General features: G+C 50.0%; 1 protein-coding gene, 2 long non-coding RNA genes and 1 pseudogene across 5 annotated transcripts; 2 read left to right on the top strand and 2 right to left on the bottom strand.

The window, feature by feature from the left end:
* Nucleotides 1-8,258: 8,258 nt before the first annotated feature.
* On the bottom strand, nt 8,259-90,402 carry Prdm11 (PR/SET domain 11). Of its 3 annotated transcripts, none has more exons than XM_085696625.2 (8): nt 89,926-90,402; nt 56,795-56,919; nt 56,368-56,471; nt 55,682-55,944; nt 36,999-37,066; nt 23,418-23,605; nt 17,933-18,538; nt 8,259-16,936 (listed from the first exon to the last, which is right to left on the bottom strand). In XM_085696625.2, the coding sequence occupies exons 1-8, from the start codon at nt 90,106-90,108 to the stop codon at nt 14,772-14,774; spliced, it is 3,702 nt and encodes a 1,233-aa protein (XP_085552751.2). In that variant the 5' UTR covers nt 90,109-90,402; the 3' UTR covers nt 8,259-14,771. The 3 variants fall into 3 exon arrangements, with proteins under 3 accessions (XP_085552751.2, XP_048284189.3, XP_085552761.2); XM_048428232.3 differs by lacking the exon at nt 89,926-90,402 and adding an exon at nt 57,484-57,716; XM_085696635.2 differs by lacking the exon at nt 17,933-18,538.
* Nucleotides 28,710-38,422, top strand: LOC125396440 (uncharacterized). The gene is made up of 2 exons (XR_007230804.3): nt 28,710-28,980; nt 32,462-38,422. It is a non-coding gene; the product is annotated as an uncharacterized LOC125396440 (long non-coding RNA).
* On the top strand, nt 80,699-82,591 carry LOC146892632 (uncharacterized). Its single transcript, XR_015004124.2, has 2 exons — nt 80,699-81,406; nt 82,307-82,591. It is a non-coding gene; the product is annotated as an uncharacterized LOC146892632 (long non-coding RNA).
* A 15,540-nt stretch (nt 90,403-105,942) lies between the features above and the next one.
* Nucleotides 105,943-109,292, bottom strand: LOC148120717 (zinc finger protein 431-like; annotated as a pseudogene).
* Nucleotides 109,293-114,040: the final 4,748 nt, after the last annotated feature.

Raw genomic sequence — 114,040 nt, 5'->3', positions numbered from 1 at the left:
CAGCCATGACCAAAGGCAACTTAGGGAGAAAAGGGTTTATATTTGACTGACATGGCTGAAGTCATAGTTCATTGAGGGAAACCAATGCATGCATTCAAAAGGGCAGGAGCCTGGAGGCAGGAACTGATGTAGAGGCCATGGAGGGATGCTGCTTACTGGCTTGGTTCCCATGGCTTCCTCATCCTGTTTTTGTATAGAACCCAGGACCACCAGTCAGGGGTGGCACTACGTGCAATGGCCTCAGCCCTCCTTATCAAACACTAATTGAGAAAATGCCCTACAGGCTTGCCTGCCTACAGACTGATCTTATGGCGGTATTTTCTCAATTGAGGTTCCCTCCTCTCAGATGACTTTAGCTGTGTCAAGTTGGCATAAAAGCAACAAACATGGACTGGTAACAGCTTTGTTTCACATGTTTCCTATAGAAATAGAAAGGCAGCCTACAAAGGTGGATGTCTGCTCTCTCTGCTCCACATTGGATATGGATTTGGCATCTGCTGACCATCTTTCTGGAGCTATGGGTGCTCCCCTGAGTAAGCATGGTACCCGGGCCTCAGGGGAAACTGGGTCCCATCAGTTTGGTAGCTGCTGGACACGGGTACTTATCCACCCAAGAGTGCTTACTTTGTAGAACCAGCTGGATGCCAGCATTTGGGAGATCCAATTTGAAGCACATATCCATCTCCCTCACAGCAGACCTCTATCTGCCAGGGATAAAGTTAAGAGATGAAGAGGTTGGGCATTACCTTAGTGCTGGGGAATGCTCCCCCCATACACTCCATGAATTTTTCTCTTGCAGGTGAATCAGTTCCCTAGACCAAGCTGAAAGAGCCAAGCCAGTCCTGGTATTAGGAAAGAGTTGTTGTCATGGAAACCAGTCTAGTGGTGCCCACTGTGATTAGAGCAGAGTTCCCATGGTGTCTGGTCTTCAGCTGAGCTTTGTCACTTGTCAGAGTGGCCTCCAATTTCCCGACACTCTTTCCAGAGGTTTTAGAGACAGCTTGTTGGCGAATGTGGGTGGCAAAAGTCCTACTTCAGAAATTAGGTTGCCATCCAGGGACAAGTGAGGAAAGCCTGCTTTTCCAGCCCAAAGAAACAAATCAAATTTCTCTCCAGCCCCTCTCCAGGTGAGACGAGCAGATGCAAGCTGAAGAAGGAGCCCAGGGCTCTCTCCGAGGAAGGCATGGTGCTTCCCACTCAGGCTAAGGTATAGGTTGTCCATACTCGGGTATTCCCAGTAATACTAGGAGATCAAAACCCTGATACTTCCTGGCACCTGCTCCATTCTGGTCAAAAAGGACACAATAGCAACAAAAATATAATTGTGCACAGCGGACAATAGCTCTGTGCTAGACAACTCAAGCAGGCTGGGATTCGTGGTTTGTCCCAGGTCTTATGCTTCTAAGAAACTGGGGGGGGGTTAATATGGTCTAGCCCTAAAGTTAAGACTCTTAAGATACATAAGTAGCCATGCATCTTTACTTGAAGGTCATAGTCTCCAAGTATTACCTGGAACTAAAGAGCCCAAACATGGATAATCCAGAAATAACCGGGACAATCTTTTTTCCTGGGGTATAGGAGATGCTTGGGAATTTTGCTGGGACCCTGTCTCAGGGCAAGAACAAGGAGCTCAGGCAAATTTGCCAACTGTACACAACCTCTCACTTTACAGGAAAGGGACTGGGTCAAGGCCAGATGCAGCCAAAGATCAAGTACAGGACCGTTCTAACTGCGTGAGGAAACCAAGACAGAGATAAACAATGAGGAAGAATCCAGGACTCCAGCTCTGGCCCCTGAGGTGCCCGACTGGGCTCCTCTGAGGAGCTGCTCACAGTCCTTCACCCCTTCAGCAATTACTTGCCCACTTGGTGACAGGCACGACCCACAGCAGAATGAAATGCCTCTACTTTCCCTTTCCCTCATGGGCACTCTCTCTCTCTCTCTCTCTCTCTCTCTCACACACACACACACACACACACACACACACACACACAGAGAGAGAGAGAGAGAGAGAGACAGAGAGAGAGACAGAGAGACAGAGAGAGACAGAGAGACACACACAGAGAGAGACACAGAGAGAGAGACAGAGACAGAGAGAGAACTATATAATAGTAGACATGAAAATTCCCTACTAAAAAAGGTGGCATTTTGCCACAACCTGCTGCCATTCTGGGAATAACTGTCCCAGACATAGGGCTCAGGATATCAACTAAGGTTCTCAGATAGACAAGACACATGGTAGGGGTTGGAAGACTGTGTGGTCACTAAGTGAGTACAGGATGAGACAAGGAGGCAGGCAGGGGATGGTTTCCACTGGGAAAGCCATGTGCCATGCTAAGGGAGTACCATGGCCAGAGCTGCTTTTAAAAGACCACCCTAGACCCATCACAGGAAACTCTGCTGATCCTCAGGCCACTAGCCAGGCTCCTAAGTCTTCTCTCTGGGTGACTTCAACTTGTCCTTTGGACCTTGGAGAGAAAAGTTTGGGGAAAGAGGGAAGGGAACGGAAGGCGTTGACCACCTCCTCCAAGAGTCACTCTGGGGGGACTGACTTCATAGGCAAGGGCAGATGGAGATCTTTCCTTCCTTGGTTCCTGGTGACAAAATCATCGTGTTCCAGAGACTTCTACAATCCTGGGTCAGTCAGACCTGGAGGTGTCGTATAATAATCTCCTCTTAATTGAAACATTCTGCCCTAGAGAGAGGCTCCTTTAGACTTGGGAAGTAAACAATTTCCACATTTTTAGAAGTCCCTGAAACTGACTAGTTTCTCGAGGTCCTTCCCTGCCCAAGGGAATATAAACATCAGGAACTGGCGGACTCTGTAGGTTGCACAGGAAGCTCTTGGGTTCCAGCTTTCAGAAGTTGTCATCAGTGCTGGCACGGGCTTTTAGTGACACAACTTGGCCCGTGTTCATAAGGAACCCGACAGAATTGTTTCACCAAACTGAACTGTTGCTACTTTGGTCTGTCATTGGTTTCTTCTCTAGAATGAGAAAATATTTATTCAAGTCCCCCCCCCAAATAGTATCACACAATACAATTGGTACCCAAACAGAGAATGACGAAATCACAGATGAGCTGGGGATGGTGGCAGTAGTGGCTGCATGTCCCCTGCAGCAGATGCTGAGACACAAAACTGAGGCTGACGGATGTAAAGATGGAGCCCCTGGAGGGAAGCCCTCAATATGGCAGCCCTTCCCCCATGAGGATTGGAATGCGTGTCTCCTTAATGCAGAGGTAATTGCAAGGTCCAGTAGATGGTTAACAGAATACACAAGGCCGAGCTGTCTATTGTGGGAAGCAAATCCTGGGGTGGCCATCTTCCTCTGCTTGGCATGGAGCAGCACGTCTCCTCAATGAATGGGGTCTACCTTATCCCCCCGAGTATGTGCTGTAAAGTACTCCCGAGTTAAAAATTTTCACCCATACTGGGCCCTTTATCAGTCAGACATAGGTGATGGGAAGGCAGGCACCACAGTGCTGGTCTGCAGTCTGTCAGAACCAGGGTCCGGCTCCAACAATGGGCTTGGCAGGCTAGAAGGAAGCCCTTGGGTTTGAACTGAGCCGATGAACACAAGCCAGCTCCACTGAGACCATTAGGAGGTGGGAGATGCAGTGTCTGCATGACAACAGCATCATGCCAGAATGAGGAGGCAGATGGATCAAGGGAAATGTCTGTGGATCATGGACGCCTAAATGGGACTGCATCTCCTGTCCCTGTCACTGTACTCAACATTGCTCTTTTGACTAAAGAACTGATAAAAAAATCACGAGATCTTTTTATACTTAATTGGGCCTTACTAACTTCTATTTTTATCATCTCCTTAGCTGTCCAAGACCAACTAGAACATCTTTTTTTAAAAAATTGTTTTTATTGAGCTCTATGTTTTTCTCCTTCCTCTCCCCTCTCCTCCTACCCTCTCCCATGGTCCCCATGCTCCCAATTTACTCAAGAGATCTTGCCCTTTTCTACTTCCCATGTAGATAGATCCATGTGTGTCTCTCTTAGGGGCCTCATTGTTGTCTAGGGTCTCTGGGGTTGTGAATTGTAGGCTGATTTTTTTTCCTATGTCTAAAAGCCACTTATGAGTGAGTGCATATGATATTTGTCCTTCTGAGTCTGGGTTACCTCACTCAATATAATGTTTTCTAGATCCACTCATTTGCCTGCAAATTTCAAGGTATCTTAATTTTTTTCTGCTGTGTAGTACTCCATTGTGTAAATGTACCACATTTTCCTTATCCATTCTTTGGTCAAGCAGCATTTAGATTGTTTCCAGGTTCTGGCTATGACAAACAATGCTGTTGAGCACATGTCCTTGTGGCACAATTGAGCCGCCTTTGGGTATATACCCAAAAGTGGTATTGCTGGGTCTTGGGGAAGGTTGTTTCCTAATTTTCTGAGAAATCACCACACTGAAATCCAAAGCAGCTGTACCAATTTGCACTCCCACCAGCAATGCAGAAATGTTCCCTTTTCCCCACAACCTCTCCAGCATAAGTTGTCATTAGTGTTTCTGATCTGGGCCATTCTTACAGGTATAAGATGGAATCTCAGAGTTGTTTTGATTTGCATTTCTCTGATGACTAAGGATGTTGAACATTTCATCAAGTGTCTTTCAGCCATTTTAGATTCCTCTGTTGAGAGTTCTCTGCTTATGTCTGTACTCCATTTTTTATTGGGTTATTTGTTCTTTTGATGACCAATTTCTTGAGTTCTTTGTATAATTTGGAGATCAGACCTCTGTCTGATGCAGGGTTGGTGAAGATCTTTTCCCATTCTGTAGGCTGTCGTTTTGTCTTGTTGATGGTGTCCTTTGTTTTACTGAAGCTTCTCAATTTCAGGAGGTCCCATTTATTAATTGTTTCTCTCAGTGTTTGTGTCACTGGGGTTATATTTAGGGAGTGGTCTCATGTGCCAATGCATTCAAGTGTACTTTTCACTTTCTGTTCTATGAGGTTCAGTGTGGTTGGTTTTATATTGAGGTCTTTGATCCATTCAGACTTGAGTTTTGTGCATGGATCTATTTTCATTCTTCTACATGTAGATATCCAGTTATGTCAACACCATTTGTTGAATATGCTTTCTTTTTTCCACTTTATATTTTTTGCTTCTTTGTCAAAAATCAGGTGTTTGGAGGTGTGTGAATTGATAATCGGGTCTTTGATTCGCTTCTATTGGTCCTCCTTTCTGTTTTTATGAAAATGCCAGGCTGTTTTCAGTACTGTAGCTCTGTGGTAGAGTTTAAAGTCAGGGATTGTGATGCCTCCAGAAGTTCCTTTATTGTACAGGATTGTTTTGGCTATTCTGGGTTTTTTTGTTTTTCCATATGAAGTTGAGTATTGTTCTATCCAGGTCTATGAAGAATTTTACTGGGATTTTGATGGGCACTGCATTGAATCTGTAGATTGCTTTTGGTAAGATTGTCATTTTTACTATGTTAATTCTACCCACACAAGAGCATGGGAGATCTTTCCATTTTGTGGTGTCTTCTTTAACTTCTTTCTTCAAAGATTTAAAGTTCTTGTCATACAGGTCTTCCACTTGTTTGGTTAGAGTTACTCCAAGATATTTTATGTTATCTGTGACTACTGAAAAGGGTGATGTTTCTCTGATTTCTTTCTCAGCCCATTTGTCATCTGTGTAAAGAGACCTACTGATATTTTTAGTTAATCTTGTATCCTGCTACATTACTGAAGGTATTTATGAGTTGTAGAAGTCCCTTGGTAGAATTTTTGGGGTCCCTTATGTAAACTATCATATCATCAGCAAATAGTGAGAGTTTGACTTCTTCTTTTCTGATTTGTATCCCATTGATCTCCTTTTGTTGTCTTATTGTTCTAGTTAGAACCACAAATGCCTGCTCCTGTGGAGGCTGCTGCCTCAGGCCTGCTCCAGCTAAGGTGACTGGCTCCAGCCTGCTCCTGTGGAAGTTGCTCTGGCAGAGGTCGCTGGCTTGGGTCTGCTCCTTCGGCAGTTGCTCCCTTGTACCTGCTCCTGTGGAGGCTGCTGCCTCAGGCCTGCTCCAGCTAAGGTGACTGGCTCCGGCCTGCTCCTGTGGAAGTCGCTCTGGCAGAGGTCACTGGTGAGGCCCACCCCTGTGGAGGTCACTGCCTTGGGCCCTAACTAGGACTTCTTATCTAGGAAGGATGACAGTGGGCTTTCAGAGATCCTGCCCACTCTCTTTTGTTGCATGATGCTAACACTTAAGCATTTTTTGATTTGTAAAAACATGAAGTAAAGGTAATTGTTGAATTTAAACAAAGACATGGACATGTCATATAATGGGAATGAGCACTTGCAGGAGTCAAAGGGCTGTCAGATAAAAAGCTTAGAGTGGGGAGTTTTTAGACAGGGAGGCCCCAAAGGTCCTCTAAAATAATGCCATTGCCACTGCTGTTGGTTTACGCCAGAACTGGATAATATGGCCCTATGGGTGAAGACAATGCATATTCTGATTATAAAAATGAAAAAAAAAAGAAATGTATGTCCTAGCAATGCTGAAGCATGCATGGGCAGCCCGTACATGGTGGTTCTGTTGAACTTGCCCATGTTGGGTTTCATGGTCTAAGTTAATGAGGACGACTGACCAAGTCTCTTCCTCAGAAGGGCACCAGATCTCATTACAGATGGTTGTGAGCCACCATGTGGTGGCTGGGAATTGAACTCAGGGCCTTTGGAAGAGCAGGCAGTGGTCTTAACTGCTGAGCCATCTCTTGTGAAGAAATAAGGCTGGGACTGAACTGCTGACTTGCTGCTGGCTTGTTTTGTTCATGTTGGAAGGTATAGTGTGTGCAGCCTGCTAGGGGACAGCTGTTACAACAGTCTCCCTTGGCCGTGGCCCCTGAAGCTATGCTATCGTAGTGCCCAGAGAGATGCAACTGCGTGTGCAGCAGCAGCAGCAGCAGCAGCAGCAGCAGCACAGTCGGTTTCAGGTTCAACAGCAACTTTCTGGCTTTATTAAACTTTTCTCTAAACATTTGTGTGCTTATGATAAGTCATAGGGCACTGCTGTCAACTGCAACTGGACCTAAAAGGATGTTTCCTTTATAAGCAATAGCGGACTGGGAGAGCCAAAGAACCACCCAAGAACAAGAGGCTATTGCTGTGGCAGAGTAGCCCAAGGGTGAGGCATATATATCACCCCTCCAAGGCCCAGAGAATACCATGGACAGGGAGCAGAAAGAATAAAAGAACAAGAGGAAAGGGTAGAGTACTGTGTAGCAGTTTCCTCTGCATTGAAACACTGTATCCTGAATACGTGTCCATTCATTGTCATTAGAACTTGAGAAGTCCTAAAGGGAGGCTTCCTAAGACTGGAAATAACACATAAGTCTCAGGAAGTCCCTGAAACTTAACAGACTTCCAAGGCCCCTCTTCTCCAATGTTATATAAACAGTAGTGGAAGAATCTCCTACCTGTTAAGTTTCTGCAAACTGCCAAGGTATCTCTGGGTTCCAGTTTTCATGAGTCATCAGCCACGCTGGAACTGGCTTTGGTGATGTAGCTGCCTGGGAGTCATCCATGCTCTGTAAATAAACCCTCATCCACACTCCCATAAGTAACCCAGAAAACTCACTGGCTCACCAAGTTGGACTTGGGTAGACTCCTTACTTTAGTATGTCACTGGATTGAGAGGGCTTTGTTCACACCTCCCCAGAAACAGTGTCACACAGCAGTTGCTAGGTGACCAACGTAGAGGTGATGGTGCTTCTCGACTGAAAATAAAATGCCTAATGCTGAGAAGGCAGAAGTAAGGATACAGGAAGAGGTAAGACCTCTGTGAGGAAGTCGGATGCGGAGAGGGACCAAGAGTGGGGGCCTCAGCATCTCAAGAGGAAAAACCTGTATGTGGAGCAATGCCATTATTGACTATAGTTTGTCTAATTCTTTCCTCAAAAAATGTGGGAAAAAATCCCACTCCCTCACTGTCATTGGCAAAATACTCAGAAAAGACCTTTCTAAGTGGGGACCAGACCAGGAAGTGGAGAGCCACCAAAGGCAGTTAAGCAAGAGAGCTGGAACCAGCTGATCTGCAGAGGCTCTGGATGCCCCCCCTGAGATTCTTGTAAGGCCAGTATCCGGGTAGGTGTTTCACATGGTTTCGGTCACCCCTTCTTCGGCCTGCAATGGGAACATGAAGAGCAGCAGCTAAAGAGGACTCGAGTTCTTCCAGTCCCACACCTCAGCCTTTGATGGGGTCCACACGACTCCCTGGGGCCTGTCACAGAGGCAAGGAGCCAAGCTTGGTGCATCAATTTAAATGCTTTTATTAATAATCTTCTTACATTATGAGGATAATGTGACAAAAGGAAAGACTCTGCATACAGATTATAAACCAGCATAGCTCTATTTGTATCCAGTGTTCTAGCCCCCGACACACAGGTACTATAAAGCACAGTCTGCCAAATAATAACATTGAGAGTTGTCTTTAAAAAAGAAAGTATTAACATATTAATATGTGTGTGGTAATAGGCTCCTAGGAATTCCCCCCACCCCCACTTTTTTTTTTCTTTGTGATTGACATGAAAACGGTTCAGCAGCTTAGGGATGGAGAGGAGGAGAGAGACCAGGGCTGAAAAAGACTGCTGGCTCTTCCAGAGGCCAAAGGGTACACTGAGGGATGCCCTGGGACAGCCTGGCCTTTGTCTTCTTATGAACAGTATTGTGAGCGGTTGCCCCCTCTGCATGGAGGCTGGTCCCCTCGATGCCCTGTGGCACGTTCTCTCTCTCTGAGGTACAGTGCATTGTGGGATTGCTACTGGGAATGCCTATCCCCTGGCCAGGCTCTGACCCACTGTAGTGTGTGGAAGGCTAGGGCCATTGGTCCTGAACTCCACTGAGCCAGGCCCTACAGGGTGTTCAGCCGGTTGGCAGCTAGCTGTGGTTCAAGGAAGTGGGCATTGGCAGAGCAGACCTGGTCTCAACTGTGGTACAGGACTGGTCTGCTGGAGACTGAGGTCCGTTGGTAGTGTGGTGAAGAAGAGCAGGGGAGACCTGCAAAGGCTCGGTATGGGAAGTGAGTGTGTGTGTGGAGCCCAAAGGCAGGCTGGTCTGGAGAGCAGGGAGGGTACCTGTCATCAGATCCTTTCTGCTCCCGGAGAGAGAGGAAACAGAGGATGCTGGGAGCAATAGGCTTCTGACTCCCATCTGGCCGGCACAAACCCTCTGCCATCCTGCCAGCTTGCTGAACTCCCTGGAGTCCCAGGCATCCCCAACCAGCTTGGAGAGGTTGCCTGGGGACAAGCTGAAGAAAATACCCTCCCCAGAGAGAGTGGGCTTGGGCATCCAGTGAGAGAATGAGAACAGTGTCTGTGAACTAAGCCTGAACCTGCTGCCACAGCAGAGGTGGGGTGGACTGCTTGGTTGGTTTGGGAAGAGGGGACAGCATTGTCCTGAGTACAGCCAGTAGCTGTGGCTGCGCAGAGTGGGCTGGGCCGAGGCCCAGATCCTGAACTTGAGTTGTCATCGAAAATGTCAGTGTGCAGATATATCTCTCCCACCAGGCGGGGCTTCTGAATTGGGAGAGGCAGCGCTACCTGAAGCGCACGCTGCCTTCCTCAACTCCTGGAGCTCTGGAGACAGTGGGTGAATGGGTGAAGGAGGCCAGGACGGCTGTACTTCAGAGCCTTGACCTCCAGGGGGCGGAAGAGGGGCTGACATCTTTCTGGACATCTGTGAACAGATGTACTCCTTTTCTATTACCAGCAGCGCCGCTCATTCCTGATAGCGGAGGGCACTGGGAAGTTTGTGCAGAGGCCCCTCCCCTAGAGGTCAGGGACCAAGTTCGAGCCCCTACTGCTAAGCAGCAGTCACCAGCTAAGTGAAGGCCAGTGGTAGGGGGAGGTAGGGGCCACTGCAGCCTGCCCTCAGGGGTATCTCCTTCCAACCTCAGCCTGAGCTGGTGAAAGGAGAGAAAGTGCATGGAGAGAGCTGGGACCCAGCCACCGTCCTCCCCAGTACCCCAAGGAAGATGCCCCCACAGTGGCCAGCATCCAGCCTGCTGAGCACTCCCACCTCCCTTCCAGAGCTGTCTCCTCCTCCTTACCCAACCAGCACTCGGCTTCCTCGCCACCTTTCCAGCTCTATAGACTACTTTTATATCTATTTTAAACATAGAAATGTATAAATATATAGGATATATTTATAGATATATAGACGTGATTTACTCTTACTCTGCGTGTATACGTACTGTATATGTCTGTATATACAATTGATATGCCTTAGCATCAGTATGATACACTGCACATACCCCTGCCTCCATGCACAGCCTCCCAGGGAGACTGAATTGCATAGGTATTTCTAGGGTGATACCATTTGAAGGGATGGGGGAAGGGGAGAGCGTGCTAGATGGAAGAGGAGGGCCATACTATTTTCCTCTCCAAAGGGCACCTTTTCTCCCTCTGACTAACATGCAAAGATTACCTCAAAGACTCCTACAACTGCCCTGACAGAGGACTAGAGAAGAGCATTCCTCTGAGGGGAGGGACCATGCACATCTGATGCGCTTTCTCCCTCAAGGATTGGAGGAATGGCCAGACTAGACTCCAAGGCAGGGTGTAAAGGAGCCATCCCACCTTCACTGCCTGCTGTGCCCTCCTTCCTCATCCCAGAGGACCACTCTCCCTGCTTCAGTTGCTAGCTAGCCCAGTCTGACTGGGCTGCCTCTTAAGGGGCACCCCGGGCACACATGAGCTCCAGTGAACCTGGGGTCTATGCCCATATTGGGTGCGAGGACCACAAAAAAAAAAAAATTTAAAAAAAAGCACAAATCAGCACAAATCTGACTTGTAATTTAACACAGATCACACACTGAAATCAGGTTAGGATGCCAAACTCCTGCTTCCATAGAGACAGAAGTGGAAAAACAAAGGAGTGTTCTAGACTTCAGTCCAGGTGGCCTCTCCTGGTCCCCATCGAGCTCCCGGCAGGCAGCAATGGAAAGCAGCTCTCAACATCAGGCTGGGTAACATCTCAAGTCTATTTCTACCTCACTATGGCCATGTCCACCTTGATATCTTCCTCCATTGCTCTTCCTCCAGACAAATGAAAAACACTTAAGATGTGTTTAAGTCACTCCAAGGTCCTTGCACAAAATCAAAGGTCTAGTATGAACAAGCCAACGAGAAACCTCATCAAAACAACTCGAGCTGGGAACACACAGCCTGAACAGAACTTGGCTACCGAGGGTCCTGGAGCCCAGTGGGCTCTCATTCCCCAGCGAGGATGGGGCAGGGTGGATGTAGCTGGCATCTTGAGACCCACAAGGAGCCATTACAAAAGCGCTGCAGTTCTGACGCCTGCAGGGATTCTAACTGGGCAGGAGCTGCCCACGGGGCTGAGTAGTCCTCCCGTCTCAGACAGGCTAAGTGGTCATTGTTTGTTGCCCTTCACTCAGGAGAACATTTCAACCATAGGGTTCTGCAAGGTACCCGGCTGGCACAACAGCCACAAGCCTTAGTCTTCAACACCGTCTCAGGTCCTACTCTTGCCAAGAGCCAATGAAAGTCACTATTAGTCAGCCCAGAGTGAATACTTGTCAGCCCCACAGACACAGTCATTCGATGCTTCTACACCAGGGACTGAGTTACAGGGCCCTGTCCCATCAAAAACAACTGCATTTATGCTGCAAGGCCTCTCCAGTCTGTTAAACCAACCAAGATATGAGACGAGCCATGGCTCTCCAGCCAGACTGGAAGTGTGGGCCACCCAGGCTCTTCTCTAAGGGGAACATGAGAAATGCCTAGACCCGAAATCACAGGGCATCCCAAATAGGAATTCACTGGGCAGAAGCCCTGACCCTCCCAGGGAGCATTCAAGCTAAAAAGACTGTGTGGGGCTCATCCACACCATTCCTCAGTCACCCACATCCTGAGGCAGAGTGGCCTAGAGAACATCGGTCACAGCCCTGCCAGGCTGAGCCAGCCTCACCAGCACCCAGAGCTGCAGAGGCACCTAGCCAAAGGCAAGACAGCCTGAGAGCTCAGCTTCTCAGTGGCTCTGAGGCAGAGGCCGTTGCAGCAGAGACCAGGGGTGGGGTCGGGGAGACAGAGGACCAGGGAATGGGTGACTGCTGTCACCCACACGCTGCCAGAATAGTTCACTCTAGGCCTCAAGGCAGGTCCCCTGCTCCCGGTGTCTTAAGGAAACTCAGGTAACATTGGCTTGGAATGTCAGAACCTGTGTCTCTAGCTAAGGACTTGAGCTTGCGTAGCCACAACCTCTTGGGAAGGAACAGTCCTGGTTCGATGTCTGGCCTAGGGCCAACCCAGAGAGGACCCTTCCTGGGCGAGGAAGCCCTCCGCACTGGGGAGGAGAGGTGTAAGGCAACTGTTGGCAAGAAGAAAAGGCCCAGGCCATCGTTTATGCCTACAGGCTGCCCGTGAGGGACCTGCCTTGCCAGCCATCCCTACTCTGAACACACCTTGGTCCATTCAGTTCTCAATGAAAACTCCCCAGACCAACGTCTGTGTCTGTAAGGAGATGAAGTTTCAGGGCAGGAGCTGGGCAAGTGGGAGACCTTGTGCTTCAGAACAGCAGCCCATGTGGCTCCAGCTAGGCTTTGGCCTGGGGTGGGAGGGGCAGCTGGAGGGAGACACCAGCTCAGAGCCGGCAACTGAACAAGACCTGGATTCCAAACCTCTGAAAGGGACTTTGGGTTTCCTTCCCCAGTTCCTGCTAACTCTCCCTGCTCAGAGGGCAGGGAGTTAGATGGGGACCAGGGTGAAGGGAGGGCTGAGAGTCACCAGGCAGGGTATATCAACTTGTTGAAGAAGGCAGCAGAAGAGACCTGCCAGTGGGACAGGTGGAAAGAGCCAGCTTTTTGATGGTTTAGTTTTGTTTCTTGTTTTAACATGCTACATCACTCTTGAAAACAAAAACATTTCAAAAATAATATATAATATATATATATATATTTATATCATGAAAAGCTATTGGCTAGCAGCAATGATTCTAAAGTTATCTTAGCACCAAGACCATGGAGGCAAAGGGAGGATCTGAGGGAGGACGGACAGACTGAAGAACCAGGAAAGGGTAGCAATATGTTCAGTGTTAATGACATTTCCATGAGGCCTCAGAGACGAGCCGAACCCAGAAGGAAGGAAGCCACCACACAGCTGTGGGCCCAGCTAGGCAGGCTGAGGGCATGAGGGCCTTGCCTGTGGTTGGATCTCTAATACCCCACTGAAGGAGAGGGACAGCTCTCTGCAGAACTGACCATGGCAGGTACTACAGATCCTCCGCCCTTCCCCACACACAACCCGTATCCACATTCTGGGACGGCAAAAACTGCACAGATCAGACGCAGAAACAAGAGGGAGGTTTTTAACAGCTCATGAACACTGCTGAAAACTCTTTGTGAGGTATACTGGTAGATAAATGAACATTGGTCAGACTCCTCTGGTTTAAACCACTGTCTGCCCCCGGGGTGGGGGGAGGCAAGCGGCCATTTCTAAAGCTTATACTGTGGCTGTAGAGTGTGTGTCTGTGTGTGCGTGTGCACACACGTGGTGTGTGCGTGTGTGTAGATGTGCATACATGTTTCCAATCTTGAGAATCCCACCTCACTTCCTGTTTTCTCCTTTTCTTTAGGACATTTCAACCCTATTCAAAATAGGAGGAGCTCACAGGCAGAGGAACTCTGCCCGGCATCCTGTGACCATCCTGCCAGGCTGCAGAGCACAGCATCAGCCTGCTGCAAAAGGAACAACCTCTCTGCGGACTCTCCCCTGAGTTCTGCATAGCCCAGGACATGACTTGCATTGGCGGATTCTGACCCTGAACTATAAGACAGCTGCTCCTTGATCACTAAGAGAAATCCGAATCCCACACATTTCATAGTTAGAAAGAACATACAAGCAATTTGTGGAAGTTGAATCTACACACTTTGCATTTTACTTGTTTTTAGCCCAAATTGCGGTCCTGTTGGGGTTTAGATTTCTTGGCTCACTGTCTCCCCAACAGCCCTAGCTCTGAATGGAAGAATAATGTTTTATCCTCTGCTGGGGAACAAAGCTCACCCTCCCCATGGTCCCTAGATTTCAAGCTCAAATGTGAAAGAAAGTTGCCTTCAGTATGACACCTAATATCTAACTCCAGAGGTCTGAGGAGGGAGCTGACAGCCTCGGGATGGGAGGGTGGCGTGGGGAGTGTGGTGGGCTCACAGTCGAGGGGACAAGTGAAGGACTCACTCAAAAAAATGAACAAAGAAAGCTCTCCCAAGCTGAAGTCAGGTGATGGGAGAAAGACAACCAGAAATCCAATCCACCCCATGGAAACCCTGACACCATGTGACCGGAACAGAATGCCAACGAGGAGACCACACCTTGCCCGCCCCCCAGTCATAAAACCATACCACAGAGGAGAAGGTGAGAGTGTCACCCCAACCCCCAGCCCCGTGACCAATCCATGAGAGCAGAAACAGAACAAGCCACCTAAGAATGACGAAGGGAATCGCCATTTAGCTTATGCTGCTTTGACTGTTTAGTGGGAACACGCGTGGCCCGGAACACGCTGTGAGTGAAGAGGTGCCGCGTGGGCTGCAGCTGCCAAGTGTGGAGACAAGAGTCAGTTGCCGACGCTGCTCCTTTCTGAAAGCTGTCAGTAGCTTCCGGTGGACACATCACCTTAGTTTTTAAAAAATTTTCAGTGTGGATTTATATATATATATAATATAATATAATATATATTTATATAATATATCAAAGCTTATGAGTATAGATTAAAAAAATATTCACCGGCTTTGTGACCTCTGCTGTGCAGGCCCCTACATGTCTGGGTAGAACTCAGAGCCATGGTCCACAGCCTGCAGCATGGGCTTCTGCTCCAGGGCAGACATCCTACTGAGGACCTCCGCTGACAGTGTGTAGCTATTGCCAGACTTCTCCTCAAACCAGCTGTCCAGGGCTCGCTTGGCATCGAAGTTGGCGATGGGTGGTCCATTCACAGCAATTGTCAACAGGTCACTGAGCTGCTCCAGGGTCAGGCGGGAGCGGTGGTTTTTGCGGACCCGCTGCAGGGCACTCCGGCCTTTCTCACAGCAGGCCGTGGAGGTGGGGAGGACTTTAAGTACCTGAATGACCTTGTTCAAGAGCGGAAACCTTTGCTTGTACTTGCAGATGTGACTGATGAGGTCTTTGAAGCCGTTTTTGGTGTAGTAATCAGCCTTGAGGTCTCTCCACTCCATCAGTAGGCTTCCCCGGGGGTCCACCCCTTCGCGGCACACATCCTGGGAGAAGGTGGGAATGGCTTCCAGGTGGTCAAAGATCTGAACCATGTCCTCCTTGCCGAAGCTCAGGAGCTCCTCGCTGTTCCTGGGCCAGGCGGCTAGGTCGAACACTTGGCAGGCCTTCACAAAGACCCGGCTCCGGGAATCGAACCTTTGTGCCAGAATGACCTGTGTCTTCTGGCAGATCTTCTCCCTGATAGCCTGGAACTTAGCCTCGGCCACCCTGAGGTTCTTCACGGCGATCCCATTGAAGCTCTCTCGGAAATTCTCCTCAAATTCCTGCAGGTACTCCCCCGGGGAGTCTGCCAGCCGGCTGATCTCCTGGATGGCCTCTTCGATCTTGTCGTCCACTTGCGACACCAGGAGGTACTCTCCCTGGAAGACGTAGGCCAGGCGTGAGAGCACGGCGATCACGTCCAGCAGGAAGTAGATGAGCTTGACCGACTGGTAGTCCATGAGGAACTGCAGCAGGGCCAGGGCGATGGCGGAGGCGTCTGCCCGCTGCGTCTGGCTGCTGACGTCCTTGAGGTGGGCCACCACTTCCAGGTAGTCCTTGATGAGGGCGTTCAGGACGTTCTGCTCACCGATGATCCACCTCACGGCTCGGATGTCCCCCAGGAACTCGGTCTCCTCGCACAGGGTGGAGGCTGTGGAGCGCAGCTCACACATGAGTCGCGGTGAGTAGCGGTAGAAGCTGAGCAGCTGCTTCAGGTTGTTCTCCAACTCCTCCAGACAGGGCAGCTCCTTCCCACTGATGGCATCTAGGATCTCCAGGTGGGGCCGGTGCACCATAAAGGGCAAGCACAGAAGCCAGGGCAGCGTCTTGCGGATGGTCATGAACATGCTGGCGCGCAAGCTGGCGGTGATGTTGGCCCCATCCACTCCCAGGCCGACAGTCGGCTTCTCGTCCTGTAAGCGGATGCCAAGGGCAGCAAAGGCCCGGTCCAGTGCCTGGAGATAGCTTTCTGTGCTGGAGAAGCCTAGCTCCTGCAGGGAGAGGAATTCTGTGGCCGGGGGCCCATCACTGCTGGTATACTGCACGTAGACGGCCACCGTGTCAGCCAGAAGGTCGTCACTCTGCCCGTCCAGGATGATACTGAGGCAGGGCGACTGACGGAGGCGCTCTACCAGGTCCTCCCTCAGCGCCCGGGCGATGTGATGGATGAGGATCTGACAGTCACCCTCGTTCATGTACTGGTCGACCACCTTGAGCTCACACTTGCGCAGCAGCTCCGCCAGCGGCCGGAAGTCCAGGTAGGGCCTGCCCTCCAGGGCCAGGTGGTAGGCGGTGTTGAAGAGCAGCGTCATGTTGCGGCACATCTCCTCGGTCTTCTCCGGGTGCATGCGCAGTTTGTACAGCTGCAGACACTTCTTATGCAGGTTGCTCTGGCTGTGCAGCTTGATGGTGTGGATCTTAAACTGCTTGGAGCCGATGATGAAGGCGGAGGTGCGTGAGGACTGCACCGTGTACTGGCGGCACACGTGGCACCACATCTCGTTGAGGGTCGGGGAGTAGCGGAGGAACCAGAATTTCTTCAGCCATTCCTGCTTGAAGCGCCGGATGCGGCGGCCAGCGGCGGAGGACATCTTGGAGGGTTCATCGGTGGCTGTCATCACGTCGTTGGAGACGGACTCATCTGCAGAATCCACTTCCTGGTCGTCATCCTCCATGATGGCAGGGCCAGAGACCATGCTCTCTGAGGCTGGAAAATAAGAGGGGATGGAAACATTCACATGTGCTGTTGACAACACAGATTTAACAAGGTGTACGCTGGAAAGCAGGCCGCACGGGGCTAGAACCCTGCTTGCTCTCCACACGGAGGTTTCCTCCCCATGGATCGCCCATGGTGGCCTCTGGACGCTACCCAGGCTCCAGGCTCCCTGTACCTGAGCTCAGTCTTGACTTGTGGGTGCTTCTGGGGTGGAATGTTCTAGAATGTTTGATGTCACATACTCAGGTTACACTGGAGGACCAGGCACTGGAATGCCCAATACTGATACGGTCAGGGCAAGCGTGTGGTTTTTAACTGAAGGCAGTCTGGATACTGAGGCAAATGTATTTTTACGCCTACCCTATTCCATTCTGAGGGTAGCTGAGAAGGAGAGCTGAGGGAAACAACCCGGCTTAGCTGCAGGTCTGCACGGAACCAATCCCCAGGTCCCCTTGGTTCAAAAAGAGACCCAGGAAGCCAGCAAAAGAGGACAAAGTGGCACAGCTGTTGGCTTCAGGTCCTCTGGTTCCGTATCCTTCTAGAACTTGGGGCTGGGAACCAAGCACCATGTAGGCAGGTCAGAGTCTGGAAGAAGAGGACTAGGCTGTGCTCCTGCCCTGAGTTTGGGGAGCTGTGAGAGATCCCAACAGACACCCTGTTCAGGATGGGGGGGAGAGAGAAGTCGGACTGGGGCAGGGGGGGAACAGTGGGGGAGGCCCAGAGTAAAACAACAGGTCAAGAACACAACACACAGCCCTCCTGCAATGGGACATCCTTTATTGACAAGCAAGATACAGGTTGGCACATGCAATACCCCCAGAGCTTCAAGCCAGCCTGCCTCTGGCACCCGAGGGACAGGGTTCCCAGCCCCGGAGGTGGCTTCCTCTGCGTTGCACTTCTCGGCTCTCCTGGCAGGTGGCTGTGACAGAGCTCTGGGCCCCCCTCCACACAGCGTGCCATGTGCTCTTCCCTCTAACACCAACTTACCTGCAGGATCTGAGAACTCAGGGAGCTCCAGTACCTGCGGAGGCAGAACGGAGGGCTCAGGCGGCTTTCCAGACTTAAGCGTGTCGAGTTCTGCCTGCAATTCCCGCACTTTCTTCTTCAGGCGAATGCAATTAGGGCAGAAGGAGGTGGTGGGCAGTTCGTGCGGGTCAGATGCCAGAGAGGCCTCGGCAGGACTGTCAGCCCTGAATGACGAAGGCTCCTCCTCTTCATCCTCCACCCTTTGGGGGACCTTCCAGTCCCCTTCCCCCTGGGTCCGGCGGATATTCTGTATGCCTTGGGTCATGGCAGCTGCGCTCGGACCATATTCATCATCCTGGTACTTGGGGACTTTCCGAATGACCAGAGAGGTGCTCAGAGCCAGCTGGCGGGCTTCCACATTAGCGGATTCCAGTGAGGCTTCTAGTACATCCTTGAAGATGAGATCTATTTTCTTCTTCTTGGTCTGAGGGTGTATGTCCCCCTCATCAAAGCTGCGCTTGTAGGGACTTCTGCCCTGTTTCAACACAGGGAACTGAGTGGAACCCCTTAGGTCTTCTGGATTATCCAGGGCTTGCTCAATCTTCTCCCTCTGCAACCTCTTCTCTCCTAGGAAGGAAAACCAGGGTGTGAGGATATGGGGAAAAGCCCCAAATGGAGGAACTAACATGAAACAGAATGGGCCTCTGCTAGGGAGTCGCCTTACACATCCTCTTGGTTCTAACTGTCTGAGTCAGGTGAGGCCCAGATGGAGAGGAGAGCACACCATGGGAAGTCATGAGAGCCACAGACACGACCTTTACAAGGAGGCAGTCAGTTTTGAAGAGCCCTTGAATGGATAAATGCAACACCTATGAGCTGGGATGTGCCTGAAGGGGAGAATAGCAAGATGTAACCGCCCTACGGGGATGGGACTGCCATACCACATATGACCCTAAGAGACAGCATCCCTCCCCATCTGACTAAAGCAACAAGCTTCAGAGCTGAGTAAATCTCCACCCACCCGGAACACTGCCCTCTAGACCTAGACTACAGGATGACTGCCATGCTCAGTGAAAGGCATGGGGAGAGCATAGGCTCCACCTTACTCCGTTCTAGAGAAGGGGAGAAACAGCCACCCTAGAGTTGCTGTCTTTCTGCTCCCTGCAGTATGGAGACAGGAAATACACAAAGAAGGATGGTTCAAAGTCCTGTGGTTCTCAGCCATGGCTAAAATTTTGAAAAGGAAGAGAGCTTACTAAAAATGCCAAAACGTCAGGCTTCTTCAAGGTAAGGACAAGGCAGTCACGAGACTCAAAGCGTTCTCAAATATAGCTGTTTCCCCACCTGGCAAAAGATGTTTCTTTTTCTATCATTTTAAGTTACCTTGAAATGTTGGTGAGCTCACCAAAATAAGCTATTTTAGATTCCTTATCACAGCCAGCAGAATAGCACAGACTGCTACAGGGTGCTGGTTTCCCCGGGGGGAAATGCTGAGAAAGCAGAGGAGTCTTCCAGCTCTCGGAAAGTTCTGGCAGCAGTCTGTGGGGTTGGGCAATCTCAAAGGCTGCCTGAGCCAGGGTCAGAGTCAGGGCCTGGTTCTGTAACCTTGGGCAGAGATTGCTCTGAATGCACAGTGTCCAGGCTTCTGGTGAAGGGATTTATTCCCCAGCCCTAGGTGAAGGTCAGGAGATTCCAGGTTTGGCTTCCCTTAGCCTTTCCTCAAGGCTGCAGGTTCCCACAGATGACAGCACAGCAGGGCTGAGTCACTCAGGTCTCTATTCTGTCCTCACAGGAGCTGCCTAAGTATCAGACTCAGCCAGGCTCCTGGCACTCAGCCAGCTTTCAGGAGCCCGGGGTTCCACACCAGCAGAACCACAGAAAGCTCAGTGATGGTGAGGTGAGAACACTTTAAAAACGCAGTGTGTGTGCTGGAGAGATGGCTCAGAGGTCGGGAGCACTGGCAGCTCTTCCAAAGGAGCAGAGTTCAATTCCCAGCACCCACTCTGAGACTCTAGTTCTAGGGTACCCAGAAGACATCCTCTTCTGGCCTCAGAGGATACCAGGCACACATGTGATACACAGACAGACATGCAGACAAAATACCCATACATACATAAATAAGATTAAATAAGATTAAATTTAAAAGTTTTGATGCAATGTGTTTGTGTCACAGAGCAGGTAAGGTGTTCATCAAGCTGAACCTCTGAAAATCAAAGGTGCCTTTTCAGGTTTTCATAGACACCGGGCAGCTGGAGATGCAGGGAGGTCAGGGTGGCAAGCATAGCAGACTGCCACTGTCTCTGTGTTCTGAGACAAAGTCATTCATGTTTCCTAGGACAGACTGGAAACCCTTCTAGACTCAAGGCTTCCATGTAGAATCCCTGGTCCACAGATGACCTTTAATGAAGGTCACCATGAATTCTATTCCAAATCTTCCATGACATTCAGGGATCAAACCAGAGCAAAGAATAAAATCCCCCCTTCCTTCGTGCAGATCACCCAAATGTGTTGACGCCTACCCTTCAAAGAACCGCAAACGAATAACTGACATTCTCTCTGGAAGCTCTGGGCTCCAAACCACACTCTTCTAAGATGACCATGATCGGCTTAAGCAGCCTCTGTCTCTCTAAAAGCCGGGTGCAGTGGTGCCCAGTAATCTCAGCGCTTGGGAAGTGGAGGCAAGAGGCTCTGGAGTTCAAAGCCAGCTTCAGCCGCAAATCGAATTCAAAGCCAGCCTGGAATACAGGAGACCTCACCTCAGAAAAGGGGGTGGGGGACTGCGGTGGTTTGTTTTCCAAGTCTGAACACCTGAGTTCAATGCTCAGAATTAATGTTTAAAAATAGCCAGGTCATCAGAGAGGCTTCACCCAGCAACTGAAAGGAAACAGATGCAGAGACCCACAGCCAAACTTTAGGTGGAGCTCAGGGAATCCTGTGGAAGAGGGGGCGGAAAGTTTGTAGGAGCCAGAGGGGTCAAGAACACCACAAGAAAATCCACAGGGTCAACTAACCTGAGCTCATAGGAGCTCCCAGAAATTGAACCGACAACCGGAGTGCCTGCAGGGCACTGACCTAGGCCCTCTGCGTATATGTTACAGCTGTGTAGCTTGGTCTTCTTGTGGGACTCCTAATACAGACAGCAGCGGCTTTCTCTGACTCCACTGCCTGCTTTTGGGACCCTTTTCTCTTACTGAGTCGCCTCACCCACCCTTAGTAGGAGAGGAAGTGCCTAATTTCACTACAACTTGATATACCGTGGCTGGCTGATATCCACAGGAGGCCTGACCTTTTCTGAAGAGAAACAGAGGAGGAATGGATGGGGGTTAGGGAGAAAGAAGAAGGTGGGAGGAGAGACTGGGAAGAGAGAAGGCAGGGGAAACTGCGGATGGGATATAAAACCAAAAAAAAAATAAATACGAAAGAAAAAAAGCCAGGTGTGGTGGCAGGCACTTGTGATCCCAGCGCTGAGAAGGTGGAGACAGCTGGCTTCCTGGGTTCATGAGCCAGACAGCCTATGGGCAAGTTCAGGTCAGTGAGAGTTGTCTCAGAAAGCAAAGTGAATGATTGCTGAGCAATGACACTTGAGGTTGACATCTGGTCTGCAGATGTACACACTCGTGCATACACACACACACACACACACATGCACACACATGCAGGCACACACGCACACCTCATGATACCCTAAGTGACTGGGCAATGGGGACTGTCCAAAGCAGAGCTGACAGGCCACTGAAGGCACACTAAAGGACCTGGACTCTGTACCTAACACGTGGCATACATCAGTCATCCACCAAGGCCCACAGTCACACTCAAGGACTACTTTCTTCACAGCTCCAGCCGGCCTGCTGTGGTTGCTGGCTTCCTCCCGCACCCTACAGTTCAGCCTGGTCGATACCTCCCTCCTGTCTCTTGTAAGGCTTGCTCTATCTCAAGTCTGTGTGCCAGGACTCGTGTGAGCCTCCATTTCCCCAGCCTCCCTCCTTTCTCTAAGCTGTCCCTGGGTCTCAGGACTTTGAGAATAAGGCAGGTGCTTTGGAGAAGATCCCAGAAGAACCCAAGTGCGGAAATCTGTGCAGCTGAGACTGAGACTTCTCTTGGTTCTCTTCTCTTTGGGTGCTGTGATTCTCCTGGGAACTCCCTGGCTGCTTCAGTCACTTCCGCGTTTATCCATGCAACCAAGGTTCAGCAAACACTTGGCGTTTCGGGAAGAGGCCAAATGGCAGCCACCTCTCACCACAGAAGCACGCCTTCCTAATGAGACCAGCACAGCCCAAACTCAGATCCAAAGGGGACAGGAGATGAGTTTCTCCACAGGTCTATCACCTCTCCTGCAGTTGCCAGATGCTTTGAACTAAGCCAGATGGCTCTTGGCCACCCAAAGGCCTGTTTTGGTTTGTCTTCCAAGTCAGCTTCATTTCAAGAAGTCACCTGCTTCCATCTCCTCCTCCAAACAAGGCTGGCTCCAGCCAAGAGGTCAGTTAAACATACGGTAGAGCAGGCCTTGGCCTGGCTTTGGCTCTGAGGACCAAATGGACTCTGGGCATGCGGATGTGCGGCTTTTGTGCAAAGAAGAGACTCTCGAAAGAAGGGCCTGGGTGTGCCATTTACCCCGGCCAGGCTGAGGATGGCAGCAAGGTCCTGTCAAATGGTTCATTTCAATGGGGCCTGAGGTCATCTTCTCATGTCCTTCAGTCTTCTTCTGGTAGAAACCATTCTTTTATGCTTTTTTTATGCTTGGACTGACAAGAACAAGTCCAGCCATCCCATACCAAGGCTGGCTTTGTCTAGTGGCCACTGTTGGCTACAACTTAGATCCTGACTTCACATGTCTCAACTTGGAAACCTAGCTCCGACCTCATGAGTCATGTGACCTTGGGTAAGCCACTGCACTTCTGTGATGCTCAGTGTGGTCATCTGTACGACAATGGGGCTGATGCCACAGGGACCACCGGACTAGAATCTTACAACCAAGCACTTAATTACCATCACGGCAGAGATCGCATTAATGGTGGTGATTATATTGTTCCACGAATTCTCAGAGCATCTTAGTGGGTTAGTTCCCATTACTGTGGTCACGTGGCAATGTGTTGGAAGCTCAGCTAGCACACAGGAAATAACTGCTGAGGTATTGAGTAAGAAGTGTCTTTGTACCGGTTAGAGTTAGGGGAACAGGACTGGTTTTCATTCAGTGATTTACTTGACAGGGTTTCCCTGATCTCAGGACTGCCTCCTAGGGAGGACAGTTCCCTGGGGTAGCCACTGACTCACTGTGCTGAGGTCTGGCCTGCCTGTTGGATACTGCATTCCTCAGTGGTTTCTTGGAAGGTTCCCAGAGCAGCTTTCTGGGCTCTGGTGGCTCAGAGTGGGTGCAACCCTCCCTGGTGGGCATGGCCTTAGCTTTGTGGGTGTGCCCCTTCACAAGGACCAGCCTAGCCCTCTGGGCTTAGCCTTGTAGGTGTAGCCCTGGCCCTGAGGGAGTGCTCCTTCCCTTGCCCGTACTCACCCCGGGTCAGATTGCGGTGGATGGTTTCCTGGGACATGCTGTGCAGGCGCTTCATGTAGTCCTCGCTGTACCAGACCCGCAGCCGCTCTCCAGGCCGAATGTCTCGGCATGCCCGGAAGTAGATGCGCTCGCTGTGCTGGAACGCCAGGAGGTTCTGCTCCCTCTCCTCCCGGGAAATGACCACGTACCTGGGGGGGAGGGGACAGGTGAGAACCATGGGTCACACCTGGTGGACTGCCTCCAGCACAGGGCACAACTGGTTAAGGTCTGTGGGCATGTAAGCAAGGCTGCTGCCCCGCCCAGAGACAGCTAACTGGAGTTGGTCCTCCTCACATCTTTCTCTGGACCTCAAGAATCTGTTTATCTGAGACCGGAAATGGTACCTGTCCTGGCAACCTCATGGGTCACAGTCAACACTAGACTCAACAGCAGGTGGCCATCCCTTTCTCTCATCACTGTGCTTTTAAAAATATATATTTTATTTTAATATTTTGTGTGTAGGGATGTTTTGTCTACACATATGTCTGTGTATCTTGCTCTCACCAGAAGACGGCATCAGTTCCCCTGGAACTGGGTTACAGAGGCTTGTGAGCTACCATGTGGGTGCTGGGATCAAAGCTAGGTCCTATAGGAGCAGCCAATACTCTAAGCCTGAGCCTTTGCTCCAGCTCCAGTTTCACTGGATTTTAACCTCAGGCCTCTGACGGCAGCTGGCGCAGGGGAAGCTTTGGGCTGCTCTCATATTCCTCTAGGCTTATCAGAAATACCCATCCTCTAAGAGTGACTGCTGATAGCTCAATCAGGGCTAAAGAGCAGCATCTTACACCTGGTCCAATGAGGACAAACGAGAACGGTAAACGAGAGATGACAGAAGATTGGCAGCACAGTTTAAGATAAGGACAGAAGGACTCAGGGAGGCTGAGCAACTTCCCCAAAGACCCCGCTAATTAATGGGTGATGCAGCTTTGCAGCCTATTCTTTCCCCAACTGCAACTCATGGCTTCCATGTAGGTATGGAAAGCACCAGCCCAGCAATGCCTAAGACACCTCTGTAGTGCCATCCAATCCAGGATCCATACCCCTCACCCAGTTTCCCTCAAATGACACTTTCCACATCCTGGCAACACCTTACCCATCTCCACAGCAGCACCGCTGTGATGAAAAGTGAGAGAGGTCAGAGCCAAAGCCACTCACACAGTGTGTCAACAACGCTTCAAGCCCGCAAGAAGAGCTTCAAATGAACAAGACCATGTTTTAACCATGACCGTCATTCTGAGAGGACCATCTCTGGAATTGAATGTACCTTCCAGGTTTGCTCAACAAAGTTTGTGCTGTTTATCAAAGTACTCACACAGATGTCAGTCCCTTTGCAAGGTGACAACGGGGGTCAGCAGCTCCAAGAAGACCCCTCCAACCCTAGGGCCGTGCTTGCAGTCCTAATATCAACCCTGCTCCTATCTGGACAGGTCCCTGCAGAGTCAGCCTGACTTAACCTTGGAGGAGGCTGGCACCTCACCAACACAATCCCCTGACGCCCAAGAAACAATCTATTCTGGTGACAGAACATATCATAGGTTGGAAGAGTGAAGGCCAAAGCGATCAGAGAGCAAACACCAAGCTCCAAATCTGGACAAGGTCAATGGTGCTTACAGCCCTGGGTCAGACGTCTTGTCCAGACCTTAACCTCAGTACACCTGTGTTCACATCAGTATTTCACATGCGCATCAGAGAGCTCCCCTGAGCTGTGGAAATGTCATGGGGGTCTCTATGCACCTAGATACAGCCAGTCAAGGCAAAAGACAGGCCCCCAAGACGCCAGCAGCAATCCTCAGCTTCATCTCTCCACTCAAAGACCAGCCTCAACTCCACTCCTGAGATTTCTTTTTGTATGTGCAAAATAATTTCAAGCTCTAATCTAGCAAGAGTCTGAGATTGGTGTCCAAATATCACCATCTTAATGGTCGTCAGGACACAGAGCAGAGGTAGTGCCTAGCTATTCTGTTCCAGACACATTGGGAAGGCAGAAATACTATTCCTGTGTTCTCTCTCTGGGTTCATATAACATATTAGGCGTACCCTCTTCCTTTCCCACTTTAGTTTCTGGACAGCCATCAAATACTAAATGCTAGATGAGAAGGCAAACGAGGAACAAGTCACTATCAAGGCTTGTTGAATCAAAGCAGCAATGTCTGGAATGGGTCTAAACATTTCAACCTGTTTGCACCCATCTCCATTTGCACCCCCCTGCAGGACTGGTCGACCCAACAAGAGCCGGCATTTAGAAAGAGCACCCTCAGGCTTCATACAGATCACAAAGTATTTCAACAACGGACCAAAATGTGTTGAGCATCTTGCACTGGGTTGTTTTAAACTTGGCTTTTGAAGTGAGATACATATGGCAACTGTGGGTGAATCTCAGCCACCCAGTTCGCTGACAAGACATGTTTATGCGACAGAACTTTCAAGAGAAAGTTAACTGTAACCAGCTAAGACTCAGCACCTGCCGCCCCTAATTTGATCCCTTCATTCGGCAGCACTCAGAGCTTGGCCCATTCTTACAGCCCTGTTGTCCTCATTCTTACGTCCTGATCACATGACTGAGGACCCCAAGGTCCTCAGGAACCATCTCCTCCTGGTGGCCAAGTTCATCTGGCTGCAAGAGGGTCTGAGTTCCCAGCTCACTCCCTTGGGAGAACAGGGCAGAGTGCGAAACGCCTGGCCCAGGCTGCTCTGCAGGAGTTCACTGCTGTCTGCTCAGACCTGGGCACCCTAGAAGCAACTGAAAGGTGGCAGGCAGTGGTGGTGAGTGCAGGGGCTCTGGACTGACTCTTTCCAGAAGATAACACATTGTTTTCAGTCCTGTCTCCTCACGGCCTTGGGGACCGGACAGATAAGCCCAGGGGACAATGCTCAGGCCTCACCCACTGGGTCTTATCAAGTGTACCATATTTTCTAGCTGGGTCAGGAAATGACTGTGGGTTCTGATCCATAGGGGCATCCACTTTGTTTAATAGTACCGACACAGGCCAGGCTAGGAGAGTACAACTTTCCAGCAGAAAGGAAGTTCTCGGGGAGACAGAAATGGGAAGAGTGGCTGAGAAGAGCTCCAGCTCTGTGATGTCGCTGGACTAGGTCGCTGGTACCCACCAGGTGGTCACCCAGCCTCTGGAAAACACTGTCCTTATATGCTACGGGCTTCCTTCAAGGTGGGAAGCTGGCATAGGCTTCCCATGTATTTCCTCTTCCTATTGAATATGCTGGCCTCCTAGTCCCCACTGTATCCAAGAAACCAAAGCAGAAATTTCCATCTCAAATGGACCACTGTCTCTTGGACTCTGACCTTGTTTCTGGTTTACAGCCTCTAATTTGGCCTCTTCTTCCCTAAGACCAGAAGTAGAGGCAAATAAGTCACACGGATTTTGGCAGTCAGAGGAAACCCAGGCCAGCTGCAGCTTCCTTGTATCTTCTACAAACTGCTATCTTCATTCCCAAGTTATGCATTTTGGCCAGGAACTTAAAGAATGGTCTGGATCTAAAGCCACATGTAGTTAGGAACTATCTAGAAAGGATATTACAGGGTAAAATTTGAGGATCCCTGCTTCAAGAAAGTTCTCTCTGTAGTGGAGATAAGCCAGGCCGATGGCAAATGAGAAGACTGCCCTGTGTGGGCACACTCTGGTGAATGGCAGAGGAAGCCATTCTTGTCCTCCAAGACGACTTGGGTCTCAACAAGCAGGGCCCTGCCCTTCATAAGCAGCTATCAAGATCAGTGGGGCTGCAGCTATCAAGAGGCACGTCTCTTCAGGATGCCCGCCCCCTGGACAGCCAGGAGCCTCTCTAGTCTCCACCCAGAAATCATTTCTCTCCCTCGAGTATCAGGTTGAATTCACTGAGTACTATGTCACTTTTGATGTGCAGGAAAATGAAGAACAGCTGACCTAGCGTCCAGGGATGCTTCACTGCCTTTGGCCTACAAGTCCCTGTCTTTCCTTTGTGAGGGCCAAGCGAGGGTCTAGGCATGCCCATGGCGGGGCTTATGAAATCCAGGGAGTGCAAGGGGCTAATTCCTGTTCTGGCGGGGGGGGGGGTTTGTAGGTTTCCTTGGGATGTGAGGAAAGAGAATACACACCAAAACAAAAAGATCCTGGAGCCTGGCTGTGTTCAAAGCGTGACATCCATTTCGTTTTATTGCCATCTTAACAAAAATATTTGAGAGGGCTATCTTGGGTTCCAGCATGGGTAGGCAGGGCAATTCCAGGCACTGGGCTATTACTGGACAAGTCAATGTTCAGTCTGAGGAGGCAGGAACCCCCAAAGAACCACAAATTGGGGTGATGGAGCCCAGGGCCCAGGGGCACGGCAGGTACCAGCCATCCTGAGGTACCATTCGCCTCATGAAGGATGAAGCATGGGGTGTGTTCCTAAACGGCTCTAGCAACAGCCTCAGCAGGCACCAAGTCCAGAAGGCTTTCAGCCCACTTAGGCTCTTAGGGGAAGGCGGTGCTAAAGGTCTGATGGGATCAGTCTCGGGCCAAGAAGCGAAGGCAATGCCACACTTCAATCAGACCTAAGCTTTCAGCTTGGTCTCCCTCCCTAACTCTCTGACCATGCCCCCAAACAAAATACAAAGCTAGAAGTGTATACAGCTAAGTAACTACACAGCCCAAGCAAGCAGAGGCAAGGCATGCTGGGAGGTGGACTGGACACAGCCTCATTAGGAGCCAGTGAGTAGACAGTCTGCCTGCTGGCTCATGAGGCCTGGCCCCTGATCTCCCCACCACTGGCTATGAGGCTTGGGGCCATGGCAGGCTGGTAGACTCATCTATCTCCATGTTGGTTCTGCCCCCTCTCCCAAGTGCAGAAGCTGAGGCAGGGGCAGAGCTTAGGTGAGAAGCATCTAGGAGCACTCTAGGATTGACCTCTAGAAGGAAGCTGGCCGGGTCCACAGCATTGTCCCCCACTACATGATTGTGTCATTGTTGACCCCTAAGATGCATGACAATGCATGATCGGAATGACCAGCAATCAGTGATCCTAAAGACTGTCTCGGCTGCCTCCTCACTTCACTGTTCAGACGGCTCCCTGAGATGGTCTGCCAGGTACAGGCTTGGGAAAAAGCTCACAGTGTGCTAAGAATGCAAGACTGTCTCCTTCCCCACATCAGCACACCCCACGGTCCTGCTTCTTCCCTCCATAAAAGGCAAGTGCAGCAGCTGAGCAAGGCAGGGCAAGCACAGGGCCAAGGCCAGGCTCCACCCACCCGGCTGAGCTAGCCCCGCCCACCCACAGGCCCAACCACCTGGGAAAGAGCAGAATCAGGACCTGGGAGGTCAGCTCTGCTGCAGCCCTGAGTTGGAAGCAAGATTCTTTCAGGTGATGCCCCCTGCCCCAGCAAAGCCTGCTCCACAGGATACAGGATACAGGCAATGAGGAGAGCAACCCTCTAGGCCAAGCAAGCATCAAGCAGGCAGCTTCTCTTGTATCTTGAGCATCTTCCTGAGGTAAAGGGCGGACCTGTACACCCGCTGTTGCTGTTACGGCACAGGAAGCTGGACTGCACCAGGTGAGGAGATGACCATGCACAGGGTCATCAGTCTTGGTTCTGGACCCAAGAGGTTCCCCATCTCAAAGCCAGACACCACGGCATAGAGCCTCCTTGTGCAGACTGGCCAGGTTATAAATTGTGCTTTCTCTTCCGAGACCTGGTAGTCCGTGTGGGGGCTGGTTCTGGGGGATCTGGTGTAGGGTCCAGCAAGGGTGCCTGAGCCTGTGGAGTGGAGTCCATGGGGGCTGCCCTTTTTGGCCCCCGCTGAGATGCCTGAACTGCATCCCGGATCTCCATCAGCGTCTGATACATCTGACCAACACGGCTGTTCAGTTCAGCCATAGCCTGGCTGATGACATGCATGCTGTCGGCCATGTCCTGGTGCACGGTCACCAGCTCCTGACAGAACTGCTGGAACATTTCAGTCTGGTGGGCATGGGCATGGAGGAGATGCCAGTCCAGGTCCATGGTGGATAGGTTGGGATGAGGCTCTGGGGTCCTGCAGGCCTGGGCCTGGGGTGAGGGATGGGACAAGACCTCTGGCTTAGGGCCCAATATCTGGGTCTGACTTGAGGAAGAAGGTGAACAGAGCAGCGTGGGCCTGGCCAGGTGGGCCTCTTCCTCTGGAGGATGTAGGAGGGGCGTCCGAAGAGGCTGCTGTGAGGGCCCAGGAGCCTCCTCATCTTCATCATCTTGGGGCATACAAGGAGAGAAGGACAGATGATTACAACAGGACCAGGGCAGCCCTGGTCATGGGCCCACTTCTGCCACCCCTTAGCCTACAGTGGTGATGCTCACGGAGAAATGCCAGCTCCCAAGTGCCTGGCGTGTGTGGGCCAGGCATTGGGAGAAGGGTGAGCATGAGCTGGTTCCCCCAGCAGCGACAATCCAGGGGGAAAATCCAGTCCAAGGACTTGGCGGTCCCAGCTGCAGTGGCAGGCACGCCATCGAGGGCTCCTGACCTTGACGGTGTCACTGCAGCTCCGCAGCTCACTTCACTCAAAGGAGCACTAATGACTGCGCTGTCGAGCCTCTGGGACCTCTGGCTGGGCAGTTAGCTGGGCAGAGACCCAGACCTTACAGCGCATGGTGAGCTGAAAGCACTGCCCTGTCATAGCTGTAGGTCCCTCGCTGTGAGCTCAGCCTCCCCTCTCTGAGCTCAGCCTCCCCTCTCTGAACCCAGCCTCCTCCTCTCTCTGAGCCCAGCCTCCTCCTCTCTGAGCTCAGCCTCCCCTCCCTGAGCCCAGCCTCCCTTCTCTGAGCCCAGCCTCCTCTCTCTGTGAGCTCAGCCTCCTCTCTCTGTGAGCTCAGCCTCCTCCCCTCTCTGAGCTCAGCCTCCCTTCTCTGAGCCCAGCCTCCTCTCTCTGTGAGCTCAGCCTCCTCCCCTCTCTGAGCCCAGCCTCCTCTATCTGTGAGCTCAGCCTCCCCTTTCTGTGAGCTCAGCCTCCCTTCTCTGAGCTCAGCCTCCCCTTTCTGTGAGCTCAGCCTCCCCTCCCTGAGCCCAGCCTCCCTTCTCTGAGCCCAGCCTCCCCTCTCTGAGCCCAGCCTCCCCTCTCTGAGCTCAGCCTCCTCCTCTCTCTGTGAGCCCAGCCTCCCCTCTGTGAGCTCAGCCTCCCCTCTCTGAGCCCAGCCTCCCCTCTCTCTGAGCCCAGCCTCCCTTCTCTGAGCTCAGCCTCCCCTCTCTGAGCCCAGCCTCCCCTCTCTGAGCTCAGCCTCCCTTCTCTGAGCCTAGCCTCCTCTCTCTGAGCTCAGCCTCCCTTCTCTGAGCCCAGCCTCCCCTCTCTGAGCTCAGCCTCCCCTCTCTGAGCCCAGCCTCCCCTCTCTCTGAGCCCAGCCTCCCTTCTCTGAGTCCAGCCTCCCTTCTCTCTGAGCCCAGCCTCCCCTCTCTGAGCTCAGCCTCCCCTCTCTGAGCCCAGCCTCCTCTCTCTGTGAGCCCAGCCTCCTCTCTGTGAGCTCAGCCTCCTCCTCTCTCTGTGAGCTCAGCCTCCCCTCTCTGCAAGGTGATGCCATAGATGGGAGAGAAGGGCTGGTGTGGGAATCAGCAGGGTTATGTGGGGCAGGCTACCAACCCTGTTGTCCCCCAGGGTGGGCTGCCAGGTCAGACACATCATGACCGATCATGAATGCTTGATCATGTAGAACTTGTGTGACAGACTGCTACTCCTCCCTGAACATAGGGGTCTCTACTTTCAGGTAGCCACATTATGGGTGGATTCCCATAGCAGAAATAAAAATTGTGACAGACTCATCTTGCTGAAAGAGGGTCTCCCTGTCTGGTGTGGGGCTAAAAGTCAGTTACCTCCCAAGAAGTTACTCTTCTAGGTGGTTTCCTCCTTCCTAAGGTCCCTGGGGTCTCATGGGAGTGGCACAGTGAGAGCCTATTGCTTCCTGAGCATGCCCAGTAAGCAGATGCCACTAAGGGTGGGAATGAGCACTCTGAGCTGCCACTACGCCCTTTCCAAGCCTGAGGTCCTAGCCAGGCTGAAACTGGTGACTATTAGTAAATATGGGGGCTCCTGCACCCCAGGCTACCTCTGCTAACCTCATCATCTTTGATCTCTAGGAAACGGAGCGGTGAGTAGGGCAGGATTCAGGAAACAGGCTTTTCTGGATGCCACCCCCTGAGGCTTCAGCAAACCCTGGCAGACCCAGGCTCAAGTCTGGCTCGGTCTCAGGGGCACCTCTGTTTTCTGGAAGATTGTTTTCCTCAGCTGACTAACAAGGAAGCCCGCTTCATCAGGAACACTCTTTCCTACTCCTGACGCTGACTCTGAGAGTGGCCACCTGTCAGAGGCCCCAGCCAAACAGGAAATGAGCAGATTCCCGTGGCAAGGGGCCAGGGTGGAAGGCAGACTCTGTGAAGCACCTTCCTGCGGGCTGTGTGCGGCCCCCACAGCCTGCTCAAGGGCCTCCGGGGAGGAGCGCAGATGAGGGTGGGTGTGGGTGTGTGAAGAGGAGGAAAGGAAGAGGTGGCGTTCTTCAGAGAGGGACTCCAGTGGCTCCCCCTTCTGGTCAACTAGAAAGACTGTAGGAAAGTCCCAGGAAGCAAGAAGGTGGGGCAACAGGGAAAGAGAACGGGCGGGGCAGGGGAGCCAGAGAGAGCATGGGGGGGCCTAGCCAGTCTCAGATGAGCACCAGAGGCACGGACTGCAGAAAAGTGCAAGACTGAAGTGCAGAGGACAAGGCAGACAAGTGACCAGGCAAGCACAGAGAAAGGCCTTTCCTGGGCCCAGCCCTGCACTTGGCTGCTGCGATAGTGCCCCTCCCCCGGCTGGCTATGCTGGGGCTTCCCTGGCTTCTGCAGTTCCTGGAACGTGCCAAGCGCCTTCCTGATGTGGGCTTTGTACATGCTGTTCCCAGCCTGCTCGCCCTCCCCTCCCCTCCTCTGCGCCTCACACCAGGCCTGGTTAACTCTTCCTCACCCTTCGAGTGCCTTCCTCAGCCAGTCTTGGCCTGATCTATTTTACAGCTTCAGCACCTCCTGCCATGTGTTTTGCAGACCCAACACAGAATGAAGACACTGGACCCCACTGGCTGCAGAACAGCAGGCCCCATGTGGGCCCTGGGTATCCCGTACGTCTACACTGGAAATTGGGGATGTCCTGGACTGGGTCAACCTGTATCTGTCTTCTAAGGATGAGCAATAATCTAATTCAAGCAATAGTTCAAAGGTCACCTACAAGTTCCTGCTCAAGGTACAAACAAACAAACAAATGAATGAATAAGTAAATAGCTTGCAATGTTTTAAACAAGCTTATGATTCGGGTTAGGCCACATTCACAGCTATGTGCATGCAACCCTCAGCCCAAAAGTTGGGTGCATCTGAAGCTTTTTAATCCTACAAGTGTCTGTGTGGGTTTTCGATACAGCCCTGTCCTTCCTGTTCCCAAGGCAGCTTCTAACACAGACAGGATGCACAGGACAGAAGTAGCATGCAGGCGTGGAGAGAGCTGGGGAGACAGGGAGGAAGGGGTGCACAAGAGGAAGCAAGCCCCCACACTCAGGCCGCGGACAGGCAGCGATACTCACAGCTGGTAGAAGGGCTGTCGATACCATCCAATTCTGCACTGGAGAAGCTGTGCCCAGCCGGGGCAGTGAGCAGTGCTGACTTGATGGCCCTCCCGTGGACACTGAGCATGATGGGATGGGCGTGGCCCCCAATCCCCGGGCCCGACAGTGACTGCTGCATGAAGGCAAGCTTGTCCTTGGTCCTGCGCTTCATGTCATCCCATCTGTGCTTAATGTCCTTGACGGAGCGGGGAACCTGGCTGACGGAGGTGACTTTCCGAGCTATGCCTTCCCAAATCTTGTCCCTGTCGGCATGGGACAGTCGCATGGTCTCTCTTCCAAAGAGAACCGCTTCGTGACGGGTCACCTCTGTGACCAGAATGTCCAGCTCCTCCTTGGAGAATTTGGGCTTCCTCTTACGGTCCGCCAGGGGCAGCATGTTCCTTGGGTTGAATATCCCACAAAGCATAATTGGGTAAATGACCGTCAACGAGGGTGGTCCTCCTTCCTAATCACAGGCCCCATCTGGGAAGCCAGGGAACACCTGTGGCCACCTAGGCTCCACCACACCCTCCTCCTACAATGACGCCTCTTCCTCCCTCCTCAGAGGGAAGGCAGGAAAACGAGGCAGAAGGAGCCCAGCGACTGCAGGGCAGGGCTACCCTACAGCACCTTGAACTGCACCAGGAAGTTCAAGTTCATTGGACCTTTGCTGCCTCATTCTCCTCATCCAGAGCTGGGGTGCCAACCACAGCAGTTTCTGAAGGCTCCATCTATGTACAGGAGCCTTAACAACTTAAGGGACTGGAAAAATGGCTCAGTGGTTAGCACTGACAGCGGATTAGAGTTTGTATCCCAGCGACCACATCAGAAAGTTCACAAATGCCTCTCATTCAAGCTCCGATGGATCTGTCGCCCCCTCTGGACTTTGTGGGAAGCTGAACATGTGTGCATACACACACATATAAATGTAAAAATTTTGAGAATCGAAAAAACAGCCCTACAGCGGCCTGCAGTGGCCCGTGGCATTGGCTGCTAGTGTCCGTCATGCTGTGGTCACAGAAAGCTTATTCTGTACCTGTGGCTCATTTCCCTTTCCCAGTGTCCCCCACGTCTCCGTCCCTGTATGTGTGCAGAGTAAAACAAGCTCCTCTCCTCCACCAGCTGCTCCTCAAGTGGCATTCTGGGTAAGCTGTGAGGCACCCATGAACATCCTCCAAGAGACATGTTACCCCTGGAAGGACACTAAGGTAGCCTTGAGTTTGCCAAGACTCTTCCACCTGACCTGGTACCTGCTGATCTGGTACCTGCTGACCTGGTACCTGCTCTGGCTCTGGAACCCAATCTTTTCACATTGTGGTTCTACCTACCTTTCACTATAGCTTTGAAAGTTCCACCTGGAGGAACCAGGGTGCTGAGGGAAACCCGGATCCCATCCCATAGGCTTCCAAAGCCACACAGGAGATCGGCACTGCTCAGTTCCTCCAGCCTTCTTTTTCTCCTCCAGGTCAAGGGTATAATCAGGTAAAGGAAAGTGGGGGGCTTCGGGACCCAGCTCAGGGCAAAGTCTTGCACTCAGACAGACTTGTGACTATCCCTGTGGACCACAGGGCCTCTGTAAAACTAGGGCGAACCCTGCAGGGCCCTAATTAAGTCCCTATGGGCACTTACAGAGTCTGTGTTAGGAGATGAGATTACTGTGGAATGTCCAATAATATGCTTACCTTTTACCTCAGTGCAAACCAGGAGTGCCCATGCATGAAGCTCTGCCCATCTAGAATGTCTGAAAGCACTGCCAAAGGCACACATGTCTCAAGTAACCCCCAGAGGCACAAAGCAGCCCTGAGTTGAGAATTAACGCACATGGAGCACCTAACAGAGCTTGCATAGGTTACCACTCAACATGAATAACTATCCCTTGCCTGGCCCACCACTGATTTCCTAAAGGCATCTCTGCATTGCATCACCCCAGGCCCCTGATCCGTGAGAGCACAACTAAGGGAGTCTGTAAATTAATAAGAGCTACCAAAAGCAAGGCCACACACAGACACAGCCACTAGATCCTGGAGCTTTTCCAAGCCTGGACACAGTGCTAAGACCACCAAGGAGCCACTTGGAGTCAGGACACACTAGGGGCATCAGGACAGAGTCATGCTAATAAGGTGGGAGGAGCAGACTCCGGCCCACTGCACCTACCCACAGCTCTGCCTGGTCCCTTGTGCGTTAGATGAAAAAACCCAGGCTTGTAGGTAAAGAACCCTGGCTTGTAGGTCCAGAGACACAGGGCCACGGTCCTCACTTTTCCATGGATGACATGCCATTGAGCAAGACTTTGCCCTGCTCTGGTCTCAGTTCATCATTGGGGCATGGCCACCAGCACAGAGCAATGGCTGTCAGCCTGAGGGGCCACAATAATCATTATAAAGAGCTTGCAAAATTTTGACGTTCCAGATCCATCCCCAACCAAGTTATATCCGCATCCCTGGCATGCTAAATAATGGCTTGGTTGGTTGAGATGAGGCAACACCTCCTAAGGGGCTATGGGAAAGCATTTTCCCCGTGGGAAAGCTCAGAAATGGGGGAAACATGGAACAGGTCAGTTCTCTAAGCAACAATTCCTGGATTTCTGACACCAGGATTTCTGACACCATACATCTGACACCAGGATGTATCAGACACGCTCCTTCAGCGGGCCTGGACCTGACTGTCGTGACCCATGCAAAAACTCAGACAGGCTCTGGTCTGTGCTGTCCATTGACAGCCATTTCTGCAAGGCTTGTACTACTTGCCCCAGGTGCCCTCGACAAAGTCCTGCCCCTCTGAAGGTTCACATCAAAGGCTCCTTCCTATTCCATCTGGACCGTCATGGCTCACGTCTGTGCTTCTCCACCATTTACGCGGTGGCAGGTGTGAGCCTTGCGAGGACGAAGAGGGCAAGGTTGGGCAGGGCTGGACCGGCCTCTTCTCCAGTGCCCATCCTGTGTCTGGACAGAAGCAGTGCTCAGTATCAGGGATACGAGACGCTGCAGAGCTGACCTTGGTAAAGGGGCCTTTGGACAGGAGGAGAAGATGGCTAGGAATGTCCAGCCCAACTTCCTGTGCTGCTTTCAGGGATGACTGACCATTCTGTAGAGGAGGAGGGTCCTGATTCTACACCTGTTCGGTGGCAGTGGGAATGGCTGCACCCTCAATAAGAGGATGAACCCAAACTGCCCCGCAAGCTAGCTGCAGCTCTGAGGGTATGCCGGTGACAGTGAGGCCCCCAAGAGGGACACAGGGAACCTTCTCCTGACTCCCCACTTCTAACCAGCTCTTCCTCATGTGCTCAGACTCCCTGAGACATCTCCTGATGTCCCCACCATAAGTCCCTACAGAACTACACAATGGCAAGGCCTCCAACCCATGATGTGACTGGGCCCCCGGGTCTGGGAAGGCCTCTTTGATTTCCGACCATATCCAAATCCCCTGTCACCACTGAGTGGTACTGAGTCCAGACTGACCCTTTTCCTAACACACACCCACATGCAGCACACAGGCCAGCTCTGGGCCTGGATCCCAACTCAGTGTAGCCACCTGAGGAGGGAGCCCTGTTCAATTCTCTGCTCTCTCTGGTTAGACTTTTAGGACCCTTCTGATGTAAACTTCCGGGCCACAGCCTGGGGTCAGAGTAGGACCACTCTTGTCAGCAGCCAATCCTGTGTGAGTCCTGTGGGAACAGGAGCTGGAGATGGCAGGAGGCTTCACCCCCACACAACCATGGGATGGCTTCTGGGTCTTCCCTGGAGAGATGCCACACAAGCAGCAGAAACCTGCCCCAGGTCCATTCGAGGTGGGGACCATTCTCCTCTTCTGCAGGAATTCTACCAAGAGCCCAGAGCCTCTACAGCCTCTAAGATGTCTGCAGCCCACTGCCCGCAGCAGTTCTGGAGCGGCCTGGAGAGCTCTGAGAGCATGGAAGCCCAAGACGCTCCCTTGGCTCATTCCAGAGGCTGGCGAGGCCCCCTGGGGCCAGCAGGGCTGGGACTCACCTCATCCAGTTGGCCTTGGTCTCGTCGGATCCATCTATGGACTTGTAGCGGTTGTTCTTGTCCACAATCTGGAAAACAGAGAGACTGTCTAGACTGCGCCATTAGGGAAGGGGCTCTTACATGCCTGGGTTCCTTCTTACCCGGGCCAGGGTCCAGTTCCATCCTCAGCTTCACTCTTCCCATTCTCCTACACTGTCCCCAAAACCACCCCAGATGGGGCCAAGAATAATCCTTGTTCTCTTCTCTCCACCAACACCCATTCTCTTAGAGACCCCGAAAAGGCCTGAGAGGAAATAGTCACATCCCTCTCATTTGCACTGTACTTATGAAATCCTGGGCAACATGGCCCAGGAGCGCCATGCTCCCCACAGGTGACAAAAGCTGAATACTGCCCTTCTCTCTCTGCAGTGTCTGTGGGCAATGGGGGCCATCACTGGGCCCCGGGCCTTATGATCTGAAAGGGTTCCTCTTTTCCCCAAACTTCAAATATTCAAGACCCTTGGAATTTGGGGTAGGGTTGTGTCCAAATGTACTCTACAATCTGTACTCCACAATCATTCTGCATATCAAGATTTTTTGCAACATGGGATTCTAGGCTGTCTTGGACTTTCCTTTTGGAGAGCAGGGGTCATTAAAAGACATTTCTAATATAGATTTGAAGCTTGAAGGTGAAGACAGAAAGAGAGGCACTCAGAAAGAAAGATTCACCAAAGAGCATGGGTGTTGGCTTCTCTAAAAATGTTTCTGATTCTTTCTTGACCCACTTTTAAAGCAGCCTACTGTTGCTCTACTGTTGGTCTACTATGGGTCTACTGTTGGTCTACTATGGGTCTATGTTGGTCTACTATGGATCTTTTGTAGTCTACAATCTTCCATTTTGCTCAATGCCTGCTACCATTTTGCATAGTGTTTTTTGAAGCTGAGATTATAAAATTCTCTTCACTGCTTAATGATCACTTCCACATTTCAGTTCTGGAAAATTCTCAGCTTTTACATTTTGAGTAAACCTCTTATTTTCTCCAATCTCTTCTGGTAGAATTTCTATTAAATAAACACAGGATAGCTCCTTCAATCTTTGGTGTCTTTTAATGACCTCTTCATAGTTTACTCTGTCTTCAAGGAAACTTCTCAGAACTCTATTCCAACTCACTAAGTGTCTCTCTGTGCTTACTCTAGTTTCTACCATCTATCAGAGTTTTCCTGTCTTACTTCACTTACTTTTTTGATGTTTTATTTTCATTTTAGTTTGTAACATTTTTGAGACAGAGCTTCTCTAATGTAGCTCAGGCTGGTCTTGAACACCCAATCCTCCTACTCAGTCTCCTGAGTGCTGTAATTACAGGCATTCACCACCAAGCCCAGTGTCTTTGCCTCATTTTTAATGATTAATCTTTCATTTAATAAATAGTTTTTCACTTTCAATATTATTGAGACTTTTGAAGATTTGTTTTCCCCATTTGTCTCTTGGATTTCACAGTGACATGTTCCTTCTTTCTTGTTTCCACATCTTAAATAAGGTATAATTAGCATATAACACAAAATTTTCTAATTGTGGAAAAATACGCTAGATCAAGGCTAGTTCCCTGAGGTCTCGGTAGAGCAGGGCAGCCAAGTCCCCTGACACCAGTGTTAACATTCTACCCATTGTCCTCGAAACAGAGGACCACGTGTCTGTCGACGGAACCCAGACCATGTCACTCCCCACCTCTGGTGTCACCCACTGAGCTCATGATGACGTTCACACGTGTGGTTATAACCTCACAAGCCTGTGCACCCGAGGCCTGCCCACCTGTCGACTAGCCTCAGCCTATGGTTTGAACAGGAAGTGACCTCATCAGGTCCGGGGCTGAGCACACCGTCTCTGGCTGGCGGTGCTGTTTTAAGAGGTGCTGAGAACTCCAAGAGGAAGATCTGCTTGGAGAGAGCTGGGAAGGGTGCACCATGCTGTCCCTTCATTTCTCTCCACTTCCTGTCCACCACGAAGTAAACGTTCTTCTTCACAGGCTCTGACTGCCATGTTCTGCCTCACCACACCACAGGCCCAGGATTAATGGAGCCAAAGACTATGAACTGGAACCTTCAAGACTATGAGCCCAAATAAATTTTCCTTTGGCTAGCTGTTTACGTCAGGTATTTTGTCACTAACATGGCCCCCTCTGCCCCTCGCTTTGCTGCAGCCTGTTCTGAGAAGTCAGTACAGCTGTCATCCACGCCCAGAACCCCTTTTCCACACTCTGAAAAGTAGAAACACTCAGAAATGGTAAGCGGAAAACGTAGCTGGCAGCAAGGGCCAGCAGAATGTCCACTAGTCATGTTCATTGCTTCAGAAAAATTCCACGCTGGGATAGGAAGATGACTCAGTGGGTGCATGTACTAGGACATGGGCCTGACAACTTGAGTTAAACCCCAGATCACAAATGGAGACAGGAAAGAACCAGCTCCTGAGAGCTGCCCTCTGACCAAATGCCTGCACACCCATATACACATATGCACACACACACATGCATACTCACAGGCATACACACATATGTACACATGTGTATGCACACATATGCACACATGCACACATGCATACAACACACACATCAAATAAATAAAAATTATAAATCCCACATAAAGATCACCTCTTCCTCCAACTCCTCCACTTCCTCTCTCCCAGGGTAACCACATTCTGAAGCTGGCAGGGATTTCTCCCTCACCCCTTTTTTGCAAGACACACTTTCCTCTTCTACGAACAACAAGCAACATTGTTTTACAAAAAATCTAGAAAAATCAGACTCTGAACCCCCTCTTGCTTTATTTTTTAAAGAACTTTATTTATTTACTATGTATACAGTGTTCTGCCTGTACACCAGAAGAGGGCACCAGATCTCATTACAGATGGTTGTGAGCCACCATGTGGTTGTTGGGAATTGAACTCAGGACCTCTGGAAGAGCAGTCAGTGCTCTTAACCTCTGAGCCATCTCTCCAGCCCTCTCCAACTCTGCTTTTATGTGAGGCATCTTCACCACACGCTCCCACCACCACAAACTCTGCCAGCCCTTCCTTACTATGATGGTCTGAAATCCCCCTGAAACCCTGGGCTAAAATAAGTGTGTCTTCCTTTCCTCTTTTCTGTTGGGTACTTGATCATAGTAACTAATGCTGAGAAACAGCAGTCAATGTTGGAACTCACAGAAATGGCCCCCAAATGACCATGTTCTCTTAAAAGGTTTCCGTGATGAGCTGTGATATCTGCTTTTGTCTATCTGTGGGTCTCAGACTATATCACCTTTGTAGGCCTTCCTGATCTCTCTGCTGCCACAGTCCTGGTCTCCCCTCACATTCGCTTCATGAGATCCCATTACTTTTTCAAGACCCCAGTGACAAAGATCATTTCTGTTGATGGTATGTCTGCCAGCTGTGAGTCGGATGAGGGACGGGCTCCCTCACCAGGTCTAAAGGGATGGAGGCAAGGCCCAGGGCTCTGCCATGCCCAGAGGCAGCCCTGCTGTCTTCCTTAGCACGTAACATGCTACATTAACATGGTAGTTAACATGTTCACATGGTAGAATCCTTGTGGATGATGGAACAAAGAACCTCTTAAGTAAAAAATAAGACAAAAACCAAAAATCTGACAGTACTGATAGGTTAGTAAGGAAGCAATGAGTGCACACACCGAGCCAGCCTGCACTAACCAGGGCCAGCTGTTAGCTTGCTGGGCTTTCCTCAACCAGCTGAGACACAGTCATCATCACACTCACAGACATCAAATTTCACATTTTCCAAAGGTAACACTCAGAACTTCCGACTCCCCGGCTTTTACTACATTTGACTGTTATCTGTGTGGCTACAGTTTGAACCTGGAATGTTCCCCCAAAGCCCTTGAATTAGTAACTTGGTTCTCAGCTCAGAACTACCGGAAGGCAATGGAACCTTTAAGAGGCAGGGCCTAGTGGGAGGCTTAGGGTCCTGAAGACTTGCCCTTCAAGGTGCTTAGGGAACACTAGTCTCTTCCCAGGGGTCATGCTATGTAGCAGCTTGCTCCCCGTGCTCCCCATTATAATGGACTGCCTCACGGCAGGCCTCAAAGCAAAGCAGTCGGTGCTGGGGATTAAACAGCTGAAACTATGAGCCAGTTCCCAACTTAACTGGCTCACACATCCTATTCCAGCAGCAGGCACTGGGGGTGCAGCACTGCAGTGGGTCCCTTAACTAACAAATGTAAGGTCTTGGGTTCTGTTCCCAGCACCACACACTCACACACTCGGAGTTTGCTGGAGTAGTCAAAACTAACTGGCACGCACTCTCTGTGCAAAGAAGTACCACATTTGAAGCATCCTTCCCAACTTGGCCTTCAGGGACTGCAGGAGGAAAAGCTGGGAGCAAGGCCTTGTCACTCCAGAACCCAGTATGCATGCCCCACCATCACCAGCAGGTGGGCACCAGCACACAGCTACAGCTGGGCTTACAGGATCAGAGGACCTGGGCGACATTCTGCAAACATTCAAATTAGCTGGACCGCTAGAGTAGAGAGAAGTGGGGGTGTTTCTCCTTTGTCTGTGTATGAGCCTAACCAGTAACCATGTTTAAACAATCTCAGAAACGGGGCATTGGGAAGATGAAACAACATGAAGACCTGAGCTCAATCTTCAGGATCAAATAGAAAACAAGCTGGCCACAGTGATGTGACCTTGTAGTCCCGACACTGCGGAGATGGACACGAGAGAATCTCTGCGGCTAGCTGGCCAGCCAGTCCAGCCAATCCACAGGCCTCAGGCCAGCAAGAAACCTTGTTTTAAAAACAAACCAACAAAAATAAAATGGACCTCTAAGGAATGACACCCAAGGTTGAATTCTGACCCCTACACACACGAACACATTTTCCTGCACACACAGGGACATGTGCAAACACATACAATTTAAGACAAAAAGGCCAGACACGCTGCAGCTCAGACTTCCTCTCCTCCACAATCTCCCCAGATAGCAGATGCCCTGGCATACAGGGACCTCCACAGAGTGGCACAAAGTCCGGACCTTATGCCAACACTGCACGCTTATGTCACAGATCCCAGTGGACTGAAATCTCAGCTCATAGGAGCTTCGTGTGTGGCCTCGAACAGGCGTTTCACTGGGCAGACCTCAGTCTCTGGACAACCAGTGAAAACCAAGCCTGCAGCCTTGCAGCCTTGCAGCCTTGCAGCCTTGAGCACCCAGAAGGCATGAGGTCAGTGGTGACTGTCAGCATCATGACTCTGACTGCCATTAAGGAAAAAACTAAATGGTCCTTGTTGTTAATTCAACAAGGAATTAACGACAATTTTGCGGCGTCTGCTGGACAACACAGAGTGGTACTAATGACCTTTCTGTCCCTTACAGCTTCAAGAGAGCAGAAGGACATAGCTGGGCTGGGACCAACATGGGGAAGCCTCTATGGCTGGTTCAGCCCTCAAGGTTTTCTGGGGGATGTTCCTTGGTTTAGCTTTACTACAATTCAGGATTTTCTTGATTCAAGAACTCAGTCATTCAGCAAGTTCCATCAGGAGAGCAGCTAAAGTACCAAACTCTAGGGATTAAAGTGGTGAGAACCAGCGGTCTCAGTCACTGTTCTACTGGTATGAAGAGACACCACGACCAAGGCAGTTCTTATAAAGGGATGCATTTAACTGGGGGCTTATTGTTTCAGAAGTTTAATCCATTATCATCATGGTAGGGAGCATGGTGGCATGAGGCAGTGCTGGAGGAGAGAGAGAGAGAGAGAGAGAGAGAGAGAGAGAGAGAGAGAGAGAGAAACACTGGGCTTGGTGTGGGCTTTTGAGACCTCAAAGTCCACCTCTTTCCTGCAACAAGACACACTTCCTAATCAATCTAGTCGTCCTAATCAATCTAGTCCTTTCAAACAGTGCCACTTCTGGGGACTAAGCATTCCCCAGGCTAATATATGAGCCTATAGGGGCCATTCTTTTTCAAACCATCCCCCAAATGCTTGTAGTCATATCATAATGCAGGAATGCACTCGGTCCAACTTCAAAAGTCGCCACAATCTATCACTCTCAACACTGTCTAAAGGTCCAAAGCTCTTCTGAGACTCATGACAATTTCTTAATTGTAATGCCCCATAAAATCAAAATCACAAAGAAGATCACGAACTTCCGACATACAACGGCTCATGATATACATTGCCATTCCAAAGGGTAGGAAAGGGAGCACAGTAAGGAAATGCTGGACCAAAGCAAGACCGAAACCCAGCAGGACAAACCACAAGTTCTGTATCTCTGTGTCTGATATTAAAGCACTCTTCACATAACCAACGACTTACAGCTTTGTTGACTACAACACACTTCTCTCTCTTAGGCTGGTCCACGTGTGGTCTGCAGTTTTCCTCGGCAGGTATCCCGTCCAACATCCTAGAGTCTGTTTTAGATGGCTTCCTTCACTGCTTACGCTTCCTTTAATCCTTGTCACAGGTTAGAACCTTAGCTGGGTGGAGTCTCATTCTGAGGCTGACTTTACTTCTGACAACAGGCTTTTCTTTAAACTTTTTATCTCCCTGAGCACAGGATTTGACTCCAACATTACATTTGTGTTTCTCTTTGTCCAGTTTTCATAATCAGTCTAAATAAATGATTGCTAATAGCCACACAACACAATCAAGACTAGGCTGTCTTAAAACCTCCTCTGCCAGGTCCACTAATTCAAAACTCTTCAACTTAGTCTCAGGTAGATTTTCAGGACAAGAGCAAAAAGCAGCCACACTCTTTGCCAAAATACCACAGGAACAGTCTCTAGGCTGCTTACTGATGCTCTTCATCTCTGAAACCTCTTGATTTGGGGCTTCACAGTACAAATTACCCCCAGCACTGTCTTCTATGCTCCTCCTACCCCCACTTAAAGCATCCAACGGCTTTCCTAGTCCAAAGTCCCAAAGTCTTCTATGTTCCTCCAACAAACAGGATCATCAGGCCTGCCACAGCAATACCCCAGCCTCTGGTACCAACTTCTGTCTTAGTCACTGTGCTATAGTTATAGAGACACCATGACTAACGCAACTCATAACAGAGAACATTTAATTGGGGACTTGCTTACAGGTTCAGAAGTTTAGTCCACTGTCATCATTTCAATAAGCAATGAGTACTTCCTCTTACTGCTCTAAATCTGCTGCTTGTCAGATTCCTTTCTGTAAAAACACCTTAGTGAGGCCTGACTGGCACACCCACTGCTGTGCATGTGTAAAAGGCAGCTCTTGATGCACCTGGGAAGAAGTGCATACCACAAGACATCAGCACAGCCCGTGCCCGTCGCCTCCTGGGGTTCTTGCTGCTTCTGCCTTAATGGTCATTGTTACTGTGGCTCCACCAAGTGTCCACACTGCCCTCGGCAGCTCTGACACAGCCCTGAGCTCTGTGATAACTCAAAGACCTGTTGTCTTATATGATAAGCACCTGGCACACCCTGACAGTGCTTTGCTTCCCTGTGTTCCAGCTCTCAGCAACCGTCTGCCTTTCTGCCTCTGCCTCCAGGAGTTTGGCGATTTCAGACTCTTCCTAGAACTGCCACCAGGGTGGGTTTCTTTACGTCTGTGCATCCACTGCCATAAACAACAGTATGTCTTTTTTTAATACTTAATAGGGATATATCTCAAGATCCAGCTATGCCACTTTGGGCATATACCCAAAGGATGCTCCATTCTATCACAAGGGCACTTGCTCAACTAAGCTCATGGAAGCTTTACTCATAAAAACCAGGAACTGGAAACAACCTAAATGTCCTTCAACCAGAGAATGGATAAAGAAAAAGTACATGTACACAATGAGTACTATTCAGCTCCTAAAAACAATGACATCATGAAATTTGCAGGCAAATGGATAGAATTAGATAAAATCACTCTGAGTGAGGTAACTCTGACCCAGAAAGACAAATATGGTATGCACTCACTCGTTAAGTGGACATTAGCCATAAAGTAAAAGAAAATCATGCTATGGCTCAGTGGTTAAGAGCATTGCCTGCTCTTCCAAAGGTCCCGAGTTCAATTCCCAGCAACCACATGGTGGCTCACAACCATCTGTAATGAGGTCTGGTCCCCTCTTCTGGCCTGCAGGCATACAAACAGATAGAATACTGTATATATAATAAGTAAATAAATAAATATTTTTTAAAAAGAAAGAAAATCATGCTATAATCCACACACCTAGAGAATCTAAGTAACAAAGAGGGATTAAAGGGTGCGATCTCCTTGGGAAGAGGAAACAAAATAGTTCTGTGGATGGACTTGGGGTGGGCGGGGTTGGGAACAGGAGGGATGAACTGGCAGGGGGAGAAAATACTGGGAGAAACTACTGGAACTGAGAGGCATTTTGGGGGCAAGGTGGAAATCTAGTGTGATGGAAACAACATGGAATCTATGAGAGTCACCCTATCAAATACTCCTAGCAATGGGAGCACAGAGCCTGAATTGGACATCTTCTGTAACCATACAAGGCCTCAGATTGAGGGAATGGAACATCAACCCAGCCACAAAACCTTCAACCTAGTTTGCCCTGCTGCAGTGTTCCGGGACTGGAGCCTAGCAGAATCATCAAAGAGACCAGAGAGACTCCATCCAGCAACTGATGGGAGCAGGCGCAGAGACCCATAGCCAAATATTAGGTGGCACTTGGGGAATCCTGTGGCGGGAGGAAGGATCAGAGGGACCAGAAAGCCAGGGACATCATGAGAACATGGCCCACAGAATCAATTGACCAGAACTCATGGAGGCTTGCAGAGATCAGAGAACCTGTATGGTTTTCTACGCATATGTTATGGTTGAGTAGCTTGGTGTTCTTGTGGGATTTCTACAGGGAGAGTGGGGGCAGATGCTGACACTTTTGCCTGTTTATAGGACTCTTTTCCTCCTACAGGTTTGTCTGGTCCCTTTGATTTGATGGTATGCACCTCGTCTTGCTGTAGCACATTACGCCATGTTTGGTTGATGCCCCTGGGAGGCCTGCTCTTTTCTGAGGGGAGGTGGAGGGGGCATAGATCTAGGGGGAAGGGGAGAGAAGGAGAAGGGAGGAGGAGGGGAGGGAGAGGAAACTGTGGACAGGGTGTGATATGGGATGCCCTTCTGTATATGTGTTGCTTTTATTGGTTGATGAATAAAGCTGTTTCGGTCAATGGCTTAGCAGAGTAAAGCCAGGCAGGAAATCTGAACAGAGATACATAGAGAGAGAGTAGGCGGAGTCAAGCAGACACCAGCCAGTCACTGAGGAAACAAGACATGTAGAAAATGAGGTAACACCACAGCCATGTGGTAATACATAAACTAATAGAAATGGATTAATTTAAGATGTGAGAGCTAGCTAGAAATATGCCTGAGCCGTCGGCCAAATAGTGTTGTAACTGATATAGTTTTGTGTGATTATTCGGGTCTGAATGGCCAGGAAATGAAAGCAGAGTCTCCGTTTACATAATGGTGTCCAGTGTAAGGTATCGGGCAGGTCCTTCTTGTTGGCAAAGATGAGGATTATGGTTCCTCATCTGTCGATCACTGAGAATGTGGTGCAGCTAGGATGGAATGCATGAGAGAATGATAAAAAAATCAAATAATAATAATAAAAGCCTTGGAGATGCAGTACATGAGGCCTATTCACACCTAGATCTTACATCCAAGTCCATTCTCTAGCCCTTCCCCAAACCATGTGAAGTTGGCCGAGGACAATCATCTGTCACCTGGCCCACTGGGCATCAACACTCATAACTCCAGGGTATCTACTGGGGCCTGTGTGCTTGTTTCATACATGGAAGCTCGAGCACAGACAGAAAGGATGATGGGCTCAAAGCCACACTTCCATCCAGTTGAAGAGCCAGGACCTGAACTGTTCTGAGCCCTCTGGCCACTCCACACAGTACTTCCCCTTGAGAGTCCCATGGTTCTGCCAGGGAAAGGCACCCGACCCCACTGAATCAGTCTCAGGATCAACAATCCACCCCTTCCTCCGGGTGAGGAGTGGGCTCCTGGGGAAGCAAGGCATCTTCAGGCCCTACAGTGGACCTCAGGACTGGCAAAGATGGTTTAGAGCAGGAAGGACTGTGAGCAAGGATGGAAAGAGACCTAGAAGAAGCTGCCTGCCCTAGAAGTCACGCAAGGGGAAAAGCAAAAGTGGATGTGAAGCACCATGCTGCAGCGTAGAAGAGTTTTCCCAGACAGAGCGACAGCAGTGAGCCACATCCTGGCACCTCTGCAGTCACAGGGGACAACCAATCCTGCACAGATACTGTGTCACAAAGCTGAGGTGCTGGGGAGAGGTGACCTGAGTTCATTCTGGGTTAATCAGGACAGAGCACGATCCTAAGGACATCTGTCCTTGCAAGACACACTGTGACCCACAAAGTGGGGGCGTTGCCCGTCTGGTCCTTTACAGAAAACACTAACTGGCCATGTCTCATGACACTGAGGTAGCTGGTGTCACAGAATACTTGACTTTGCACCACCAGTTACCACTGCTTGTCACTAGACAGTGGCCAAAGGACAGATGCACACTGTGTAAGTACACAAATGCTCCTTTCCGACAAAACTCCAGAAAGTAATAGTAATAGTAACCAAGGATGTCCCCTCAAAGCCAGACACAAACACGGGGGAAACAGAGAGATCACTGCGGCTAGGGAAGTGGCTCAGTGGACAAAGTGCTTGCCGCACAGATTCAGAGTGTAGTTCAAACTGGGCAGGCGTGGCAGGTACTCAGGAAGCAAACAGGGCATCCCAGGAGAGGAGAAGCTAGCTTTAGATTTAGCAAGAGACCCTGTCTCATTAAATGAAGAGGAGAGCTACTGCAGAAAACAGTGCATGTCTGCTGCAGGCTTCCACAGAAATGCACATTACACATACGCACATGAGAGAATGACGGGGTGGGGGGGAGAGCTCATGTAAGGCAAGCAAAAGTGTGCAAAGTGGTGAGTATCCCAACCCCAGAGAACCTGGGTATTTAGAGATTCTAATCACTTGACCAGAAACACTACCTGTGAAGCTAGTGTGCCACATTCGAATGATTTTGTTGGTCTCAACTGTGTGGAGGGTTCCTCGCTCTAGTCACTCTATCGGCAAATTTCTTTCTAATGCTGCCTTCCCCCCCCCCCACAATACCCTGTAGAGAAAGATACAACACTGCTATTGGCAAAATGTGTGATCTCCAGGCAAGGGCCTTCATTAATGGTTTTACTCTTGCAGCTGGGGAAATCTGAATATGAAGTAGCGACAAGACAGCATTGCACACATGAGACATGCCTGGAGTAATAACCTGGAATGATCTACGAGAGAGGCCAGGCAACTACTGACGCAGATCACATGCGGCATGTCCCTACCCCATTTTCACACACCCCTGTGAACTAAGAATGGTTCATGTAATATAAGGAAGACAGCCAAGTCAAGCTCTGGCCTTTGCAGGCACACACACACACACACACACACACACACACACACACACACTCACATGCATAGCACTTGCTCACCTTTACACACTCCTGCACACACACTCCAATCTGTCTCAAATGTCCCCTCCTTACTCGCTGAACAAGTCTGAGGTTCTGTGCTTCTCTGAGCCCCCTGAGGCATAGCCTGCTAGCTCCTGGCACCATCATGAGACCCCATTTTTCTCCCTCTCTCAGTTGTAATACCCCACTGTGGTCTATTTTCCACACCTTGCTAGGCTGCCCTAAATCCTCTCTGGAACAAAACATGGACTGGACAAAACACACACACACACACACACACACACACACACACACACCAAAAAAAACCTATAAAACTTAAAATAGAAGCCTTTACTGGTTCCGCTTTCTTCTGCCTCTTTTCCAAACCACAGGGCTACACAGTGACTCTAAGCACCTTGGGCCTGCAGCATTGTCCCGGCCTGTAGAATCTGGGGGTGGGGGGAGTCTGATCCATGATTTACAGCAGGATAAATTCCACTGGGCTGACAGAGCAGACAAAGGGGCGTATCTTGTCAAAGCAGTCAGAACTGAGTGCACAACTCATGCCAGGGCAGCAAGGCGGTGGAGAGTAGCCTTCCATTCCTGTCAACCCAGGGCCTCACGTGGAGTCAGCACACAGTGAGGCCAGGTCTCCAATTGAGAAGACTCTGAGAGGGAATTGATGCTGGGCAAGAGAGGGAAGAAAAGATCCAATCAAGAAAAGCAGGAAGGGAAAGGCACAGAAGGCAGGGAGGTGGAGAAGACCAAGAGGCTGGTGCAGCTCCACCTAGCTGCTTAAGTTTTGTATGCAGTGGCCCGAATCTCACCCCCAGCAGAATGGCAATACCTTGTGCGCAGGAAGCACACTGCAGAAGCTTGAGCAGTGTTAGCAGTGCTGAGTTCCTCCCTGGCCCGGAGCTCACTCGCTTGACTAGAGTGGCTAACCAGGAAAGCCCAGGGACTTTCCTGCCTCCACCTCCCCAGTGCTGGGATTACACGAGGGAACCACCACAGCAAGCGTTCTTACATGGGTTCTGGGGATCAAACTCAGATCCTTATGCCCCTGCAGTAAGAATTTAGCAATAGCGCCATCTCTCTCTGCAACTGCAAACAAGGGGGCAGGGCTTTGAAAACTAGGAAAAAGGTCAAGAGAAAGATAACAGCAAGGAGCGCTTGGGAACAGGAGCTGACGAATGAGTGCAGCTTATTTATGGTGCAGGGTTTCCAGAATCCAGCCCCAAATCAGCATCACGGTTCAGATCTTTCCTTTCCTTTCTGATTTACCATCTTAGTCGGCCAAGCTGCTCCCTGGGCTTCTCACTGAGGTCCAAAGAGCCACCCCAACACATGTGGGAGACACACACACACACGCACACGCGCTCTTACTTTCTTGAGCCTTTCTAACCACCTATTCTCTTCCAGATTTGGTATCACACACTTCTTGAGATTCTGAAGGTCAAATTCCTACCATGAGGCCCAGCCATCTACCACCTTGCACATTCCTGCCATGCGGCCCAGCCATCTACCACCTTGCATATTTTAGCAGATATCCCTGACCCACATGCATCCTCCATTAGTCTACGTTTCCTATTGCTTCAGGAAAACAAACACCCACACATAAACACGCATGCACACACTTTGAACAAAGCAAATATATTCTCCTACAATTCTAGAGATCAGAACTCCTCCAGTCAAGAGCCTGTCTAATTATCTCCACATCTATAGGCCACCAGCATCCCTGTCTCCTGAATGGAGAAATAGATAAAAGGAGGGCATGACTTCTCTGAAGGGGTCGAGGTTTTTATTATAGATATAAGGGAGATCACAGGCAGAGGTATCTAGAAGGGTCCGGACTGAAGGGGTAGGCCAAGAGAGGAAGAGAGAGGAATCAGGAATCAAGAGGCCAGGAGCGAGCCAGGAGACCAAGAGACCAAAAGGACCACTTAGTCAAAATGGCTGGGTTATATAGAGAAGAGAAGCTGGGGAAAGGAGGCCAGCCCAGGCGCTGGGCTGGAAAGTTCAGAGTAGAGGGTAGGGTATACCAGCCAGAAGGATCCTGTAACAGGTAGGGACTGAGGGAGACTAGCAGCCGAGTCTGCTCTGATGTGTTAATAGGCACCTCGGTGAGCTGTGACCTAACATCTCCCAGCCTCTTCCACTTCTGGAAGGCCAGCAGGGACCATGTCCCCACATCTGATTTGACCCTGACCCTCCTGTCTCCCTTCATGGAAGAATTGTGTAATTACCTTGAACTGAGTCAGAAAACCTAAGATCATCTCCCTGACTCCAAAAGCTCACCATAACCACAGATGCTGGCACCTTCTACCACCTAAAGAGCCACGAGTTCGGGGGACTAAGGAAGGAAGGGTCACTTCGGTTCACAATCCCAGAGTCCATCATGGTGGGGAAGTCCCACGGGCAAGAGCGCAAGGCAGCTAGCTGCACTGCGACACGGTCTGGAAGCAAAGAGGAGCGAGCACCTGCGCTCCACCCATTCCATTGTATACAGTCCAGGATCCCTGCCCAAGGAATGCTGCCACCCACAATTAAGATGGGCCTTCCCACATCAATCAACCCATAAAGATAATCCCCCCACAGGCATGACAGCTGGTCTCCTAGGTGACTCCAGATCCTGCCAAGTTGGCAGTTAACACTAGTCTTCCCAGAGACATTATTTGACTACTACACGATGGACAACATGCTGACCTGCTCCTTTCCATACCCATTTGCTTCTCCAGACCCTTCCAGAGGCGCTACGAATGCATATGGCTCCGGTTTCTTTGCAAAGCGCTCCTCCTGCCGACGCTAAGCGTGCTAATGCCTAGTGGCTTCCTCTAATCACCATCCCCCTCTCTATCTCTCTCTTCCATTTTTGAGCTCTAACCTAATTTCTGAGAAGTTGTGCTACTGGCCACTGCTCTGCTAATCAGGTGCCCAGCTCCGGCACTCTCCTACAGGGGGTAACTGATAAGCCTTTGTTGCAGGCTGCAGTCCTAGGAATTGCACAGCACGTAGCACCGACCTGGCCTCTGTCTGTAGGTACCAGTAGCACAACCCCACCCTGAGCTGTCAACATTTGCCAAATACCATGTGGGTACAAATTCTCAGGTTGAGGCCTACCACTCCTGCTCATGTCACGATGCTCTTGCAGGCGCAAGAGCCAACAGATGCTCCTGAGTCCTGTCATCCTGGGCTTGAGCATGAGCGCCACTGACCCCCGCCCGCAGCCTTCGTAGAGTTCTCTTCTTGCTATGCAAACAGGCTGCTCCCTTGGTCTGCTTCTCCTGCAGTGACACTCTCCCATGCTCCATTTTGGATTGTTAACTGTTGAAGTCCCTTGGCATTGAGTCTGGGTCTCATTCACCTCTACTAGCCACCCACAAACAAAAGTAACATCTCTGTACTTCCTCTGCAGGTTCCAGAACTGGACATCCACCTGCCTGCCACATCACCATTCAACAAGACAATGACCAGAATCACAATCGTTCTTAATCTTCTCTTCCGCAGAAGTTCTCAGGAGTGAAGGCATCTCTACCCACCTGCTGGGTGAGAGGCAAGGAGGACCAAAGTTGTCTCTGGCACTTGGTTCCCTTACTGAAGCCATCCTATCCTCACTGGAGCTCACCCCCATCCAGGCCTAAGTCAATCTTCCTTCACCATGTCTTTTTCCCATCTCCAGCCATGCCACCTCCAATGCAGGTCTCTGCTTCCTAACCAATGCCACATCTCTGCCCCAATCAGTTCCATAGGCTGCAGCAAAAGTTGCTGTCAAAACATTAACGTGGGGTTGGGAACGTGCCTCCGTGGACAGTGTTTGCTGTGTAAGCATTTAGCCCTGAGCTGATCCCCAGGACCCAGGTAAAAACCCAATGCTGTGCTATGCGCCTGTAATCCCAGTGCTGGGAAGTAGAGACAGGAGGACCCTTGGGGGGTCTACTGGCCATCCAGTCTAGCTGAACTGGTGAGCTCCAGATCAGAGAGAGACCATTTTAAAAATAAGGTGCAGAATAGTCAATAGACATTGACCTCTGACTCCACACAGGTACACACATAAACGCACACCACCACAACCCTGAACACATACATACACAGCAAAACAAACGAACAAGGAAATGTGATCTGGTCATTCCTCATTTCTTGAAACAATCTGGAAACTTCCCACAGTCCTTCAAGGAACGAAGTCAGCACTGGGCCCCACATGGTACATGACCTGGCCTTCTCCAGCCCCATGTTTGCTACTCAGACATGCTGTGTGCCCCTTCCTGCACCAGGGCCTTTGCTCGCGCAAGTCCATCCATCTGATACCCCCACCAACCTGTACATTGGTGGTGTGATGGCTATTCTTGATTGTCAACTGATTACATCAGGGATTAACTAAAATCAAAATATGGAAGGGAACACCTGTGAGGGATTTTTGTTTAATTTGTCGTGGGAAAACATAGCTTTTTCCAGATCTTTGAGGTGTGAAAACTCACCTCTAATCTGGGCTACACCTTCTGTTGGAAGCCAATATAAGGACATGGAAGTAGTGCTCTTTTCCTGCTTGTCCTTGCCTTGCTAGCAAGTCTGTTTTTTAACTGGCATTAGAGCTACTTCTTCAGGGTTCCGATGTATACTGAAGAACAGTTGAGACATCCAGCTTCATGGATGGATAGATGGATGGATGGATGGATGGATGAATTGGTGGGTGGGTGGATGGATGGATAGAAGGGTGGGTGGGTGGATGGATGGATAGATAGGTGGATAAATAGATGATGGATGGATGGATGGATAGGTGTATAGATAGATGATGAATGGATGGATGGATGGATGGATATATAGATGATATATGGATGAATAGATGGATAGATGGATGGATAGATGGATGGATAGATGGATGGATGGATAGATAGATGATAGATGGATAGATGGATGGATGGTTAGGTGGATGGATGGATGGATGGATAGATAGATAGGTGGATAGAGAGATGACGGATGGATGGATGGGTGGATGGATGGATAGATGATATATGGATGAAGAGATGGATGGATGGTTAGGTGGATGGATGGATGGATGGATAGATAGGTGGATAGATAGATGACGGATGGATGGATGGGTGGATGGGTGGATGGATGGATAGATGATATATGGATGAAGAGATGGATGGATGATTAGGTGGATGGATGGATAGATAGATAGGTGGATAAATAGATGACGGATGGATGGATGGATGGGTGGATGGGTAGATGGATGGATAGAGGAATAAATGGATAGATAGGTGGATAGATGGTGGATAAATGGTAGATGGATGGGTGGATGGATGGATGGGTGGATGGATGGATAGAGATAATCATCCTATAAATTCTATTACTCTGGAGAACCATAACACAGGTGACTGTGCTCTTCCTTCAACCCCAGTTTACTGTCAGGACACCTCCTCTGACCTCTGGTCACATGGGTTCCCCTGGTTCTTTACTTTCTCCCAGCTTTTTATCTCACCAACACCTGCCAGTAGTTTTATGTGTATTTTTATTATTTTTTGGCTAGTTCCATCTCCTGCCTATGCAGGCAGGATTCACATCTAAACTGTACTGACACAGGGCCTGTGCACTCAGGTAGAGGCACAGATGTGGCATGAATGACCCTGCTGCTTTCCTCTACCATCCTATGCCCCACCCCCACCGCCTGCCTCTCCTCCCATGAGCAGTCCAAGGAACCCCTCCTCATGATTTTGAAAGCCCCTACTCCTCACTTTGGCACTCTGCCCATCGCACGAACCTCAGGGCTCTCTCTCCCTCTTGAGTCTCAGATTCGCCCACCTCCAGACCTCAATCCATCACTGTTCTCAGCTGGCATGGACCCTCTCCCCAGCCTCCTCCGAGACCAAGACTTCCTGTGCCACAGCCTGACCTGGCCACACCACTGCTTGGCCACCTCACCAGCTTCCCTCAGTCCTCAGGCTTGGGAAATGTATCATAAACCACCCCTGCCATCTCCCGGCTAACCTCCACTGCCACCACAGCCGTCTTCTTCACCATCTCTTGAGTGCACAGAACCAAGTTCTAGCTCCCTTCCGAGACCACTGTGACTCATTCTCCAAGCCTCAGACTGAAAACACCCAGCCAGGCTGTGTTAGTTGGGGTTTCTATTCCCCTGACCACCTCTTATAAAGAAAGCATTTAACTGGGGCTGGCTTACAGCTTCAGAGGGTTAGTTTATTAGCATGCTGAGAAGCACGGTAACATGCAGACAGACATGCTGCTGGAGAAGGAGCTGAGAGTTCTGCATCTTGATCCCCAGGCAACAGGAGACCACGCCACACAGGGAGCCCAGGAGACCTCAAAGGGTCTCCACAGTGACACACCTCCTCCAACAAAGCCACACCTCCTAGTATTGCCACTCCCTATGGGCCAAGCATTCAAGCACATTAGTCTATGGGGGCCATTCCTACTCAAACCAACAGCAGTAATATCAAGCAATGACGACTGCCTTAGTGACTTAGCAATGACAGCAATTACACCCCCAAGAACGGTGCGAAGCCAGTGAGAACCTTCACCAGCAGCTCGCCTTAGTCTTGAGTCACCAAACAGGCCCAGAGAAGAAAGTGGCACATTCAAAGCCATTAGACAGTAAACAGCAAAGCTTGCTGACATTCCCAGTGCAGGTTCCAGGTACCACAAGCACAGTGTGCCAAAGTGTGCTGTGCTCCCTCTTGGGCGGCAAGAACCAATTAGTTGAACAAATAATAGGCTTGTTCAATGCCTATCTTCTCAAAAGACCATTTGTTCCCAAGCATGGGAACCACGTCGGTCTTGTGGAGACCTTCCCTCCAATACCTGGCATGCCCATTTTCTGAGCCAAATACCATGTTCTGTGGCCCTGCAGTCCTCAGCTACAAACCTTCCCCTTTGAAGAAGCGGTTGGCTGAGGTCTTTGTAAATACTACTGAACGGACAGCTGGATGTGTGCGCGTGCACACACCTGCGCACGCACACCTGCACAGGCATACCCAGGCGCACATACACACATGAGGATACTTGGGAAAATCAGCCTTAAGTTCTACCTGGTGATGACTAATCTGCTTGCGGCTGAAGTGAGATCCCTTAGCATGGCCCTTGGACACCAAAGGACACATGGCTGGGACAAGAGAATAGCAAGACCCATCATCCACAAGCCATAGGTAACCACAGTTGTGCATGCATAAATTATCCCCTGCTGGTTTCTCTCAAAGTCCCTTATCAACCTCTCCCAAGGAATAATAGCACAGGGGACACTCACCAGCCATGAGAAGAAGCCAGCTGACTTGTCCTGGGTAGAGATCTGCCCCTCATAGGGGCCAAAGATGTGGCCCTTGGGGACGACCTCGTTTATACACCGCACATCGCTCTCCCCACCAGCTTCCTTTACCACCTCCATGCCCTGTGGGATGGTGAGGGCTGCCCGATCTGGGATGCCCACAGGCACTGGCGTGTCAGACACAAACACGGGGGGACCGTGGTTCGGGCACTCATCCACGAAGTACTCTTGGCAGGACTCACAGACTGGAGGGATGTGAAGAAGAGGGACAGTTCAGTGATGGTGTGACAGACTCCACACAGTGGCTGGGGAATTCCTAGGGGCCACATGAGCAATAAACACACCGCACGTGGATCAGACCTTCCAGCCCTAGACCTGCCCAGCCAGCAGCAGGCCAGGGCCATTGGCAGCAATAACCTATGATCCTCCCTGGGGGGTGAAGGACATGCTGCCAATGTCAAGGCTTTTGTCTCAAGTAAAATATGGCTGTGGGGCCACGGGCCTGAGCTGGAATTGCACATCTGTGGGCTTTAAGACCTAAGAGAGGCTGAACCCTGTGTGCCTGGTTCAGAGCCTCTCACCGGAGCTCGGGCACAGTATTCCCAAGCCAGTGGCACATGGAGCACGTGGAGAAAGAAGGAGCTGCCCAGAGCCTCCACTCCACTTACACCAGAAGTCCACTTGCTGGAAGCCTTTGGTCACGAAGAGTTCACGCTTCCCCTTCAGCTTCTTGGGTTCAACTTCCACAGAAGAGGGCTCCGGTCTCCTAGAGCTGGCCAGGGCAAGGGTCCACAGAAGAAAAGCAAAGAAGCCATCAGAGACAGCCCAGGGGGAAGACAGGCTGGACACCTGTCCAGGAGGCAGGGGGGTTGCAGATGGGCAAAGAACTCCAACATGCTGGTCATTTGCTGCAGAAGTGGTGGAGCATGTGAATTCCTGCGAGCTGGGCCCTGGGAAACTCTGCCCAAGTTCTAACTCCTGCTCACCTCTGACCCCAGGAGCTACCCAGTAAGGAAGGTGGCCATTCCCTGGGTCCCCAACCAATCCAGTCCAGCCACCCCCTCCCAGCCTCAAGTCACCGCCCACAGGCCTCACCAGGGCTGGCCATACTCCTGGTCCTGGAGTGGTGAGCAGACCTCTGTCTTCACTACTGTCACCATGTCCCCTACAGCAGCCTTGGTGTGGGCCAAGCACTCCTTCATGTTCTCAGTCATTCTGTCCTGGGGACAGGCAGGGGAGGCCGAACCAGCACGGGAAGAAGATCAAAGAGACAGGGGAAGAAGGGTGAGTGGCTAGGAGGGAGAACAGGGGTCCCTAGGAGTCTGGTTACCCTCCCTGCCATCCCCAGAGGAAGCGCTTGAGAACTCAGACAACAAAAACAGCTGTAGCCTGGCCAAGAGGAAATGCCATTTCTATCCCGGGCTGGTCCTGGGGACGACTGGAGCCACCAGCCCCATGGGGTCAGGGCCCAGGGGTAGCTCAGGCCAGGAGGCAGGCCTGGGAAGCACAGCCTGGATACTAAGTTCGAAGGACACAAGGGACCCCCAAGAACCTGACAAACTCTGCCAAGGGGGGACCGAGGGAGTGGAAAGCTGAACCGAGCTCTGCATGGCTGGCTGTGAGGCCCCGAGTGAGGGGCTGCCAGGAGGAAGAAGCCAGGCCCCTTGGGCAGCTCCTAGCAGGTACGGGCAGGGCTGGGGAGCTGGTTGCGTGCCAGCCAGGGCTAGCCCTGACTCCAAGCCCACCCCTCTCTCCAGGGGGGAGTGTCCCCAGAGCATGCTTACCGCCCTCACCACAGAACCCGGCTGCAGCCCCTCCCCACGGTCCTCATGCCAGACCCCCGGACACTCTTCTTCGGCGGGCTGTGCTCGGCCTTGGGACCGTGCTGGGCCCCGGGACTGGGCGAGCAGAGTGTGTGTGTGACTCACTCCCCGGGGCCCCCGCTGGCCACACCCCTGCTCCTCGGCTCACCAGCCCCCTGCTCCCCACCGGGGGCCCCAAAGCCCGAGGCGGCGGGAGGGGTGGGGGAGCCGCACGGCCTGCCCCTCCTGCGAGCCGGGACGCGGGGGGCGCGCGCAGGGGACAGGGTTCCCTGCCCTCAGCCCGAGGGCCGCCGTTCGGCCGTGAGTGTGGTTCACCGGGAAAGTGTGCGCGGGGGCGGCGCCCCGGCCGTCACCCACCTTCGCGGCGGGGCGCCTCGGTCCGGCCCGCCCCCCGCCCGCCCGGCAGCCCGGCATTCCTTGCGGGGGCATGTGGCTTCTTGCCGGCCCCGGGGGCACGCAGTTGGCTGGCAGCCGGGAGGGGCGCGGGGCGCGCAGGACAAGAGCAGCGGGAGGGGGCGGCCGCCGAGGGGGACAGTCCCGGGCTCACGCGCGGAAGGTCGCGCGCGGGCCGCAACAGCCTCCGCAGCGCCACCGCCGACACCCACCTCGGCCACCGCAGCCCACGCCCTGCGCCACCTGCACCGCCCGGGGTGCGAGCGCGCGTTTTGCTCCACCTCCGGGTCCAGGCTACGGTTTCCCAGCCACCCGCGGAGAAAAGGGGTGCCAAGGGCTGGAAGCTGAGAAGGGACTGTCCCAAGGTCAGGCAGGCTGACCGGGCTGCAGTTGCACGGGTAGGAGTCCCACAGGCCCTTCGTCTGGAAGCAGCCTAAACTCCAGAGAAACTCCAGAGTTAAAGTCTCTAGAACACGTTGTGCAGCCATGGGGCAGGTGTTAGGGGCTAAACTTTTGCCCTTTGACACTCCGCTATGTTCAAGTCCTAAATCCTACTGTGACTTTTTGGAGAGGACACAGACTGGATGAGGTGTTGCCTGTGTGGATACAGCAGGAAGGTCCCATCTGCAAGGTAGAGATCCCTCGTCCCAGTGAAACTGAATAGGTGCACCTTGACCTTTGACCTCTCAACCTTCAGAACTACGGGATTGAAGCCAGGCAGTAATGTCTGTGGTACTTGGCCAAGGCTGCCAAACTGGATGATGATGAGGATTGTCTGACTTCTCTGCATTCCCATTTCTCTTAGTAAATCTATTTATTTAATTTAATCTGGAGTGGGGTCATGCCTCGAACACATGTGTGGAGGTCAGAGGAAAACTTGTAGGAGTCGATGATAGATTCCATCACAGATATGGCAGACGACAGGGACAAATAGCTTTAGGGGACGCTACAATTCCAGGAGAGAAAACGGATGAGGAGCTGCAAGTAGTGACGCACGCCTTTAATCCCAGTACTCAGGAGGCAGAGGACGGAGGAGCACTGTGAGTTCGAGATCAGCCTGGACTACTTAGAGAGTTCCAGGACACCCAGGGCTACATAGTGAGACCCTAACACAAAAAACAAACAAACAAGAACAACAGAAAGGAAGGAAAGAAGGGAGAGAGGGAGGGAGGAAGAAAAGCAAGCTGATCAGGAACATAACCGGGCAACCCCAACAAGGGCAGCTTAGAATAGTCTCCACTATTGAATTTCTCTTTTTAGCCAATCACTGACAAACTCTAGAGCTTTCTGAGAACACACAGCCTAGGATCATTTTGCACAGTGCTCCCTTGCTCTGGCTCCTAGGGACCTAGGTGTGTCCCTGCCCGTTTCCTCACTGCCCACTGACCCTAGGAATGCCTCCACTAGTCTTGGTCGTATCTGATAATAGCTGTCTTATGTGTAATGGCCTCTAGCTAGTTCCCTGTAAAGGGCAGTCTTTACAAATGGCTTCACAGGCTCTGTGGCTTGTCATTGCCTTCCTAACACCTGTAACAGGTGCCAGAAAAAATATGCTAGGAAATGTGTGGAGGCTGGGAAAACATACACCAGGGATTAGGGCAAGAACCTAAAGGGGACAGGGGACTCCCATTCCCAGGGAGTCTGTGGGGCATGGGAGTGGACCTCCTTTAATTCTGCACCCTAGTCTCAGCCTTACCCCCACCCCAGGCAGGATTCACATCTGCCAAACAAATTAATGATCAAATGACCCAGGTCAAAATGCACAGCCTTCTGTGTCCTAGCTGCCCCACAGACACTCAGCTCAAGAGATTTCAAGGAAAGTTTGCGGAGGTTTTTGTTGTTGTTGTTGTTTTTGATTCTACTTCCCCATGCAGCCAGACAAGAGGTGGTAAGGGAGGTGACAAGGCTGGCACTGAGGGGCTGGGGCAGTGAGAGGCATAGCTGAATCAGATTCGTGAGCCTGGGAGCCCAGTCCTTGCGGTAAGTCCTGAAGTATGAGCACTCGAGACTGTCATTGTTTCCTTCTACTGGGCATGCGCCCCAGGATGTCCACACAAAGCCATAGACTCACTTAGAACATCCTGAGATTTTCCTTCCTTATTAAGAATTTTGTAGGGATTGGAGAGATGACTTAGCAGTTAACAGCACCTGTTGCTCTTCCAGAGGACCCAGGTTTGATTCCAGCACTCGGCAGCTCATAACCATTTGTAGCTTCAGTTGCAGGGAATCCAGTGCCCTCTGATGGCCTCCATGGGCGCCAGGCATTCATTTGGTACACAGACATACATGCATGCAAAACACACATGCACATAAAATAAAAATAAATATATCATTTAGAAAGCATTTTATGGATTTTAGTTGTGTCAGAGACAGAGAGGGAGGGAGAAGGAGAGTGAGAAGGAGGGAGGGAGGGAGGGAAGGAGGGAGGGAGGGAGAGAGGCTGTACATGTGAGTGTAGGTACCCAGGGAGACTAGAAGAGATTGTGGGATCTCCCTGGAGCTGGAATTGCTATGAAAGTTCAGTGTGATCCATCTCTCCAGCCCGTTTTTTGTTTGTTTGTTTGTTTGAACTGATTTGCAAGGCTCTGGAGTGTGAATTTTGTAGAAGACAAACATCAGTAGCAACATCAAGAGGCTGGACATGCCTGCAATTTAAGCCTTAAGAAGTCTTCGTAGACCAGCCATATCGGGATAATCATAACTGCCAGGGCATCCCACGAGGAAGTAATGGGGTACAGACTGAGGGGAGGCCTTGGGAAGAGTCTAGGAGCACTTTATAGGGGCTTGTTTCGCTGGGGTTCAGAGGTGAAGGCAGGGGTCAGGTGCAGAGGGAAAGGGACACAGTGACCACGTAGGACAAGAGGTACACAGACAGGCCAACTGCAATGGCCATCAGACAGCGTCCTCACCTCCCAATAGAGAGGTCTGTGACCTTTGCTTGCATGCATGCATGGGACCTCACATAGTCTTACAGAATTACACCCAGGTTAGATGTCACTGTCTGAGATGCTCGGCCAAAAGTGTTTCAGACCTGGGAGTGTACCAACACTGGAATGCTGGCATACTCCTTACCAGAGCCCAATGCTCCAAACTTTGATCATTTGTTGGATGTGTCAGGTTTTGATTTACGTTGCATTTGGGATTTTCAGACTAGGAATACTCACCTTGTACAAAATAGGATGGCTAGGAAACAGAGTGTCAGATCTCAGGTTCCGGGTGTCAGAGATGACAAGAACGTCCTATGTCTACCATGCTCTCCCATGGGCACCCATGAGACACCAATTATAATAATCTACTGTTAGATGCTTAGTGATGGAGCATCCATTCAGCTCTGAGCTCCCTGGTAAACAAACGAAAAAGGGTGCCCGTTCTCATTACCTTACATCTACTTATTGGCTATTATCTCCATTCTTGGAAAAGCCCAGCAGCCTAGAGGCCATGATCAAGCCTCACTTGTATGAATGCTGCACATTTAAGCCCTGAAGTGGGCCACAGGCACCTTTACTTTGAAATAAACTCTGTCTCAGATGAAGGCTTATCGGGACAGGGGTGAGAATAAGATTGACTAAGTGAACCTACACTTGGAGAGAGAGCACAGGCTATGACCTTCACCAGGTCCTTCATATTAGTCTCCGCAGGCACCGGAAGGCACAGACCGGGTGGAGCGCTAAAAGCCATTTCTGCATATTGCTCTGGCCTCCTTGCCCAAGCACAGGGCATGCTCACAGAGCACTCCAAGCTGCTGGCACTGCTCCCTGCAGCCTGGCTCCTTGGAGTCTGCTCTTACAGAGATTAAGCCTGGTGCAACCCTCAGCAATGAGATGCAAACCCAAGAGGAGGGGGCGAGAGTGGCCAGAGGCCTGCAGCTCGTTTTCACCTCTGGCAGAGAGCCAGGATCCCAGAGTGCCTGGCAGCCAGGGGGCTGGAGCATCAGGCTTCCTTCACGCCTGGCACCATGAGAACCTGCAGTTCTATTGGCTATTCACCCTGCATCTTCCGATGTCCCCTTGAATAACAAAAGGACTTAAGGTCAGACATATACCTGGGCTAGGGATCCCGAGCCTTGGGGGCTTGGGATAGTTGAGCCATAAATTGAGATTTTCTTCCTGAAAAGATCTGATTAAGGGTTCTCCTTTTTGATGTTATTTTGTGGGGAGTTAAATTTTTATTTTACTTTATTAATTTATGTGTAAGTATTTGACCTGCATGAAGATGTGCATACCACATGTGTGTAGTGCTCATGAAAGCCAGGGGGAGGTGTCAGATCCTCTGGGATTGAAGTTACAGGAGACTGAGAGCCACCGTGTGGGTGCTGAGACTTGAACTCTGGTCCTCTGCAAGAGCAACAAGTACTCTTAACTGTTGAGTCAACTCTCCAACCGAAGTTGTTTGATTTTTGAGACAGGGTTTTACTACGTGGTCTAGCTGCACTGACACTTGCTCTGTAAAGCGAGCAGGCCTCAAACCTGTGGCAATCCTCTGGATGCCATCTCCCACGCACTGGTGTGCGCACTCACAACACATTAACGAAGGATGGTAAATAGTGGACCAAAGGAGCAGGAATGGAGACATTTTGGAATTATTAAAGAGTTAAATTAAAGATTTTATATTTATGTGTGGAATATTTCATTTATTTATCCTGGAGCTGGAGTTACAGACAGTTGTGGGTCACCTGATGTGGGTCCTGGGAACGACACTTGGATACTCTGTAAGAGAAGCTGGTACTCTTAACCCCTGAACCATCTCTCCAGTCCCTGAGTAGTTATCTGTGGGGAGAATGATTACTATTCCTTGAATTTACATGTGACATAAGCCTGCAAATGCAGGCAGCTGCTCAATTGCAAAAGGCAATTTTTAAGACCTATTTATCTGAGAGAGAGAGAGAGAGAGAGAGAGAGAGAGAGAGAGAGAGAGACTAAGCCAGGTGTGGTAGACTATACCTTTAATCCCAGCCAGCACTGGGCAGGCAGAGGTACCACAGAGGATCTCTGTGAGTTCTAGGCCAGTCTGATCTACATAGTGAGTTCTAGGCCAGCCTGATCTACATGGTGAGTTCTAGGCCAACCTGGTCTACATAGTGAGTTCCAGGACAGTCAGAGCTGCAGTGAGACCTGTCCCAAAAAACTAGCAGTCAAACAAAGAGTCTGGCTGTGTAGCACGGGTTAGCTTCCAACTTAACAATCCTGTCTCTGTGTGCCAGGATTACTAGAGAATACCACTCACTATAAGATAAATTTATTAAAAGATACTACTGAATTCATGGAAGCATTTTTATTAAAGACAAGGTCTCTCTACATAGTCCTGGCTGTCCTGAAATTTGCTGTGTAAATCAGGCTGGTCTCAAACTCAGAGATCCTCCTGCCTCTGCCTCTCGAGTGCTAGGATTAAAGGCGTGTGCCACCACACCTGGCTAAATTCATGGAAGTCTTAACACCAGCATACCTTCTGCCACTGCTACCAGCACAGCCATGCCCAGGCTGTGTAACTCTGACAAATGACAAATGGCTGATTCTCCACACGTTTCTGTTTCACAGGTCAGGCTTACAAACTAATGTTTAGCCCATGATAATCTCTTTATTAGCATTAGCTGTTCTTTAAATGTTAGTATCATTTAAGAGTATAATGAACTGGGTAAATCCAGCTATTTGGGAGGTTAATAAGAAAATCATGAGTTCAAAGAAACATAGTAAGTTCGTGTGTGTGTGTGTGTGTGTGTGTGTGTGTGTGTGTGTGTGTAAGTCGGACATTAAAAGAAAGTTGGTGAAATTTTTCTGATGTTTAAAAATGGGGTTGAGTTCTGCCCCTTGCCAACTGCCTCAGGCAGGAGAGGGGGCCCTGGTGATAGGTGCAGGAGAATGGATGGGCTGACCAACTCATCTACTACCCAGGCCCAGATCCAGGGCTTTAAGTTGACCCAACCCAACATCTACCCCATCTTAGAAATATTAGAGCATGTGAAGCAGCCAATCCTGCAGAACCAAAGTTATAGGATCTCCATGACACAGGGCAACGACAGGATATCCGAGAGTTGTTCCGGTGGGGCTCCAGTATCCACAGTGTAGCAGAAGCCAGCGCCCGCGACCTGGCTCAGTGACTCATTGCACTTGAAGCAAAACTGCACAAAAGGGTGACACAGCACAGCTACCATGGCAAGATTTTTTTTAATTCTTATTTTTTTTGTTTTCTTTGGGGGGAGGTTGCAAGGGTGGAGGGCAGATATGGGGGGTCAGGGAATTGAGTGGGATTGGGTGCGTGATGTGAAATTCACAAAAAATCAATAAAAAGTTTAAAAAATAATTCAAAATTTCTTTATATTAGCTTACAAAGCAAAAAAAAATGGGTTGGGCTGGGGATATAGGTGAGAGGTAGACCATTTGTCAATCATGGGTGAGGGCCTAACACTTGTTATCTTTAGCACTTGGGGGAGGGGCTTCCCAGAAGTTACTACACCCAACAGAAAAACACTTCTCATCAGTCTATAATGATGCTCCGCCCAATAGAAAAGTAATGAACAATTTGTAAAAGAAGTGACAAACGGCTAAAATGCTCAATGGAAAAGTCTAAAAGCTTGTTAACACTCTGGCTCTGGGTGTCCGAGATGACAAGTGTGCGGCTCCCATACTCTCTGATGTAGCACCCATGGCAGACATTACTAATCGATCAGGGTTCTCTTCCCTTTTTGACTTGAACTTGGTCTCTGATCAGCATCTTTCTCGGTACTAGACAACCCTTTCTGGTATCATGTCTCCATTAGTAAACTGACAAAAATCTTAAAATCTTAGTGATACTGAGGATTGCCACGAGTTAGGAGAAATAGCTGCTCAAATATTATGGGTTGGAGTATGATGTGAAGCAGCATTCCCAGATGGTGTTCAGCAGCCCGAAGACCAGCTCTCTGCACGAGAAATCCCTATCTAGGGATCCAGCACACGTGAACCTGCAGACCTATTCTCTACACTGTAATCCACGATAGCAAAAACACAGAAGTGATTTAAACCTCCAAGATGGGCTGGAACACTGGACGGCAGTTAACAATCCTGCTGGGCAATTACTGACATGGAAAACATGTTCTACATGTGAAAGGAAAATCGAAATTACTACTAAGTGGGAAAGGTCACTGGGGAACAAGTACGTATTGTACGACTGCCACCATGTGACATTCTGAGGGGACAGTAATATGGAGGAAGGGACGATGTGTCAGCACACTTGACTTTCATAGATGCAGGTCAACATCCAGTCACCCGTTGTGTGAACCATAGAACACCAGTACCAAGGAGGGAACTCTCTCTCACGCTAGCTGTGGACTTCAGCGATGATGTCACTGTGAGGTCATCGACTGAAACAAGCAAGCACGCGCGCCCTTGTGGTGGACAAGGAGACATATGGGAACTCTATACTTTCCACTCAGTTTTTGGGGTGAGTCTAAAACTCTGTGGAGTGGGAAATGAGTCCAGGAGCAATATGAAAAGATACGAAGTAATCCCATCTGAAGATCTGGAAACGGACTTGAATTTGACCTCAGCATAAAGAAGAGGAGCAAGAGAAAGAGAAAGAAGAGGAGGAGAAAAAAAGATGAGGAAGAGGGGGAGGGATGGCAAGAGGGGGGGAAAGAAGGAAGGGGGACAAACCTTTATAGCAGTGGTTCTCACCGTCCTAATGCGGCCACCCTTAACACAGCCCCTCGTTTTGTGGTGACCCCAACCATAGTTGCTACTTCATGACTGTAATTTTGCTACTATAACGAATCATAATGTAACTAACTGATAGACAAGATATCTGATCTCTGGCCCTAAAAAGGGGTCAGGACCCACAGGTTGAGAACCGCTGCTTTAAAGAAATTCATCCCATTTATCAATAGACTTTTAGATTCAACCCTAGGCTGGCAAAAAAAAAAAAATCCAGATTAGAAGCTGAGCACAAAAGAGATGCTCGGCATATGCTTGGTGGACGCGGGATCCACACTAATGGAGCAATGTGGGCTGGTATTTCCCCCATGAAGCATTCCTGGCTTTATTTTATGAGCCGACTTCGAAAGATTTGCCTGCTTGCTGTAACCATTCCCTCCCATCACACTGCTGTGTGCCAAGCAGATCAACGCTGGTTAGCTGTAAGCATCCTAAGGAGACCTTGAAGGACCGTGTGCACACTCACTCTGCCCTGCTTCCTCCCGGAGTGCACGCTGTTCACTGAGTTTGCCTGGTTTTTTTTGGGGGGCGGAGTGTGTTGAGATAAGTCTACCTTGAATTCACAACCCTCCTGCCTCGGTCTCCTGAAAGCTGAGGTGACAATCATATGCCAGTGTATGAAATAAAATCAATTAGTGAATAGAATACCACATAGAAGGAGAGGTATCTAACCATGGCCACATGTGCACTATGGCTGAATCATAACACTGAGAAGAGCAACTAGATACCCAGAGAGATTTATAGAAAGTTAAGAAACTAAACAACTAGATACAGCTTTGGTGTAGAGCAGTTATGGTTTTAACTTGATAACTAGATACAGTTCTGGTGTGAAGCAGCTATGGTTGAACTTGATAACCAGATACGGCTGTGGTGTGAAGCAGCTATGGTTGAACTTGATAACTAGATACAGCTGTGGTGCAAAGCAGTTATGGTTGAACTTGATAAATAGACAGCTGTGGTGTGAAGCAGCTATGGTTGAGCTTGATAACTAGATGCAGCTGTGGTGTGAATCAGCTATGGTTGAACTTGATAACTAGACAGCTGTGGTGTGAAGCAGCTATGGTTGAGCTTGATAACTAAATGCAGCTGTGGTGTGAATCAGCTATGGTTGAACTTGATAACTAGACAGCTGTGGTGTGAAGCAGCTATGGTTGAGCTTGATAACCAGATACAGCTGTGGTGTGAAGCAGCTATGGTTGAACTTGATAACTAGATACAGCTGTGGTGCAAAGCAGTTATGGTTGAACTTGATAACTAGACAGCTGTGGTGTGAAGCAGCTATGGTTGAGCTTGATAACTAGATGCAGCTGTGGTGTGAATCAGCTATGGTTGAACTTGATAACTAGACAGCTGTGGTGTGAAGCAGCTATGGTTGAGCTTGATAACTAGATGCAGCTGTGGTGTGAATCAGCTATGGTTGAACTTGATAACTAGACAGCTGTGGTGTGAAGCAGCTATGGTTGAACTTGATAACCAGATACGGCTGTGGTGTGAAGCAGCTATGGTTGAACTTGATAACTAGATGTAGCTGTGGTGTGAAGCAGCTATGGTTGAACTTGCAATGCCCCTGAGGCCAGCACCCTCACAGGCTCATGGCTTTGGACAGTTAGTCCCTAGGTAGTGGCACTGTTCGGAGAAAGTGTGGAGCTTTTCGCAGTGTAGGAGAAAGCCTAAAGCCAGAGGCTTACCCGTTCCCACTGAGGGCTCTCTGCACATGGTCTGTCACTGAGATGTGAGCAGGATTCACTCCAGCTGCCATAGATGGAGCACCAGCCGCCATACCTTCCCCAATATCATGGCCTATATCCCTTGAACCATGAGCCAAAAGATAGCCTTCTTCCTTCCAATTGCCTCTGTCAGGCATGCAGTTGCATCTACGTGAAGAGTAGGTGGTACAAAGGTTAAGTTCAGAGCTGTGCTTGGAACCACCCAAAATAGGCTAAAATCGGGCTCCATTTCTTGGCTTGGGTGCTGGTTCCATGGGTATGTCGTAGAAAGATCTTAGGCCATGCTTTTGTAAGATGTATATTTTTGTGTGTGTGAACTAATATGTTAATAAGAACAGAGCCAAAATATCTGCAGGGGCCCCAAGGCAAAAAAAGAAAGAAAGAAAGAAACGAACCCACTGACAGCTGTGGAACTGAGCTCGGGCCAGATGCAGGCTTCCTCCAAGGAGCATCGGTGGAGCACAGCTGGGTGGGTCTGGTAGGACACTGTGGTCCTTCCAGGGTGGTCCCTCCTGCAGAACTTCTAAAATGTACTACATGTACTGCTCAGCTGGTAGGAATTGGAGAGGCAGAGATTGAAGCAAGAACTGGAGAAGGTGGCTCAGATTGGCATCGTGTGTGTGTGTGTGTGTGTGTGTGTGTGTGTGTGTGTGTGAGAGAGAGAGAGAGAGAGAGAGAGAGAGAGAGAGAGAGAGAGAGAGAGTGCTTGCTTCCCACTGTGCTTGATGCTCAGGTGTCACACCCCCTTCAGGAGCCTCTGGCCCATGTCAACCAATGGTACAACCCTATGGTCTCCCCAGTGACTGTGACTGAACATGGAGCCTGGCCTTTTTATTTTCTTTCTTTCTTTCTTTTTTAATGATTTACTTATTTTTATTTCACGTTCATTGATGTTCTGCCTGCATGTGTATCTGTGTGAGGGTGTCAGATGCCTTGGAGCTGGAATTACAGAGTTGTAAGCCGCTATGTGGGTGCTGGGAACTGAACCCATGTTCTTTGGAAGAGCAGCAGTGTTCTTACCTACTGAGCCATCTCGCCAGTCAGTTCTCCAATTGTGCTTGTTTTTCAAGACAAGTTTCTCTGTGTAGCCTTGGCTGTCCTAGAATTTGCTCTGTAGATCAGGCTGGCCTCTGCTTCCTGAGTGCTGGGATTAAAGGTGTGAGCCATCACTGCCAACCAGAGCCTGGCCTTAGGACTATCACCATACAGGACATTCCCCTCGGCAGCAGACTCCGACCCACTGTGGGGTCAAAGGGAATGAAAGGTGTTTATTTTGTGACTTTGGTGAGAAAGATCACAGCCACCGTTGCTAAGACAGCCAAGCCCTAAAGACTTCACAGGACACATTCTTTCCATAAAGCCAGTTGTCCGAGCAGAAGGACATGGGTATAAGAAGAAACATCTCTGGCCCTGTCCTTGGTTTCTGGCACACTCTCAAACTAGAATGTCTCCTGTTATTCATAAGAAGCCCTTTTGCCAGCACCTGAGTTTCTGCTAATGAAGTGACTGTGGGGACTCCAGAGAGCTCCAGGGTGGGGCTGGTCTCCCAAAAGCCCAAGTCTCAGCCTCATCCACTGTCCTCTGCGAGAGGACTAAGGTGTGATTCTGTGGGGCACTGAATACTGAGACCAGAACCAGATATTAATAAACTTTAAGATGGGCGGGGGAGGAGTGGGCTGTCCAGCGAGTGAAGTGTTTGCTGTGTGAGCACAAGGACCTGAGTTTAGCTCCCAGCACCACATACAACCTGGGCATGAGGCCATGTGCCTCTGATGCCAGTGTTGTAGGCACAGAGGGGACAGACAGCTCCTGGGGGCTTGCTGGCTACCCAGTCTAGCTGAAATACTGAAACCCTGCTCAAAAAATAAGGTGAAGAGAAACAGAGGAAGACACCAGAAGTCAGCCTCCAGCCTTCACATGTGTTTGCTAGTGTGTGGGCATGTGTATACTGAGCACAGCACACTACACACACACACACACACACACACACACACACACACACACACAGCCTTAGTTCAGAGACCTGTCAGACTAGTGAACACACTGGGGTTCACTAGCTGGGGTGACGTACAGAAAGGGCTCAGAAGCTCCTTGGCCTCCCACACCCCATCCCCTATGCAGCCCTTCCACCTGCAGTGTCTGTGCTGGGCCCTTCCTATAAGCCAGGAATGGTGGGAAACACCATTTCCTGAGTCCCGCGAGCCAACCCAGCAGATGATGGAAATGGAGAAAGGGGCCTGGAGCCTCTGCTATGCGGACAGAGGTGAGAATCCTTAGTACCAGAACTGGGACTCTGAGGTGACTCTCCCACTGAGTCCTAGTCCTATGGGAACTGGGCCAAGACTGGAAGCCAGCGTCAGAGGTGGGTGGACAAGTGGACACAACTGAGGCTGGAGGTTCAGAGAGCTGGCTGATGCTGGACACAGTCGAGAAGGGAGTTCAATGGGCATGGCCAGGGTGCCTGTCAGCACGTCAGAAAGTCAGCCACTCTGCATTTCCTGGAAGTCTGCTTTACTCTCTCCAGCCTGTCCAGACAAGGCTTCTGTTCTGAGCAGCTGTCGGCCATCCTTGCCTCGCCCTGCCCCACTGCAGTATGGGGCCTCTCTGGATAGGCTTGCTCCCGATGGCTCCAGCACTCACCTGGGCCTCGTACACCATCTCCTGCTCTGCTGCATCCTCTCTCTTGGGAGTTAGTACCGAGCCCTCTGTGGGGAGGGCGGTTCTGGGGCCTTACAAGATGCACAGAAGCTGGATATGTGCCTCACACCTGTAATCCAGACCTTGAACTCAACGACAGCCTCCTCTACATAGTGAGATCTGATCTCACAAAACGAAAATGTCCAACTCCTGCCCCACAGTCAAGGAGAATCTGTCACATGGGGCCCCTTAGGACACTGTCCCATTTCCTGAAACCTTGTCCCTCGTGGTTCTCCCATTACCCCTACCACAGCTCCAAGTCCCGCCACCCTATGCAGGGGCCTTTGCATTTGCTGTTCTCGATGCAGAGTTCTCTCCGGTAGATTCTCATGACTTGCCCAGCCCTCCAGGCTTCGACTGATGTCAAATCTCTGGGCATCCTCTGTGCAACAGCAGCGCCCTTTGCTCCTCCCCTCCTGCCCGCCGGACTGTCTATAGACCGCATCCTCGTCCAGCTTGCACAGTATTTATTTATAAGAATGGTCCTGGTCTCTCCAGCTAGAACAGAGACTCCAGGAAGAGAAGATCTTATCTATTCTGTCTCTTGCCGTGTCCTCTGCAGCCAGAACAGCCTGGTGCAGAGTGGACCCACAACAGACGTGCGGATGCATGATCTCCTCCATGGTGACAGTAGGAGCTGAGTAAGAAACAGAATGGCTGGTGAGAGGTGCTTGTTGTGTGGCTGGGGGAGGGCCTGAACCTCCCTAGGTCTGTGGTACACGCAGCCTCTACCTGACAAGGTTGTTATACAAAATATATGTGGAGCTCAGTGAGGAAAGATCCTTGTTGCCAAGCCTGGTGAGTGCAATCCCACACAGCGGAAGGAGTGGACTGACTTCTTAAAGTTATCTTCTGACCTCCACATGCACCATGGCACACGTGCACCTGTACACATATGGCACACGTGCATCCACACACATATACACACATGCACCATGGCACATGTGCATCCACACACACATACACACATGCACCATGGCACACGTGTACCCACACACATATACACACATCACCATGACACATGTGCATCCACACACATAGACACACATACACCATGGCACATGTGCACCCACACATATACATGCACCATGGCACATGTGCAACCACACACAGACATGCACCATGTCACATGTGCACCCACACACAGACACGCACCATGGCACGCATGAACCCCCACACAAATACACACATGCACCATGGCACATGTGCACCTGCACACATATGCACAATGCACCATGGCGCATGTGTACCCAAACACACACATGCACCATGGCACATGTGCACCTGAACACATATACACATAGGCACCATGGCACATTTGCATCCACACATATATACACACATGCATCATGGCACATGTGCACCCACACACATACATGCACCATGGCACAGGTGCACCCACACACATATACACACATGCATCATGGCACATGTGCACCTGCACACATATACACACATGCCCCTCCCATTTGAGTGTATCTTCAGTTACACAATAGCATTCTGTGGTAGTACACACAGAATGTGTGTGGTACTTAAATGTATTCTTACGTACTCATGATTCAGAGCAATGACAGTTGCCAGTAGTAGATGAGTACCCAGGGAGGAGGTGCTTCTCAATCTATTTGAGACCAGAATACATTCTTAATTGAAAACAGAGCAGCAATGCCCAGAAATTATTAACTGAGGTTGGGTGACAACTACATAGAAATTCTTATCCATTCTTTGATATGTAATAAAAGTATTTGTTAATACTAAGAGTTTTAAAAACAGGGAAATTGAGAGATGGGTCAGTGGTTAAGAGCACTGACTGATCTTCCAAAGGACCCAAGTTCTACATGGCAGCTCACAACTGTCTGTAACTCCAGTTCCAGGGGACCCAACACCCTCACACAGATATACATGCAGGCAAAAACACCAACGTATTTGAAATAAAAATAAATTTTCAAAGAGAGTTTTAAAAATAAATCCCAGGCTTCTCCTCCATGACTATCCCAGAATGCTAGCAACACATGGGGGAGAGGAAGTAGCGGGGGCTCTCCCCACCCACTCTATAGAGGAGAGTCCTGGTGTCCCAATAAATTCCCCAAGACTCCAGGGCTCCAGAGTCCTAAATATGGGCCATCCAGGGCCCATTAAAAGCTGAGAAGTCAGCAGGATGAAAGGAGTGAGGGTGCCTGGGCTGCCTGTCTAGGGCCCAGGAAAGCTACAGTCACTGATGGCAAAGAGAAGGTGGGCCAGGACTGGACATGGGGGCTCTCTGGAGGATAAGCAATGGCTTCCCACATAGACCACTAACTTGCTTGTGATGAGCAAGTGCTAGAGCCACACCATGGCCTCTGGTCTCATCAACTCTTCCCCACACACTGCTAATGAGGAGTCCCACTTCTGAGCAAGGGACTCTGTAAGTCATATTAGTTCCTTCACAGGGCAGTGCTGAAACTGAAACCCTGGCTAACAGTGAGCTCTCAAACATGCTCCTGCCACCTGCACACTGTGGGAGAAGAAAGGTACAGTTACATGCAGACCACTGGAGGCCCAGCTTTGCCTACACCTCCCCAGTCTCCTCCTGTGTGCAGCCCAGCCATCCTTGCAGCTCTCACTGGCTCCGCCCTCGCTGCTCTCATTGGCTCTGCCCTTGCTGCTCACTGGCTCCGCCCTCGCTGCTCACTGGCGCTCTGTCCTCACCTCTCTCACTGGCTCCGTCCTCGCTGTGTCCCCTCCACCCCCATCACTGGCTCTGTTCCTGCTGCTCTCACTGGCTCTGTCCACGTCGCTGCCCCCCCCACTGGCTCCGCCCTCACCGCTCTCACTGGCTCCGCCCTCGCTGTTTTCACTGGCTCTGTCCTCGCCATTCTCATTGGCTCCGTATTTATTCCCACGGCCTGAAATCTTACTATTAACACCTCCAAGTGCGTCTCCATCCTCTTTCCCAAAGGATGAACCCACAGCTCTCAAGTGTTGGCATTGCATGGAGCTTGCCGGTAAAAACAGAAGCATAGGCTCCACCCCAACTTCCTGAGCCAAAGTCTGCCTAACATGACTTGTTCAGGAGATTGTACAAGTGCATGCTCAAGATGGGGGAGGGTTCCCATCTGAGTTCTGGGCATCCTTGTAACTTCTCCATTGAGCATCTCTGGCTGGAAGGACTTCCTGTCCTCTGACTCCAAAACCATTTCTGCCACTGGTCACATAGTAATAAGGTAGGTCAAGGGGACTCCGAGCATACACGTGCTGGCTTCCTGAAGACAGGCTTCTTTGTGTTCTGTGAAAGATGCGGAGCCCTCAGTCCTCAGTTCATCCCCTACACAGCAACCCACTGTATGCAGGTCTGCTGCCTCACCTCATCCTCCCATGCGATTTGAGAGCAGGGAGACTAGTCTACCATGCAGGTGATCACTTGAGCTGCTTGTGGAAAAAACAAACAAACAAACAAAAAAAACTGTTCTGATCCTTTGTACTTTAGTACTGACACAGTGTGCTTGGGCTTACTCCCATGATCGTGTGTGTGTGTGTGTGTGTGTGTGTGTGTGTGTGTGTGTGTGTGTCTGTACATACGTATGTACGTACTGAGCAAGCACTTTTCCGTGTACGTGGAAAGGCTCATGCACAAGTCCGTGTGCTGACGGAGATCATGACTTTGAGGGAGGCAGAGATCCTGCCTTTCATAGGCACCTACTGTATACATGCTCTCACTCCTCACCGTGCCCTTCCTTACAGATGATGGGACAGGAGCTCTGCTTCAAAAGGAGGAAAAGCAGTGTGAGCTACTGAAGCTCACAGATAAAGGAGACCAACGTCGGGTAAGATGCCTGAGTATGCGTGGTCACTAACACTGATGACTGTCTGTCACACACCTGTGGGGCAAACTGGGGGTCGTTGGGCTGCTCTGGTGAGCTGACAGGCTTAGAAGGAAGAGGCTCTGCTGAGCTGTAACACTGCCAGAAAGGTGACCTTCCTCACAGGCGTCCAGGAAGGAGGTGGAAGGAGGAAGCTCTAATATGTCAGTGCCCTGGCCTGGTGTCTTCCAAACCCAGTGGAGGGCGCCCATTCATTCCTTCTTGACCTGTGCTCCTGCGGTACCGATACTGAAGGCCAGCACTATATTACATGCTGGGAACAAGGTTCCCATCCTCATGGCTCAGCAACCATGCCTGTGGACAGGACTCGCCCTGTCTCTTCTCCAGTTTGGTGTGCAATTGTTGAGACCAACCAATGAGAGCCTGGATCTGCATACTGGATCAGCAATACCCAATGGTTGGTGCAAGGAAGGGTAGGAGGCCCGCAGTGGAGTTTCAGAGGATGCAGAACAGAGGTGCCTGCTGCCAGGCTTGTGCTCCACCCCCACACCACCCCAGCAGCTGCCTATAAATGGAGTCAGCACAGAAGAAAGCCAAGAAGGCTGGACAGAGCCCTGAAGACATTGTGTGAGTCACTGGATCCAACGGTGCCGGAAGCTCTCAGGACCCTCTTGGACCTTGAGCAGAGCCAAGGTTGCACTTCATGCAACATTCCATGGTTGCACAACAGCTGAGTTTCTGGCAGGTTGTATCTCATAAAGTCCATGACCTTGGAGGCAGTTTTCCTTTGCTTTTCTGATAGAAGTTCAGAGAGGTTAAGTGGCTTGAACAAAGCTGCACAGCAGTTGTGTGGAGTCTAATCGGCCCAAAGCCCACTTACCCTCTTACCACTGTTTCCAGGTGGCAATCTTGTAAGACAGGGATCCTGCGCAGGGAAGACAGGGGTTACCTGAGAGGTCCTACAAGGTAATTACCATGGAACCGGCTCCACCCTGAGGCGACAAGAAGGAAGTGTAGGTGGAAAACTGGCAGCTGCTGCGGCTTTCTCGACTTTTATTTCTGCCATAGGAAAGTGTGGACAGTCAGCTTCTCCACAGTCACACTGGGCATGCGGCTCCACATGGTGGTGGTATGTTGGGGGTAAGTGGGAGCCCTGCTCAGATGGGTCAGCGCGGCTGCCCAGCCCCAAAGGCAGTCGACCTCCTGTGTCTCCTGTGCGAGACACCTGAGCTGGTGACCTGTGTGGCAGCTCCAGATGATGACTCGGGAATTGTCCAGCCTGCCAGCTCATCTTCCTTTGGACCGCTCCCCCACACTGAACCCTGCAACGCTGAGGTGAAGCCGATGCAAGCGCTTGCTCCCAGAGTGCAGGAGAAGCAGCCAGATCCCTGCAAGAAGCAGCTCAGACAGAAACTGGGAGGGCAGGTGCCAGGGAGAGCCCTGGTGTGATCACAGTGAGCCTCCCACTGTCCCCTTATGAAATGAAAAGACACAGTCAAGCTGGGCTGCTGTGAGCCTGACCTCTTCTTCTTGGGCACTGAGCCTCAGTTTACCTGTCTGTACGTGAGGCAGTGGGGCTTGGTTTCCTGTAGCACTCATTTGCATTCTGTCACCACAGCGGAGGGAAAAACCGACCTTAAGCCAACTCCACCACTGGACCAGCAGGCGACAAACATCTTCCTGCCAATCTACTCTATCACAGAGGCCAAAACAGACTGTGGTGAAGCCGCTGTATTCCACCCCGGGGATCCACTGCAGCTCATTTACACCAAATCATGATTGCCAATGGCACCCCGCATGGACGCGGCACTCCACCGCAGCTGGCACGCCGCATGGACGCGGCACTCCACCGCAGCTGGCACCCCGCATGGACGCGGCACTCCACCGCAGCTGGCACCCCGCATGGACGCGGCACTCCACCACAGCTGGCACCCACATGGACATGGCACTCCACTGCAGCTGTACCCCGCATGGACGCGGCACTCCACTGCAGCTGGCACCCGCATGGACGCGGCACTCCACCGCAGCTGGCACCCACATGGACATGGCACTCCACTGCAGCTGCACCCCGCATGGACGCGGCACTCCACTGCAGCTGGCACCCGCATGGACGCGGCACTCCACCGCAGCTGGCACCCCACATGGACACGGCACTCCACCGCAGCTGGCACCCCGCATGGACATGGCACTCCACCGCAGCTGCACCCCGCATGGACACGGCACTCCACTGCAGCTGGCACCCGCATGGACGCGGCACTCCACCGCAGCTGGCACCCGCATGGACGCGGCACTCCACCGCAGCTGGCACCCAGCACCCAACCTGCAGAGCCCTTCCCATGTTTCTCACAGGTTCCCAGATGAGAAATGAATCACGAAAATCAAAAAGATAAAATTAGCCCACCCTGCCAAGGGGTAATTTATGCAAGGACCAGCCCCAGGAGGGAGGACTTACGCAGGCTTGGGGTTGGCAGAGGGTAGCCTGGCCATCTGGAGCCCCTGTCTCCGGACTCGTCTATTTTTGCCCTCCGCTTCCTGGGCTGCTGGCACCGACTCTAGAGCTTTAAGTCCCTTCTTGTCCCCTCCCTGGCAGCAGACCTGCAGCAAATGGACGCATGCCTGGGTTCCTGCTGGGTACCTATCCTTCCATCTTACTGCCTTCATTCCATGGGCGAGGAAAATAAGTCTCAGAGAGGCTGCTTGGGCAACTACAGAGAAGTAACAAAACTGCATTTGAAGCCAGACCCCTCCTTCCATAGGTTGTAATGCTTTCCCACACTTGGCACTTCTGGTCTCCAGTCCTCAGGTGAGTGAGACAGGAGGACACCGGCAACCCCCCCCCCCCCATGCCTACTATGTGTTTTCCAGTTTCAGGCTCTGGAACCCAGGCCCTATTCTATCCACTGGCAAGGTGGTGGTTCTTCCTAACCCAGAGCAAGGGGCTCACAGAGACAACAGCAAGCGTGAGTACCACTGCAGAGATCCTGCTGCTGGGCTTTGTGCAGAGGGCAAATCTGGGTGGAAGTGGGGGACTCCCTGCATGCAGGGTCACTTACAAGCCCAGCAGAGACCCTGCTCTAGTTTTCACTGAGGTAGCTGTTCCTATCTGTGGGACCCATGAGGAACACAGGAGCTGCTGGAGGGAGGTTCATGCAGACCGGTGAAGCAGGTAAGTTACCTCTCCTTCTTGAGCCTCATTAGCCCAGGTGGGCTCATGGGTGGCAGGGAAGGGGAGAGCATTGTAGGCTAGGTAGAGGAGACCGTAGAGTTCAATGGTAACTCAAGTGTCTTGCATGAAGGTGGACACTTTCCAGAGGAAGCCAACACCAGTACCGGTAATACTCCACAGCCACCCATGCAGAGAGAATGCACTTCCATCCCTGGGGGCTGGCAGCTGAGCTGCTGTGTGGACAGCTGGGAGGGGCACCGCCTACTCCCTAGGATGTGGTTCAAATCAGCTCAGCTGCCGGTCTCCAGTCTCCGGGAGTGAGCACAGCTGCCATGGCCAGGGCCCTGGGTACAGAGCTTCCCAGCTATACTGTGTGGGCCTCTTCTCACCAAAACTGGTGTGCCAAGAGGCCAAGCGGGGACTCAAAGCCCCCAGTCCTCAGTGCCTCCCATGAAGGCCCTTATTCCAGTCAGATAGGTCCCCTGCTTATGTAGCTCATGGGTATGGGGCTAGACAGGTACATCTTAACTCTAGCACTTGGGAGGCTGGGGCAGGAGGATCCCTATGAGTTTAAGGCCAATCTGGGCTACACGGTGAGGCCATCTCCCCATGCCTCAGCTTCCCCAGCTGTACATGGGAGCTAACAATGGCAGCCACCTCGGGTTATTCTGAGGATGGAGTTAAGATGCATCATGAGGTACTTAGTGGCACCTAGCTCAGGTAAGCTCTCAGTACACACGAGAGATGTGAGACTGGACCGCTGTGCAAATCCCTCTAACATGCTCATGACCTTCATTTCAAGCGAGGTCAGGCCAGCACCTTCAGAGTAAGGCAACAGCAGAAGAGCAGGAGCCAGCAGCCAGGACAGAGGGACTGGCAGGTGCCTTGCCGCCACCAGCACCACCAACCCCTTGCTGTTTCAGAGATGTGTTCTCCCCAGTGGAACACGGGACCAAGGGTGGCTGTTCTCTGCTTCCCTGGGAGTCCCCACTGTTGTCACAGCTCCCTTCCCAGAAGACAGGTCCCAGAGTTCTCTCTCTAAGAGGACAGAGGGACCTTGGAGTAGTGGTTCTTCAGCTGGCCACTTCAACTACCAGGAGGGAATGTGGCTTGGTGCTGGGGAGGACTGGGCCAGGGCCAGCCACACACTCCTCTGCTTTTGGAATGTAATCCCTGCTGTCTGCACTCTCTGACCACACATCACTGCCCAGAAAGCCAAGGCCAAGCGGGCTGCCCGCCTGGGTAACCACTGCCAAAATGATCACATTGGGTGGCCTTGTGAGAAAGAGGTGGATGGTCAGCCAGATGGCATGGGTACCACTCCAGCTCCGCCAGTGGCCAACCATGTGGGTGGCGTTGAGAATGTCATTTAGGAATCTGTAAAATAACTTGGTTTCTCCACCTGAGCAATGGCCACAGCCAGGGGACCTGTTTGGCTGGGCAAGCTGGTCAGGAGCCAGGTGGGGCACGCAGGTGCTCTGCCTTTGGCAAGGCTGCAGGTGAAGCCAGATGTCGTTCTCCCAGCACCAAAGTGGAACCAGGAGAATGATGTGCCCCAGAGACCGAGGCAAACCCTTGCCTGGGCCAACATGGCTCTAAGACACCCAGTTCCCAGGGGACAGTCTGGCCCCAAGCTGCTTTCTTCTCCTGCCCACCCGCAATTCAACAGAGATCAAATCCACATCCACAACGGACCCATTGAAAAATCGGCCAGTGTGTCCAAGGTGTGGGGTTACATTAGGTACTATGCTCCTGGCCACCTCCTCAGAGCAAATGACCAGTTCAGCCTCTTTCTCTGCAGGCCCCTATCCAGAACCTTCCTGGCCAAGCAGGGTAGAAATGTGATCACCCAGTGCATTCCCAGGCAGCTGTGTCCTCTGGGACACTGCTGACCGGGGATGGGAGGCGTCACGATGGCGAGAGCCAACCCAGTCTGCCCACCAGGGACACAGGCTCAGCAACCGTGAGGTGATGACGCGCTAAGGCAAAGGCAGAACTCTATGACAGGGACACGGCCAGGCACCTACCCTTCGCCTGGCCAGCCCTTTCCCCTTAAGGTTGCTCGGTGACGTGAGAGCTGTTATTTCTGGTTCGTAGTGGGTAAGGCCAAGCCACAGATCTGGAAACGGTGGCTCTGGGGGAGCCAGGTCAGAATCCCAAGGACGGTGCAGATGGTGTCCCAGGGCTTGCTGGCCAGCCCGTCCAGCCAAATTAATGAGTTCCAGGGTTGGTAAGCTGGAGACCGTAGCAGTCACAGGTGACGCGTGACTGAGGAAGACATCTGACTCTGAGCTCTCGTCTCTGCAAGCACAGCACATGTATACACACACCCGACATTCACACACAGAGGCACACACACTACACAAAAGCCGGATTTTGTAGGTAGAATGTTAAGTGAGGGTTACTGAACCCAGGACTCAGTACCGCAGTACTCAGACAACTATCGCTGTCTATGTGCTGAATGCTATGCATCTGTGTACAGAAAGAAGGCTGGAGGGCTCCGGCAGCCACTAGCTAGGCTGGTAGGGTCTGGAATGTTGTGGCTGCTAAAGAAAGCCTTGTTTGTCAACACCCCACTTTCACAGTAAATATGTGCAGTTCATTTATTTATTATTTATTTCACAGTAAATATAAACAGTAAATATGTATGTTCTTTATAGGATTAAAGCTCAGCACAACAAGATTTAAAAGACATAAAGATCTGCCTTGGAAAACAGTTACCAGGCCCCTTGAGCGATACAGTCACCCACAATAGGGATGGAGCATCAGAAAAAATTCTAATACCCATGTACACAGGTGGACCGGAGTCTCTGCAGAGCCTGGTTAGGAAAATGGGAGCCAAGACCAAGGTCTGTCTACCCACACATAGGGTCATTAGGGAGAAGCGCTGTACACATTAGATCCTAGGAAGGGGAGGCAATGTGTGTCCACTTGTGATTCAAACAGTCAGAGGTGAACAGCTTGGCTATCAAGAGCAGCCTTCTCCTGCCTGCACTACCCAGCTTCCTCGGGGACCTCCAGCTCCTGACCGGCTTCTGGGGTGCTTCAGGGTAAAGGGTGCATCTGGGAGGACCCTGCATGGAGGTGAAGCTCAGAAGGGAAAGAGGAGAAAGCAGGTACACATACCAAGTGTTCATGGGACCAAATACCCAACTGTGACACTGTACCCAGGCAAGAGCCCCGACTGCCCAGTGAACCCTAACTCCAAACAGGTTGAACCTGGCAGCCCCAGCTAAACCCTAAGTTGGGATCACGTAACAATCAAATGCTAATGACATCACTACGGCAAGTCAGCTCCTGTGTGGAGAGAAGAGCCAGGAGGAATAGATGAGTCTCCACACACAACCCTACCAACATCATTGTCCCTTTGGGAGCCTCAGTCAATCCATCTGTCAGTTGGGCCAGTGATGGCTGGCTGTGGGTAAGATGAGCTAATGATGCCTTTTTGTGATAAACAATGGCTCCATTAACATAGTAGGTCACAGCCACACTCCGGGTGCACCTAAGATGCCAAGAAAATAAAGGGGCAGTGCCTGGACTCTAAACCACAACAGTCAGAGAAGCGAGGAGGGGGCTGTTACTGGAAGGCACTAACTGATTTGCCTGAGACAAAATAAGCAGCTGACTGTGCCCTGACTCCTGGGTGCAGCCTTAGAGGATTACACTGTGTGTGTGTGGGGGGGGGGGGGGTCCTGCCAAACAGGCTGGGAGTGTCCTTTGAGAAATAGGGACATTGAGAAGCAAGGCAGTCCTGCATGACATTCACCAGGGAAATTGCCAGCTTTGGGGGAGAGTGAGTAGCAGGAGGAAACCTGAGGCCAGGGCCACTAACCTGGAACCTGCTCCCTCCCCACCCCACCCCACCCCCGACAGAGTGCCCACCCAGGTTGCCACTCTGCCAGTGTGACCGGAATCACTATCAAAACCCAGGCAGCTCAGTGACTCTGGACAGGTTGGCCTGCAGCCCGTGCTGGGTCAGTGAGGAAGGCCTGACCTGTCCCACCCTGTTCTGTAGGACTACAGAGACTCTGAACAGCAGCTGCCCAGCCTCCAGCTGCTGCAGAACCCAGCTGGTCTGAAAGCGAAACACAGAGAGAGAGCCAGGGGCACCCTTAACAGGGCCCCACGGAGACGGGTGAGGCTGGTGCTTGTGGGAAGGGTGCTCCCACAGCTCCCTCCTGGGCACCCCCCCTCCTTGGGCTTGTGGCCACATGCAGGCCCAGGCACACCTTGGGCTGTTCCCAGAAACCCAAGGACAAGGTGGGTCCCTCAACTCAGAAAAGAGGCTGGGAAGAGCTGAGGGAGGAACTTCTAAACACTACGTAATGGTCCTTTGGACTGGCCCAGCTTCCAGGTGTGGCAGGAACGCAGGCCCCAGACCTGGCCATTAGAGGAACCACACACAGGAGACAACTTCAGGTCAGTGTCCCTTCTTATCCCACCCCCTGGCCCCAGGTCTCCAGAAAGCAGGCCACAAGCCCCTGTGATACCAGCCTCTACAACAAGCCCTAACTTCCCTCCTTGAATATGGTCCCACCAGGCCCAGAGATTCTGGACGCCCCACTGGCTGCTCTCCAGGCCACACTGGCTGCTCTCCAGGCCACACCCCTGAAGCTCTGGTGTTAGAGGTGGGGGGAATGAAGCTCCCCCAACAGATGTCAGCCCATGACCAGGACGGCCTGGCTGTGGCCTCACCCCAGGGGCCTGCAGGCTCACCAGCCAGAACTGCCTCATAGTATAGACAGATAGCTCGTCCCTGGCAACTCCCAAGGGCAGCCTCCCTGACAGGCAGAAAGAAGGAGTGTGCACCAGGGTGGTCTTGTCCTCTAAATCACCAGGACCGTGTGTATCCCCATTCCAAGCCTCCCACCACAGGGGCAGTTCTCAACCTAAAAGCTGACTGCATTTCACCTCTCCTGAGGAACTTCCAGGGCCACTCCTTCCAGTCCAGAGCCATCTCCTCCTTCTCCCAAATGCCAAGCCTACCTGTCACTCAATGGACCACAGGCCCTCCCACTGCTCACCTTTGCACATTGTTCTCAGTGCCCAAATGCCCTTCCCTCCACCTGACACACTTCTGCTGGGTTCTTTTTTTTTGGGGGGGGGGGAGGAGTGTCCAGCTGCTCACCTACCTCTGGGAAGTAAACCTGCACTTCCTTCCCCACTGCCCAAAGCCACTCCTTAAAGTTCCTGCCTTCACTCAAAGCCAGGCTTGGCACCAGAGCTGCTCAAACTATCTGTGGTCAAGAGACTTTGTTTCAGCTTCCAAACAGCGACCCATGGTTGGCTTTGTAAACTGTGATGGACCATGTGTTGCAGGAGGAAGAGCTTCTCCAGTTTGTTCTCCGAGCCTGTACCGCTCTCCGCTCTCCCTCCAGGCGACCTGTAACCCTTGCCCACCTAGGCCAGACGTCCACCCGGCACACACTGGACAGCCCTGGCCAGGCTGCTGCTTGCCGAGCGATCCAAGGAGATCCAGTAGTGTTTGCATCTCCAGATTCCAAAAGGGCACCGCTGGCAAAACATTGGGTGGGAAGGTCTGAACACCCCATAATACAGCTGCACCTGTGCCAAGAGCCCCCCACTTCCCAAGCTGACCTGGGTCATGGTTCTTTGTGTCCTATGTTTTCACTGCGCTACCCGGCAGCCAAGGGGAGGGATGAGGAAGTCACCAGTCACCCAGGGCAAAGATCCTGCAGGCCAGGTCACCACCAGCAGTAACACAGAGCTGGCTCAGCCTTTACCAGCTGCGTGACCTTGGACCTACATTTCACCTTACAAACTGGATCCCAGAACACCAGCATCGCGGGATGGCTGAGGTTCGTGGGATGTGCACACATAAGTGCCTCCTGCACGCATGGCTGCTACTGGGGCTTAGAGGGAGCTCAACGTTTCTTGGGATTTCATACTACATCTTTGGGGGTAAGTCCTGTGCCAGCTGCTAAGCCACCGGTCTCTTTAGCACACTTCCTCTTCCCTTCCCAAGGCAAGAGGCTTCTCCTCACCGCAGCCGCTCACTTGGTCACTGAGTCTTCGGCAAACACCAAGCTCCCTGGCTAGTCTGACTTGCCTTCTGGAACCCAGCTGGCCTGCAGAGGGCTTTACAGGCATATAGATAGACGGGCACACACAGGGTAAGCCATCCTGACCGTAGTGGGACTGTGAGGTTTGAGCGAGGTCCCACACACAGTTTCCACCCCCCAGAGTCACACCCTACCTCAGGCCACGGTAATATTGGGTCTACTGGATGCGTCCCCATGACAAGCTGCCTCCCTGCAGGAACCAAGGGTCTGCTTGGCCATTGTTCCTGCCTCTCTTGTATCCTAAGCCAGGTACGCCATCACCAGGGACGCTGGTAGTGGGACCTTTTCTTGACCCTCATCCTTTCCCTCCAGAAAAGTCTGAGAAAACAGGCGACGGCAGTCTGTGAGCTCTGCCTCTGTAGGAGTGGCTCCACATTTCCTTTCTCAGTGATGTCCACACCAGCTCAGCTCAGGGTTGAGTCAAATCCTATCCAGAGCCCCACTCCCACCCCTGTAGCCTGCTCACCGTGTGTTTACTTACAACCCTTCCCCAAGTATTGAAACTGCTTACTACGAATATATCCAGGAGAGAGGCCCTGGGGCACAGCAGAAGGTGAGGTTTGGAGGCTGGCCACTCTAACGCACATGACTTTTCATAAGTCACTTCTAGCCTCTGAGCTTCAGTTTCCTCAAGGACACCATGAGGTGTCCTGTGAGCTTACCTGTTTGCCTTGGGAGTCTGGATAAAGGTTTGGGGAGAAGGCAGAACAGGGGTGGGGTGGAATTCAGAGTCTCCTTCTGTGTCAGAGGGCAGAGCAGAAAGCTCCAGAGGCTCAGGTGTGTCTCCTGGAAAAGACAGAACTGCCTGCACAGTCACCCTGCTCTGAGGCTGATGCCGGGAGGCAGGGCGCCAGCCGTCCATGTCTGCCCCCCCCCCATCATCGCTTCACCTGAGACTCTTGGTCGAGCCAAGTGTGATGCTGCATTCTGAGTGTGAGGTTCCCAGGGTGGGGAAGGTCCTGGACCCAGCTGCGTCAGCCAAGATCCTACCAATCAAATCTGTTTTAAAGCACAAGAAACCTGTTGGGAGTTATTAGATAAGACAGATCGTGGCCCCTAAGGCTTCCTTTGTGATGTAGCTTTCACAGGGTGACCGGGAAGAGTCCAAGCTGTGTGTCCTTCAATCAGTCAAGGGACCTCTCTGAGCCACAAGTTCCCCTTCCATAAATGGATGCCAAGGTCCCTGATACTCAATAAATGTGTCCCCCACCATAGAAGCTTAACAGTGTCTCAGTTTGGCACTGACAACAAAGAGGGAAAGATTTTCTTTCACGAATATGAGGCAGGATTGATACCCTCATCTCAGTGGCCAGAAGAGGAAACTGAAGCCAGTCAGCACAGAGGCTTCTATCCATCTCTTTTAGGGTACCTTGTTCTCAGTAAGGGATACCAGATTATCTCCATGCCCAGGACATGCTTCCCTGGTGCACAGTGACTATGGATCCAGGTAGGTAGCTCCAAGTTAAGTGACACCAGGCACTGGTGCCCGGTGCTTGCTGGGAGCTGTCTGTGCAGCCCTAAGCTGGGTGGTAACTGTTATCACTCTCTTCTACATTCAGGGAACAGCCAGCCTGGGAGCACTTGACCTGAGCCCCATGTCCTCTGCAAGGCACAACCCCAACCCCCACCAAATTGCTATCTCCCTGCAAGGGCTCAGATCCGGGCATTCCCAAGCGACACCGTGTAGGATTCTCTGTCTGCTCGAGCTGACCCTTCACCTGTCTGCTCTGACCCGCAACCATCCTGCTGGCTTCACCCTCCTCTTCTATCACCTCAGCAAACCTTTCTATCCAGCATTTCTGGACCAAGCGTCTGGTCACTGTGTCTTAGAAAAGCCTTCTGAGGCTCCTTGCAGCCCAGTGTGCAAACTTGTGCAACTCCGCTAGGGACTGGCGTCAGGGAGCACTCAGGGGCCGGGTGGCCCAGCTTCAGATCCCAGTTACACAGCTTACCCTTTCTGATCCTCAGCATCCTAAACTATAGACGAGGGAAACAAAGATGAGGCAGAGAATGCCCTTCATGAGGCATGCCAGTAACTTGCAACCTCACACAACACTCCTCTCACAGGAGTGAACCAGGTCTCAGAAATTCCAGCTCTCTGAGAACTAACAGAGAGGGAGAAATAAAAAATAGGTAAGGAAGACATAAGGCAAGTTAAAGAGAGAAAGCAGGAAGCTGAGGGAGGGAGCTCTGTGGGTTACAACTCTCAGCAGGAAAGCGCCGCAGGAGGCAGTATTTTGGCAGTCCCGGTGATGGAGATGAAGCCACAACAGAGCTAACTGGACAGCAGTACTACAGGGAGATGGCCCAGGGCAGGAGGAGGACACGGCTCTGCTCCACCTGTCCCACCCTCTCGCATCCATCCATCCACTCATCAACCACAGACCCACGCTTTCCAAGGCTGTCCACAGGTCTCCTCTCTCTCCCCCTTGACATCCTGCCCATCTTCAAAACCCAGGTTGAAGACTTCCTCTTCTGAGACTGTTCCTTGACTGGGACTCCACAGCTATCCCCTTTCCCATCGACCATAACCTATGACATTTAATTGTGTTTAGCTCTCCACTGGCTTGTGAGCTGTGTAAGGCAGGGACCGAGTGGCCCAAGCCTGGCACGGCAAGAATACATGACGAAGGAATGAAGGGCAGGATGACACCCAGTCCCAGGCCCCTGATTTCCCCTCCTGCAGCCTTTCGTTGGGGGGATGCCACCAGTGTTAGGACACAGTGTGTATGTGATACTGGCCCTCTCAGTCTCAGCTGACACGAATCTGCAATAGGAAATACGCTTTTTAAAATAACAGCGCACATTTTTCTCCTTCTTTTCTCCCTCTCTTTTGTCTTCTGGCTTTCTGCGTGGCTTGTTTTTCCGGCATGGCCCCTGGGCCAGCTGCCGAGAAGCCCCTCCCTGGCTTCTCTGAGAACACGGGGCTCTGGGCCTCCAAACACTTGCAGACTTCACTCAGAGGTGGAGATTACCAGCTACCCTCAGAACAAGTCCTCAAGTCCACTCCCAGGTACTCCCAGGCTAGGCACTCCTCGGCTCAAACCCAGGGGGGCCATCTGACCCCACATGACACTTTAACAGCACCCACACACTCTCCAGCCACCAAGCCACTCCTGCCTCTCAGAGGCTGGCCTGGGCCCCTTCCTCACATCCATGCTTCTCCTGTCGTTCTCGCCCTCAACACCCTGCCCATCCTAATCAAGGAGGTCCCGGGACCCTCTGCCTTGGCTGCAAGAGTCTGCTCTCAGGAGGTGACATCAGACTGCCACTTTTCAATTCTGATCATGCGTTAGCTCTGTACCCCTCACCCCAGCTCTCAGAGTCTCAGTACCCCGATCTGGGAACACCTGTGGGTGTCTTCAGAACAGGGATGCAGTATGGAGTAGCCTGCTCTTGAGTGTGTCCCTAGTGGTTCATGTGCATGCCCCGAGACAGTGCAGAGGTGGTAGTACTTGAAGAAACGGGGCCCACGAGGAGGTCCCTGGGTCACTGAGGGCTTGGAGGCCCAGCAGGAGGTCCCTGGGTCACTTAGGGCTTGAAGACACAGGGCCCACGAGGAGGTCCCTGGGTTACTGAGGGTCCCGTCCTGAAAGGAACTAGCAGTTCTTTGTGGAAGCCTGATGTGTTCTTTGAAGATGGTCCTTCCAGACTGCCTGTCTTACCATGTGACCTTCTACGGTGCCATCCACCACAGTGAGACACTGTCAAGGGGACCCTCCCTAGAGCTGGAGTCATGTTGTTTGGACCTTCAGATTCCAAAGCAGCTAAATGAATGCCCTTGCCTCAGACATAGTGTCCGACAGGGTAAGCCCTTGGGAAACACCAGCTGCTGTCAACCATCCTCCCCACCTGTCAGCTCTTTCCCTGATCATCTTCTTACATCACTGGAGACCCTGGGGGTCTCCGATCTTATCCCTTATGCTCCCGGAACTGCCCATCAACGTTTTCTGAGCTCAGCACTGCTGGGCCCGGGCATCTGCAAAGACCACGAGCTTCACACTCGCCCTCTACGAGTTACTCAAGGCTGTGTCTGAAACCTCCCAGCTGGGATTCGGGTCAGGGACTCGGAGCATACCGCCTGTACTCCACCTTTGCTCACGGTGATTCCCACTCACGGTCAAGGACTCACAGAAGGCAGCTCTCAGACACAAGCCACCTACCTGGAACAGGACCTGTGGTCTGGTGATGATGTGAGACCATAAGCCCGGGTCTCAGAGGTTTAAAACAACAAAGGTCTATCTCTCACTTGTACTGCATGGTTATGAACCATCAAAGAACACTGCTTAGGATGTGAACCAGAAGCAGCTCCCATCCTGCTTCCAGATGCCACACCACCAAGAACGAGAAGCTAGGAGAGTCTCCCATTGACAGAGAAGCTAGGAGCGTCTCCCATTGACAGCTAAATGCTCTAAGCCTCAAGTAACCCATCTCTGTGGGTCCAAACTCACTAGCTAGTCACACGGCCTCATCCTAGAATAAGAGGACCTGAACTCCGCCTTGTGGTATGCCTGGATTCGCTGGAAATACCTGTGGGAGACCACAAAAGACCACCCTTCCACACCATCCTGCCCTCACCATCTTTCGCTCATTCATAAATTCTAGGTCAGGATTCCAAGAGGGGTCGACCAGGGCAGAGTGGGCTGGACACAGGGAGGGCAGATGAGGCTGAGGAAGGCAGACATCTCGGTCTAGTGACAATGTGGTCCTTCATCAGACTCAAGGGGGCGCAGGAGCCTGTGGTGACCTTAGCTGTACCACTCCTGACTGCAGTGGGCAGCTGGGCGAGAGCAGGTGCATTCTCTTGGGCTCTATAAGTTGGGCAGTGTGGCTTCACCAACATGTCGTGAGTTGTGGGGAGAGGAAGCCAGGACGGATTGGCTGAAGAGAGCTTCCTGGGCCTGGAGATGGGTGAACTGGCTAAGGGAAACAGACTCTAGCGTGTTTCCCACAAGGACCTGTGACATTCTGCACCCTTGAGTGACATCAGCAGTGGAGGAAGCTTATGAAGGCAAAGTTATGAATATGTTAAGATCCTCAAGCGAGAGACCTCGGGACAACTTAATAAGCAGGCCTGACCCTCCAGTTCCTGTTCTATGGTCTTTCTCTCCTTTACATTTGCTGATTAAGACCGTGTTAAATCTAGGTGAAGAGGTAGCCAGATGGTAGACGCTCACCAGGCAGACAACTCGGAGAACCAATCTGAGAAACACGGGGACTGAAAAACTCCAGCAACCCAGGTGGGAGGTGGTGACTATGGTGACAGACTAAGGGTCCCTGGGACAAAAAACAAAACAAAACAAAACCCTCATCTCTGAGAAGGACACTCAGAAGAGACCCCTAAGAACAGCTGCTCCTTGGGGGCACTGCCAGTTAGGGGCTGTGTGAAACAGGCTGGGGTCTGGCAAGCAATTGCGATACCCAAGATGGTTCTCACTTCTGAAACCATGGACCAGACCCTGGGTCAATCACTTGACTGCTCCTATCTCAATGCTCTTCTGGCTGACTCCTAGCAGGGCTGCACTGAGCCCACTGTAGGGAGGAAAAGCGCCCTGAAGACATCAACACCAGCCCTCCAAGTCCAATGCCCTGTGGGAAGGATCCTGAAGATGCCCTTCCCATGAAACTAAAGAAATCAAGGGGCCTGGACTATGTGCCCAGAAGGTTCCCAGCAGAGACCATGCCCCACTCCCTAGGGATGATGCAAACAAGCTGGGGCTTCTGACTCATACACCATACACCGTGGACTACCAAACCAAGACCCAGGAACGTCCCAGCCTTCCTCTATAGGGGACAAGTGGGCAAGGCAAGTGGGGGTGCCACAGGCGTCACACTTCATGGAAAATTAGTCTACTTCAGGGTGGACAAAACTCCCGAAGTTTATAGCGTCCCCAAGATGAAGCACAACCTTCTTTCACCACTCGCAGTCCCCAAGCACAAAGGACTGGGTGTGCTTCTTCTAGATGACTCTAAACTACAGACCACAGCTATCCTCCATAAGAAGCCATGGCCAGAAAATAAAACAAAATAGGAGGCTTTCCTCCTCTGTGTTGCCAACTCATCCTAAGGGTCTGAGCTCCTTCTCTGGAGTGCTCAAGACACCAGCAACTTTTTGCCGTCCTCGCCCAAGGCTGCTCCGTAGTCCCTGCAGCGACTTGCCTAGGGCACGTTGGCCTTGACGGAGGAAGGTCATTGGCCACCAAGTTTCTGCAGTTTTTGCATCACATAGTACCTTGGGGACCAGTAATGGGGAGGTGGGGGTGGAGACGACACTCAGGAACGATTTCCCGAAGAGTCCACGCCGCAATCAAGACTTAAAATAGATGAAAGCCACGCCCTTCCTCTGCCGCCCTAGGCCCGCAGTGGGTGGCAGAGAAGAACGCAGTCCCTAAGCCCCCAGCCCAGTCCGGGAGCCCTGGCTACCGGGTCCCCGCAACTAGGCCAGCGGCCGCATCCCGCCCTCGCCCCGCCCTGCCCCCTGTCTACGCGTTCTCTTTCCGAACGCCGGGCCGGAGAAGCCGCTCCCATTGGCCGGCAGCCGCGTCCGTCAGCGCGCGGCGGAGCCGAGGAAAAGGCTACAGTGGAACAAGGCGGGCGAGTGCGCGGAGGAAGGAGGCGGAGGCTGGGCCGCCCGAGGCCCGCGGCGGGCGGCCGCGGCAACCTGCGGGCCCGGGCCACCTCGGAGCCCGCCCCGCAGCCGGTGCTACGGCCCGTGCCCCGTCGTCCGCACGCGCCCCGCTGCCCAGTGTCCCCGTGCGCGCGTCGCCGCGGTCCCCGCGCTGGTTGGCGAGCCGCCCAGCGCCTTCCGTAGCCATGTTCGCGTTCATGGCCACGGTGGCCACCGGGCCCACTCACCTTCGCGGGCTCCCACGCGGGGCGGCGACCCGGGCCGGGGCGGCGGGGCGCGGCGGGACAGGGCGGCCGCGCGCGGGATCCCCGGCCGGGCAAAGTTTCAGCGCCGGCAGCAGCACGGCGGCGACTCGCTGCTGCTCTCCTCCCCTGCTTTGACCACCATCTTATTAGTACAGGAAATGACATGGAAAACGGAAGAAAGCGGCGTTTGGGGCAGACGCGGACCCCCCAATTCAGGGGGCCGGAGCCGGGCCTCGCCGAGCCCCGCGTCCCCCGAGCCGGCCCCGCGCGGGAGCTCGCGCGTCCCCGCCGCGCGCCCCACGGGGCGGGCGACGCTGCGGAGGAGGAGCGGGCTGCGCCAACTTTGCGCCCGGGATACTTTCGGGGGGTCGTGCTGGAAAGTTGTGGCGTTTGCGCAAGTCTATCCGAGGGTGCCCACTGGCTCTGCCCAGCTTCGATGCTGTCGGTCTGGAACCGAATAAATAGTCAGAGGGCGATAAATGTGTTTATAATTTTAACCCTTACTGGGTCCCCTTCCCGGCCCCTTTAACCCTTTGGGTGCTCGGCAGTTTGGAAGTACCAACCAAAGTTGGGTGATGTGTGTCCCACTGAACACCAAGAAGAAGGGCCCTGGGGCGCAATAAAAAATTAAGTATGTGGGGCTGCAGGCTTAAAGGGTGAGCCTCACTTGCTGCTCAGATCAAAGTACAGTACCGAGTCAGAATAGAAATCTGGGAGCGACTGCTCCGTAGCTCATTTGGAAAAGATGTTTAAGAAGCCCTTCTTTGCCCGGTGCCTCATTTTCTCCGTCTGTGAAATGGGACTCAGCAAGAAGAAATATTGAAGGGATGTAGTGAGGCTGGGGTCTTTTGAAGAAACTGTGGTTGGAGAGATGGGGAACCAGGACAGCCATACCCCAAGCAGCCCCTTCTTTTTACTGCCCCCCACAAGGGAAGGCTGAGTGGTGTGGGGTCCCTGGGTTCACCTCAGGCTACAAGTTGTCAAAAAGGAGTCTACCTCAGGAAGAGGTCTTAGAAGACCTGCCCAGTGCCAGGTTGTCCTGGAAGGACCAGACAGTTCCAAGAAGCAGAGGGCTGTCCAAGGGTGGACACCCACTCCTGTGGTGAGTTTCTGGACACCTGATGGGGACTAGCAGAGGAGGAGCCGTGACAACTTATTTCTCTTGACCTTGATAGCTTGCATTATGACCTTGAGTGTCTACAGCTTTGACTCTGTTTCCTCATCTTGCAAGGTTGTAAGGTCCAGCTGCCAGCTCTAGTGTGAGCCCTGAGGGTGTAAAGAGTCCAGAACCAGCTGTAATACTACAGAGCTGTCTAGATGCTGTGCTGTTCGGCAGTCAACAACTGTGGCTTTCTGAAGCTCTGGGTATTGCAGGTAATGTAGATGAGGACCAGGAACCGTGTTTTCCAGTGAGGCTCCAGCCCAGTCAGAGGTCTGTAAGCCTACCTCAAGTTCATGCCCTAACCAACACACCATGGAGGAGTTAGCCACTTGTCTCTTCTGTGGGGAAGAGCCCATACATGAAACACCAAAGGTGGTCCAGGAATCCACAGGGTGGCATGCCTGGAGGGCAAGTAATGACCTGGAGATGTCCATGTGCCCTGGGTTTGACACATGGCTTGCAGGGACTAGTGAGTGCCTGGTGCAGAGTAGATAGGATGAAGACAGAGATAGAGGAAACGAAAGAGTGTGGCCACACACCAGAGGCCCTTTAGAGACCGAACAGTCTTTGGAGACTGGTTTTCTCTGATCTGAACCATTTGACAGGGTTTATAGGACCCCCTACAGAAAATGGTCAAGGTAAGACAAGCCCCTTGCTTCAAGCTTCCCTCTGTGGGTAAGCTGGGCCTGAATCCCAGAAATGTGGTGGGAGAGTGCTCACTGGAGATCCCGGGGGGGGGGGGGTCCCTCAGGGACAGGAGCTGAAATGAATAGGACATACAGCATCCCTTTGCCTTCTCAGTCATCTGAGGCAAGTAGCGTTTCTCACCAAAAGGGAAACATCCTCAGAGAGGTCCAACCTGCCTGAAATCATAAAGCTAGTTAGAGGCAGGGGGAGAGCCAAGCCGGACTTGAAATGTCCTCCCTCCATTAGACAGTGTCTTCTCCCCTTCTCCTTACTCTTTCCCACAGTGTGACCAAGGATTTCCTATGTTTTCTTCCTTAACTGTTGCACACAAAGAGTTCGCCACTGTCTTGTGAGAGGAAGCCAGGGTCTGCCTCCCCTCTCCTTGCAAAAATGTCCCCATGAAGATGTCAAGATGTGGTTTACGAGTAGATCTTAGCTCTTCAGAGGGAAAGTCAATGTGAGATCCGTTAATAATAAGAATGCCCATCCAGGACAGCCAGGGCTACACAGAGAGACCCTGTCTGAAAATGCTATACGAATTCAATAAATAAAATAAAATAAAATAAAATAAAAACCACTAATAATAATAACAAATAAATAAGGATTCCCAAACAAAACCCATACCCAGTGAGCTATGTGGTAAGTGGCTCCCAGGTCTCTAGAGAGTCATTTCCACACTTAGGGTAAGACAAGCATATTATTTATCCCATCAATTAACCATATCGTCAACAGCCTCAAAGGAGAAATTTCATTCAGGATTTATTGCCTGGAAAAACTAAAACTGGAACAAATTACACCTCCCCCAAGGAACCCGTGAGCGTCTTCCTTGTTAACGAGAGGACCTCTGTGACTGCTGGGGCTGCTCGGGCTTCCCTTTTCACAAGGGCTGCCAGGAAGCTCAGAGCCAAATTCCGTGCTCATTCCCAACCGCATTGGCAGTTGCTTCCTTCTCATTTCTACTTCCCACTTCTAATCCTACTGGCTCAGCCTTGTTTTCTCTGTCTCCCTTTGTGAACGGCAGGAAATAAATCATTCAAATGAGCCCACATTGGAATAGCTACTGAAGTGTCCTGGATCCCATGGGCCTGTTCTCGGCCAGGCGTGGCTCCATTCTGATCTTGCCCACTTGTCCGACAGCTGAGGGATCTCTCTCTGAAGGAGCTGGCTTAAGACCAAGGGATTGCTCACACAGCTGCCGGCAAAGGCTAAGATCAAACAGTCAGGGTCAGGTCATCAGTGCTATTTTGTACTTACTGAAACAGCTAACCCCTCTCCTGCTAACTCCCTAGGACTACAACCCCACCCCACCCCCAACAACACAAGTGTCCCCTAATGGTCCATCCCACTGAGAAATGGCAGGAGACAGCCCTGCCCCTCTGGAGGAACCACTGTCCTTACTGGATTTGTGTCATGTGCCAAGCAAGGAGAGGCAACAGGGTTCCGGAAGGAGACTGGGGTGGGGTGGGAGGACCAGGGTACTGGAGAGTGTCTTTAGACAGGGGAAACCTCTCTGAGGAAGCGCTACTTTAGGGGGCTGTGCTAGGTAGAAGAGACAGTCTTGCCAAGAGCAAAATGGCAGAGTCCTCTGCAGGCTGCACAGTAGGAGGGAAGCAGCAAAGTTAATGAAGGTAGCAGCAGGATCCAAACCCAGGTTTTCCACTTAGAGTTGCTTGAAGAACATGAGAAGCCCCTGAGTCACAGGCTGTGGTGTATGTTTGCACAAGCTCACCTAGCTGCCACGGCGCCTGTGAGTTCCGAAAGAAGTGACTTACAGGAGAAAGGGCTTATTTTAGCTCGAGATTTAAGGTCTAATTCACCGAGGCTGGAGGTCAGAGCAACCGGAGCTCGAGGTGGTGGACCACATTACATCCACAGTCAGGGGAAGAGGGGCATGAGTACACCACAGCTCAGCTTGCCTTCTTGGTCTTATACAGTCCAGGATCCCTTGTCCAGGAATGACCTCACCAATAAGCTAGAGGGGTCTCCACACACCAACTCATATAAGCAAGATGATAGTCCACAGGCATGCCCGAAGCCCACTCCCAGCTGAGTCTGGATTCTGTCAAACTGACAATGAACATTTCTCAGCTCCTTGTCAGCTTGACACCCAAACACATCAGTTTAAGCCATGGCTTTCTACACCTTGTCCTCAACGTCTCATGGTATTGTAATAATTCAAAAACGCATTCTGTCCAGCGTTCAGAGTCCCCGTGGCTTTTTACAATTCCCATGCTGTAAAAGTCTGGAGTCTCACACTTTCTCTCACTTGGGCCCCACAGAACAGCTCCCACAATGAGTGAATGTGTGGGGACTGTCCTTCTTTCTCTTAGGCCCCTGTGCTTGGAGAGGAGCTGCCCTGAGCATCAGTGCCACCTTTATTCTGCTTCTTGTGATTTGCCGTAAAAGCATTCTAATGTTGCAGGCCAGCGTGGCATGGATCATTCTGAGCGTGCCCGTTCATTTCACAACACACTGTGGATGTCTTTACAAGTCTTTTTAAGAGCACCTTTTATCTCTAAGATTTCAAATGGCTGCACTCAGCGCAGCGTGTTGTGACGTGTTTGGAGGCTGCCAATTTTTGCCGTTATAAATAGTGGCGTGATGATATCATTATTTGGTTTGAGGAAGAATTTCCTAGGAATGAAATTCCTGGGGAGTAATCTGTGCCTTTTTCTTTACGTTTCTCTCGAGAACTTCTCATTGGCCTATAATGATGTCAGCAGAGTCTGAGCGTGCACATTGCTGTCCCCAGCTCACTTTGTGAGCATGCCATTTGTGATGGTGGAATGGTAAACTCTGTGACCTTGATTGGATTAAGAAATACTTAAGGCAATGCTGGGACACACCTTTGGGTTTCCAGACAGGCTTAATGAATGTGGTGACACTATCCAGTGGGCTGGGGTCCTGGACTGAATAAGAAGAGGGACAGAAAGATGGCAGCTGGGCAGAGCGCTCCTCCAGCTTCCTGATCTGCTGAGTTGTGATAAGCAGTCTCCGTTTCCACAGCCACAGAGGAGCTGGTGCTTGACCTCCAGTACTCCCTCCACAATGGGCTGTATGCCCTCAAACTGCGAGCCAAAAGAAGCCGTCCCTCCAGTCATTCTTTTCAGGAATTTATAGACTATGCTCACTAGAAAAGTAATGTCTAATTCTCAGAGCCTAAATACATTGGTGTCGTCAACGCTGAACTAGGGAACGAAGCAGTTCCAGGCTCTGGACTTGCACTTTACCCGGCCAGTGCCCAGGAGTAGCCTCTACTCCAGCCCATCTTGAATTTCCTATAAGAAACCATGCATCCACAAACTTCTAGGTTTGCTCCCTCTGCTCATTGCCATGTGTGTGATTCAGCCACCATTCTGAGATTAGCAGACATGTTTATTTCATTGCCATATGATATTCCACTGTTTGAACTCACAGTGATCCATTTTACCACTTGTAAACATTGGAGTTGTGCCTAATTCCACCTCTTTAAACAGACACCATGAGCATTTGACATATGGTTTATGAGAGATATATGTATATTGACTTTCTCATATTGTAGCCTAGATTCATTGTTAGCTTCATTTTTAAAAGTTCTAAATAGCTTTCTAGAATAATTGATATTAGTTATCCCATCAAAACTAAATATTAAAACACATATTTAAAGGGTATCGTTTCCCCACTATTTTTTTTGTAAAAAATAAGTCAAAGGACCACGGAGAGGACTTAATGTGTAAAAACACTTTTTGATTATTGGAGCCCACATTCCCTTCCCCCAAGGCTGATGTAATAGCATGCACCTGTAACCCCAGGACTGCAGGTGCCTGCCACGCCCCTCCCATGCTACCAACCCACTCTGTGTATGTGCCCCTCCTGTTGTACCAATCAACTACGGATGTGTGAGTCTTTGGGATTCTACCCTACTCTGTGCTGGCTAGTTTCATGTCAGCTTATCACAAGCTAGAGTCATTTGGGAAGAGGGATTTTGCATTGAGAAAAAGACTTCATATAATTGGCCTTTTGGCAAGTCTACAGTGTGTTTTCTTGACTGATGACTAATGTAGAGGGAACCAGCTCTCTGTGGGTGGCACCACCCCTGTCCTGGTGTCCTGAGTGGTGTAAGAAAACAGGCTGAACAAGCCATGTAGAGCAAACCGACAGTGTTCTTTCATAGCCTCTGCTTCAGTTCCTGCCTTGAGTTCCTACCCTGACTTCCCTGGTTTGGGGCACTGTAACCTGTAAGATGGAATAAATTCTTTTCTTGTCTGTTTTCTTTCAGTCATGTGCTTTTTCACAGCAGCAGAAACCCTAAACTGGGTGTGGTGATGCACACCTTTATTCCCAGCATGCAGGAGACAGAAGCAGGTAGACCTATGTGAATTTGAGGCCAGCCTGGCCTGCAAAAGTGAGTTTTGTACTACTCAGGGCTACTCAGAGAAACACTGTCTCAAAAAAAAAAAAAACAGAAAAAGAAAGAGAGAGGGAGGGAGGGAGGGAGGGAAGGAGAGAGGGAGGGAGGGAAGGAAGGAGGAAGGGAGGATGCCCAACTAAGACACCACTCACCATTCTCCTAACCAAAGCTGTCTGCCCTTCATCACTGTAGCTGGAAACAGCATGACTGTCTGGTGGGGTTTGGCAATTTGGCTTCTCTGATTTCTGTGCATGTTCTAGAATTAGCTCTTCGATTTGTTCACAAAGAACCAAGTCTTCCAATTGATAAATATACAATTTTTACTTAGCAATCTTCATAGTATCCAGTGTGTACATATTACCATTTATTCTTAAACATTTATTTTTAACGATTCAATTGCAAATGAAAGTCCTTCCCATTTGTTTTGCTTGACTATAGAAATATAATTGATTTGGAGGTCACCTTGTTTAAACAACACCTTAAAGTTTGCTTTTTAATTCTAAGTGTTTTTAGATCATTTTGGAGTTCCTGTATATACCATCATGCCATGTGTGAACTGGTACTGGTTTTATGCTTTTCTTTCAAACCATATGCTTTTTTAAAATCTCTGTCTCACTGGCTGCAAACCTTGGTACAATGCTGAGCAGAAGTAGCGATAGTAGCTTTGTATTCTCCTAACTCCAGGGAGAGAGCATTTGCTACTTAAACTTTAAAATATGTTCTCCAAAGGCTTCTCTAGACATCTGTGACTTGATGGGGCAAGTTCCTTTTGTTCCTGTGTGTTGGTGAATGAATAAATGTTGAATTTTTGTCTCGTGATGCGTCTGTGTCTCTTGAGTTTGTTACGTGTGTTCCTCCCCTGTTATGTTAATGTAGTGAATTGCATCAAAAGATTGTTAAAATCATCTAAAAAGTTTGATGGGACTGCAAAGATAGCTCAGATGTCAGCTGTGCTTGCAGAGGACCTGGATGAGGTTCTCAGCAGCCACACTGGGCAGGTTGCAGTCACCTGTGATTGATGACCTTTTCTGGCCTTTGGGTACCCACAAGTACAGGTGTACACACAGATAAGTCAGCACACACACATACACAGATATTTTTAATCAGTCACATTTGGTCATAACATGTTATCCTCTTTCTCAGATTTGATTCGAAATTATTTTACCTATGATTTTTGTATTTATATTTATGAGAGATATGGGACTATAATTTTCCTTTTCTCTAAAATATAACAAGATAGAGTCATATTTTGTCATAAGAGGTGGCTGGCCTTGCAAAATGGGTTCAGAGCTGTTTTCATCTTTCTCTACTTTCTGAAAGAATTGATGCAAGATTAGCGCTGAAAACTCCCAGCACAGCTAGCTGGCCGTGGAGCTCTCTGTGCAAGAAGATTTTACTTTAAAATGCAGGTTCTAGTTTCCAATGCACACCACACTGTCACACTTTAACTTCCTTTCATGTGTCGAGTTATATTTTCAATGAATGTGTTCATTTCACTTAAGTTGTTACAGATTAAACTAGATGGCAAGCGTAAAGGTCTTAGCGGAGTCCTGGTGTATGAGAGGTGTGTGCCAATCACCAGCATCTCACAGTCAGTTAGACAATCTGCACGTTGATGATTTGTTCTTTTAATGACTCTAATTTTCCATTTTCATTTTGCCCTTATATGCATCTCATGATTCTCATTATCTTCTCATTCAAAATATTTCCATATCACTGTGGCAGGATGTCTTCTAGCACCCATAGACTATTTAGCAACAGGCTGGTTAATTTGCAAACATTCTGGAGATCTCGCTGCGACCTTTCAGCTTTGCCACCTTATTCCCCTTCACTGAGGAAGCACAGTCTAGAGAATCCAGGCCTTTGAAATGCTCCTTAGCTGCTGGGCTAGGAAGGCCGGTGCTAGCTGTCAGTCTAGTCTGTCTGATATACAAACCAGGGGACAACAAGGAGCTGCCCCTTCTGTAGTTAGTGCGTAAGGTGGTGAACAAATTCCAAGTGGACAAAACTGGTTAATCATGTCACGGCATAAAGTGAAAGCTGTGTCAGTCACCAGTAGCCAGGACTTGCTAACCCCAGCGCTCATTTCCCAAAGTGCATTTGGAAAGGTGTCAGGATGTGCCCTCCACACCGACAAGTAGGGTATACTCCTCCTAGAGGGCTCTGTATGAGCTCTCTCTCTCTCTCTCTCTCTCTCTCTCTCTCTCTCTCTCTCTCTCTCTCTCTCTCTCTCTCTCCAGATTCTAACTCCTCACATCACTAATTGTATCCGTGTAGATCCAAGGATAGTCATTTTGTGCTTTCATTTTAAACCAATAGACCTCATTGATTTTATTGCTGCATTGTTCCAGCTTTAACCATTTCTGTTTCCTTGAGTTGGTTCCTAGTATCTCACTAATTTGTGAGATTTCTCTTTTTCTTTTAACTACAACTTCCTATGGACTCACATCTTATATTTCCTTCCTAGAATCAAGAGTCCATATTCCTTTACTGGAGTGTGGTGCCCTGTGCAGGGGCATCTGGACTTCTAGTGGGGTTATGTAAAATAAACCCATCATAAACTGAAACTATAGTAAATCACTGTGTGTTGATGGCACATGTCTGTAATGTGCCATGCCATTACATGTGTAATGTAAAAAAAAACACTTTTTGATTATTGGAGCCCACATTCCCTTCCCCCAAGGCTGATGTAATAGCATGCACCTGTAACCCCAGGACTGCAGGTGCCTGCCACGCCCCTCCCATGCTACCAACCCACTCTGTGTATGTGCCCCTCCTGTTGTACCAATCAACTACGGATGTGTGAGTCTTTGGGATTCTACCCTACTCTGTGCTGGCTAGTTTCATGTCAGCTTATCACAAGCTAGAGTCATTTGGGAAGAGGGATTTTGCATTGAGAAAAAGACTTCATATAATTGGCCTTTTGGCAAGTCTACAGTGTGTTTTCTTGACTGATGACTAATGTAGAGGGAACCAGCTCTCTGTGGGTGGCACCACCCCTGTCCTGGTGTCCTGAGTGGTGTAAGAAAACAGGCTGAACAAGCCATGTAGAGCAAACCGACAGTGTTCTTTCATAGCCTCTGCTTCAGTTCCTGCCTTGAGTTCCTACCCTGACTTCCCTGGTTTGGGGCACTGTAACCTGTAAGATGGAATAAATTCTTTTCTTGTCTGTTTTCTTTCAGTCATGTGCTTTTTCACAGCAGCAGAAACCCTAAACTGGGTGTGGTGATGCACACCTTTATTCCCAGCATGCAGGAGACAGAAGCAGGTAGACCTATGTGAATTTGAGGCCAGCCTGGCCTGCAAAAGTGAGTTTTGTACTACTCAGGGCTACTCAGAGAAACACTGTCTCAAAAAAAAAAAAAACAGAAAAAGAAAGAGAGAGGGAGGGAGGGAGGGAGGGAAGGAGAGAGGGAGGGAGGGAAGGAAGGAGGAAGGGAGGATGCCCAACTAAGACACCACTCACCATTCTCCTAACCAAAGCTGTCTGCCCTTCATCACTGTAGCTGGAAACAGCATGACTGTCTGGTGGGGTTTGGCAATTTGGCTTCTCTGATTTCTGTGCATGTTCTAGAATTAGCTCTTCGATTTGTTCACAAAGAACCAAGTCTTCCAATTGATAAATATACAATTTTTACTTAGCAATCTTCATAGTATCCAGTGTGTACATATTACCATTTATTCTTAAACATTTATTTTTAACGATTCAATTGCAAATGAAAGTCCTTCCCATTTGTTTTGCTTGACTATAGAAATATAATTGATTTGGAGGTCACCTTGTTTAAACAACACCTTAAAGTTTGCTTTTTAATTCTAAGTGTTTTTAGATCATTTTGGAGTTCCTGTATATACCATCATGCCATGTGTGAACTGGTACTGGTTTTATGCTTTTCTTTCAAACCATATGCTTTTTTAAAATCTCTGTCTCACTGGCTGCAAACCTTGGTACAATGCTGAGCAGAAGTAGCGATAGTAGCTTTGTATTCTCCTAACTCCAGGGAGAGAGCATTTGCTACTTAAACTTTAAAATATGTTCTCCAAAGGCTTCTCTAGACATCTGTGACTTGATGGGGCAAGTTCCTTTTGTTCCTGTGTGTTGGTGAATGAATAAATGTTGAATTTTTGTCTCGTGATGCGTCTGTGTCTCTTGAGTTTGTTACGTGTGTTCCTCCCCTGTTATGTTAATGTAGTGAATTGCATCAAAAGATTGTTAAAATCATCTAAAAAGTTTGATGGGACTGCAAAGATAGCTCAGATGTCAGCTGTGCTTGCAGAGGACCTGGATGAGGTTCTCAGCAGCCACACTGGGCAGGTTGCAGTCACCTGTGATTGATGACCTTTTCTGGCCTTTGGGTACCCACAAGTACAGGTGTACACACAGATAAGTCAGCACACACACATACACAGATATTTTTAATCAGTCACATTTGGTCATAACATGTTATCCTCTTTCTCAGATTTGATTCGAAATTATTTTACCTATGATTTTTGTATTTATATTTATGAGAGATATGGGACTATAATTTTCCTTTTCTCTAAAATATAACAAGATAGAGTCATATTTTGTCATAAGAGGTGGCTGGCCTTGCAAAATGGGTTCAGAGCTGTTTTCATCTTTCTCTACTTTCTGAAAGAATTGATGCAAGATTAGCGCTGAAAACTCCCAGCACAGCTAGCTGGCCGTGGAGCTCTCTGTGCAAGAAGATTTTACTTTAAAATGCAGGTTCTAGTTTCCAATGCACACCACACTGTCACACTTTAACTTCCTTTCATGTGTCGAGTTATATTTTCAATGAATGTGTTCATTTCACTTAAGTTGTTACAGATTAAACTAGATGGCAAGCGTAAAGGTCTTAGCGGAGTCCTGGTGTATGAGAGGTGTGTGCCAATCACCAGCATCTCACAGTCAGTTAGACAATCTGCACGTTGATGATTTGTTCTTTTAATGACTCTAATTTTCCATTTTCATTTTGCCCTTATATGCATCTCATGATTCTCATTATCTTCTCATTCAAAATATTTCCATATCACTGTGGCAGGATGTCTTCTAGCACCCATAGACTATTTAGCAACAGGCTGGTTAATTTGCAAACATTCTGGAGATCTCGCTGCGACCTTTCAGCTTTGCCACCTTATTCCCCTTCACTGAGGAAGCACAGTCTAGAGAATCCAGGCCTTTGAAATGCTCCTTAGCTGCTGGGCTAGGAAGGCCGGTGCTAGCTGTCAGTCTAGTCTGTCTGATATACAAACCAGGGGACAACAAGGAGCTGCCCCTTCTGTAGTTAGTGCGTAAGGTGGTGAACAAATTCCAAGTGGACAAAACTGGTTAATCATGTCACGGCATAAAGTGAAAGCTGTGTCAGTCACCAGTAGCCAGGACTTGCTAACCCCAGCGCTCATTTCCCAAAGTGCATTTGGAAAGGTGTCAGGATGTGCCCTCCACACCGACAAGTAGGGTATACTCCTCCTAGAGGGCTCTGTATGAGCTCTCTCTCTCTCTCTCTCTCTCTCTCTCTCTCTCTCTCTCTCTCTCTCTCTCTCTCTCTCTCTCCAGATTCTAACTCCTCACATCACTAATTGTATCCGTGTAGATCCAAGGATAGTCATTTTGTGCTTTCATTTTAAACCAATAGACCTCATTGATTTTATTGCTGCATTGTTCCAGCTTTAACCATTTCTGTTTCCTTGAGTTGGTTCCTAGTATCTCACTAATTTGTGAGATTTCTCTTTTTCTTTTAACTACAACTTCCTATGGACTCACATCTTATATTTCCTTCCTAGAATCAAGAGTCCATATTCCTTTACTGGAGTGTGGTGCCCTGTGCAGGGGCATCTGGACTTCTAGTGGGGTTATGTAAAATAAACCCATCATAAACTGAAACTATAGTAAATCACTGTGTGTTGATGGCACATGTCTGTAATTCCAGCACTTGGGAGGCTGGGGCTAGAGCATCACTGATTTGAAGATAGTTTTGGCCAAAAGCAAGGCCTTGGTCTCAAAAACTAATTTTGAAATAGAGAACATTTGAGGGGTCTGGGAAGACAGCTTATTTGGTAAAGCGCTGATTCTCGGTGTCCACACCGTATAAACCAGGCACTATTCTTCACATCTGTACATCTGTAATCCCAGCACTGCTGTGGCATGGGACACGCAGACATAGATGGATCCCTGAAGTTCAGCCGATCTAGCGAAACTGGTAAGCACCAGGCTCTGTGAGAAACCCTGTCTAAAAAAAAAAGTGTAGAGAAAGACTGAGGAAAGCACCTGTTGCCAGCCTCTGACCTCAACACACATGTGTACACATACACATAAAAAGTTCACACACACATACATACCAAAATAAAGGAAATAAAACAGATATTCTTAAGGGACTGACATGGTGGTAGGTACTGACTTGTAATCTCAGTACACAGGAAGTAGAGGCAGGAGGATTGAGAGACTGAGGACATTATGAACTATATAAGTTCAAGGACAACCTGGACTACACAGTGAGTCTATCTATCCATCTATCTATCCATCTATCTATCTATCTATCTATCTATCTATCTATCTATCTATCATCTGTCTAATAAGCTTGCCCTACTGGACACCAGGGCTTAGCTCAGCCTCCTTTATACATGCTTAGAGGATATTAGTCTCCAGCTGGTCATGTTTGTAAGAGTTAGAGCCTATCCTATAAATTATTGGTTATCTATATCCAAAACTGCTGGCAAAAGAGTACATTGCAGAGGGTGGGTTGTCCACCCTCACAAGCATGGGACCGTCTGGAGCTATGACTCATTGCTGAATGTTCTACCTCTTATGCTGCTAGCCAGGTTTCTTAGTTAGGGTTTCTGTTGCTGTGAAAAGATACCATGACCACAGCAACTCTTAGAAAGGAAAACATTTAATTGGGGTGACTTTCAGTTTCAGAGATTTAGTCCATTGTCATCATGGCGGGAAGCAAGCCAGCATGTGGGCAGACATGGCGCCCAAGCTGAGAGTTCTTACATCCTGATCCAAAGGCAACAGGAAGTGAGCTGAGACATTGGGTGGTATCTTGAACATCTGAGACCTCAAAGTCCACCTCCACAGTGATACTCTTTTTCCAACAAGACCACACCTACTCCAACAAGGCTACACCTCCTAATAGTGCCACTCCCTTTGGGGCCATTTTCTTTCAAACCTCCACACCAGGCAAAGTTCCAGACTCAAAGTGTGATTTCCACTGCAGTCCTGCCACGTTGGCAATGTTTTGCTACCAAAAGATCCTAAATTAGATCACCATTTGTAACAGTGTGGCAGGGCCACCTCCTCCAAGGGGTCAGGCCAGTGTCTCTCCTCACAGTCCAAGGCTGAAGGTCCTGAGCTGGCTTTTAGTGGCTTCTCTCATATTTTAAATATTGTTCTGACCTCATCGTTTGACCTCAAAGATTTTATAATTGTCTCTCTGATCGCTTCTTTGACTGATACACTGTTTAATTTCCAACTATCCGTGGGGTTTTCTAAATTTCTCATTGTTATTGACATCCAGTTTAATTTGTTTTGTGAAAACTTTAAAGCGCATTAAGCCATATTGTGATATACACAGTTGATTGCTGACTGTCTGACCTGCGGATATGTTACCAGGGATCTCCAGCATCAGTCTTGAGTCAACGTGGTATGTAATTTGCTTCTTTCACAGCTATGATGAGAATAGATGAAATAAGGTTTATTTCCTTAACCTGAAGAAACTGTGATAGCTAAGTTCTTTACAACATCGTTTACATGAATAGGGTTTTCCTCTTGTATGAGTTCTTCCTAGTTCCTGAAATCAAGATACTTAAAGGGCTAGAGGCATGGCTGAGCAATTAATACACGTTCATTCCAAGGACCAAAGTCAGAATTCTGATATCTTCCTGTAATTCATGCTAAAAGATGTTCTGAGGGTCTAACCTTCGTGGGAAGCAGAACGCACATGCACATTCTCACGCAAAGGCACACTGATATCACATTACTAAAAGTTAAACAAATCTTTACACAAATTTTCCCTCATGAGTGTTCTTCTATTGTAAGCAGTCTTCCTGTAACACAGGAACTGAGATATTTGAAGGCTTGCAGAATTTTTCTTTATCACGAAAAAAAAAGCTATCATGTAGGTTTGAAGTCAGAGAATTCAATCTTTCTCAGTTGGTGTTTACCATTTGGGAAGATTTAGGAAATGCTGTCCTGCTGAAGAACTATGTCACTAGGTATGGGCCTGAGTTTCCATCCATACACCATTTCCAGGGTCTACTCTCCACTATACGGTGCAGGCTGAGGCTGTAAGAGTGTAGCTTCTTGCTTTCCCTCCCATGTCTGACAACTGTTGTCAAGCCACTTTTGATGGTGAACCTGTATCTTCTGGACCAAGGGACAAATTAAACCCTTGTGTAAGCTGACTGAGACCTTACTTCATCACCGCAGCAGAAAACGCCCTAGTACTTGTCCATGAAGTTTTATTCATGGATTTCTTGTTTCCTGTGATCAAAAAGAAGTATGAAGTCTAAAAGGATTGCTTTATAATTTAAATTCATAAATAAATTAAATTCATAGGCCGTTTGTCTGTGTACAACAAATTTTTTTTTAAAAATCACAATATTTGAACAAATTGCTGATACTTGCCATGTTTTTCCCCCAGAAAAAAAAATAACCTTATGTAATGTAATGCATCTATGCTGGCTAAAGGTCTTACCAAATCCTTTCCAGCCACATATCCTTTATTTAGTATGCATTTTTCCCGATCCCCAAAGATTTATGTAATATGTACGGGCTTTAAAAGGAAAAGTTTACTCTCATATAAAGACTGCCATGAATTGCATAACTCTGCAACACTGACTAAATTTATACGGTTTTTCTGTAGTGTGATTTTTTTCTTATGATTTTTGAAGACTACTGATACACGCATAAGATTCCTCTCCAGTGTGAATATGAGTTCTTTATGTTTTAGAAGACTACTTTAGCATCCAAATGCCTTGTCACAGTGATTGCATTCATAAGGTTTTCATCCAGTATGAGTTCTTTCAAGCATGTGAACACGACTGTGCTGGGCAAGGGCTTCACCACATTGCCTGCATCAGTAGGGCTTCTCTCCAGTGCGTGTTCTTTAATGAGACTGAAGAAAAGCGTGTTAGGAAAAGACTGCATTTGTAGGTTTCTCTCCAGTGTGTTCTTTTATGAGGTTGAAGATGACTGTGTTGTTAAAAGACTTTATCACATTGATTACATTTGTAGGTTTCTCTCCACTATGTGTTCTTTTAAGTTGTTGAAGATGAGTATGACATTTAAAGATTTTACCACATTAATTACATTCATAAGGTTTTTCTTCAGTATGAGTCCTTTTATGCCTTTGGTGATGACTGTAATATGCAAAGGTTTTATCACATTGATTACATTTGTAAGGTTTCTCTCCAGTTTGAGTTCTTTTATGTGCTTTGAGACTAGTGTGATAAGCAAAGGATTTACCACATTGGTTACATCCATAGGGTTTCTCTCCAGTATGAGTTCTTTTACCATTGTGGAGATAATCATGTTGTGAAAAGGCTTTATCACACTGATTGCATTCAAAGGTTTTTCTCTAGTATGTTTTCTTTTATGTTTTAGAGGATTATTGTGATATGTATAAGCTTTACCACACGACTTAGATTCATAGGGTTTCTCTCCAGAATGTGTTTATGTGTTTTGAGACTACTATTACATGCAAGTGCTTTACTACACCGGCTACATTCATAGGGTTTCTCCCAGCGTGTTTTGTTTTCTGTGTTAGAAGATGGCTATGACATGGAAAGGCTTTACCACGCTGCTTACATTCATAAGGGTTCTCTCCAGAATGAATACTTGTATGTATTTTGAGATGACTGTGACATGTCAAGGCTTTTCCACACTGGTTACATTCAAAAGTTTTCTCTTTGGGATGTGTTCCTTTATGTTTTTGTATATTATTCTGATGGGTAGAGGCTTTACCACATTGATTACATTCATAGGGTTTCTCTCCACCATGTATTCTTTTATGTATTTGAAAATGACTGTGGTATGGAAAAGCTTTAACACCTTGAGTATTTTCAGATAGTTTCTCTTCAGTATGATTTCTTTCATGCCTTCCATGTCTTCTAGAACTTTGACAGTGTTCCTGAGTATATTTATCTTTCCATTTGTAGCCTCCAGCCTTCCTGTATGTCTCCAGCATCACATCTTTGTATAGATTCTTCTGGTAAGGATCCAGCAAAACCCACTCTTCCAGAGTGAAGTTGACATGCACATCATCATAGCTCACTGTCTTCTAATATTTCCCATACATCAGCATCGTCTCATCTCAAAAGGCAGCTCAGTCTTCATCCTCACATCTTCATGCAATGAACCCTCAACTGGATCTCTGATATGCCCTGGTGTTGAAATTCACCATGGTTTCTGCTCAGCTCCCTGCTGTAGTACCGGCAGAGCATACAAAACCTATGGCGCCAGCTTCCCTTCCAAAAAGCATTTTTTAAAAAATAGTTTCAAGATAAGGAAGTGTATAATATAGCACAATATGCAAACAATCAATGTGGAATCTTTAAAAATACTTTTGGTAATTGGCTAGACAAATAATTACATATATTTTATATAAAATAATAGATCATGTGAAGAATTTTCAACAATTCTAAAATTCAACATTAACATTTAAACTTCTAATTGTTTATTGGTAGTATATAAGGCAATTCAATTTAACTATTACTGCCAGAAAGCATAGTCTGAAAGATTTCAATTAAAAAAACTTTAAGGCTACTAAGTAAGGGTAAGAATGTTCTGTACATTTGTACAGATAGCCTAGGGCAGTCATACAGTAGAAAAACTGTAAGCAACAACTGGATGACATCTGTAGTGCCGTTCAGATCTTCTGTGTGTTAGCACATCTTTAGTCTGCTCCATTACTTCTGAGAAGGTTTTTGTAATGGTTAGTATTAATTGTCAAGAAATTTTTAAAAAATCTAAAATCATCCAGAAGACAGCCTTCTGGGCGTGTCTGTGAAGGACAGTCTTGATCACATGGGTTGAAGTGGGAAGACCTGCCCACTGTGGGTGGCACCATCCCCCTGGCTGAGGTCCTGGAGAAAGGGAGCTGAGCAACATCATGCACTCATCACTTTTGCATCCTGACCTCAGGTGCCGTGTGAGCAGCTGCCCCAAACCCTCTTGTCTTGATGCACCTTGAACTGTGGGTCAAAGTTAACCTTTCTTCTTTAGGTTGCTTTTATTGGGGCGTTTTAGCACAGCAACAGAAAATAAACAAAGAAATATAGCATCATTGTAGATTTTATCAGTTTCTCATTTTAGCTTTATTGGGTTTATTTTCACATAAATTAAAGCTGCACGGGGAAATGCATGTGCATAACCGCTGTGCTTTTTGATAGATTGGTCTTCACAGCATGCTCTTCATTAGCAGCTACTGCCTGATGTCAAATGATTGAACTGATACTGACATCACCACTTCGGCTTCCTAACGATGGGGTGGAATGTCTTTGTCCTGCCTTTTGTTTTCGGCCTGTCATTATATCGAAGAGTGCTCCTGCTACACCATCTGATAAACTCTGCCCTTTAAATGGAGCATTTAATCTGTTTGTATTTAATGTAACTGCTGATGTAGTTAAGTCTACATCTACCAGTTTTCCTGGCTGCATTGTTTGTCTTATGCATCTTTTGTTTCACTTTACTCCTTCCCTGTCTTCTTGTGAGTTAAACTTTATTATTTTAAAGATTTATTTATTGATTATGTATACAGTGTTCTGTCTGCTTCTATGCCTACAGTCAAGGAAAGGGCACCAGATCTGATTAATATGGTTGTGAGCCACCATGTGGTTGCTGGGAATTAAACTCAGGACCTCTGGAAGAGCAGTCAGTGCTCTTAACCTCTGAGCCATTTCTCCAGCCCGTGAGTTAAACTTTAAAAATCAGTTTTCTCTTTTGACACTTTTGGTCAGCCTCTGTGCATTATTTTATAGTATTTGCTGTAGGAATATTTATTTATACCCTTATTATTCTATCATTTTATATCAAACTTTATAACAATCTCTCCACTCCTTGTATTAAGTATAAAGCTTTAATCATATGCTTTATAAATTCCATAATATCAGGCTATAATTTCTACTTCTAAAAATTGTATACCTGTTAAATAAAGAGAATGAAAATTAGGTTTTCTCTAATAACTATTTATACATTTACTATTTTTAGTTTTCTTCAGTCTTTCCTGTAAGTTGGGATTTCCTTCTGACCTAAATTTCCCTTCAAACTTGACATTTTTCTTTTTTATCTTTTATTTCTTCTTTAAAATTTTTAGTCTTATTAAAGTTTTTAAAAATTTATTTTTTAGTCAGGTGTAGTGCTAGGCGCCTTTTATCCCAGCACTCAGGAGGCAGAGGCAAGAGGATCTCTGTGAGTTTGAAGCCAACCTGGCCTACAGGGAGAGTTCCAGCAGAGCCAGAGCTACACAGTAAGATCCTGACTCAAAAAGAAGTGTACATATGGGTGTTTTGCCTACATGCATGTTAACACACCCTGTACAGCCTGGTGGAGAGCAAAGAAGGCAGCATATATATATACTCAGAAACTCAAGTCCTCTGGGGTGCATCCAGTGCTTACAACTGCTTCTCTGCTGAGTCATCTGTCTAGTACCTCAGCTATCATGAACTTGAAATGCCTTTGTGTCCCATGTCTGAAGTCTGTCCTTTGCCTTCTCGGCTGGGAAATCCCCAGTTGTCTTTATGGGCACTCCTCGTGTGTGGCGTGTGCTGGGAAGCCACTCTTGCCGCTGTTCACCTGGAGTTTTCTCCTCATCATGTTCTGAGGTGCACAGTGTGCCAAGGCTCAGCTGTTCCCTTTATAACATACGTCTTGGCACTCTGGGAACATGTTGGGTGCACGCATTATTTTTTTAACCATGTTTAGAATATTTAGTCAGTAGTTCTCCTTTTTCTCTCTAGTGTCCATTTTCTCTTTCCTCCCACGCTGGGCCAACTGACCCTGCCCCACAGATCTTTGAACACCTGTCCCGTTTATTTCCAACCTCCCACACACGTTCCGAGCTTCAAAGGTATCAGTCCTTTCGTCAGATTCCGTGCACTGCCACGCGCATCCATGTGACTTTGTGCAGTGCTTGTCTAATGTTTTCGTCGTTCTCCAGAGTTCTTATTTTACTGCTGGGTTTTGTCTACTTCTCCACTTTGAACACTTTTCACCTGAGTCTTTGAGATCATATGCAATGTCTTCTAATCTGCTTTGGCTGACTCTAAGGTCTGCGCCACACAGTCTGGGTGCCGTGGTTTTCTCCGGCCTCTTCTGATGAAGCGCTGACATTTGCTGTAGCATTCAGTTGAAGTCCTTCCGACTCCACCCACAAGCTGTCTCCTCTCCATGGGCAGCCACCAAAACCTTCCTCCTTTCCCCTGTTTGTTCCTGCTGCTGGCTAGCTGCCTTGACCTCTCTGAGGTCAGCCGAGGATTTCGTATTTTAGATCTATTTTCGTGGTTCCATCCTTTCTGGAATTTACCTTGTGGTCTGTTTGCTCTCTCAGCTCCACGGTTTATGCCTTGGCTCCTTGAGCATCCTGCCTCGGTGATCCTTCTCCTCCCAGTGCGCAGGTCAGGGACCAATGGTGCGCTTCTCAAGTGACTCCCTTCCCGCACTCCTCTGCTCAATACCAATCCAATTTCTGAGTTTTTAGTTACTTCTATTTTCCCTCTGGTGTCGTCAAATAGTATAAAAATATTGTGTTCCAAGGGAGCAATTATTTTCTGAAGGAAAGTTTAAGTCAATTAAATCAAATGGGTGTTACTGAAGCTGGAGCCAAGTCAGAGTGCGCTGGCAACTGTGACTCGGAACCCATCCGCATCATCACCTGCAGGTTCCCTACACTCTTACTTGTTTACTGGCTACTGGGGAACCATTCCCCCAGGCTAATGCTGCATGTGGCTGTGCTTTTTAAAAACTTCCGCAGGTGTCAGATCTAGAAACACAGATCCTGGCTACTCAGTAAGCTTGAGGGGAGAGGGTTTCATCTCCAAGGCCCACGTGAGCTGCAGAGTGAGTTCAAGGCAATCCTGGAAAAGATACTGAGAACTTATCTCAAAACATAAAGTATTGGGCTGGCAAGATGGCTCAGTGAGTGACTTCGCCAGATGATCTGATACAGATCCCTGTATCTACGTGGTGGACAGAACTGATTCCTGTACATTGTTCTCTAATCCCCTCACAAATTCACTGGCACAAATACATGCACAGACACAGAGATACAAACACACACCAGCATGCGTGCGTGCGCGCGCACACACACACACAAACGCACACATACAAATGAATAGATAAGTAAGACTTGTTTGGGTGCTTTGCTGCCCCCTGCTGGCCAAATGTAGCAATATTACAACTATGAAAACAGCCTCCCCAAATCCTGGGTTCACCTGGTTCACCCTTCAGGTGAGGAAGCTATGACTGTGTCCAGGGCAACATAGTCCATCCTCCTGAGCACTGTGGCCAATGGATCAGGGAATACTGTTCATATGCTTGGGATCCAGATGTGTATAACTTACGGTGTTTTACCACCTGATCTCTCTGAGGATGGTTAGAAGAAGTTCCTCAACATCCTCTCTGGACCCAGCACAGGGGAGGAAGATGGATCTCTATGACTTCAAGGTCAGCCTGGTCCACATAGAGAATTCCAGGCTATCCAGAACACATAGTGAAACCCTGTCTGAAAAACAAATCCCATTTGGCTCTTTAAATTAATGCCAGTGAGTTGCCCGCTTCCTCCCCTTTTCCTCTTGTCCAGTTCCCAGGCAAGCCCATTCAGGTTGGCATCAGACTTTGTGAAATCTATTTTACTAAGGCCATGGGCACAATCTTAACTCTAATACCTGCTGCACTTTCAGCCTGACCACACAAAACCTAATCCTTCTTGAAAACCAAAGGAGAGATGCCTCTCAAAATATGGGGAGACCCTTTCACTGCCTTAAGTGTGGGCGCTGCTGCAGGCTTGCAGTGTAGATAAGGCCACTGGATGAGCCCCACCTTCCCAGAGCACCAGCGTAGTGAGTAGTAGAGACTCAAAGTGCTATTCTAAGCCTCGGACAAGGTAGCAAGACTGGAGTAGAAGGCAGACAAAGCAGGACCTGGATCTATTTTTGAGACAGAATACAAGACTTCAAAGGAACTTCACACCTATGGAAGCTGCTCCAGGCTAGTGGCCTGCAGTGAGCATGCTCAGCCCCCTTGGTGCTAGCAGGTGCCTTGGAAGAGTGAGAAAGCATTGTGGGGAGGCACCAGGATGGCCTCCACTCGTCACAGGCACCCCATGGCCTAGGGGTCCAAAGACAGCCTCTGTGTGGACCTGCTGTGGCCAGGCCCCTCCCAGCCTGGTGCAAGCACATCCTCTCATGTGCGGGAATGCATGACAGGGAGGAAATCTTCCCAGATTGCAGCCAAGGAATGGACACAGGCTGAACAAGGGAGCCATGTCCCTGCAGGAGGCACATGCTGGCTCCCCCATCTCTTCGTGGAGCAGTGGATGTGTGCTGAGGAGTGACTGTGGAAATACGGAAATCCAGATGCTCCTGAGGGCAACAGAAAGAAAGCTGTGCTGAGTGCCCACAAACAATCCCAGTTAGACACCTGAGTCAGAGTGCCGTTGAGGTCCTGGATCATGGAAGACGAGAGGTCAGGGTACCAGGGCAGCGGGGAACACTCACAGGGCACAGCGGTGGTGGAGAGCACTCACAAGGCATGGGGGATAGAGAGCATTCATTGTGTGTGAGGACAGGGCATGGAGTCATGGGGAGCACTCATGGGACATAGGGACGGGGGAGCATTCTAAATATACCAGGGAAGTAAGAAACACCCACCAGGACACTGGAGTAACTGGGAGCACTGGTGGGAGACTGAATCTGTAGCTGGGATTCTAATGTTAATGACCAGAAGAGCCACACCAGCTAAAAATGAGCCACCTATCTGAACTGATCAAGCAAGACTCAAACTGAAACTTAGCCTGTGTTTGCTGAGCAGCTATTAGGAGCCGGGAACTGTGCCGAGAACTTCTACATGAGGGTAGTTTGCACATAATGAGGCCCTGCTGCTATGAACACAGAGGACTGCTGCCAAACAGATGTGGACAGCCGGTCGACAAGTCCGACTGTTTCAGCCTCCCTCTCTCCTCGCCCATCAATGGCAAGTGGGCGTGTCCTAAGAGGCAGACACCTGCTGCAGCCTCCCCGTGTCCTTCTTTGTCAGCGTGGGCTGGGCTTCCTCTTCACAGCGCTTTGCACAAAACCTTGGGTCTCCACATTGGGGTTCCCCATTGGAGTTCCCCGTGGGGTTTTTAAGAGAAGTTTTGTCTACAGCAAGTTTTTTCTTCACATCTGAAATAGACAGACTCCCTCAGCTAAAACCACCCCCCCCCCTTGCCAGAAAGTAGCACTCAGCTATCACCTCTCCAAGGCCATGCAGGTGAGATGGTGGGAGCCAGCACCAAGTCTGGAAGCACCTGAACCAGGGCCTGGCACCCGCCGCTCTAGCGTCTCCTGGGCCTGGCACCTACCACTCTAGCATCTTCTGGGCCTGGCACCCACTGCTCCAGCGTCTCCTGGGCCTGGCACCCACCGCTCTAGCGTCTCCTGGGCCTGGCACCCGCCACTCCTCTAGCGTCTCCTGGGCCTGGCACCCACCGCTCCAACGTCTCCTGGGCCTGGCACCCGCCACTCCTCTAGCGTCTCCTGGGCCTGGCACCCGCCACTCCTCTAGCGTCTCCTGGGCCTGGCACCCACCGCTCCAACGTCTCCTGGGCCTGGCACCCGCCACTCCTCTAGCGTCTCCTGGGCCTGGCACCCACCGCTCTAGCGTCTCCTGGGCCTGGCACCCACCGCTCTAGCATCTTCTGGGCCTGGCACCCGCCACTCCTCTAGCGTCTCCTGGGCCTGGTACCCATCCATCCTGTCCAGATACTCTCCTCTGTGCGCAGTGCCACCACTGTGTTACTTAGACATCACACCATCACTGGGGGCTTCTGAGACCATGGGCCCCTGGGAATCTACAAGGGGAATGACAGCCGGAGAGTGACACACGGAGGGAGCTGGACTACTGCGGGTCTGTGAACACAGCCAACCTCGGCCTGAGGTCAGCAGGGCTGCAGTGGCCCTGGGGCCCATGGGTCAGAAGTACCTTCTTTAATTCGTGCAGCTTCAGATAAGGGCTCCCGGTTCCAGGACACCCCTGGAGACCGTGAAAGGACCTGTGAAAGTGCATGGTTCCAGGTACATTTCTCTTCCAGGACCCCAGGCTTGGTGACATCTAAAGGAGGTTGTCTAAGAATGACGCTGACTCTGAAAGAGGTCTCTATCGGGTTCACCCTAGACCCTGGGGGGTTCGGTGCCAGACACGTTGAATGGGGGTTCAGAGCCTCTGTATATCAGAATAAAGGACTTCTGGGGAAAGCCATGAGCTCCCCCAGCTCCACCCCAAACTTATCTGCTCCAGGGAAAAGGATGAGACCAGAGAAGGGTGCCTTGTCCTGACAATTATCAACATGTCCTCTAGGTGGCGGGCTAGGATCCCGGATCAGGAGCGCCAGTTTCCTCCAGCCCTGTGGCTGTTCTAGCGAGGGAGACTGATGGTAGGCTCGGAGGCAGTCATAAGGCTGAGGCAGTGTACTCATTTACAGGAACAAGTGCTGAGCAACCACAGTCTCTGCCCCTGAGGTCTGCTGTCAGGATAAGTGATGCTGGTGGCCTCAAAGAACCCAATTTCCTTCTCTGAAACATAAGATTTGCATTAGTTGGGACCTGAGGTTGCTGCAGCAGCCTGCGGCTGTGTGGCCTCAGAAGGTCGTGGGATGCTGTGGCCT

This window comes from Myodes glareolus, chromosome 10, assembly GCF_982192425.1.
Source record: "Myodes glareolus chromosome 10, mMyoGla1.1, whole genome shotgun sequence".
In the NCBI taxonomy this organism is placed as follows: Eukaryota; Metazoa; Chordata; class Mammalia; order Rodentia; family Cricetidae; genus Myodes; species Myodes glareolus.
This window is presented reverse-complemented; position numbering and strand designations above follow the sequence as displayed.

Excerpts from the sequence above, each read along its gene's own strand:
- Prdm11 (XM_085696625.2), bottom strand. The coding sequence starts at position 90,108 with ATGTCATTTCCTGTACTAATAAGATGGTGGTCAAAGCAGGGGAGGAGA. Across the intron at positions 37,067-55,681 it reads CTGGCTTCTTCTCATGGCTG|ATTGTGGACAAGAACAACCG; the intron begins GTGAGTGTCCCC and ends TCTGTTTTCCAG. Across the intron at positions 18,539-23,417 it reads CCACCGCAATCTGACCCGGG|GAGAGAAGAGGTTGCAGAGG; the intron begins GTGAGTACGGGC and ends TTTCCTTCCTAG.